This window comes from Styela clava, chromosome 11, assembly GCF_964204865.1.
Source record: "Styela clava chromosome 11, kaStyClav1.hap1.2, whole genome shotgun sequence".
Taxonomy (NCBI): domain Eukaryota; kingdom Metazoa; phylum Chordata; class Ascidiacea; order Stolidobranchia; family Styelidae; genus Styela; species Styela clava.
The window spans coordinates 993,596-1,129,739 of NC_135260.1; the positions used below are offsets into that span (position 1 = coordinate 993,596).

Below are 136,144 nucleotides of genomic sequence, written 5' to 3' on the forward strand. Positions count from 1 at the left end.
TTTTCAAGAGTCGATTGGGAATTTCATTTGACTTCACAGCCTTACCAAAATAAATATCAATAACAAATATAAGACGATGTCATTTTATAATTATTAAAACTTGAAATTTTTAAATATCTAGAAGTTACAGATACGAAGCCGGTATTTAGAAAATATCAAACATTTTTGTAATTTCCTGAAATTTGCTGAACATGGAATATATATTTAAATAAACAAAATCGCCAACATTTCAAAATTATTTACAATCACTCAGAAATAAATCGGGTTTAAAATATTAATTCAAACATCTACTGAATATATTTAATTAAGAAATAAAAAATAGTTCGTTTGGTAGAAATCTAACAGGGCATGCAGTTTTATTGAAATTCTTACCCAAGAAAAGCCCGACAGAAAGTCAATTTGAAAAAGTGAGCATTAAATCGCATCGGTTCAACATGTAGTCTTAAACTTTAAATTAAGTGGAATTGATTGTGTGAAGTAAATATGAAAACATAGTCAACGATTCATCCGCTCGTCTCTATTCAATATAATTTCAAACCTTATTCCAAACGTCATGCAAACATACAATCTCGGGGCTCGAGAACTATCCGTGTTAGCCAAATGAATATGCATGCCCCTGTACATATGCTTAAGTCCCTTTACACAAACTGACGTAAAATAGGCAAACAAATTTAGTAACCTCCATATCGGTACACATACCTTGGAATTCTAGTGATTGCCTGTACAGAGTCTTTTTCAGAGTAAGGATTTGAAACACCTCTGACTTTACGAAAACTCCATCATTGTGGTCCTCAAAAAGCACATAAAGGTATCGGTAAATTAACCGTTTCGAACACGTTATTAATAGTAATTCTCACAACCCGTCTGTAGACTATATAAGGGGTTATATTCGAGAATATAAGAGCATAGGCTTGTTCAACTGTGGAAATAGTAATTTGAAGTTTCAATTAGGCTAATAGGTCAAATAACAATTACTCTCAAACTCAAGTAATTCTACATTTTCTTTTGTTTATCAATTAGTCAATGGACAGAGTTATAATTCATTTTCACAGATGGCTCCGTTAAATTTGGTGGAAGATTTCTCATTGTAAATTCCTTGATAGCTGTCCTGCGGGTATCGACTGACACGAACAACAACAGTTGTGAGCGATGCATCGAAATGCGGGGTATCAGGAAACCAAACCTCAGTTGGCAGAGATATAGTTTGGCCCGTTGTTGAATACAGCTGACCGTTCTGCCGATATAAAAAAACACATCTTGAGAAATATACCAAATGGCGGTTTGAGAATATAGTTGTGTATGTTGAACCAGTACTTACAGTACTGGATAACATGAATCAGTCTCAACCTACCTCGTAAGTCATTCCCGTATGAACCCAAGTGTATGTATGACCATCAGGAATCATTGGTCGTAAATAATCTCGAAGCAGGTTGTAGTGTGTGACGTTATAAATGTTAGCCAGTCTGTTCCCGCAAAGAGATTCAGCATCGCTTGATGTGACGTCCCACATCTCATAAACGATCGCTCGGAAACACTTGGAATTGTAAACGACACCACAAATTTCATCTACTGAAAACCAAATGAAAGCCAGTCAAATATGGAGTAAGATATTTTGAACACAATGAATAAAGCGAACTATTCAATATTATTTACTACTGTCTGCACAGCAGCCCGGTATGGAGAAAACCCATGCAAATGGGTTCATCCCTATTTCTAACTTACTGTCTATCTATACGACGGCCAAATAGCCCACTATGGAAGCGACCATTCAATGGCGGTTTTGATCATATATCCATTCCTATTCCTAATCTACTGTCTATAAGGCAGCCCAGTCACTCTCTATGGATGAGAACATAAAAATACAACAACAAAAAAAGGATTATAAATAATAAAAAAAAGTATTAAGCAAGGTAAGTTATTTTCGGTTCACTAACATGCAAATGGACGCAATATGAAAATATTTCGATTTTTTTCTCTATATAGTCTTTACTGCAATAACTATTACTATTGTTTAAAAGGCCTATTATCTATTCGCATGGTATACCAAAAGGTTTCAAACCGTGTGACATGGTAGTTACTTTGACATTTATTCCCTCTTGTATTTGATGAAGCGCATTTTCCATCTGATTAACTTTCTCCGTTAAAGCTGTGAAAAATAGGTTGAAACAAATATAATTTGAGCCATCATTTTTTCATCTCGTATGCAGTGAATTTCACTGTTTATATTATATTCCCTCTTAGTCCCGCTAAGAGTTATAATTTAAATTTTACTAAAAAAACGTTTGCTTCGTGTTGCCAAACTGTTTGGCAAATAAGAAAACATTATATTCTGGCCACGAACCTTCCAAAGTCTTCTCTTCTTCTTTTGTGCACTGTCCCTTCTGAAAAGAACAAAAGAGAAATGTCTAACTCTCTTAATGACGTTTTTAATACTTAAGTTTGGCTTCATAGTGCCAACAAATGTCGTTTTTTTTTCATTTTACATGATGCCACACGAACGTACTTAAAATCTATTCTCCTTACCCTACGTCGCCCACTTGCGGTTTGATGGGAAGCCTGGCGATGGGCGCCTTGACTTGACGTATTTTTGATCGCCTTCGAGTCGTTTATTATACATTTTTAGCAATATTTGTAAAAATTCACTATTTTTGACAACAAAAACATAAAGTTCAGATAGTGCGGAAAAAATCATCATACATGAACCTAAAACATAGTTTTTTATAGGGGATTGTAATCCCAAAAACGTAGGAATAAATTAAAGGCAGCTGACTAATACAAGAAACCAGGCGATACTTCATAAATTGGTTTTAGAAAAGCTGAAAATCACCCCCAAAATACACTGACTTTACTTTTTCATAACCTAGTTGAAAGGCGCAATAACGCACAAAACAAAAGTCGTATTTGTGTGACGTAAATATTTATCATACGGAAGCCAGACACCAGACACGTGACCAAACAGTTGTTCGGTCACAACCGTTGGGTGCCAACGGTAGAGTACTCTACCATGGGCGCATTTGGGTAGGAAAGATGGGGTAGAGTACGCTACCCTGAGAAATCTTCAAATATATGAACATGAAGGTCCCACATCGGTACAGTAAGGTATTAGCGGAGCACGCAATTTGCTGCAAAACAAACGTTACTGGATAAAGTCATCCCAGGAATTATTTGAAGTTGTTAATTTTTGATAAAATGTCGGGTTCCATAGTATTAAAAGAATATTTCAATTTTTTAGTATTTAATGTTGGGAGTCACTAAAGCGTTTTGACTTTTTTGTGTTACTCCTTAGTCATCAAAAATTTTATAGTTTCCATTTTATAAATACTACTATCAATATGTAACTAATACTAAAGCTCTCACCGTATTGACGTCACTCCAAATAGGTTTCCCGTCGCAAACCATAGGCTTCCAGCATTTCTCACCTAATGAGGAAAATAAAAATTTGAAAATTTAGAGAATTGTTTTATTCAAAACAAATTTATAAAATTAAATAAAAATCAGGTTACTCAACTATTTTATTATAACGAGACTAATTCTGTTATTTATTCGCTAATTGCGTGCAGCTGTGACTAATTGCCGCAAATTTATGGGCGATTTTTTCTTTTCTGAACAAAACGATTCGAGAATATATTACAATACCAAAAATTTAGTTTCGAAAGCCAAAACATTTCAAATGAGATGATCTTCTCATCAGAGATTTTTAAACCAAAGCGATGTATCGTATTGAATAAGAACAATCATTTATTTTTGTATGTTGTTATACCCAGGTTTGCCATATCATTACACCGCCATACTGGTCTCCTCTACGCAGGAATAAATAACGAGACTAATTCTGTTATTTATTCGCTTATTGCGGGCAGCTATGCCTAATTGCAGCTAATCTTTGGGCAATTTTTTCTTTCCTGAACGTAACGATTCGAGAGTATATTACAATACCAAAAATGGAATAAATAACGAGACAAATTCTGTTATTTATTCGCTTATCGCGTGCAGCTATGACTAAATGCTAATAATCTATAGGCGATTTTTTTCTTTTCTGAACATAACGATTCGAGAGTATATTACAATATCAAAAATGGAATAAATAACGAGACTAATTCTGTTATTTGTTCGCTTATCGCGTGCAGCTATGACTAATTGCCGCTAATCTATGGGCGATTTTTTTCTTTTCTGAACATAACGATTCGAGAGATTTTTAAACCAAAGCGTTGTATCGTATTGAATAGGAACAATCATTTATTTTTGTATGTCGTTATACCGAGGTTTGTCATACCATTACCCCGCCATACTGGTCTCCTCTACGCCGGAATAAATAACTATCCCCGCTCATACAAATATGTAATCTGAGGAGAAAAAACGAGTTTTCAATTTTGCGATAAAATTGTTTATTATTGCGAGTAAGTTGAGTCGTCTATATTAGCTGAAGCGTGGATTTACTGGTAATATTATTATTGAATACTAACATTCGTTTAATCGGACAAATAAAGCGTTTGTCGTTGCGGACAAATAAAGTGATTTGAAAAAATATGGCAATTTGTAAAATAATGTTACCAATCTACTGTCACATTTGAACACTTTTCCTCTTCTATACTGGGGTGAGTACAGAACCATCATGCCGCTTTCAAAATCATTTTTGAATTTCGGTTTTAAATTTGTGAACACTTATCATTTAAACTAGTTCTCAATAATACAAAAAAAAAAAATAATTATCAAAAATTTTCGGAAGAAATTTGAAAACTCAATTCATTGTTGCTTTCGTAAAATCAGAAATTATAATAGCAGATAAAACAACAATCAACGCTTCCACTATGAAACTTGTAGCACTAAAATTTTATTCACGAAAAATTATTCAATGAGCAACTCCATTTATAACAGCTCAATTATCTTTCATGATTTACTGTGGCAAAACTGCCACGTAAAGTAAGAGTTAGCTTACCAACTAGTGATCAAATAACCATATTATATTACCCGTTGGGGCGAAACAATATAAACCGGGAAAGCAAGAAAACTCAACAGTGCATGCACATTAATACTGACCTTTAATCAATGGAAATGCCCCTATAAACATAAGAAGAATGCATTGAATCGGAATCTTCATTTTTTGCCCAGAATTCGTCCACTTTGCTTTGGTGCCGAAGTCGATTCCCGAACAGTGTAGGATAGAATGAAGTCTCAATTCATTTGCATAAGAATATATCCTGTGCAAGCTCTCATTATTCTAAAGCGGAAAGAGAAATAGTTTATCTCATTTAACTTTTGGGATACGTGTTGCGTCACAAAAAGAGAGTTAGGTTTTTCTATCTTTATGAAACATCGCGACGATGCTACTACCCACGAGAGTAATAATTGGCGAAATTCTGATACATTTTGCGCGATATGGCATATGAATCATATTATAGAAAAAAGCAGGTCAAAACATGTCAACCTACTCCAATTGCCTTTATTAAGCCAATAGATAAATTAAATGAGAATACTGCACGAACTAAATTTATTCCCACTTTAGTAATCTAAATCTAGTTTTCGTTTTGCGACAATCGCAAATAGAAAATGTCCGAACGCCGCAAATCTACTGAAAGTATGCACGACGAGCCATCGATATTTTCAAAACTTATGGTTCCTCGAATCTATTTGGATTTGATAGAAATATTGTTACCCTAGAAGTATGTGATCCAAGATGGCGAACATAGGAACGGGGTATGTTTACCATGTTAGGGTTAGGCCATAATTTTAGGTACAAATGCTACGGGAGTTACTTGACTAGTCCATGAACTCGTAATATAACTAAATTAGGGAAAATTGAAAAAAAAAACTATGGCCTAACCCTAACCTGGTACACATACTACATTCCGTCATCCGCCATCTTGATTCACACACGTCGGGAGTACCAAAATATTTGGGGGATAAATATGATCAACTGAAAAAATAAAAGTTGATAACAACTGCTAAGAAGATATATTTGGCACAGAGATGAACGAATTAGTGTGGATATTAAATTCGATAACAACAGACAAAAGCTAGTTCGATTTTTGATTATCTTTTGCAATTCGATTTCATTTGCACTGGTCACAATACAAAAAATGGTGCCGAGGGTTAAGCTAGTTTAAAACGGCAAAAATATCAAACGGCCATTTCCTGAAATAAGTCAAACAAGTTTAAAGGTTCAAAAAAAACTGACCAGGTCAAAATAGTGTTTATGTAGATACTTATTGTATAATCAGAAAACAAAAATGGTTGTTTAAAACAAGTTTTCTCAAACTGGGTCGTGGGGAACCGTGATGACTGCACAGGGGAACCGCAACGATAGTCTGAAACATACTTATTTAAGTGGATATACACTGTCTTAAAGACATTCGTAAACGAGATAAACAATAAAGAGAAATAGTCCATCTCTTACAAATTTTAAGATATGTATTGCGTCACCAAAAGAAAGTTTGGTTTTCCTAACTTTGTGAAACATCGCAACGATGTCACTACCACGCCCACGAAAATATTTGGTGAAATTCTGATATATTTTCCTCGACATGCCATATTTATTTAAAAAATATACGATTGCCGCAAAACTATACTGAATCTATGCACGACGAGCAACCGATCGTATCAAACTTTTGGTACCTTGAATCAATATGGTATTGGTAGAAATATTGGTACTCCCGAAGTATGTAAACCAAAATGACGGATACCGGAACGTATGTATGTGTGCGTATGTGTACCAGGTTAGGGTTAGGCCATAATGGTAAGTACAAATACTACGAGAGTCACTTGGCTAGCTCGTAATAGAACTAAATTAAGGAGAATTGGAATAAAACTATGGCCTAACCCTAACTTGGTACACATACTACATTTCGTCGTCCGCCATCTTGGTTCACACACTTCGGGAGTACCAAAATATTTGGGGGATAAATGTGATCAATTGAAAAAATAAAAGTTGATAACAACTGCTAAGAAGATATATTTGGCCAGAGATGAACGAATTAGTGTGGATATTAAATTCGATAACAACAGATAAAAGCTAGTTCGATTTTCGATTATCTTTTGCAATTCGATTTCATTTGCACTGGTCACAATACAAAATATGGTGCCGAGGGTTAAGCTAGTTTAAAACGGCAAAAATATCAAACGGCCATTTCCTGAAATAAGTCAAACAAGTTTGAAGGTTTAAAAAAAAGCTGACCAGGTCAAAATAGTGTTTATCTCGTTCCTTTTTGTTGAATCAGAAAACAAAAATAGTTGTTAAAAACAAGTTTTCTCAACCTGGGTCGTGGGGATTCGCGATGACTGCACAGGGTAACCGCAACGATAGTCTGAGACATATTTTAGTGCATTTACACTGTCACACGGACATTCGTAAACGAGATAAACGATAAAGAGAAATAGTCCATCTCTTACAAATTTCACGATACGTATTGCGTCCCCGAAAGAAAGTTTGGTTTTTCTAACTTTGTGAAACATCCCAACGATGTCACTACCACGCCCACGAAAATATTTGGTGAAATTTTGATATATATTTCCTCGACATGCCATATTTATTCAAAAATATCCGATTGCTGCAAAATTATACTGAATCTATGCACGACGAGCCACCGATCGTATCAAAACTTTTGGTACCTTAAATCAATATGGTATTGGTAGAAGTATTGGTACTTCCGAAGTATGTGAACCAAAATGACGGATACCGGAACGTATGTATGTGTACCGGGTTAAGGTTAGGTCATAATGTTAGGTACAAATACTACGGGAATCACTTGGCTAGCTCGTAATAGAACTAAATTAAGTAAAATTGGAATAAAACTATGGCCTAACCCTAACCTGGTACATATACTACATTCCGTCGTCCGCCATCTTGGTTCACACACTTCGGGAGAACCAAAATGTTTGGGGGATAAAAGTGATCAACTGAAAAAATAAAAGTTGATAACAACTGCTAAGGAGATATATTTGGCACAGAGATGAACAAATTAGTGCAGAAGTAAATTCGATAACAACGAACAAAAGCTAGTTCGATTTTTGATTATCTTTTGCAATTCGATTTCATTTGCACTGGTCACAATACAAAAAATGGTGCCGGGGGTTAAGCTAGTTTAAAACGGCCATTTCCTGAAATAAGTCAAACAAGTTTGAAGGTTCAAAAAAAAAGCTGACCAGGTCAAAATAGTGTTTATGTCGATACTCATTGTATAATCAGAAAACAAAAATGGTTGTTTAAAACAAGTTTTCGCAAACTGAGTCGTGGGGATCCGTGATGACGGCACAGGGGAACCGCAACGATAGTCGGAAACATATCTATTTAAATGCATATACACTGTCACACAGACATTCGTAATCGAGATAAACGATAAAGAGAAATAGTCCATCTCTTACAAAGTTTAGGATACGTATTGCGTCCCCAAAAGAAAGTTTGGTTTTTCTAACTTTGTGAAACATCCCAACGATGTCACTACCACGCCCACGAAAATATTTGGTGAAATTTTGATATATATTTCCTCGACATGCCATATTTATTCAAAAATATCCGATTGCTGCAAAACGACACTGAATCTATGCACGACGAGCCACCGATTGTATCAAAACTTTTGGTACCTGGAATCAATATGGTATTGGTAGAAATATTGGTACTCCCGAAGTTTGTGAACCAAAATGACGGATACCGGAACGTATGTATGTGTACCGCGTTAAGGTTAGGCCATAATGTTAGGTACAAATACTACGGGAATCACTTGACTAGCTCGTAATAGAACTAAATTAAGTAAAATTGGAATAAAACTATGGCCTAACCCTAACCTGGTACACATACTACATTCCGTCGTCCGCCATCTTGGTTCACACACTTCGGGAGAACTAAAATGTTTCGGGGATAAAAGTGATCAACTGAAAAAATAAAAGTTGATAACAACTGCTAAGGAGATATATTTGGCACAGAGATGAACAAATTAGTGCAGAAGTAAATTCGATAACAACGGACAAAAGCTAGTTCGATTTTTGATTATCTTTTGCAATTCGATTTCATTTGCACTGGTCACAATACAAAAAAATGATTCCGGGGGTTAAGCTAGTTTAAAACGGCAAAAATATAAAACGGTCATTTCCTGAAATAAGTCAAACAAGTTTAAAGGTTCAAAAAGAAACTGACCAGGTCAAAATAGTGTTTATGTCGATACTCATTGTATAATCAGAAAACAAAAATGGTTGTTTAAAACAAGTTTTCTCAAACTGGGTCGTGGGGATCCGTGATGACGGCACAGGGGAACCGCAACGATAGTCGGAAACATATCTATTTAAGTGCATATACACTGTCACACAGACATTCGTAATCGAGATAATAGATAAAGAGAAATAGTCCATCTCTTACAAAGTTTAGGATACGTATTGCGTCCCCAAAAGAAAGTTTGGTTTTTCTAACTTTGTGAAACATCCCAACGATGTCACTACCACGCCCACGAAAATATTTGGTGAAATTTTGATATATATTTCCTCGACATGCCATATTTATTCAAAAATATCCGATTGCTGCAAAACGACACTGAATCTATACACGACGAGCCACCGATTGTATCAAAACTTTTGGTACCTGGAATCAATATGGTATTGGTAGAAATATTGGTACTCCCGAAGTTTGTGAACCAAAATGACGGATACCGGAACGTATGTATGTGTACCGCGTTAAGGTTAGGCCATAATGTTAGGTACAAATACTACGGGAATCACTTGACTAGCTCGTAATAGAACTAAATTAAGTAAAATTGGAATAAAACTATGGCCTAGCCCTAACCTGGTACACATACTACATTCCGTCGTCCGCCATCTTGGTTCACACACTTCGGGAGAACTAAAATGTTTCGGGGATAAAAGTGATCAACTGAAAAAATAAAAGTTGATAACAACTGCTAAGGAGATATATTTGGCACAGAGATGAACAAATTAGTGCAGAAGTAAATTCGATAACAACGGACAAAAGCTAGTTCGATTTTTGATTATCTTTTGCAATTCGATTTCATTTGCACTGGTCACAATACAAAAAAATGATTCCGGGGGTTAAGCTAGTTTAAAACGGCAAAAATATAAAACGGTCATTTCCTGAAATAAGTCAAACAAGTTTAAAGGTTCAAAAAGAAACTGACCAGGTCAAAATAGTGTTTATGTCGATACTCATTGTATAATCAGAAAACAAAAATGGTTGTTTAAAACAAGTTTTCTCAAACTGGGTCGTGGGGATCCGTGATGACGGCACAGGGGAACCGCAACGATAGTCGGAAACATATCTATTTAAGTGCATATACACTGTCACACAGACATTCGTAATCGAGATAATAGATAAAGAGAAATAGTCCATCTCTTACAAAGTTTAGGATACGTATTGCGTCCCCAAAAGAAAGTTTGGTTTTTCTAACTTTGTGAAACATCCCAACGATGTCACTACCACGCCCACGAAAATATTTGGTGAAATTTTGATATATATTTCCTCGACATGCCATATTTATTCAAAAATATCCGATTGCTGCAAAACTATACTGAATCTATGCACGACGAGCCACCGATCTTATCAAAACTTTTGGTACCTGGAATCAATATGGTATTGGTAGAAGTATTGGTACTTCCGAAGTATGTGAACCAAAATGACGGATACCGGAACGTATGTATGTGTACCGGGTTAAGGTTAGGCCATAATGTTAGATACAAATACTACGGGAATCACTTGGCTAGCTCGTAATAGAACTAAATTAAGTAAAATTGGAATAAAACTATGGCCTAACCCTAACCTGGTACACATACTACATTCCGTCGTCCGCCATCTTGGTTCACACACTTCGGGAGAACCAAAATGTTTGGGGGATAAAAGTGATCAACTGAAAAAATAAAAGTTGATAACAACTGCTAAGGAGATATATTTGGCACAGAGATGAACAAATTAGTGCAGAAGTAAATTCGATAACAACGGACAAAAGCTAGTTCGATTTTTGATTATCTTTTGCAATTCGATTTCATTTGCACTGGTCACAATACAAAAAAATGGTGCCGGGGGTTAAGCTAGTTTAAAACGGCAAAAATATCAAACGGCCATTTCCTGAAATAAGTCAAACAAGTTCGAAGGTTCAAAAAAAAAGCTGACCAGGTCAAAATAGTGTTTATCTCGTTACTTTTTGTTGAATCAGAAAACAAAAATAGTTGTTTAAAACAAGTTTTCTCAACCTGGGTCGTGGGGATTCGTGATGACTGCACAGGGTAACCGCAACGATAGTCTGAGACATATTTTAGTGCATTTACACTGTCACACGGACATTCGTAAACGAGATAAACGATAAAGAGAAATAGTCCATCTCTTACAAATTTTAAGATATGTATTGCGTCACCAAAAGAAAGTTTGGGTTTCCTAACTTTGTGAAACATCGCAACGATGTCACTACCACGCCCACGAAAATATTTGGTGAAATTCTGATATATTTTCCTCGACATGCCATATTTATTTAAAAAATATACGATTACCGCAAAACTATACTGAATCTATGCACGACGAGCAACCGATCGTATCAAACTTTTGGTACCTTGAATCAATATGGTATTGGTAGAAATATTGGTACTCCCGAAGTATGTAAACCAAAATGACGGATACCGGAACGTATGTATGTGTGCGTATGTGTACCAGGTTAGGGTTAGGCCATAATGGTAAATACAAATACTACGAGAGTCACTTGGCTATCTCGTAGTAGAACTAAATTAAGGAGAATTGGAATAAAACTATGGCCTAACCCTAACTTGGTACACATACTACATTTCGTCGTCCGCCATCTTGGTTCACACACTTCGGGAGTACCAAAATATTTGGGGGATAAATGTGATCAACTGAAAAAATAAAAGTTGATAACAACTGCTAAGAAGATATATTTGGCACAGAGATGAACGAATTAGTGTGGATATTAAATTCGATAACAACAGATAAAAGTTAGTTCGATTTTTGATTATCTTTTGTAATTCGATTTCATTTGCACTGGTCACAATACAAAAAAATGGTGCCGGGGGTTAAGCTAGTTTAAAACGGCAAAAATATCAAACGGCCATTTCCTGAAATAAGTCAAACAAGTTTGAAGGTTCAAAAAAAAGCTGACCAGGTCAAAATAGTGTTTATCTCGTTACTTTTTGTTGAATCAGAAAACAAAAATAGTTGTTTAAAACAAGTTTTCTCAACCTGGGTCGTGGGGATTCGTGATGACTGCACAGGGTAACCGCAACGATAGTCTGAGACATATTTTAGTGCATTTACACTGTCACACGGACATTCGTAAACGAGATAAACGATAAAGAGAAATAGTCCATCTCTTACAAATTTCACGATACGTATTGCGTCACCAAAAGAAAGTTTGTTTTTTCTAACTTTGTGAAACATCGCAACGATGTCACTACCACGCCCACGAAAATATTTGGTGAAATTCTGATATATTTTCCTCGACATGCCATATTTATTCAAAAATATACGATTGCCGCAAAACTATACTGAATCTATGCACGACGAGCCACCGATCTTATCAAAACTTGTGGTGCCTTAAATCAATATGGTATTGGTAGAAATATTGGTACTCCCGAAGTATGTGAACCAAAATGACGGATACCGGAACGTATGTGTACCAGGTTAGGGTTAGGCCATAATGTTAGGTACAAATACTACGGGAGTCACTTGGCTAGCACGTAATAAAACTAAATTAAGGAAAATTGGAATAAAACTATGGCCTAACCCTAATCTTGTGAACATACTACATTCCGGTGTCCGCCATCTTAGTTTACACACTTCGGGAGAAAATATTTGGAAAAAAATTTGATCAAGTGAGTTAACTGATAGAATAGAATTTGATAACAACTGCTAAGAAGGAGCTATATTTGGCACAGAGATGAACGAATTAGTGCAGAAGTAAATTCGATAACAACGGACAAAAGCTAATTAGATTTCTGATTATTTTTTGCATTTCTTTTTCATTTTACTGGTTACTATGCAAAAGGGGTTATGCTAGTTTAACACGGCAAAAGTTTCAAACGGTCACTTCCTGAAACAAGTCAAACAAGTTAGTTTGTAACGACGCTGAACAGGTTATAATAGTGTTTGTGTCGATTACTCACTGTTGAATCAGGCACTCGAGAGTTAGAAATATCAGTAATTATTTTTGTGTTAAGCAGCGTGTAATTAAAAAAAATAACAATATAACAACAACAAAAATACCAACGAAACTTTAATTGGTCCACTTCCCCTTTCGCACCTAATTTTTTTCGCCATAGGAACAGAAACCTCTGATCCCGGGCAGGATAATCAGAAGTGTGATAGCAAGCTTATTCCCAGCGCTTTTACATCTCTTCCATCTTTCAGAATTTAAATTTGAAATCAAGCTATTTTCCCCGATAAGACAGACAACAACAACGAATTACTAGAACAATCTATATGTGCAGTCACGTACAAAAATGACAACATATGACATAAAAATGAAATTGTAATCTATGTTTAATGTATTTCTACCAGAAGTACCGCATTTTATAGACCACAAGGCGCGCTCTATACCCTCTTTTCCTCAGAAATTGATCGTGCGCCTTATGTTCCTGATGTTTGAAACTGGTATTGCTTTATTGTCTACACTCAAAACCAGTATCGGTAGTATTGTCTTATTTACAAACCGTGGGTTTTCTTATTTGTAGGCAGGAGCGTCATATGCATGGACAAAAATTCTAATCAATTATAATATAAACTGTTGTAATGTAATTGTGTAATGTAACATGATATGATGTTGTCAATTCGCAACATATTTGAGCATTAATTGAATGGCATATTATTGTTTTTATTTTTCTGGTAATTTTTCGCATTGCTATTTCATTTGCAATGGTTAGACTGAGAAAAAAACTGATGCCAGGGGTATGTTAGTTCAAAACAACAAAAGTTATGAACGGTCATTTCCTGAAACAAGTCAAACAAGTTGAAATGTTTGAAAACAAACTGACCAGGTTAAAATAGAGTTTATGTCGATTATTCATTATTGAATCAAGCAAAATTCGAGTTAAAATATCAGTAATTATTTCTGTGATATGCAACGTGGCCTTTTCTGACCACCGCCTTCTCCTTCCTCACAATGTTAAAAACATGTTTCCCAAACTGGGGTCCGCGGACCCTTGGAGATCCGTGATGACTGCACAGGGGATCCGCACTGATATGAAAAGAATCTGAAACATATACATTTTAGTGGATATACAATGTCACATAGACATTCGCAAGCGAGATAACGTCACAAGTTCACGCAATTGCAAATCGTAATTGTTACGAAACCTTGACAATTGAAGTGAAAAAGCTGTTTTAAAACGGCACTTGCTTTTAATGTCTGTGGGGCAGACCTTAGTCAGCGAGCTACATTGTCAGTAATAATCGATTGTATGACCTATTGAGTTATCACCAGTCGTTAACTTGTGTGACTCTGCCAAGGTCAATTTTGTTTATCGATTTTGTTTATCGATCATTCAATGGACAGAGTTATAAATCATTTTCACAGATGGCTCCGTGATATGCATCGGAAGGACGAGCATTAAAAATCCCTTGATCTTTGTCTTCTGGGTTTCGCTCGACAAGAACAGCAACAGTTGTGAACGATGCATCGGAATAGGTAAAAAAAAGGATTCCAAACTTCAGTTGGCAGAGATATAGCTTGGCCCGTCGTTGAATACAGCTGACCGAGCTGACGAAACGAAAAATATGTTTTCAGAAGTATAACAAATGGCAGTTTGAAAATATAATTGAATATATATATATATAGTTGAATATAGTAATCCTTGTCATATGATCTGACAGAGCAAAACAAACTTATTTGGTCCCCAGTAAAAAAAAACTGGATGAAGCGTGACACTATAACGTGAATATTCTGCTCAGTCACACTTCAATTGGTGGATGAGAATAGAATGTAATAGACACATAAGTCAAATTAGTTTGGATTAGTCTTCTCTGATTTAGTATCAGAGCTGTAAAGTTAAAGCGTTCCACTGGTGACGGATTCAAATTATTGAATTACCCGTAAAGACAAAAGTTTGTGGTTGGATTTGTTGATTAAAGTTGGAAAACGCTGGCAAACAAATTTTTTAAATAGGGTATGATAGTCAAATCAGCCTGGTGTAGTGTTATAAATTAAATTGAACTTCTCTCCTACATGATTCAGACTAGATCTACCTTGTAAGTCATTCCCGTACGAACATAAATCCCTAACCATCCATCTGGAATCATTGGTCGTAAATATTCTTGAAGCAGTTTGTAGTGTGTGATGTCATACATGTTAGCCAGTTTGTTTTCGCAAATAGATTCAGCGACGCTTAATGTGACGTTGTAGTTCCGCGTGCCATAAACGATCGCTCGAAAACATTTCGAATTATAGACAACGCTACATTCTGAAAGAAAAAATGACAATCAAAAGAGTTTTAAGCCAAATATTTAGAACATAATTGCTAAGAACTATTTATTTTCATGTTTTAATTCAAAACTTTTATTTATTTTATTCAGAAGTAATTGTCTTTTGTAGTTTTTTCGGTACTCCTGAAGTATGCGGACCAAGATGGCGCATAACCTGAACCTGGTACACAACCTGAGTTCAGGTTGTGCGCCATCTTGATGCGCTCTTTTCTTTATAATGATTGTGGGCATTTTAGTTTTGATCATATGCCATCTTATTTGCTTCAAGCAAGGTCACGCAAACTCACTCAGAAATAAAGTGAACGTTTTTCTGAGCAAATTACGGACAACTATCTAATGAAGCCTAAGAAGTATGAAGTATATCAATGAATTATGCGCCGGATAATGCCAACCAATGGGACTTGAAAAAGTTTAGCCTAATATGAACAGGGAAACCGCTAAAACGTACTGATTATTAGATAACTGGAGTTGTCAATGAAAGACAACCGACATGATCGCTAGTAGATATCGCAATTAATCAACAATATTAGTGGTCGCTTGCTTTTTAGCATTTAATATGTGAAAATTCCCTGATCATCTGAGAATTACTAGCTTTCTTATGCGAAAATATGTTTAGAATGGAAGTGAAAAACCAATAGTTCCTTACCTATTCTTGACTGTTTGTACAGAGCCTTGTTCTGGGGAATTTTTTTTTCATGCTCTCATAACGTTCATAGGTCCAGTGACCGCACGTAATGTTTTTATACCCCTCATTCTCAAAGACTAAGTTTCAATTATTATACCTTCAGTTGACAGTCCTTGAGTGGTCGCAATTACTGTAGTGGTATCTTCTGTGGTCGCATCATTTTCTGCAAAGATAACATTACATTTATTTTTCTGTTCGCCCGAGAAAGTGTTGAAATAGTTATGTACGCGGTTTGTTTTATACAAGTTAGGTGTCAATTAGTCATTAAAAAAATAAAAAAAAGTTTTGCATCGATCGGTCAATGAAAACATCGTAGCTCCTCAGTGAACACCATATAGAAATTTCAAACAAAACCGAATAGAGCGCTGAGTGGCTTTAACATAACAAAACGACGCAAGCGCGTCCAACCCAAAGTTAGAAAGCATGGTATCTCGGAAATTCGGGAACAATACGTAGGGATTTTACCCACCGCTCCGGAAACAAAAATAATGTCGAACTTGAACATTCGAAAAAATTGATATGTAAGTTCTTGCTCTCACCAGTTTTATTTCTTAGCTTCTCTAATATCCTTTCCTCCACAATGTCCACCATCTTGTCCATACCTGAACAGATAATAAGAACACTATATGTATAGATTTCATATGCATTCGCACTTGGATATAAGCCTATAACACAGATTGATCCATTTCCGAATGGCAATCACAAATGTTTTGTATAAATGCTATAGGCAAGCGGTTCCCAAAGGGTACGAAAATCAACAGAATTGTGTTAAACATACCTAAAATAGGATTGAATAATATATATGTTGGATTTATTACAAATGTTCTATTGTTTTTTATACGTCTTTTTTGTTACGTAACAGTAGAGGTAGACAATACTTGCTGCAATTTTGCGACCTACCGTTGATTTATTTGCTGAATCGAGATTAGTGAACATTTTATTAAACAACCTTTTTTTAGCATTTCAAAAAAAATCAGGCAGACGTGAGGAAGAAAAGTTGACCTTTTCCCTTCATTCCTTAGACATACATGTTAAAAGGCTTAAAGTACACATCACAAAATTGAGTTTTATTTGGAAGCGGCAACAAAAGTTTCTGAGCCGCTGCCCCAGGTTGTAAATGATGAGTTTGAACGAATTCTATGACCGTACAGTTTTATTCCGAGTATACAATGGCAAATCAGAAAAATTTTGGGTATTTCAAATAACATATTAGAATCCTAGTCAACCAATATCTGCTTGTTTTGAGCCTTGTTGGAGGCAAAGTCGTCAAATTCTTACAAAAGTGTAACAGAAGCCTACGAGTGGCTTACCTGCGTTATCTATTTCTTGTATTATTGCTTTGGTTTTGTCTGAGTTCACGATACCAGAATCACCTTTCTCTCCAGGTAACCCGCGTTCACCTTTGGGACCAGGCGACCCAATATGGTCTGAATGAGACAGACCTCCGTGGTTTGTATCATCAAATATGTCTTCAACCGTCTTGCATACCATGTGTTGGCTGTCCGCTTTCACTGTATAATGAGCTATCAAGCACAATAAATATAGCAAGACTAGTACGTTCATGTTACCCATATTTTATTTGTTTATTATCTCAATATAAAGAAAAAACAGGAAAAGTTGAACCATTTCTATTAGACGTGATGGGCTGAAAGTAATGTAGTAGTAAGAGTATGGATTTAGGATATTTTTATAAAGTTACCATATGCTTTCAATTCGGAAAAGGGTTAATAGAGTTTGGCCAAAGCATTATGGTGTGACAGTTAATGCCAATGCCCCTGAGCGGCGCGCAGTTCAAGTCGAAACGGTTGGTTAAAAATCTATTAGTATATGAATTCCACTTAATTAAATGGCGTATTATCCTAATTCAAGACCAGGCGATGAAAAAAATTTGACTGAAGAATAAGCCTCCAAGTGCCCGCGAATTGTCTTGATCTGACCGATGTAACAGAAAATCTATCATAGTAAACCAAACGAAATATATGTTTCCTCGATCCTTCCCGGCGTTCGTCATATATCATATTAATTTAAACGAGGCACAAGCCGTTGGGTTTTAAATAATTGTACTACACACAATTTGCTACAGTCTTAGACAAGTTAAAACAGAAAATAACGTATAAAATTCTACAAGCACAAATGATATAGAGGACTTGCACGGGTCACGTGACTTTGTTACTGGACGGCAATAAAACAAAAACGTCCATTTGGCTCCTGTCAGTTGCAAGTCGGATTATACGTTTCCGTTTTGTTTGGTTGTTGAAAATGGTTATTTCGTATTGTTCCGTTGGCTGTACGTATAGTATAGACAACGAAATAGATCTTCAGTTATATTCCACTGATTTCAAAAGATCCGGGACGTCGCGCAATGTGGATATCATCTATTGCCTATTGGCAGAACTGCTTGGTGTCAAGTCCAGAAGCCATCTTACTTGTGTTTCAATGTTTGCGGACAGCACTTCGTTGATGGTGAGTGATAATGTGGTGATAGTGTGCCGTTATCAATTTCTTTAAATATTCACAAGCTCCCTCATTTCAACGGAAAGCAGATGACAAACTACTGTTATTAGTAGGCCTAGGCGTGGGCCTACTTCAGTACTTGCAGTTGCAGACTTGACTTGTGTAAGACAGTAAGGAATTAATAATCAATTGCTATAAGGTATTGTTTCCCTAATTAGCAGGTAATCTATTACTAAGTGTGAAGGGTTGAATAGATAACTAAAGTTTAACACCAGTGGTCATGCAAAAAATAACCAGAATTCAATTGAATTCGCCATCTAGGAATACGCTCGCAACCGCCTCTGTGATCACCCTGGTAGTTTCACAGGTTTCAATCCCATGCGGGGATAGTTATGTGCGAGAGGATTGCAGCTCTACTCCCACCGAGGGTGGTTCACATGACCGCTGATCGGTTACGACCATTCCCCACCATCCAAGTCCATGCTTCTGAAAACAAATAACTGCCCCCCCCCCCCCCCCCTCGTGATTTTTTTATGGTGATTGGTAAAAAATATATGCTACCCGGAATCAAATTCATTTACGACTAGTGGCTGTGGTGGGATATGGACATAAATTTCACACTCCTTGATCGTTAGTTTTTATGAAAACTCTATCTGTATCCATTATCTTACAGATATGGGTGCGACCATGGAATAGATGGATGGCAAAGTATGAGTTGCAACAAGACCACAGTGACACAAGACCTCATCTTGCGTGACTTGATAATACATCCTCAGGATCCATTTATTGATGCTTATCGTAATGACAAAGTAACTTGTGATTACTGTGGATTGGTGGAGATAAAGTGTCAATTGTGCTTTAACGAAAGCAACTTCAAGACGACCCTATCAAGAAAAAAAAATTGTTTCGGTGGGTCTGGTAGTGAAGGTTTTTGTCTAACGTTGGACACCGATACTACAACCAGACATACTACAACAGTTGCCAATGTAACTTTCCGAGGCGTAATATTGCGACTTTGTGATCTGAAAGTAAATTCTGATGGGTAGCCGGCTAGCCGCAACGTTTTGTTAAAAGAATATTATGAGATATGACTTAAGAGTCTAAACCTCTATTTGAGAGGGGTGTAACCCAAGATAATTTGCAAATGGTATTCATGGTACCAAATGTATCACACACTTTACAGTAATTATAAATTATATTTAAAAAATAAAGCACATCAAAAATGTATTTTTAAAAAACAATTGGTTTTATCTGCAGATACTAGGTTGATATTGAGATTGACCATTTCAATGCTAAATTTTCTTTAGTCAAAAGGCACACTTGATTCGCAAAGATTTGTGAATGCGCACAGTACACCAATTTGTCTAATGTTTTGATTCCATAGGCAGGAGGTTGTGGATCGGTGCTGCTCAGGATGGGATATTTTAGCCTCTAAATGCATATTACGTGTTTCACATGAATCCATCGTGCTCAGATTCGACTGTTTTCAAGGTCTGAAGGCTCCAACAGCCTTATTTTATGGGTACACAAGAGAATTTTCAGTGTGGCATGCATGGGTCAGTTGGAGTCACTAACCTCAAGATATCTTTAAGCGAGGATAAGATAACCTGGAAGTAACATTCCATAATTTAGAGTAAAAAATGTATTTGCCTCCACAGCCCTTTCAAATGGAAGATATGATGCCTCGGGGGTAATTTCTTTCAAATATTTTACAGTATTATGGTTCTAGTGAAAAGGGGTGTAGGCGGCTTTTTTTAAAGTGTGGTAGGTCTAGTCGAAAGAGACATTAAATGTTTATGCTAACAACTGCAAATTAATATTGCAACGCATACAAGTTAACAGAATTTGTTGAAATGGTCCTGGCTTTTGCCTTTCTTCAAAATCCCCCTTTTTCTAACTATTCTCTTCCTCTCTGGGGATGGCGAAAATTCAAATATCGATGGGACATATAAGCAGCTGATAATGGGTTAGCTTCCCTTTTTCATGAAAATAAATTAAACACTAATCATCATTTGACAGTGCCAAGTTTGTGTATCAGATCAGTAATAAATTACCTGCTAACTAACAAAACAATCAGACAACACCTTCTGACCATTAATGAAGATTTCTTTCAATTTAAAACGCAACTATGCCTACCAATGTGGGTAGTTTTTAGGGTAGAATTTATTTGTGGTTGGGGACAGATTGCAAGGTGCAACATCGTACGATACCATTCTATGTCGGGATTAGTTAGCCAGTTATTTGTTTTAGAAGCATGGACTTTATGGTGGGGGATGTCGTAATCGACCAGCGGTCGTGTGAACCACCCTCAGTGGGAGGAGAGCTGCAATCCCCTCGCACATAACTATCCCCGCATGGGATTGGAACCTGTGAAACTCCCAGGGGGATCAGAGATGCGGTGGCGAGCGTATTCTTAGATGGAGAATTCAATTGAATTCTGGTTATTTTTTGCATTAGCACTGGCGTTAAACTTTAGTTATCTATTCAACTTTTCACACTTACTAACCTGCTAACTACCTGCTAACTAGGGAAACAATACCTTATGGCAATTATTGATTAATACCTTACACGAGTCAAGTCTGCAAGTAGGCCTACGCCTAGGTCTACCAATAACAGTAGTTTGTCATCTGCTTTCCATTGAAATGAGGGAGCTTATGAATATTCAAAAAAACTGATAACGGCACATTATGACTTCAATCAACGAAGTGCTGTCCGCAAACAGTGAAACACGAGTGAGATGGCTTCTGAACTTGACACCAAGCAGTCCTACCAATAGATGATATCCACATTGCGCGACGTTCCGGATCTTTTGAAAACAGTGGAATATAACTGAAGATCCATTTCGTTGTTTATACTATACGTACAACAGCCAGCGGAACAATACGAAATAACCATTTTCAACAGCCAAACAAAACGGAAACGTATAATCCGACTTGCAACTGACAGGAGCCAAATGGACGTTTTTGTTTTATTGCCGTCCAGTGAACAAGGTCACGTGTCCCGTGCAAGTCCTCTATACAGGATGTACATAAGGACATTAAGATTATTATTACAGAGCTAAATGATGAATTTCTCAAATTTGACTGGATGGACACACTGTATATATTTCCCGAATTGTTCATCTTATGACAAATATGAAGTGCACCCCTCAAGATGACATTATTTATAGAACAGTGAATACCAGCGAGTGAGCAAAGCTTTTTTATCACAGCCCATGATGCCTCGCGCACTTCTCTCGTTCTGAGCGGCCTGTTATCAACAAGTATTCATCATGCGTATGGAATTTGAACCCGGGATGTGAAACAACGTTAAATTAACCAATATGACACCGCGCTATAGGAATTATAGGAATAGAAGGAATTAGCGTTGTTGTAAACTGTAACTGTACTTATAGAAACTCAACGCAATCAATTTAGACATCTGCACAATGCCAATGTGAAATTCCCCTTTTCCAGTGACCTTCTTGTTGCTCGGTATTTGTAGAAATATCAAAAATAAATAATTTTATTCTGAAATTTGCGAAGAGGTAAATTAAAGAATAACGGCTGAGAACTTTTTCTAAAAAGATATACAGAGATGAAAAAATTAGTGCAGAGATCAAATTCGATTAAAACAGACAGACAAGAAGTAGATTTTTGATTCTTTTTCGCAATGCTATTTTGCTGGCAATGGTTAGAATGTGACGTAAATCTGATGCCGAACATATGCAAGTTCAAAACGGAAATCTTATGGTTTATTGATCGATTGAAATTTTCTGATCATGATTATCACGCGATGGGCTGTAATGAATTGGAATGAAGTCAAAATAATGTTTCTTTCGATTACTCACTGTTGAATCAGGCAATGATCACACACTCGGGAATTAGAAATATCAGTAATTATTGTTGTGTTATGCAACGTGGCTTTTTCCTGATTGCCCTCCCGAAAAATTGCCGCTCACGTTTGGTAGGCTACTAGTATTTTAAATTTAATTAGCTTTGTGACCAAGCAAGCAGGCGCGGTCATATTGTTTCAAACAACATTTCTGAGATTTCAACACTCCCGATTCCCATTTTTTACGACCTCAAATCCAAGATTATGGGCGACTTTTTATGGCGTGGGGAAATAAGAACAGAAATTGCAAGTAAAAATATAATAACCTAACATAATTAGAATAAACATATATTTTGCGGAAAATATGACCCAACGCTTGCTAAAGTGTGAGAATTTGAAAAACAGTAAAAATCGTAAAGTTGCATATATCCGGCACATTCTACCAATAAGCTCACCTAATAATTGGGCATCATAAAAATATGAAAAACGAGAATATCGGTCAGAGACCGAAGACTTATCGATCGAAAGTTAGGGGATACCCAAAACAGCGCTCTTACCCCATAGTGACACCTTGTGTCCCATCACTAATAAATTAATAACTCGCTAATTATACTACATAATTCATCCAAAATCAATAGGCTTCTGGTACGACATATGATGAATGCACATGCTGGAATCTGGAGCAGATTTAATCTTGCTTTCGTGAGATATCGCGTGCATCAATCAGACAAATACCTATCAACATACTTACCGATTAAAATCGATAAGTAATAATGTGATACCTGGTATACTTTGCGAATGCTGGATTTTGCTCTTTTGAAAATTTGCAAGGTTTACGGTTTATCACGTGATTTGTAATTTCAAGAGCCCTAAAATGCAGACTTCCAATGGAGCTAAAAATAATCAAAACTTCCAACTAAATCTCAAAAAACTCGACGCGAATGTAGCGTACCGTCTGTCTATATTCCAAGTCCAAAATATCTTCTTATATTATGATCTGATCCATTTCTAAATATTCTCAACAAATATGGCTATTTTAATTTAATTATTAGATGCCAATCTAAAAACCTAATACAAACAAATACTCCAATAAAATCAACAGAACAGAAAAGACACAATGAAAATACCAAACATCGAGCATCACAAAACAAGAAAAATAATATATACAATAGAAAATCCTGAAATATTAAACAAACCCTAGAATCAAGAACAACTTTAAAAATAAATTTAGAACTCCTAAAATCCGGTACATGACAAACTAACTAACCAATAACCATCTGTAATGAAAACAACTGTAATTACACCATCAACCATAAAATCAAAAATAATCACCTTTGGTATCATACTTAAGAACTAGCAGCAAATAAACAGACATAAAAAGACCCTAAAACACTGGAAATCTAACTGAAGCAAACGCAGATGCATTTTTATAACTGGATACTGGATAGCAAAGGACAGTGTTACAGCGCCATCAGTGTTCCGAACAATAAAATACGAAATATAGCAGTAATATCAAATAACAGCAACCAAAAGTCAAAAATAAGGGTCGTCACACAACTTTCCATGCCTCTTCACAATCTAAAAATATTCACGTATTGCAGGTGAAAAATGCAAAGTACCGCTGTGGCCTACCCTTTCATAATACAAATCAATGATTTGTTCAGAATTTTTTTTATTATTTCATTGTAGTTCATCGGCTCTATCTTAGGCCAGACAAAACTTTCTGTGAACGTCTGCGTCGTGTTGTAAATATATTACATTTTTGCGAATTAGGTGCGTTCCGGTTGTTACGATTTTTCCAGCTCATCACTGAGAGCAGATGCCAATAAATTAGTAAGAACGGGCAATTGAAGGTTAAGCAATTAAAAAGTAGTTTGAAGAATTTTACCATTGAGAGATACAAAAGCCAAAAGAGTTTTGGTTTCAGCATATCTGTCAATTTTGTCGAGTATATTCCAGATTAAGTGAGTTTCGACAGCAAAATATTTAAAAATGAATGTTGGCGATTTTTACTGAAGATATCTCAACCAAGATTACTTTGCACATTTAAGAAAATTTTAAAATTGCACTCTTTGGCTCAATATATTTGTGCGAATATTTGTCTAAAATAGGGGTCCCAACGACCCCCCATCTATCGGTTCTGACAGACTTGGCAAAAGGAATTTGAATTGCTAGTATTTACAATAAAGCAAATTTCAAAAAAGTAGTCCGAAAAAAGAAGCCAGCTGTAAATTTCTCACTCTCAATTTCTTTAAAGTTGGTGTGGCAATAAATTTGAATAGCAGTTTTCTTTGGAAATTTATGCTTCTTAACTCATCATTTATGCAAGGCCTTCTAATAATGCCATAAGACGAATAACATAACTAGTTTTCGTGTATGTAACTACTCAAAAGCCTATGTTGAATAAAGGTGCGGCCCGCGCGTTCATCGAGTTATTTGTATCTGACCCTCCTCTATAAAAGGTTGCACGTCCCTGGTCACACGAAGCGCCATTACCATATTTTTGTGACCTCAAAGCGGGACGCCTCCAAAGACCATAGTCTAATTTACCGATTTTACATTAGGTTCCTACATTTAACCACCCCGGCTGTCTTTATTGACCATATTGTCATCGAGAGTTTATGTGCTGTCTGTCTAAATATCGCTTTCAGTCCGAATAATAGAAATAAATTGACGTTAACGTTAAGCACCCTTTTGGCGGACCGGGCTCACACATAACAAATTGTAAAAACTACCGACGAAAAATGTTAGCGGAAAACAACGAAACAAAACAAGAGAGCTACGCCCAAATATATGGACACGTCTGTTCGCAGTACAGTACGGTGTACCGTACCGTCAGATCACAGTCTACAAATATATTCACACCAAGCGAAGCAGTACAGTCGGACACAAAATGGCGTCCAATGACCGCAGAACGTTCAGTGACGTCATAGCAAACAAAAACAAATCTTACAGTGCTAACAGAAGTATTTGAAGTAAATAAAAGTAATAGTAAATTTCATCTTTCACCACTAAAAATTTCAAGGCAATTGGTCCAGTGATCAAAGAGAAAAGCGTTTTTTGAATATTTCAACTAGGTTTCTGAAAATTGTCAAAGAACAACATAACAACAAAACGATCGTTATGTCCACTAAACGTGTCCAATAAAAACACGCATTCACGGTTCACCATCACTAAGTAGGCTATCGGTGCGACACACGGCAACAACAGTATCGAGAACATGTTAATTGGTTATGTTCATGTACCATGTTGATTGGCTGAACGCTAAAGCGGGACTTTTGGCTGACCGTGCGGGACAAGCCGTTGAAAACCGGGACTGTCTCGCCTAAAGGATTGAAAATTAAAATGAAGGGATTTTTCTTCGATAAGATAGACGTTGGATATGACAGACGGCAGCAACAACGATTAACCATAACGATTTGTGTGTGAAACCGAGAACAAAAAGACAACATGATTTTTTTTTATTATTAATATCCACACGATAACACATAAACACAAATGCACAGTTTATGATAACTTTCCACTTCTTAACGTGTTTTAACAGTTTACATTTTCTAGTTGCAATAATTTTTTCACAGTTTAATATACTTTTTATCATATATAAAAATTGATCAAATTGAGGCCTTTCATAACGTAGTGTACATTTATAGATATAATATCTTGCACTCCATAAAACACAGTTTAAACCTTGGTTTTGCTCTACCCCCATTAAGATTTCTCTATATGTCAGATTAAGATTTAGACCATATTCAACAGTTAGCCATGCATTAACTATTTCCCAAACTTGTTGCACAAATTCACAGAAATAAAATAAATGTAACACGGTTTCAACATTCCTTTCACAAAATGTACATTTCGGACTTGATGTCTTATTTATCCTAAATAATAGGTAATTTGTAGGTACTGCTCGCAAAGCAAATTTAACATGGAAAGATCGAAGTCTCGATTCGATAGTGCAATAAAAAACTTTTTCATACTGCGTCAACCAATTATCCAAGTTCTTGCACAGTTCATTTGACCATTTTTCTATTTTCTCCTTAGGCATCAAGATTTTTACATTACGAAGCTTATCATATATGTATCTGGAAGTTTTATCGATGCGTTAATATCTTCCAATAGACTAAGATGTGGATTGGCTTGAGGGGTTTTTACTAAATTGTTTTTCCATGCTTGGGGTATACATGATAAAATTTTTAAATATGATTGCATGTCATTATAAAAATCAGAAAAGCAATAATGATGAAAATGATTGGAAACGTTACAATTTGGTGTTTAGAATCACAGATATCTTCAATAAAGCAAAGATTTTTTCTATTCCGATCTTCAGTATATAACATTTTCCCTTTAATTGATATCTTTTTATTAAACCACAGTGGTTCATGCAAGTGACGTACATCAGTAACAACTTTAGATTTAAAAATATGCCAATAGTATAGAGTATCTCTTAAACATCTCGACTTAATGTTTTTAATAAATATTCCAAATGGATATACATTTCCATAGAACAAATTCATTCCTACATATAAATTTAGAAAAAATAATTCTATTCATTTTCGTATATAAAAATACCCAACAATTTAAAATCTGTTGGGTTCCACTCAAGTCCTCGATCTTTCACAGGACAATTTTGGCAATGATTGTTTCCCCCCGGGTACAAAGGTTAGCATTTGCTCATTTTAATTTTGCATCTAGACATGGAATAGAAAATATCGGTTTCATAAAATATCGTTTTGATGCTTTTTTCCGAGCCATCAGAATACACTGTTGCATCATCTGCAAGCAAGGAAATTTTAATTACTGTGTTTTCAAGACAAATTCCTTTTATGTCATGATTTTGTCGAATTTTACATGCTAATATCTCCATTATTAGTAAAAAAAATATATGGTGAGAGACTACAACCTTCCTTGCCTCAAACCTATTGATAACAGTACTTTGACTTTGGTAATACAATGTTTTGACCCACTTAATAAACATATCATCAAAATTTAAAAATTTCAACACTTCAAAAAGATAATCCCATGAAACAGAATCATAAGCTTTTCTATATCTAAGTTTAGTGCAGTTCCAGAAAGACCCCTATATTTCAATTCATCTCTGATATTAAAAAATAGTCTCACATTTTAACCAATATACATACCTTCCTTTGATAAAACCTTTTTGATCATGGTGAATCAATTTTTGTATTCCATTTTTCAGTCTATTAGCTATGCTTTTGGATGCAATTTTATAGTCCACATTCAATAATGTAATAGGTCTGTAGTTTTCAATATATTTAAGATTTTTTCCTTGTTTCGGAAGAAGCTTTATAACTCCTCTCGATTGTGATTTGCTCATTTTCCCGGTTTCTACAGAATAATTGTATGAATTGAGTAGCACTTCTTTAAGATGTTCCCAGAATTCTTTGTAAAATTCCACTGTATAATTATCCATCTTTTGAATATATCTGAATATTCCTCATCCCGATTTCTTTTACTTGAAAGAATGTCTATTTGCATATCGCTTGAATCTTGAATCTTCTTGAAGTTCCCTAAATTCCTTTGCTTCGTTTTCTGTTTGTATTTCTACTTGTATATTTTCTTTTGGTGTTGGTGTTTGTATGTTCTCAGTACCGGTACCGGTATTACTTTTTGTGTGTTTTGTCTTCTGTTACTTCAATGTTTTGTAACTGAACATTCCTTTCGTGTGTATGCATTTCCTCAGCAACTGCTGTTTGTGGTAAGCTCTTTCTTTTTAGACAATTTGTAACGAAGTGTTCGGTGCTATCACATGCACGGCAAGTTTGCTTTTCTCCATCATATTTGACAAAAATTTGCCTGCCATTGATTTCTACATAACTTGGTAGATCAAACATATTCGTATACTTGGTTGTTTCTACCATAATATTCCAGTTCCCTGCACGAAGAGAAGGAGTTTCCTGATCTTTTACCTCCCAGATTTTCAGAATACCCTCTGGATTGATGTTGGTAAGTGCTATAATAATATTGTTTATATCTGGTTCTCTGTATATGCCGGGTACCCCACGTAGAATAACTTTTGAAGAATTTGACAAAAGAAGTCTTCCTTGAACGTTTTTCATTCCTCCTGGCATAATGTACGAATCTAATTTCAAAATATCTCCTCTACACTTTGCAGTTACTTAAAATACATTCGACCTTCTTTCCACAAGTGCCTCCAATTCTTCCAATTTCAAGCATTGTAAAATTGCATGCTTCACTACTTTTCGATTATCAATATCATATGGTTTACCAAATCCCGCAACATACTTTATTTCCATGCAACATGGTCTTTCTTTTTTATTTAATGTTGTTGAGAATATTCTCTTTCTTGATTTCGCAAAATTCAATCCTATAGGCGTTACTGCAGCGTAATTCCCAGCCGGGAACTTGTTCGCACCTCCGCTCGCCATCGTCATCAATAGATTCTCGTATCTGCGCCCGGGACTTCAGTCAAAGTCAGAACCCTCATCAGGTTTGGTAGACCTCGCGCGCACTTAACAGTTTAACTTAACACTTAGCGGTTTTTGTGAAATCGCTATTTCAAATACGATAATTTTTTGAAATTTTGAAGATAATCCACGAGAGGACGTAACTTGGTTTTTGGTATTTTATACTTTCCGCAACTTATTCCAAGTTTAATGATCGTACAGTATATATGTATGTCCAAGAGAAAAAAATGTTTGATAAATAATCTAGTAAATTTAGTTGAAATATCAAACGGTTTTTAAATATGTTACGTCTGCATTGTTTATAAAATTTTGAATACACGCTATGTTTGGTATTATATATGGCCAAGTCAAAACGTGCTGCTACTGTTCTGACATAATGAAATTAAATCTATAAGGTACCTGCTTTTCTTCGAATGTGTCGTAGTGCTGCCTTTATTGGCCATTTTTGAGAAATCGCCCTTTCCAACACGATATTTTTTCAAAAATTCCGGAAAAAATCCACAAGAGGGCGTAAAATCTTTTTTTTGTTATTTTGAGATTTGCCCACTTCTTCCAAGTTTAATGAACGTACGGTTTTGATGTATGACCAAGAAAAAAAAAGGTATTTGATGAATTATCCAGTAAATTCAGTTGAAATACCAAACCGTTTTTAAATATGTTTATATCTACATAGTTAATAAAATTGAAAATTATACGCTATGTTTGGTATTATATATGGCCAACTCAATACGTGCTGCTACTGTTCTGACATAAAATAAATCGTATCTATAAGGTATGTGCTTTTCTCCAAATATGTCGTAGTGCTGCCTTCATTGGCGGTTTTTGAGAAATCGCTATTTCGAAAACGATAATTTTTCGAAAATTTGAAAATAACCAACGAGAGGGCTTAAAATGATTTTTTTGTTATTTCATACTTTTCGCAACTCATTCCAAGTTTAATGGACGTACAGTATATATGTATGTCCGAGAGAAAAATTTGTTTGATAAATTATCTGGTAAATTTAGTTGGAATACCAAACCGTTTTTAAATATGTTACATCTACAATGGTAATAAAATTGAAAATTATACGCTATGTTTGGTCAAAACGTGCTGCTACTGTTCTGACATATTGAAATCGAATTTATAAGGTATGTGCTTTTCTCCGAATGTGTCGTAGTGCTGCCTTTATTGGCGATTTTTGTGAAATCGCTATTTCAAATACGATAATTTTTTGAAATTTTGAAGATAATCCACAAGAGGACGTAACTTGGTTTTTGGTATTTCATACTTTCGCAACTTATTCCAAGTTTAATGATCGTACATTATACATGTATGTCCAAGAGAAAAAAATGTTCGATAAATCATCTAGTAAATTTAGTTTAAATATCAAACGGTTTTCAAATATGTTACGTCTGCATTGTTTATAAAATTTTGAATACACGCTATGTTTGGTTATTATATATGGCCAAGTCAAAACGTGCTGCTACTGTTCTGACATAATGAAATTAAATCTATAGGGATCTGCTTTTCTCCGAATGTGTCGTAGTACTGCCTTTATTGGCGGTTTTTGAGATATCGTCCTTTCAAACACGATATTTTTTTGAAAATTCCGGGAAAAATCCAAAAGAGGGCGTAAAATCATTTTTTGGTATTTTAAGATTTGCCCACTTATTCCAAGTTTAATGAACGTACGGTTTTGATGTATGACCAAAGGAAAAATGTATTTGATGAATTATCCAGTAAATTCAGTTGAAATACCAAACCGTTTTTAAATATGTTATATCTACATAGTTAATAGAATTGAAAATTATACGCTATTTTTGGTATTTTATATGGCCATTCACGGTTCACCATCAGTAAGTAGGCTATCGGTGCGACACACGGCAACAGCAGTATCGAGAACATGTTAAATTGGTTATGTTCGTGTACCATGTTGATTGGCTGAACGCTAAATCGGGACTTTTGGCTGACCGTGCGGGACGCCGGGACAAGCCGTTGAAAACCGGGACTGTCTCGCCTAAAGCCGGATGGGAAAGCCTAGCCATACCTCTTCCATCTTTCAGGATTGAAAATTAAAATGAAGGGATTTTTCTTCGATAAGATAGACGTTGGATATGACAGACGGCAACAACAACGATTAACCATAACGATTTGTGTGTGAAACCGACAACATGATTTTTTGATTTCCTATATATAAATATAGGAAAAATAATTCTATAGATTTCCACGAAGCATCAAATTCATCATTTACTAAAAATTTAACACATCTCAATTTAAGATCAATGAAAAATGATTCAATATCTATCATATTAACCCATATTAATCATATTATTAATTTTAATTTTGCATCCAGACATGGAATAGAGAATATCGGTTTCATAAAATATCGTTTTGATGCTTTTTTCTGAGCCATCAGAATACACTGTTGCATCATCTGCAAGCAAGGAAATTTTAATTACTGTGTTTCCAAGACAAATTCCTTTTATGTCATGGTTTTGTCGAATTTTACATGCTAATATCTCTATTATTAATAAAAAATATATGGTGAGAGACTACAACCTTCCTTGCCTCAAACCTATTGATAACAGTACTTTGACTTTGGTAATACAATGTTTTGACCCACTTGATAAAGATATGATCAAAATTAATAAATTTCAATACTTCAAAAAGATAATCCCATGAAACAGAATCATAAGCTTTTCTATATCTAAGTTTAGTGCAGTTCCAGAGAGGCCCCTATATTTCAATTCATCTCTGATATTAAAAAATAGTCTCACATTTTAACCAATATACATACCTTCTTTTGATAAAACCTTTTTGATCATGGTGAATCAATTTTTGTATTACATTTTTCAGTCTATTAACTATGCTTTTGGATGCAATTTTATAGTCCACATTCAATAATGTAATTAGTCAGTAGTTTTCAATGTAATTCAGATTTTTTCCTTGTTTCGGAAGAAGCTTTATAACTCCTCTCGAGTGTGATTTGCTCATTTTCCCGGTTTCTACAGAATAATTGTATGAATTGAGTAGCACTTCTTTAAGATGTTCCCAGAATTCTTTGTAAAATTCCACTGTATAACCATCTTCCCTCGGGACTGGTATTTGTCTCATTTCTTTCAGGGCGTTTTCGCATTCCCTCAAAGTTAATAAGCCTTCACTTTGTTGTTTTTCTTCCTCTGTAAGTTTTGTTGTCTGCACAGTACATAAGTATGCTCTTATATCTTCTGTTTTTGAAATAGTTTTTGGAGTTGATAAATCTTTATAATACTCAGAGGCCATATTTGCTATCTTTTGTGGATCTTTGATTTGCTCTCCATTGTAATGTAATAAATTGATACCATTTTCGTTCACATTGTACTTTTCTTTTTTCAAAAAATATTCATTACATTTGCCTCCATATTTGGCTTGCTTGATTCTGCTTCGAACCATAGCTCCCTGGGCATCTTGAACAACAAGGCTTTCAAATTTCTCTTTATTTATGTTCAATCTGCTTATTTCTTCACTAGTTTTTGTTGGCATATCCTCCAGCTTTTTAATGTCGATTTCAAGATTTTCTCGCTTTTCCTGGTTTTCTCCTTTCTTTCATGAAGCATATTGAATCGTGTACCCTCTGATAATACATTTCATTGTATCCCACATTGTTGTTGGTTCAACATATGTATGAGCATGATGTTTCATAGTTTGTTCTATTATCTGGTGTATCAATTCTTTATGATTTTAATCCATTAATAAACAGTTGTTAAATTTCCAGTATCCTGGACCACGATTATCTGTTTTCCAATCTATTGAAAAACTAGCCATCTGATGATCCGATTGAATACTTGCTTCATGCTTACTATCTATTGTATATGTAAGAAGTGAAGCATATATAAGAAAAAAATCTAATCTGGAAGCAACTATTGGAATATATTGTTCTCTGGTATATTCTTTCAATCCAGGGTTCAGCTCTCTAAATATATCAATTATTCCAATTTCTTCAGCAATACAGTTAATCAGGTTTTTACCATTTTTGTTTTATGTACTGCTTGTCCACCTCTTTTATCTAGTTTATTATTCATCACTGTGTTAAAATCTCCCTCAAGTATTAATTCAGAAATATCTCTCTCTTCTATTTTTTGCAATAATTCGAGAAAAACCTCTGTATCATCTTTGCTTGGACCATACAAGTTAACAAGCATTATGTTTTTTTCTTCAATTTCCATTTGAAGAAAAATATACCGGCCTTTTGGATCACAGTATAGATACACTTTCTTGTATGATAGTCTTGTTGATATTAATATTGCAACCCCCGCACTTTGTGATGTATAATTAGCTGCAATTATTTCATACCCTTTGAATGTGTTTATTTCTCTCTTCATATCATTTGTCCAGTGTGTTTCTTGCAGAAAAATGATTCCGAGCTTTCGCAAATTGAATAATCGAGAGGCGTTTCTTCTTTTCATACTATCTCGTAAACCCCTACAGTTGAATGTGGTAATTTTCAATGCCATTTAGTTTATTTATTTTATGTTACTTCAGTACATCTGTATATTGTAGCACGATTTGTACATGCATGATTTTCCACATCTAAGATATTTTGCTTGAATCCGCACATACATTGCAGGTTAAAATACTCACAATTCACATTTAAACATTTGGAGATCTGTCTCATGCCTGGTGAGTCATTTATCATTTGGCACACTCTTAACAGAAAAAGAGGATATTTGCCATTTCCACTCCCTCCATTGGGGTGTAGTGATAAATTTTCCGCCTTATTTCGTTGCATAATTTTATATACACGGTGTTAATGCACTCACAGGGCGTGTTACCAAACATTTTCTCCACTAAACTTGGTGGAAATGCATGAACGCGTCATGCCACGTGATGTCGAGGTGACTGTGACGGTGTGAGAAGGCTTGACGCTATTGGCTGAAATCGTTTCGAATATTTTTATGCGCGCTGACTTGACTTATCACTCTGCCGAGGCTTTGATGAAACTCTGTGCATAACAGACTGTGTGGGGTATTCAACTCCAATTTTCAATAGATAGAATAAGTGGGTGGGCACAATTTGTGCTGAACTTGCCTCAAGCTACAATATGTGGAAAACTTACATTGTGTGGAGAGGTCTGGAGGTTTAAGCTTGCTGGTACAGGTAAGATTTCGAATTATTAAGTTGATGCTGATAAACAAACGCGAAATTATAGTACCGGTACGGTACCTTGATCTAGCCATAAATAAAAAATCGATCAGTCAATCCACTTCTACTATTACAGTGTTCATGTGGATTCAGATTGCATTTGGGAAATTTTCGGTCAGCTAACGTTGCCAGTCAAGCAAACCAAAGCTTGTGTTTGCTAACGTTAAGTGACCAGTAGGTACTAGATAAGACTAGACTATACCGGTAAAATTTAACGTTATCAGTAACTTATATCGCGAGTCGTAACTTCTGAACTTCGTACCAGTAACGTGAGCTACGGTATTCTATCTCAACTAGTCTACTTTTGATTTGCCAAACTCCAGATCTTGTCAAGCTTTGTTTGCTAACGTAAAGTGAGTAGTGACCACTGACCCACAACCCCCACATGACTACGTCATCTGAAAATTACATCACTGCATCACTATCGCGTCATAGAGCTTGCTAAAGCTGTAAAGTATAGTTACGATCGTCCGAAATGGCATCTGTGCAGCTATCTATCTCTTATCGCTGTATCGGTATTGTTTCCACGACGAAAAAATAGCTTGCTCGACTTCGGATGATTGTCTGTGCACCCATCCGTATACTTTGGAGTGCCCTATTGCGTTGTTGCGACTTCGCAGTGATGTAATTTTTAGATGACGTAGTCATGTGGGGGTTAGAAATTACATATGCAAATATTGTTGAGCCAGGCCAACTACTGAACTAGAAGTACTTCGGGCGCATACTTCAGGAGATCCGATAAGACTATATAAATACAGAAATATAACGGTATCAGTAACTTATATTGCGAGTCTAACTTCTGAACTTCGTACCAGTAACGGGAGCTATCAACCAATTTTGATTTGCCAAACTTGCCAAAAGGATTCTGGCATATCTGTGTACAGGCTATTGGGCTTATTTATCTGTTTACAACATGTTTGGTGGGTCGAGCGGGAACAATTTATTTTCTTTTGTGCTTAACTTGGAATTACACAATTTTAACAGCTATCATACATTTTGTTAGTAGCCTACTGAGCACATAACTTTCTATTCAGAATGTTGATATTCTTGAAAATGAAGATGATCACAGTATTGGGTCTTACAAGTAGATGATAACAGAGAAACTAAATGTGAGAAATATAGCAGATGAGCAGTGCTGCAGTGAACAACTCATAGGTGAGTCTTGTTATTTTGTGCAATAAATATAATATGCAAGTCTGATATTGGTACATGTTTTTAAATCTAGTGTGTTGTATATGGGTGTAAAATACAGTGCGAAAATGAATAAAATAATTTCACCATTACAAACATTTTGTTGAAAATAACTTTCTATTCAGGATGTTGATTTTCTTGAAAATGAAGATGATCACAGTATTGGAACTCACAAGTAGCTAATAGCAGAGGAACTAAATGGGAGAAATATAGCAGATGAGCAGTGAACAACTGATAGGTAGGTCTTGTTATTTTGTACAATTGATATATGCAAGTCTAATAATGGTACATGTTTTTAAATCTAGTGCGTTGTATTTGGGTGTAAAATACAGTGTTGAGAATGAATGAAATAATGTCACCATTACAAACATATTGTTGAATTTTTGACGCTATATAGCCTATATGTAGATGTATGATGATATCACTCTATAGTCTATGTCAGGGGTGGGCACAATTTTTCAGTATAAAGCCGCATGCTGTAAGTCAGAACTTTGAAAGAGCCGCAGAATTTGTGAATTTAATAATATTATCAAAATACTATGAACAGAAAATAAATTCACACAAGAGTCTAATAACAATAAATCGATAAACAAAGCAGCTATACTCAAATATATGCACAATTTAAGTTCATTTAATTTGTGTTTCCTTATAGCTGATTTAGGAGGGTAGTCTCGTAAGAAGTTTTCATGATTCGTTTCATGGTGCCGTTTAACATTGCTGACTTTATTCTGACTTAGTAGCTTATGACAGATTAAGCACAAAAGTTTATTCTGGAGTTTATTTACTGACTGGAAATTCGTACGTTCTTCCCATTCTGACTTGACAACTCTGTTTTCATCTTCGTACTTCCGTTTTTAATTGAGTACATATCGCACAGTAACTTAGTTAGACTAACTAACCGCAATCAAGCTGCAATACCGCCGACGCATCAATAAACATTGACCATTGTGACTAAAGATTTGCTGACTTGACTGACTTAAATTCAAAATTCAACGCTACAGCAATTTTCATACTAAAACATCATTTGTCCTAATCATTGACGAAAACTTCTTTACGACTTTTAATAAATTAAAAGAGTTTACATTGAAGTTTTTCTCTTAGTTGAAATTTGGATATTAATTTATGTTAGCGAGAAGAGCCGCACAAAAAGTCTGGCGAGCAGCATGTGGCTCGCGAGCCGCGGTTTGCTCACCCCTGGTCTATGCTTTAAAATCATGAAAAGTTAGAACCAATACTTATGTCTAGCCCTAGTGGATTGGGATATAACTTAGTTTAGTAAAATTCGTCTATTTCAATATGACCTTGGTAAGAAGACAAACTGACAAAATAGCTAGTCTGTGTTGTTCACCACTTTTATAAATTACTATCATAAATTACTTGTCCAGTACAAGGACTCCAATTCAGTTGGAAACATTTTCATTGAATATGTTCGAACATGCGACCCTTTTCTACTGCAAAAGACATACTCATCTTATCTTTTTTTTTTGTATTTTTAGATTGTAAGTCTATTTCAATGATGAACTCTGGATTATTACCACTAGATCACAGTTCGAATGGAAACTTTAATTACACAAAAGCAATGGCAGTGATGGACTCTTGTTACAGGATTTTCAATCTACAAATACCACAAATGCCATTCATCACAGCATACCTACTGCTTCTGCGAAATGGAGAATTCCCATTCAAAAAACAAAAAGGCGTAACTTGACTTTCTCATTACGATTCCCTCTTTTTTCATTTAGAGTGCATGCACATTTCGAGTGACTTTTCCCACATCTGCCGCATTCAACATATTCTTCTACCAACTTCATACTTTCCAAGTAATTGTAACAGGACAGATGGACTATACTCTGTTCACAATCACCACATACCATGTTGTTTCCATTTTCTATGATTACTATTTTCTTATAAGTGACGTATTTATTGCTGCAGCACTTTTTCGTTACAAAATATGCTGTGTTACAGTTGGGACAAGATAATTCTTTTCTATTCTTGGGTATTTTATTAACAAATTTACAATCTCCACACTCTTCTGAAAAACTTGAGTTCGTTGATACTTTGATTGTTGATTCTATTTTATCTGAATATTCCTCATCCCAATTTCTTTTACTTGAAAGAATGTCTATTTGCATATCGCTTGAATCTTCTATATCATTTTTTTCTGTGAATGCAACATCTTCCCATCTGAACAAATTTTCTGTATCCATGTATTCTTCACAAAGTTCCCTAAAGAAAAAAAGACAACATAATTCCCTGAAAAAGACAACATAATGACACCGAATTGAAATTCTATGTATAATGTAATTTTACCAGAGGTAAAGAGGTAAGGGTGATAAGCAGTGGTGGGATTCAAATTTTTTGTCGCCGGTTTCTTCACAAAAGTCATATTTTTCAGCCGGTTCTATTACAAACAGAACACTGACAGTAACCAGTAATGTTAACCGGTTCGCTGATCTCATAAATTTCCGTGAGACGGTTCGATCGAACCGGCTGAATAAGGCCCACCACTGGTAATAAGGCGCATTCTAAATCGATCGTGCGCCGTGTAAGTCGGTGTGCATTGTGTATGAAAGAGGTAGTGCTTTGTTGTCTACATTCAAAACTAGCACAGGTACTATTGTTTTAACATAGCCATTATATAACTAGTCTGGAAGGCCGTATACTGACCTGTTGTTCACAGCGTCATCTAGTGTTGGCGTGGGTAATCCAAAACCACGGCGTCGTCTGCTGTATATTTTTAGGCCGCTCGCTGCTAACGTTATTCAAATTTCGAATGAAAATGGATTTATCTGAGGAAGAAATGCTTGAATTTTTTGATGACGTGAGTTATATAGTATTGGTTGCTATACTGAAATAGGATTTGGTCCCGAAGGAATGAATAGTAGTTTAATATATGAATGCAGAAGCCGGCTTTGGTTTGACTAAAAATTTGGGCAGTATTATTACATTTAAATTTTGCTTTATATAAACACTTACGGCATATACTTTTTTAGACCAGAGTTTATACCTAAACTATTTTACATATTGATGACGAGATAGAAGAGAAATGGGGCATATCTGTAGTAGAAATCGACTACGGAAGCGTTGACTGCAAGAAGCAACTGCAGATTGCACTGAGTGATTTGAACATCCAGTTGAACCAGGAATCACCACTGTGGGAGGAAGTTTTGGCGGATTTGATGGAAATTTCTAGGGAAGAGTCCAGAATTAAAATGACAGCTGAATACATTAAAAAATTGCAGAAGCCATACTCTAACAATTCTGAAATACCTCATTTGGATGTAAAACGAATAATCAAAACTGCTGCACCGAAAATTATAAAAGAAGCGTTTCAGGTAAGCCTAACTGAGCCGTTCATGCAAATTTCTGTAACCGAAGACGATAAAAAGGTGATAGAGTACCTAGCTGGGGGATTGCTAAAATGGGGAATAAAGCTTCTAGGTGGAGAAGGTGCTTCATGGTGCGAAAGCCAAGCTTCTGTGCGCGATCTTCCTGATTTCTTTCAAGAACGCAATAGAGGCGGTCTCATATCAGCATCCGAACGTGAATTCCGGTCTCAAGTTTGCAAAAGGATAATAGATGAACGGCGTATTATTGGAAATATTGACATGGACCCCTTCAGCCCCAGTGAATCCAGTATTCTGACAATTCTCGTGCGAAGATTTATTCGAACAAGGGCCCATATCCATTGCAATACTGAACTGCAGAACAACGTGATAAAAAAATAAAAAAAAACTGGACCCAAATCATATGGACTTCGCGATGCTTTGAAGGATTGTTTTTCCAAATAATCTCATCATTATACCAAAACTATAAAAATTACCCAACAGAACTAGTTTCATTTTGTGTTTTTTAGCATGAGAAATACCATAGGTAAACTGAACAGGAATTTTGACACTAATATGAAGAATTACACAGACCCTGTAGAGAAAAACAAAAAATGCACAGGCCAATAATTGATAGCTATTTTTAAAACATGGATGAGGTTCCATAAAATTATACGGGGGAAAGAGCAACTTTTTAATTTGAATTCAGTCTCTCAAATAAGAGGCATTTTTGGCGATTGAACCATCGATTAATATAAAAATACAATTTTGGATACATAAACTATTATTTGAAGCAGAGACGGGCCAGTCACTAAAATTAGAAACGATTTAAGAAAATGAACTAGTACTTGTATATAAATCCGGATTTATTCGAAGCAAAAAGAACTTCAGCTTCTGGAAATTTATCAATCATTTTTAATCTCAACATTAGAACCAAAAACCGTATTAAAAGATTTTACAACATCTATTGATCTGGAGTTCGATGTGAACAAACTTAAGGTAGGGTTTCCAGTACGGGAACCTCGATCGCGTTGATGACCAAAATATGCCTCTAGAGGGTCTTGGTTAATACTCCGTGGTAAAACATAGCTCGCACCACTGCTCAGAACAATACGAATAATCGCAGCCATTGAAACGGATGCCATTATCAAGCCATTTCTTGTCACTGAGCAGCATTTTCTGGCGATTAACATCTCCTACTAGTGGCCGACCGTACGCCTTTTCTTCCCAATCATCCAGGTATTTTAGAAAATCTTTCTCAAGCCATTCTATTCTTTTATCATAGATGTTGTAAAAAGGCTGGCGAGATGGTTTAGCATTTTTATTCTGAAATCCTGAGTTCATGCAGTCAAACCACTCGTCTGAATTTAGAATAAACACTGCTAAAGCAGAAAAACCCCGATTTTCTATGGCTTTACCTAAAATAAATTATTGGTTTGAAATAGAGGTGAATCAAATTCATGCTGTTTTTTAACCTCGAAGAAGTATATATCTTACCTACAGTATAAGACAAAGTTTGTGCTGCGATACGTACACTCATTTTTTCCCAGGGACTCGGATTAATATGTGATTCAGTGATTTTATGAAAGAGCCTCAACTCTCCCCGCTTTAGATCTTCCTAAAAAGAAATTTCATTTCATGATGAAAGTGTTAAGCAGAGGCTTTCACAGCGACATATAGATTCATACCCTTATTAGCTGCCTCACAGGTTCCATATAGATGTCTTCTCCGTTCCACAGATTTTTTTTCGTACTAAGCAAATTATTACGACAGGTTTTCAAAAGGTGAGGTGGATCCGGCAGCATGTAGACGTACCTTTGAATTTAAAATTTTTGCATTACAACCATGCCTTGAGACATATGAGTGCCATCACATACAAATAAAAAGTTTTGTATACCAAGTAACATCAGCAGGGTTTCTCATTCTGTAAGGAATCCTGTCCTCTTTGGCTGCCATTAAATTTATAGCTGACCTATTTGCTGCAAGACCATCAACTTCAAAATGAAAACAAATCTTTATAATTCTGATACTGATATATTCAGGTGTTTAACTAGACTTAGCTGTAATATAACACACAAGAATGCAATGAATTTTTACAACTTTTCTGTATCTTTCTCGTCTTTCTGTGTTTCTTTCACTAATATCTGTGTGACACCATTGTTACAAATTTTGTACAGAAATAGTTCTATGCTTGACTACATGGTTTTCCATGGCTAAATGCACACAACTTGAAGAAAATACCATCTATGTCTGATCAAAATGATTCAACGTATAATAGAAACCACTGAAGAATTAACTTGCAAACAATAGCAAGAATAACACAATGAGTCTGATGAGGTATTTCCACCAAAAGGTCACATAATAATAGGACAAGATTCTCTGCATTAATTCCAGCCGTAGGATAATACGCAAGAACGCCATCCAATTTGGGATGCCTGTGAAATAATGATATAGTTTTAGGCGGCTATCATAACACCTCAAGCAAAGGAAGTATTTACTGGTTGTTATATTCCAAGTGTGAACCGTGGAGTTGCACAATTGTACAGTGAAAAATGGAATGTGTGCACAGGCACTAAAATAGAGGAGTGGCGTCTCTTATTGAAAATAACTTTACCTCGAACATATATCGCAAGGACATGATTGGCAATCCTGTTATACGATTTGGACAAATTGTTAATGCATTCATTTCCAAAATCGACATAACCTGTAACCTCCCCAGTGGATGATTTAAACACAAGATCTTCTGAAACCAAACAAAAAATTCTTTCTAAGCTGCAAAAATTCATGTATATTCTGGAGAAAAAAATAGTAAATTTTGCATCAGGAGTTGCATAGCCAAATTAATATAAAAAAAGCCTACTCATTCTACTGAAACGTATAATCTGACTACCTTTTATAGACATTTCATCAACTGCAAGTACAACCATTTTGTCACATTCTTTCTCTGCAGAATCTGCTTCTACTTGTATACGCGCAGCAATGGATTTTTGAAATCCGTATTCACAGGAACCACAGAAAGCATTTCTGCTATTTTGCAGTGTACGTGGAGCAGGCAAGACTATGATTCTTTGTATAAATTTATACGCAGATGGTGACTTTGCATACAACATGAGACAGTAACTAATAGTAACAATTGATGTGAACTACAAACAATATCTCCCAGGTCTTTAAATAACTGGTCTATCAATATAACAAGCAAAAAGGTAGTCAAAATCGCCAGAGAGATGAATGAATTTAATAATGATAATCCCAACAAAAGTAGATTTACCAACCGAATAATAGATGGTGGATATCTCCTTCCAAATTTACTGTTAGATTTTTGCAAATGTTGCTGGACTTCCCACCAATCTTTTAAAAACTCATCCTCTGACAATCCTTCAATCATGGAGGACATATTTGTTGAAACCATGATGCCAGCCTTTCGTACCTCATTTTCAAGATCACTTAAACTGCAAATAGCTTGTAAAACATGAAAGTAAATGAAAACAAAAGCCTTCGTCAATGGTCATTGCGTATAATAACTCACCGCTGTCTATTTATATTAGCTAGTGCGACCAATCTTTCTTTACTAGCTGTAGCATAAGTACACCGATTAGCAAGTGGAACATGTTTTAGTTTTTCGAATCTATTGGTTTTTCGCTTGTCACTGTCTTGATCATGCACATGGAGACGCATACAAGTAGAGCAGATGTTGGGTCTTGCACCAGCATAAGAATACGCTATTTCACATTAAGAGCTGATATATCTGTATTGATACAATACCAAATATAAATTCAACAAAAATACAATTAATTATATATCTGTATAGTATATCTGACTAAACGCAAATATATCTTACCTCAATTTCAAGGAAATTTCGCCAGTATCTTCTATTTCTGCAACACTTCTGGGAATCCATGAACTCTTTGTGGAAACAACATTATAACCAAAACAAGGAGTGAGATCAACCAAGTTTTTGAGTAAGATTGAAATTGAAATTCCTCTCAAACTTAGTGTCGATGATATAGTGGAAGAGAACTCCAGCAAAAGCGCAAGAAAAGTAAAATTGTTTTTGATCAAATTGGCAAATTAAAAGGCTTATTTCCGGTGTCGCATGTAAACTGTGATTAGAGTAGTATGTGGAATGAGCTTCGTGTGCATTAATTTGATGCATTCTCCAGTTTTTCAGGGTAATACTTTCAAAAGCTGTAATTATTTCATTGATGGAATTGTAAATCGAAGATTGAGATGATGAAGATGGACAGTCATTTGTGGATGAATATTTGGGAACAATCCTTCTTGGTGGGCAAGGGAATACTTCATATGCGATTTTCTTGGCAAACATTTTGTAGGTAATGCTCCTAACTTAATCCAACTTCTTTTATTGGTCTTTTGGATATCTTCATCCTCGAAATGATCACCACAAATTCTGACCTTACCATCCTCAATTTTGCTTTTGAAATTAGGAGAGAAGCAATATTTGAACACAACCTGGGTGCAATAGAAAATTACTTAGCAATTAATATTGCAAAATAAGTGAGTTAATTAGAATACATAATATTAGAATGCATAAAGCACAAAATACACAGTGAAAACTCTTTAGGCTACTTCACATACATCAGTTGCGTGCAGCATATTTCTGAAATGGAAGCATAAACTTCACCCATGCTTTTGATGGCCGAAATGAAATACGGAAGAAAGGGGAAAATTGTCGATACCAAACAAACCTGATGAAACTTTTGTGCCCATTCCTTTGAAGGCATTCCAAATTTCTTATTTTTACCATCCGGGACATGATACAAATGGTCACCATTCCCGGATGAACTTTTGCAACCAGGAATGCAGCAGTATGATCCAGACCATCGATGCTTGCTTGGAACCATAATTGAATCTGCAACTTACCTAAAAAGCAAATTACAGGCGTAAAAGTGATTAAAAATTGACAGCACCGGTACGGTATCGCAGTGGCTTAGGATAGGATTCTGAACTGCTTTCCTGCATATACGGTATATATTCATATTTTATAATAATATAATGCATTTTTATTTTCAGTTTTCTATATCTTGTCAACTTTGCGCAACTTCAAATGTGTAACATACCCTGTAAAAAATCTAACAACGCCTGTATGATTCGATTGTCCAGCGGACGACAGGGGTGTAAAACCCACGCTAACACCAGATGTCGCTGTCAACAACTCGGTGCTCGGTGTCAGCTCGGTGTCATGCAAGAAAGCTAAAGCTCCCAGACTAGTTATATAATGGCTCTGGTTTTAATACTAACCTGGTGGTATACGATATATATATTTTATTCTAACAAAATACAATCTGACCAATTTTGTTGATGTTTATTGTAATCCGGTGCGGCGTATGGTCCGTAAAATACGGTAAGTATTGGGGCAGCAGGGCATGACCGCAATCACATGTTCGGTTAAATTAGCTCACTTCAGCATATTGCACTAACATCGTTCATAGATTTATTTGGTCTGCATTCGATTACCAGCTAAAAGTTCAGAAAAACTTCGGATTTAAACTTGAACTTTTCACGTTAAGTGACGAATTGAAATAGAAAAAATAGTTTAGTTCAACCTTGCAGTGACGACTATTTTTGTTTACATTGATTCCTTTGTCGTGAAATCCGTCCGCGTTCGTTCCGTTTTCGGAAAGACGACATCGCCCACGAGTTGTCATGGTTCCATTGGATACGATACGGTACGGTACAGAAAGATTGGATTTCCGTACTGTATCGGTACCCGGGTAGGTACCGGTACCGGTAGAAATGGTTGTCTGTATAATGCTTAGTTACCGTAACCACTTACCGTACCGGTACCGTATTTGTTTAAACTGCTTGGACTTGCACCAGTCTGCCAGTAACAAATACCGGTACCGGTACCCACTATCATCACTGCATTACCGGTACCGGTATCTCATGCACCTGTATGTTGGACTTTGAACCTCTTGAGACTGTTATTTCAATATTTGATTACAGCAATCTCACAGCTTTGCAGCTTGTTAGGATGCCGGTGCTTAGCAATATTTAACTTCTTGAACTTGCATTACCGGTACCGAATACTGGTACCTATAGGCCAAGAAATAATTCAAGTATTTTAACATTACCGTATGTACTACAGTACTAACAGACTAGTCAAGGTTGTAGTGCAGAAGCAGGAAAACAAAGAGGGTGTACGGATTTTTTCGACCACATTATTGTTTCTGTTATGATTTGGTTTTACATTCCAGCATTCGCTTGCATTTTGTTTTTTTGTGTTGTTCTGTTTTATGTCAGAATACCGAAATAATATGATTGATTGTTCAAAATAAATAATACACATATGGATTTATAGTAGAATTGGTTACTTAGGGTTGGGGGCACACCTCACTTAACTGAAAAAATGATCCCTTTGAATACATTCAGTATTATTCTCGTTAATGTGAATTTTATGCAAGTTTGTGAACAAATAGGCCTGAAAAAATGGAGGCAAAATGTCAACTCTTCTTCTTTATCTCTGCATGATTTTTTTCAAAATATGAAAAATAACTCATGTTTGCTAAATACGTACAGAAGATACATGAACTGCAGCTTGCAAAGTTGCAGCAATTACAGTAGGGCACACTATCCAAATTTCGAGAATGTCCCTTATTTGGTTCAATAAAACAAACACTCCATGTGTCTCACAAACGAGGGCGTCTGGCACAACGGCAGATGCGTCATATCGCGCCATGCTTGTCTCGATAATAGTTTAAATCAACTGAAAACTTCAGCTTTTACTCCACCATTGGCTGATTAGCCGATGCAGGGGGGATAAACAAGTGAGTTGATGATCTGAGAAACTTATATTGCTATGACATTTTTTTCCTCGGTGGTTTAGCGGAAAATGCGTTATTACAAAACGATCGTGAAATAAAAAGAAACGTTGCATTCAAAGTCGAGAAACGATCGAAATTTAATACTCGAAATTTCGCAATTTGCGTAGCCCTGTTCTAACAAATTCTAACCTCTCATAAACAGAATCAAAGAAATGGCATCAGAATATTAGTGACAATACCAAGCTTTTTATCAATTTATTCAGAATATTTTTATTCATTCCAGAATTTACCTAACAGATTGTTTATAATTCTGTAAGTTGTTAAATTTGGCAGATGCTTGGCAACGACCATGGCAAATTCACTTTAAATACATCATAATGGAATTACCTAATGACATCACAATATGGACTTGCTCTCAAGTGGAGATCTGGCTGAAGAATGTCGGCTTCGAAAAGTTTGTGGAGTTGGTTTGTAACGAACATGAGGTCGATGGGAACTCGCTGCTGACTTTGACTGAAAATGTAAGTTATGTTTTTGATTTCTCTGCAGCTGATGGGTCAATCGATTTCAATTTTTTAGGATCTTTTTTGAGTAGTATGTGAACCAAAATGGTGGACACGGAACGTAGTATGTGTATCAGTTTAGGGTGAAGCTATAATTCCAGGCACAAATACTATGGGAGTTGTTTGGCTAGTCCCCGAACTTGTAATAGAACTAAAATAAGGAAAACTTGAATAAAAATAAGGCCTAACTCTAACCTGGTATACATATTACGTTCCGGTTAGGCCAAATTTTTCTGGTTGATAAAATTCTTGGGCACACCTTCATATGACATGTTGGTCATATTAGCTGTTTGACCTTCGTTTCGAATATTTGAGTATTTCTCTCTTGTGAATATGATACTTAAAGTTATTATCGGGGTTGCTGTTGTGGAATGAATGCTTTCTATGCAAACAACAGTACAAATGATTTCAAATTTGCAGTAGGCCTATTCCGGTATGTAGAAGCCGTTAAAACTTGGAGGCTATTAGGTTCTTCAATTTATTTCCATATTTTCTTTAAACCTTACGGGCCTCACAATATTTAATGCAGATTTTGCCATTTTTGTGATTTGCGTGGATACCTTCATATGATATTCGATACAATTTTTTTCATATCTTTCACTCCATATAAAGCTTTGTTTAATCGGCCACTGCCTACCCATATATATCACCCGAATGATGATTTCTGCAGGATTTACGCTCACCACCGCTCCAACTCCGGAAGCTTGGTGATATAAAGAAACTTGGTGCCTGTTTGAAAGAGTTGAGAGTGAAGCATGCGGCTACATTGAGAGAGAAAGCTTGTAAGTATAGCTAGTCTTAGTTTGTCTTAGAAAAGTTGAGTTGACTTTTTATGTAAATGTTTGCTTAAATGAAGGTCTCAAGCCTCTAATTAAAACGGAAAGACTGCTGATAGAAGATTTTGATGAGCTATCACCTATATAGGAGTTTTTTATTCAAGTTTACTTAAAGAAAACATTTAATAACCAAACTAAATGAAGGAGAACTGATAGAAAAATCAAAAGCAAAGATGAAGCTATAGTTTTTTGTACCTATCGAATAAATTCTTGAGCCCTCAAATGATGGAGCAATGATTGCATGTATTCACTGTTGAGCTCTATATATTGTTGATTGAAGCAAATCCTAAAGTCCTAGAATTGTGAACGAACATTGATGCGCGGTTTCCTCAAAGCAAGATCCCAAGTCCCAACTAAAATGAGACTGGATGTAATATATATTAAAATATATTGTAAATTAATTAAATTTGATATTGTCAATTCCTGATTTTAAAAATAATTTGAAGTAGTTTTATTCAAAAATATATTGTTTATAGCATTTGGCATTTGATAGTCAGACAAAAAATCAACCAAATTCTAGAAAGAACTAAGGTTACTTAGGATTTTGAAAGTTTGCTGAAAATATCATGACATTTGAATTCTGGCATTCAGAATTGGAAATAATTTCCATTCAACTCCTGACTTCACAAAAATGAAAATCAATCAAAGTAGTATTTATCTTAACTATTTTCATGAATTTACAATCATTTTTACAAAAAAAAATTTGGTTTGACCTTCTCAAATAGCAAAAAATAGCAAATTTCTGACGCCCTGAAAGAAAACGTTAAAAGGCCTATGGTGTGAATGACTGAGATTGTGCAACAGGGGGTGCATTGTTCTAACTATTGGTTAAATGCTGGCCATCACAGGTCTGATTACCATTCGTGTGTTCGTAAGTTCAAATCCTTTTGGGGATAATCATGTGCAAGTAGATTGCTGGACTCCTGACCGCCGTAGCGTATTTTACATACCCTCTGGTCGGCGACGGCTTCTTCCGCCATCAGGTCCATGCACCTGGAACCCACGTGGCTAACTAATCTTATACCTGACATGAACTGATAGCTGGAGCAGAGACCCTGGTACGCCATATAATTAAGCCGTCTTTCCCAATTTCCTCCCAATATGCGAACACACATGCTCATTGATTATTTTGTAATTTTCAAGGTCTCCAAAGATTTGATAACTACGACCCACTGTCTGTAAACTCATCAACTTATATGAGGAGGCGAGTTTATCGTCATACTAACGGTTCTGCAAAGATCAGCCAATCATTGTACTCGGATGAGTCGTGCATGAGTGATTCCACAGATATTGATGATCAGGATATCTCACACAGCAGTGGCAGAGTTCGAGTTTTCAATCCAGAGTATGGCAAAACTTTGGTAAGTGTAATAGTATGCAGAGGTTTTCTTACAACGCTTGCTGATGCCTTTGCTTATGACAAGGGTCTATTTCATCTGAGCTATTGAAAGGTGATAAATACATTGATATGATAAGGATTTAATTATTATGTCGGGAGATAAAATCTGATAAGGTGACTTTGTCCTAAGAAAAATTTCAATCCAGAACTATGACTTCCTCCAATCTGTGGTTGATGCCCTTCAAAATATTCATTATTTCATGATTTTATATTTATATATTCAGATTAGCTGAGTTGTTTGTTTCAACTTTACTGAATTTTCCCACTTTAAACTAATTGAATATACAATGACTTCTATACGTTCTTAGGATGTAGCCTATATGATATTTAAAAATAAATTCAGGATTATAGATTATTTTTGGCACAGCAGTGTGGCTCATCTATTAAGCGTTAGGAATAGGCTCGCCACCAAACCTCTAATTACTCTGCGTGGGTTCGCAGGTTCAAATCCCATGCAGGGATAGTTATGTGCGAGAGGATTGCTGGACTCCTCGTCGACGTAGGATGGTTCACACCGGTGGCTTCTTCTGCCATCAAGTCTATGCTTCTGAAAACAAAATTAACTAATCCCATACCAGACATGGAATGGTAACCGGACAAGAGGCCGTGGTTCGTCATATGGTTAAGCTGTCTTATCGGCTTTCTTCTCCCCTAGGATTATTATGTAAATCCTATTTGGTTTTAGTCATCCCTGGATAAACTCTTGAATGTAAGAAATTTGAAAATTCGAAACTTTATATTCTTAAATTTACAGCATATTTGTTTTATTCGAGTTTTCACTCGAACTTTTTCATCATTTTATTTTTATGTTGTATTTCAGATTAGCTTTCTCTACAATCTCTTAGCAATGTTTGTGACATCATACACAATGGTGGTCGTGCATGATCGAGTACCAGACAAACAGAAGCACCCGCCGCTGCCAGATATATTTCTTGATAACGTGCCATTAATTCCTTACGCCTTCAAACTGTCGGAACTCTGCGGCCTAATCTTAATGTCAATGTGGTTTTGCATCCTGTTCTTTCATAAGCATCGGTGAGTGTTTGCTTTTTTTAGTATTTAGGATATGATCCCCATATTGGACCTTTTCCAGTTAGCAATACTTGTTGGGACCAAAATCTTTTTCAGCAATTAATCCACTTAATTTTCTGATTCACCTATGTAGTTGTCAACATCGTTACATCCAGCGAATAGCATATTCTGGCAGTGCCGCCACATTTAATATTTTTCGCTAATGATTTGGTTTCTGCAAGACTTACTGCTTGTTCTATGCTTTTGTGCTTGTGGGTGTAATGCAAGGATGCTGTAGTAAGAGTAAAGATAATTAATATTTTTATTCAGATTCATCTTAATACGTAGAATGTACAGCATCAGTAGTTCAGTATTTCTTCTTCGATGCATAACTATGTTTGTGACATCACTGTCAGTGCCTGGAGATCATCTTCAATGCCAAGCCGGTAATTTTCCTTTTATGGGATTCATTTTTTCACTCAGAACAAGGATCTACCACAGTAATACAGAAAACCTGAAGGCGTCATAGCAGAGGTCAAAATCATGAATTGATCGTAATTGGAAGTTTTGGTTTTTAAGGGTTAATTAAGGTCAAGATTTTAGACTCAATAAGCATTAAGTTTTTAAGCATTCTTGGTAGACAGATAGGCCTTGTTGTAAAAATTTGGTTTTTCGTACAGTTCAGCCTTACACGCTTTTCTTCAGGATATATGAAAACCCTGATTAAGTCATCTCATTGGCTTTCCTCTTAATAGAATAAATATGAAAATCATATTCCATGATAAAACTGCCTTTTTCCTTTCCTTTAGAGATAAATATAAAGTTCCTAAAGTGATTCCGTTGAAATGGGAAATCCCCCATCTATCTGCTGGTTCTGGGTCTTTAATTAATATAACATCTCCTATATAATCTTTGATAAGTGGTGTTAGTTAGATATTTCATATGGTACTCTCCGTCAACATCAGTAGTTTGAAAACTCTAGAATTCAAACTTTTCGAATTAGATATTAGAACCTCAAATGTCGCTGCTCAATAACCAGCTTTGGTTCCTCACGACTTCCCTTCCCCAGTAAAACTGTGTAAATTATCACTTTTTCGTAATTTGTGCTTGTGATATTTTTTTACTGGTTGGAGAAGATAAACTTGACTTTTGTTGTTGCAGCTCACTATCGAACAACAGAACAAAGAATAAAGCGAGCTTTAGAGATATTTGCCGGGGGAGGAATGTCATTGACAGGCGTCCATACCTGCGGAGATTACATGTTTAGTGGGCATACGATAGTACTGACTTTGGTGAATCATTTGATCACTGAATGTGAGTATTTTAATGTGGTTTCTTTGTATGAGACTGTTTTCTGCTACCTAAGAGGTGTCAGGACTTTGAAGTCTGGGAAGCTTTAACTCCTGGTTCGACCTTAGGTTGAAGAAAGTGAATGGTCAATTAATGGCACATATTTAGCCGCTATGCTTTTGAAGTAGCAAAATTATTCTTGTTTGCGATATTACCAACTGAACTCTTTCATTTCAATGATGATATTAAACATCAAAATATTATACAGAAGCTCAAAAGCAATAAATTCACCAAGCGCCCTTATTAACAGCCTGTTTAAAAAGGCCTTCACACTCTTAAAGAAGTGGTTCTCAAACGGTGGGGCGCGCCCCAAAAGGGGGGCATAAACAACTTTTTGAGGGGGCGTGAAATTAATAGAAAATATTCGTTAGATCTTGCCCGCCTTGTTTTGAATATTTACATTTCAATTAACCCATTAATTAACGTATTTTCAACTTGTTTTTTGAATAAAACATGCTTTTCACCCTACTATCTGCTATTTGTAGCTTATTGTTGGCTAATCATTTTTGAGGGGAAGCTCGAGACTTAACAAATTCTAAAAAGGGGCAACTTGAAAAGTCTGAGAACCACAGCTCTGAAGTATTTGTTATCAAATTTGTATCCAAATTTTGAACTAATTTTCTCTCATAGTCGGAGCCGATTTAAATTGCTTGCTTGCGTCAATGTTCGATTTATCAAAGTAACCTCTTGATGTTTTGCAGATACCCCAGCAAGATGGTATTCTCTTCACATTGCGTCCTGGGTTTTCAACTTGTTCGGTGCCTTCTTCATTCTGGCTGCTCATGAACATTATTCCATTGATATGTGAGTAGAAAGCTCGCTTTAATGAAAAAGCTCTCGGCATATCAGTATCTAAAAGTGGCATAGCCAGGAATATGCAAAAGGGGGGGTGGGGTAGGGGGTTCCAAACTTTTTAATTCCCAAGTTATACCGGGAAATGTGGGCTTTGAGAAGTTTTGAGGGTTAAAAGAAGTTTTGAACTATGAAAAATTGATATGTATGATTGTTGTTATGACTAGGATGAGAAAAGTTTTAAAGACTTTCTCATAGATTGCAACTCCCCTGTCAGCACGCTACTGAAGGTAATGCAAATATCTAAAAACTTCCCACTTTTGACACTTCAATATTTGTGCTACAAATTTTGACCTGTCTGAGTTAGCAACAGTATTTGTCCCGATTATGGCAGCTTTAATCTTTTACCTGTATCTTTTAACATTATTGCTTCCCCGGCGGCCAGTTGAGTCAATGTTTAGCTTGTGATCTGGTCAATAAATGTTAAATTTATCTTTCTTCCAGTTGTGCTAAGCATTAGGGATATGATTGTCATCGCACCTCCCATTTCCCTGTGCGGGTCCGCCGGCTTGAATCCTGTAATAAGTGTAATAATAAATGCAAGAGGATTGTTGGACTCCTCATTGCCATAGGGTGGTTCATGAAACTGCTGGTTGGTTACAGCTTCCTCCATCAAGTCCATACATCCGAAACAATCAGGTCAATTATTTCCATACCCATCCCGAACTGGTAACCAAATGAGAGGCCTTGGCTCGTCATACAATTCGGCTTGTATTATTGGCCTTCCCTCGTAATAAAATATACAAAATCCCATTTACTCAGAAATTGTTGCAAATTATTCACAATATGATATTCGCTATGACGTCATCAAAATTATTGCCACTGGGTGGCGCTACGTGTCCATATATTTGAGCATAGCTCTCTTGTTTGTTTTTGTTTTTTACTGGTTGGAAAAAATAAACTTGACTTGACTTGACTTGATTATCGGCTCACATGTAGATTAAGCCATCTTAATAGCATTTCCCTCCCCCGAAAAATTTATATCAATTTGTCCTGTTCTTTATTTCAGTGTAATTGCCTTCTACATAACATCAAGAGTCTTCTTATATTATCATATGTTGGCGAATACCAGAAGCTACCAGCATAGCAAAAGGATTAGGGTGAGTTGTCTCAGTATAGGTCATTTTCAAAACTTTTTACTTTATAACCAAAGTGTTAAAATTCTACTCATGGTTCTTTGGAAGTGTGTGCTACAGTGTTCACTCTAAGGAAATCATGAGTGCGGAGGTTCCTCGCAAGTCCAAAATAAAGTGCGAAGGTGCCCTGGCTGATTTTAACAAATTAGGTGCGCTAACTTTAATTTCAACTCTGTTAAATATAGCAGATACTCGTTGTGCCCGGTAGAAAAAAGGTATAATAGAGCTGTCTAAATGTGGCAACAAGGCGGTAATACAATACGGCATTATCTAGTGCGGTGGTTCCCAAACTAGGGTCCGCTGACCTTTTGGGATCCGTGAAGCTATTTCGGAAGGTCCGCCAAACAAATCTGTAATATGGCTAATAGCTTGATAATATAAAAATTAAGTGCTAACTGTAGCCTTTGAACCTGAGTATGGATTTAGAGTCTGGTGTGTTTTTACTGATATTGGAGTCATATTTTTAAATCCCCCAGGTCTGGTTTTCCGTGACATTCGGGCCACAACAGTCGTACTAACACACTCCCTGAAGCCACTTTTCATAGCGATAATCGTAGTCAAAATTTCATACAAAAACTGCATTATCAATGGCCTTTTATTAATAACAAAGACTTGCATGCGGCATACTTTTTGTGGCCTTATCGGACACAGGAGCTGGAATGAATGAATTACATTCTGTAGGATTTCATTGGTGGTAATTAATCGATAGTTGATGCCAAGACTGCGGAATCAGACATTGTGTTTTTATTGATATTGAATTCGAAGTCCTATTTTCAAACTCCTGGGAAGTCAAAAAAAAAATTTTAAATTTCCTTGCGGAGGTCGAATTACAATGACCAGGATTGCTGGTCATCCGTTGGTCTCATGTCTCATTAAACACGGTAAATTCTGCTAGAAATCTCTAATAAATGATGTCAGTTAGGTAATTTGCACAATTCATATGGCACTCACCATTAAAAACATTCATCAAAAACGTCATTTTGAAACTCTAAAATTCCCTATCTGTTAAATAAGACATTAGAACCTTGGGTGTCGCTGCACGATAACCAGCTCTGGTTCCCGTGCAACTTCTCTTCCCCAGTAAAACAGTAAACTTTCTCATCTTTCTTTCCATCACTTTCTCGTAAATTGTGTACGATTTCTTTTACTGTTTGGGAAAAATAAACTTGATTTGACTTATGCTTATATCTCTCTTAATAAACTAATCAACTTCCTCTATTTTTTATGCAACCACTAATTTTTTTCATATATTTTTACAGATTTGGTTTCCTTTATTTTCCTACTTCGAATGCAATGTTCCAGGCAAAGTACCCAACGAATATGAGTGGCCGCTTTCAGTGCAAAAAATCAGGAATTTATTTGTGAAAATTGCAAAACATAGCAAGAATACAAAAGTCTCTCTGAACTAACTTACAATCGTTGGATCGGTAGTAGCAAATGAGCATTTACAACTGATTCATAGATATATTTACAGGGAGCTTTTAAAGCCTTTACTTTTTTAAATTGCAAGCACATTTATCAATACCATATATAGTTTGTTGATCCCTGCAGGTGTGAAGAAATAAAACACTAAAAAAAAAAATCTGGCTAGAATATTGAGAACTGACTTGATAACAACATTGATATTGTAACAGGGCTTTATGAACATCCTGAATATCAAAGCGATGTGGTTGCTCGTACATTTGCCATTTTTAGATTAAAATGATCTTTCTTATGGACGTATCACGTATTCTTCAAATTCATGTACAAGCTAAGTCTGAGTATGCTCAGTGTTCCAAAGATATGTGAATACCTTCAGAGCCAGTGCAGTAAACTCTTGACCTTGGAAGTAACTTAAAATATTTTCATTTGAAATTTTGCTATTTTGAGTGTTCAAAAACTGGTGGTCGAAAAAAAAAAAACTTTGTTCTGGTAAAAACAGGGTAACCCCCCTCCCTCTTCAAAAATCAGAAATTTTGTCTAACACTTGGAATTTTTATTTGTGTTGAAATGTTCAAATTACATGATTTTGGCTCAAAGCACCCTTCTCAGAGCCGAATTGCACCTTCTTAAACTCTAGCTAGTTCTTTCACGTTCGCTTTAGTGATTCCTGACCAGTCTATGATTACAGAACAATTAACTGGTTAACTATTCTGATACCAGATATGTTACTGGTAATCAGACAAGAGGACCTGGTTTGCCATTTGATTAATACGGCTTACCGGCTCGTCACACTCGGGATAAATACAAAATTTGTTATCTTATGATCGAATTTCCTCTCCCCCAAGATAATTGTCGAAATCATGTCCTTTGATATCAGAAATTGTTGCAATTTTTTTCAGTCTATATTATGCTTGTGTGTTTCACCACTATGATTAGCAGTATTCACTCCTTAATTTTTATTGTTGCTAGTCCTTGTTTCCGGTAAATTATTTCCATATCCGACTTGGACTGGTAACCGGACGAGGTGCCAGGGTTCACCAAATGATCGAACTGTCTTATTGGACTGGTAACCAGCGGAGAGGATGTTTTTTTCACCACTAATTCATTCGTCTGATTTTTTTTCACTCTCCTGAGATAAGCATAAATAATTCTATTTTATTGTTGCAATTTATTTTATGTCCATATAATGCTGTTGATTATTTTGTCACTATGAATTAACATTATCTTATTGCACTGTTTTATTTTTTATTGTTCGCTGATGCATGACTGGTCAGAATACTTTAATTCTAATAACTAAAGGCTGTTGCTACAATTATGCGGTTATCGGATTTTGTTCAGACCTTTTCTAGCTATACTATTAGCATTATTTTTTGCGCTGGTTTTTGCAACATTCTATTGAATTTCATGTTTACTAGAAGTTCAACGTTCAAAAAATCCGAGTGCCTAGAAATATTCAATGGTTCTGGAATAACAGCACCATACTGAGATTGTTATACCAGCTTACTCCAATATTATCTTAATGCCTGGTTTCCTATATGATTAACTACCGTATTTATTCGATTATAACGCGCAAAATTTTGAACTGAATTTTAGGCAAAAATCAATGCTGCGCGATATACACGAGGTCTGAGAAATGCGGTATTGAAAATGTGGTTTTAAACATCTGAAACGTGCGTGCGCTCGCGCATGCACATTCCAATGCAGGACGATTTCGTGCAAGCACACGCACATGCGACAGCTCAGCGTGCGTTTGACATTCGTGCAAGCGTTCGATTTCGTGCAAGCACACGCACATGCGACAGCTCAGCATGCGTTTGACATTCCCGCTGCGTTGAGAATATTTATTTGCCATTATCGTACTGTACTGTAGATACCCATTATATATTACCCATTATCTATTATGGCAAGACAAAAACGTTCTGCACTGATTTAAACATAACCCAAACAGAAATCGAACAGTTGTTTGGTGAATCAGAGACTGAATCCGATTTTGAAGAGTTTTGAATTACTGTGTGCTTTTAATAAATTTTTGTTCATGCTGTGAGTTGTTACCTTATGTGCTTACCAGTAGTTAGTAGAGAAAAAATAAAAAAAAGAATTTTATACCAATTTTCATTCAAAATTTAAAGGTGCGCGTTATACACGAATGCGCGTTATAATTGAATAAATACGGTACTTATCCTTCTATTATTCCTTTGTGCTTGTGAATCCAAATGCATTTAATGCAAGTATAAGGATAACTATTCTAAGCTATTCAAGAATGTTGCTGCACTTTCGTTTGTGTTAGTGTTCAGCAAGGCTCTTGGATTACTCTACTTATTTTCTATAATTTTATCATGCAATTGTCACTTAGTAAGTCTGTAGTTTTATTTTATCAAAACCTGTATGATTGCACTATTGTTTTTATTAGTTTTAATTTCACTCTTATATTAGGCTGTCTTATCACTTTACTCTCGCTCAAGATAAATGAAACGAACTTTGTTCGCCAGCATATTCACATCTCATTATTGAACTATTTCTTATGCTTGTTACAGCCTCGCAATCAAGTTCATGCATCTGAAACAAATAACTGGGTAACTGGACATGTAACCGGCCGCGAGGCTGTAGTACGTCATTTGACCGAGCCGTCTTTTGGGCTTCTTCTCCCTTATAGTTATGAAAAAATCTTTCGCCATAGAATTGTATATTACAGCTTTCCAGCACATGATTTCTAAACACCAGGCTATAAATCAGTATTAAGTCGGTGCATCTGAAACAAATAATTGTCTAACTAATCCCACAAAGGTTTTGGTTCACCATATTACTAAGCTGTTTTATTAACTTCTATTTACCCGAACTTTTGTCTGTTATTTGTAAATTTTCTCCACTCCCACCCCCATCTTAACAAGAGCAATAATTTCAAATGTAACAAAGTTATATATCCACAGCAATTGTATACATCGGTGGGCTCCAGAAGTATGTGTACCAATATGGAGGTAACTAATTTTGTTCGCCTATTTTACATCAAGTTGCGTGAAGCGACTGAAACCTATGGACTGGGGGATGGATATTCACTTGGCTAACACAGACAGTCTCTGAACTCTTATAGAACTAAAATAAGGAAAATTGGAATAAAATTATGACCTAACCCTAACCTGGTACACATACTACGGGAAGTACCCATCAGTGTTGTATCTTCACTAAGGATGTGCTAGTATTATTCATTTACTTCAGCCGATCTCTCCTAAAAACCACAATAATTAAAAATGTAACAAAGTTATATATTTTTGGCAATTGTATGCCCAGGCACTGTGTCCTTACCCATCATTAGCGCTATTGAGTCGCCTTTAGACAGTTTTCTCCATCTTCCTAACCCGTATCTTCTTGTTTTGGTTACTGCTTTATTTTTACTGATAACCGGACGAGAGGCCGTGGTTTGTTATATGATTAAGCTGTAATTTGGGCTTCCCTTTCCCCAGGGATAAATATGTAAATCATATTCTATCCTTTATTTCAGTCAATCCTTCTTAAAAAGCGCAATAATTTAAAATGTAACAAAGTTATATATTCTCTGTAAACGTATACCTACAAGCGTAAATGTGATCTGTATTGGAGCTATATTTTGCAAGCCTGAAAGTGCATGACCAAATATGGCTGTTGTACACATAGCAGATTGCAATGTTTTTTGAATTACAACAAACTTTGTTGCGCAATAGACATTGTTATGCTTTCGCTACAAAGTAACCGTCTAGCCAACCTTACCTATTGTAAGCCAGTGTCATGAGCTTGTTTTGACCATTCCTCTACAGAGAATCGCATGAAAATGTTGATTTGGGAACCATATAATCACCTTTTTTCCCCGACTGTTTCAAAGGTATTCACATGAAAAGCACAAAAATTTTGGTACTCCCGAAGTATGTCAACCAGGATGGTGGACACCGGAACGTAGTATGTGTACCAGGTTAGGGTTAGGCCATAATTTCAGGTACAAATACTATGGGAGTCACTTGGCTAGTCCCCGAACTCGTAATAGAACTAAAGTAAGCAAAATTGGAATCCAGGTTCCAGTGTCCACCATCTTGGTTCATATACTCCGGAAGTACCAAAATTTTAAAATGTAACTGTTTAATTTCAAACCTGTATATTTTTGGCAATTGTTATCTAGTTATTGAAACCTTATCTACTGTAAGCTAACATCATATATCTCTAACAAGAAGCAAAATAATTTATAATATGACTATCCTATATCCTTTCTACAGATGTATCTTGGCCTGACAACCTTATCTGTCATTATTAGCGCTCTTTTAAGTTTACTCGTTTCAGGATATATACGAAAACTTCTTTGAGGCCTTATACCTATTCTTTGCTAGCAGCATATCTTCTTTTCCATTCTCTTCCTAATTTGTTACGTTTGCAACGAAATTTATTGTGTGTTTCAAGTGATTAATTTTATTAATTGAGATTATTCATTTTGTAATATTCATTTCATGTGTTTAATTTTTCTTAACACGTTATTGTGCATACTTTTGTTCCGATGTGGCTGTGTCAAACACAAATAGTAACATGCTCTGGATCAGTGTTTTAACTTTTATCATCACAACATATTTGTCGTGGCCACATTTTATTGGTGAGACCGATGTGCTTGCATATTCTCGGTTCTCGCACAAAAAATAGTATTTTGGCTTTATTCCTGTGATTGTGGGTACTAGTTCCAAATCTTTCAAATTTGATCGATATTTTGTTTTAACATAAGTAAGTGTCGATAAATTTTTCCCACAGAAGGAAAAAGAGTAAGTATGGTTATCTCTAACAATAATGGTACCACGCCCCCATTGAACCTTTTTGTGTCCACTGGGAGGTCGGGCCTCCAGTTTGACGAGCTCCGCTCTATATAGTATTCTTTTAATCCCAGTCACTAAGAATATAGTGCTTGTATATAAATTCAGTATCTATAACAACTTGCCAAACTGACTGATACCGATGCCAAATCTCAACAGACTCTGGTGTATGTAGTAACTGTGTATATTTATCAAATGTTGCCTATTTTGTGATTCAATCTATGTTAAATTTAATCAAGCCTGAATGATTTATATAGGAATAAAGAGATTATGTAATTCTAATTCTCCACATTATTACTGTCTTATTCAAGCAACTGGTACATACGGATTCGGTGAGAAGTAGACAAGGGGGAAGTTCTGACATTTAAAACAAAATACCCCCTGTATCAAGAATTTTTAACAATAATTTATTTTACCTAATTATTATCAGGTGAGGAGGGAACATTTATTTTATTTTAGCACCATGGGAAGTGAGAAAATCTACAGAACGGTTTCTTCATCAGGGGTGTTCGCTTAATAGAATGTGTCGGAACAATTTGTAAAGGGTTCGATGCTCCTAAATCATCAAATATAGGTATGAATTCGATGCACGAAAAAATTGGGAATCAACAGGCACCGTAAACAATGCTATTTCTTAACAATTCCAGAACGGGGGTGTAAGAAGCGTTTCAAAGGGTGCAAAGAAAAAAATGGTTGAGAATCTTTGACTATAGCAAACCACAACTCTACAATTACAGGCATCGATTTCCCTACACCACCATGGGGATGAATAACCTAGAGCAGTGGTTCACTGGTGCCCAAACTTTCTGATATGGTTACCCCAAAATCGAATTACTGAAAGCTCAATTACCCCTCTAGTAGTCATAACGTTATCACGGCGAAAATACTAACACCACCAATTGCATCATCTGATTTTAAGATGCCAAACTTGCACCAGCTCAGCATTTCAGCCTTAAATCCATACCTCAAAGTATTGTTATTATGACCCTGCGAAGTTGCGAAGGGGTTGCAAAAGAAATTGTTAAAACATCTGTTAAAACCTCTGGATTACCCCCTGAAATTACCTTAATTACCTGCAGTTTGGGAACCACTGCCTAGAAGTTCAAAGCCCCCCATAATTTGAGGTGTGACACCACACTTTAAATTCCGAACTTGAATATAATTGTGTGTCGTATATACCAGTTCAGATTCTCAGTCAAATGCATAACACATTTCAGGGGTTACAAAATAGTTGTATTGTTAATAGCAAAATATTTACCATCCCCATGTCGGAACCTCACTCAATCATGCTATTTTCCGTTATTCAGAAGGGATGGGTGGACATCATTTGCTCTACTAATTCCATTAAGTTATCAGTGACTGGAATGACTGTCATCAACAAACCACCAGTGAGACTAACTTTTATCTCGATCGGTAAGTATGTTGATAGGTATATTTGTCAACACTTTCGTATGTTACACGATAACTCACGGCAGCGAGATTGAATCTGCTTCAAATTCTGTATGTGCATTCATCATATCTCGGACCAGACGTCTATTGATTTTGGATGAATTATGTTGTATGAATAATTAGCACGGTATTATTAATTAATTAGTTATAGGACACGCGGTGTCGCTGTTGAGTCCGACCGATCTGTTTTGGGGATCCCCTAACTTTCGTCGCTGCAAACGATTGTGTGCGTAACAATGCTGCTGCGATGTGGAGTCTATGTATTTTGGTTACACGCGGATTAATAAGTCGGCGATCTCCGATCGCTATCTAGTTTCAATTTTAAGGCTAACGAAAATCATCTATCGAAGACTCTACTAAATGAGTAAATTCATCTAAACCGAATGAATCGGAATCAAACGAAACAAAATTTAGATCAGTTTTTTTGGGAGTTTGAAGACTTCTTCACCACACTGTCATCAAATCCTACTCGGGAGAGGTAATACCCATTATTACATAACACACACTGCTTTATTACGTCATCGTGAAAAGATTTTCAATAGATTGCAAAGCTAATAAATGAAGGGAATGAAATTCTAATACAAGAAAATAATATTCAATCAAAAATAAGTTCAAAATTCAAAATGTGGGAGGATTATCTTTTAGGGAGGACCATCTTGATTACCCTTTTTCATTTTTCAAAGATGGGGGTGTAAAGTTATAGGACAGATATAAAAAGAAACAAACTGTTGCATCATAATATTATAAGAATCCTTTATGAATCACAATAATGAGAATTTAAAATCCAGTGAAATATAATCAAACTTTTTACCATGCTAGATTGAACATAAATAAAGCATCATATGCAGTATCTACGGAACAAACTTGGCCATGGATGTTGATTATATCCCACTGTGAGCAGTGCGGGCAGGAGGAACGCGTAAAATTTTTACTCCTCGAAATGTTTGTTGAACAGGAATTCACCCAGGCCTTCTCCGACACGTTTAAGGTTGGTGATGTAGCCCTTCAGCTTGTGGATCGCGTCAACTTGCTCGTGGAGGAAGTTTGCTTCAATGAAGTCTTGGAACTGTAGAAGGAAAGCTTTAGATTAAGAGCAGTGGTTCTCAAACGGCGACAATTTTTTGACAGGGCGTGAACTAATTTAAACTTTGGATAAATATGTTCCATCAACGTGTTTCGTCATACTATCTTCCTTATCTGTGGCATACTGCTAGCTAGTTATTTTTTAAGTGGGGCGCAAGACAATTTCTAAAAAGGGGGCGCGCGGCCCAAAAAGTTTGAAAACCAATTAATTAGAGTTTCGCAAACTACGCCTCAATGGGATAGATAATATTTGCCACTTCTTTTGGCAACATCTTGTAATTTGAATTTTGTAAGACTTAAAATCACTTAATAGGGTTTTGTTTGCTTTTAATTCTATAATCGGTTTTTATTTATTTGTTTCGATCATTTACTTTATTTGCCTGTTATTTTAATTATTATATTCCAATTTGTGATCTTGATTCCAAGCATCGTTTTCAAAAGAGCATTCCCCACTGGTTATTGTAGGTGAGTTACAGACTCAATAGATCTGTCAAATTTTTCAAACTGGTCCCTCCGACCCCCAAATGGGGGCCTCGAAGCACTTCTTAGGGGGCAACAAACTAAGGCTTGCACCGAGCAATATTTGCGGTGTATTTTACAATATATGAATCAGAGTTGAAAATTTCAACCCATTACAATTCAAAACAGTTATACCACTCATCCTCTCACTAATTGAGTGAGTGACCTTAATTTAAGAGCACTTTAAGACTGTCGGTGGGATTTGGTCCATGATCTGTAATTTGCCCTCGTTAGTTCCTTTATATTACTTCTTGTCTAAAGCCTAGTTATGAGGGAAACAGAACTTCAACCTACCTCGGGATCGTTCTCAGCAGTGTCATGCAACTTCAGCAGATTACGGTACACAGTCTCCTCCAGTTCCAAGGCTGCTTGCATCGCCTTGATGATGCTGCAGTTTGTCAGGTTCAGCGGCTGAGGAGCCTTTGGATGAAGGAAAGATTGTTATAGTACAAAAAAACACTAACATGTGGGAGATCACTCAATCTGCAACTAATTGGTCAATCTATTTTGGTACTCTGTACCCGGTTAGGGATAGGTCATAATTTTATTCCAACTTACCTTATTTTAGGTCTATTTCAAATTCAGGGACAAGCCAAGTGACTCCCGTAGTATTTGTACCTGGAATTATGGCCTAACCCTAACCTGGTACACATACGACGTTGAATTTGGGAGGGTCTGGATATATTTTCTGAACGACATTGTCTACTTAATTTATTATACCCTGTGTGAGGTGTTGGACAGGGGTGACATCTGCAATGTCAGTTAAGATTTTTTAATAATGTAAAAAAACTCAACTAAAATCTATGGGTGTCGCTGCTCGATAACCAGTCTTAGTGTCTCGATCCTACCTTCCCCCTAAAGTACCATTTTCACTTCTTTTTTGTATTGTTTATTCACAATGTGTACGTTAGTATGGTGGAAAAATTAATTACTGAACATTAAGAAAACTTACAGTGATATCACTGAAGACTGTGTTTCCTCCCCGTTTGTTGTGATACTTCATCATTTTCTCAGCATGTTCACGCTCTTCGTGCGACTGTTCTTTGAAATACTCAGATATCTTGTGCAACGCAACATCATTGCGATCAAAGAAGTGACTCTGTGATAAATATGGTTATGGTTATATTTGCATATTTTACTATCCGAAATTTTCAAATATACAATCTAATTTGGTTCACGTTCATGCAGAAGTCAACCCAGGTCCAGCTGAGTTTCTAGTCTAGTCCATAACTAAGTTCGAATCATACGCTACAGATGATTTGAGTTGCTTCAAGTCTGATAAGTGGCGATCTGAGTAGATCACCAAATCAAGTTTCACTGGTTGTAAGTTAAGTAAAAAGTCAAAGAGTCATTCAGATAAGCGTTTCCCAACCTTTTTCAGTTCTCGACCCATTTTTTCTGTGCGACCCACAGTGAGATATATCAGATAACAATGTTAATATATGGGAAAATAAACAAGGAATTCCCACACAATTTTGGTATTATTGCAAAACTTGATCTTGCATATTGGATATTATCAGATCAAGTCTAATAACGATGCATAATTTTAAATGTGACATTGTTTTATAATTGTTACGAGATGATAATGCTACAACTTCCCGATCTAATCGAAAACTGTATGTAACATTTGGAAATACTTTGTTCTAGTTATTCAGAATCTTTAATGGATGGGGACTTGAGCCAATGACTCAAGCCTCCCAACACTGTCTAAAACTTCACGGAAAGAGGATATAGGGGCTCTACTAGAAATAATTGTGAATGCTGCCTACAGAGTCCGATTTTATGCCGCTTTTTGTTTGCTACCGCAAGTAATACACAATAATATTTCGTCTTGAAAATATTTTTCCTAAGTGATTAATACACGATTGAATTTATGTGCATGTTACAATTTAATCATAATCAACTCAGAAACCTGTCGTGTAACATTTGAAAATCTATCCTGTTGCCATTGTAATTGTTAAGCGTCGTTTATAACAGCAAGTGTTTGTCCCGTTTTAAGTATTATGGACCTTTCCCCGACCTTTGAACCCCGGAAAATTCTTCCTATACTTCACCATTGCAAAATTTTTGGGGCTATTTTAAGAGTGCTTTTCCGAGTTAGCGCCTGTAAAATGGGGTATGTGTTTCAAACCATCATTATGATTCATCGCATACAACAATCTGTTTTTTTAAAAGTACCGGTAAAGAATTTCAGGATAGTCTATCACAGCTCTTTCTACACTATTTTTCATTACTGCAATTAAATTAAAACTCCTAGGAAGACAGAGTAATCATTGAATTATCTGATTTTTGTTTAATTTTCCGAAACACAACTGAAAACTAACGAATAGAGTTCGAAAACGAGGTAATGTTTACAACCACGCTTGAAAATCTGTCTGAGTGAGAAAAGTGTCTGAGCGGATGCGAAAAGGGGGCATTGTTACGTCACTTTTTACATCTTGCTGATTGGCCAATGTCACGAGGTAAACAAGGAAGTCGATGCTCGGGGAAAGGTCCATGGGGTTTGTAGCTCAAGGTGACAAACAAAAAGGCAACGTTTTATTCAAATCCTCACAACTTTAATACGCACCAATGATAAGTAGGTGTATGAAGCGTACAATTCCAGTCTGATCTGGCCATTGAGTCCAGTCTCACATTCTTTCGCCCACTCACTTGTCGCTTTGGTTTGCTGAAATGAAGATTAATGAGATAATTTATTTTGAACTTAATTGTGGTACAAAAATGACTAAAACACAAAGCAGACATACATACAGATGTGGATATAACTTCAAATGAAGTTTAAAACAGGAGAAATGAAAGAATTACATGGACAATTCCACAATGCGTACGGTAACGTACAGTTCATACAGCTGAACAGCAATAGAAAGATAATTCCAACAAACCTGAGACATGTTGCTGTTCTTTTCGTTGACGAGCAGTAAAAATAATTCGTAATTGTTGTAAAATCTTCAAAAGTCGTTGATTTTCAAGCAATTAAAATCCCGTTCGTTCACTGACGACCCAGGGACCCGATCAATTTGTTGAAATCGACGAAATGTTGAAGCGAATTGCAAGCAAGGCTGTTATACAGAGGCCGTAAACAACGGGTGGTGTTCCCCTCCAATCTTATATATAAAGTCTTTTGAATATCTTTGTTAAAATCTGTGACTAACTATTTAAAGTGGCTTTTATACTAATTAAATGTTTAATATAATCTATTTTCAGTTTTATTTTTGTAATAAATAATTTTTTATTCAATATAATTTAAGATAGTGGGAACATTCCTGTTTTCGAATCCCATGACTAGACAAATGTCATGCTGTTACTTTTATTTCAAACCCTCCTACTTCAAAGGATATTATTTCTCTTTTAACTGAAAAGTCGTGATGAATTCCACCTCTAAAAACCTGGCATAAGTAATTAATAATTTCATTCTGCTTAAACATACCAGTTTGTAAAATTTCTCTTCGAATTAGCTAAAATAATCAGGAAAATTTCAATATTTCATGTGGAGTGCAGGACATATTGCCAACAGCCTATACGCCATGTTTGTGCGAAAGAAATTTTGTTGAGTCATTATCGCGTGATCTCGTCGTTTCTGTCTTAATGATCGGTCATCGATGACATATGGTTGCAGATGACAATATTTATCAATGGCGCACAATCGGCCATGTGAAAAGACAAATATTTTGACAACAATTTTCTATGTTACGTAACCCGTGATATTGATATGACACAGAATTCTATTATCACAATGCTGACAAGCCCGATTATAAATTATTATTTAACGCATTTTTACTTGTATTTTATGTCAGACGGGCGAATTGTCCATTTAGTGCTTTTATTAAGGTCTAATTGAGGGTTTGTCAGCTTTCCTGAATTTTCACCCTGCGTGTGTGTTCTCTGTTTGTCATGTTTTTACACTATGACAGAGTTCAAAATAAATCATTTAGTAATTTCCTCTCGTCACTTTGCAAGTCTTTTTTGTCGGTTGTTGGTCTCCCAACATTAACTAGCGCAATGGTTGTGATTCCCAAGCCAACCTTTTATGGCTCGTGGAAGCTTTTAGCACACATAGCCTTTCTGTTTATCATCCCAGTGTTATTAAGAGTGTTACTATGATTAGTAACTTTCAAATCCCATTATGTTGAAACAATCCATTCTCAACGAAGTGAAAATACCCTGTGCAAAAATAACCCTATCAACCAATGTAACCAGGAAGAACGGGGAGTTCTCATGTATTGTGAAACGTAAAGTCAGTTATCCGCCTAGCATTGTGCCCCCACTCCAACTTCTCTGTAGTCAGTGGTGGGATTCAGCCGGTTCGCACCGGTTCTATAAAAACGTCTCACGGAATTTTATCAGAGATCAGCGAACCGGTTGGCATTACTTAAAAAAGCATGACTTTTTGTAACAGAACCAGCTAAAAAATAAGACAGTTGACAAAAAATTTGAATCCCACCACTGTCTGTGGCCCCCTTGATGTTACACAGGACCCCGTTTGGGAACCGCTAAACTAGCGCAATACTGGTTGTATACAATGTTTCAAACTCTACCGTTACGATTGAGGGTTTATACCCGCCAAACGAGACGTCGTTATGAGTGTCGCTGTTTGAAAAACTTTCAAGGTCCCCCGCCGCCGCTCATGACACAAGTTAAATTTTTATGAGATTCTGTTTCTATGTTTTTTTATGACGTGAAAACTGCATTGAAATAATAAATTATATCGAAAAAATGCCAACGGATTAGATATTAATTGCAATAAATCAAGCTCTGGTAGAAACGGTTATTTTAGCAACAAAACCTTGATGTTTAGTTGAAAGAATAGGATTTTTATATTTATTCCGAGAGAAAAGAGTGTTGATGATACTTTAATGATGTGGTAAACTATTGCCTTTCTCTTTCGTTACCAGGCCTGGCACTGGGATAGTTGAGTTGTTAATCGTGTAAAACGCACGAACCTCGATCGCGAAATAAACGAAGCCCTAACTATTTTTTTAAATATCGCTACATTCAAGGGATCTTTTGCAGAAAGCTCCCGCCACTAACGCAAAACTGTGAAATTTGAGAAAAACATCCCGCCACGTTTCAAGCACAACAGATTTCGCTCACCAAGTTAGCGGTGGTATTTTTTGCAGGGGCTTTCTACAAAAGATCAACTTCAAGTACCGACGACTATAAAAGATGACTATGGTGGCCCATCGTTGTCACGCGTAAAATTGAAAATAAAAATAAAAAATAAAATAAAAAACCGAAAATAAAAAAATAGTTGTGAAAAAACATAAAAATAATTGAAAAAAAAAAATGAAAAAAAAAAATTAAAATTAAAAAAAAAATTAAAAAAAAAAACGAAAAAAAAAATTTAATAAAAAGAAAATAAAAAGGTTGACAACGATGGTCCGCCTCGAAAATTTGCTTCTGCTTGGGACCAACGTTGTCAGGCATAATCCTACGCGCACAAATGTGTTTCCTGGGTTTCCAACTCACTACTGATTTTCTTGAGCAATATTCAATATGAAAATGTTCTATAAATTCAAACAAGAAGTAATATATTTATAATAATGATAAGAGAATATAGAATTGAATACGATGTACGCGATGCCGGTACCGTACCGTCTTACCAAATACCGATAGTCGGTTATAGTCGCTTTGCGTCTGACCGTCCCGGTAGCCATGCAATCACTCATGAAAGAATGGGAGATACGGATAGTCTCGTAGAATATAGACTACTGAAACACTCTCTGCGCCTGCCTCATACCGTACAGCCGTAACGTACCGATCCAGACAAATGATAAATCGCCCGTGCTCAACCATTTATTTCAATCCATACCTCGATCCTAGTAGAATATAGTGAGTCGAGGTATGGATTGAAATAAATGGTTGAGCACGGGCGATTCATCATTTGTCTGGATCGGTACGTTACGGCTGTACGTTATGGGGCAGGCGCAGAGAGTGTTTCAGTAGTCTATATTCTACGAGACTATCCGTAGCTCCCATTCTTTCATGAGTGATTGCATGGGTACCGGTACGGTCAGACGGTACCGTACCGGCATCGCACGAGTGTCCAGACAACTGAGCAGTTAAGCATCATTTTCCAATTCAATTACCTTTTACACGTAAAAACGAATTTTCGTATTCAATTCTATATTTTCCTATCATTATTATAAATATATTGCTTGTGGTTGAACTTAGCATGGAGAATTTATAGAACATTTTCGTTTTGAATTTATTGGATATTGCTCATGAAAATCAGTAGTGAGTTAGAAACACATTTGTGCGTGTAGGATTAAGCCTGACAACGTTGGTCCCCAGCAGCATCAAATTTTCTAAAAATAAAAACGCGTGACAACGATGGGCCACGAGGCGGACCATCGTTGTCAACCTTTTTATTTTCTTTTTATCCAATTTTTTTTTAAATTTTTTTTTTTTCGTTTTTTTTTTGTTTTTATTTTTAATTTTTTTTTAATTTTTTTTTCTTTTTTTTTCGAATATTTTTATGTTTTTTCACAACAATTTTTTTATTTTCGCTTTTTCATTTTTTTTCAAATTTTACGCGTGACAACGATGGGCCACCATAGATGACCCATGCAAACAACTAAAACCTGATACACTATTGTAGGCATAATAAACGCTAAGTCATGGCCGGATTGACGCGTATTCGGTTATTGCAAAAATTAACGCTTAGTCATGCTATTTAGCTGTTTTTGCTTACGTGTCATATGACGCATACCAACAAACTTGCGCCAGACGATTGCAATCTGCATTTGCAGCCGTGCAAAAGAGCCTAATTATGATATGCGCTAGATATGATTGGGTGGTTGGGGGTTAATAAACTCGTTATGCTTTCGGAGTCAATTTTGCAAGCAACAAATTTACACTACTCTTTTCTTCACAACATGAATATGCTACCTTTCTTTCATTACACTAGTGGTATTCAACCTTTTACGTTAAATTCTATTCTTTATCCATTTTTAATTATGCCCTTACCATGCATAAAGAACAAATAAAACTTCTCTATTTGTCCAAGCTTCAATGAATCCATAGCTAGTGTTAAGGGGCGCTTACACTGGATGCGACGCGAAATGCGCCTGAGATCGCTTCCCATTGTTTCGAATGACGTCGTTTACAATTTACAAAGAAAGCGTCGCTCTTAGCGGTGGCGCGCGACGTCGTTCCAGTTTCTCCTGCAGAGCGATTTTCGACGCGCACCGCGACGGCTCTTCTGGTCGAGCGACACATTATTTCACATTCGTTACTTATCGATTTTAATCGGTAAGTATGTTGATAGGTATTTGTCTGTCTTTGTTGATAGGTTTGTTTGCCTGTTAGATGCACGCGATATCTCACGAAAGCGAGATTGAATCTGCTCCAGATTTTGCATGTGCATTCATCATATGTCGTACCAGAAGCCTATTTATTTTGGATGAATTATGTAGTATAATTAGCGAGTTATTAATTAATTAGTGATGGGACACAAGGTGTCACTATGGAGTAAGAGCGCTTATCTGGGGGATCCCCTAACTTTTGATCGATAGGTCTCCGGTCTCGGACCGATATTCTCGCTTAATATTTTTGTAAACTATGGCTGGCGAAGTTATAGTATTATTGGTTTAATTCCAAGGATATTATTTATTTTTGATGCATATTTATACTTGAATTCTTCCCTGACTGTTTAATTTTATTATACTCTATGACTAGTTTTCTTTCCTGTGGGAGTTGAATTTAAAGTGGATTTAGTCAAGTTGAACAAAATTGCAATGGTATTCAGTTAGCAATCAGTGGCGTAGCCAGAGGGGTGGTTTTGCGGGTCAACCCCTCCCCCCTTTTTTTAAAAAAATAAAAAATAAAATCATTTTTCTGTATCATAGATAGCAATTTTCCGTAGCTTGAAATGCTTTTTAGACACCCAAGACTAATAAAAACCCGCGTATTCCAGCGTTCGATCGGACCCGATAGCTGTTTCGATCTAACTTGACAAATAAAAATTTCAGAACCCCCCCCCCCCCCCCTTTGAAAATTTCTGGATACGCCCCTGTTAGCAATGGAATTTCTATTTGGCATACCCAGGGTGATGAATTGTATTCAATTATCCACAATTTCCAAAAATGGACAACTGCGGGGCTCCCGAAGTATGCGAACCAAGATGGCGGACATCGTAATGTAATATGTGTACTAGGTTAGGGTTAGGCCATACTTTTAGGAATAAATACTACGGGAGGCTCTTGGCTAGTCTTCGAACTGATAATAGGACTAAAATATGGAAAATTGGAAAAAAATTATCGCCTAACCCTAACCTGTTACCCATGTCCGCCATCTTGGTTCGCATACTTCGGGAGCACCCAACTGCTTATGTCCAAGCACAAATGTATTGAATTATAGTTAGGGCTGGGCATTTTTGAATACCTGATGATTGCAGAATCGAATCGAATATTTTTTTCGAATCGAATCTCGATTACTTGGGAGATATATATTTGTATGTAACTTTCTTTCTGTATTTGGTCCTCCAGACATATAAATTACTGGAAACGTAATATACATCCCTCAAACAGATTGATGAGCGTTTACACCCAATAAAAAACACGTTTTCATCAATAACTCACTACAGAAAAAGAGTCATATGTCACAATTGCGTTGAAAAAGTATGGCTTCAATAAAAAAAGTTGAGAAATTTAACTCGACAATTGGCGGAAAGATAAAAAACAAGATGGCGGCAATTCGAAATTTCGCTCTGAACCGATTCGAATAATTTACTATTCGATTCGAAATGCCCAGCCCTGAAAATAATAAACTATAGATGAAATTAGTTCACTGCGAAGTAATGCATACTTGGTTGATTTTATTTAAAAATCAGAATATGGCAATTGGGTTACTCCTGATGGTCAGACATTGCAGAATGAAATTAATCAAACTAATTTGTCGATATTCAACACGATGAATTGTAATATTGATGATGATTTATAATAATTATCTTTCTACACATGTCCTTGCATAGTCTGAAGGAATCTTTTTTATTCAATTTCGTCCTTTTTGTAATTTAGTTCTGTAATGTTCTGTAATTTAGTTTTGTAATGTTCAAACTAGCTTTCTATTTTAAACTTAAGTTTGAACTTTAATGTTCTTCAATGGTTGATTGTATATATGACTTTCATTTTCCCTGCTTGTTATTGTATGACTGTGTGACTACAGTATCTTGTTTAACGTTACCTCCATATTTAATAACTGACAGCACAACTGAGTTGTTGACAAGCAGGTTCACGCCATGACGACAAAAATGGCTGTAGCGAATTGGTAAAGTGTGTGCAATTTTACTGCAATAGAATAGTGCAATGAGCATATATATATGTTCATTGAATAGTGTGAAGTGTTTTTTTTTCACAACATTTGAGTGACATATTTTCCATTGTTCAGCACGAAATGCTATTTTGTGAAGTGCTTTTTATTTCTCCTTTTTATAAAAAAAAATAACTTTAATTGCTCTAAAAACAATATGATATTTTGGGGCTCCCGAAGTATGCGAACCAAGATGGCGGACATCGGAATGTAATATGTGTACTAGGTTAGGGTTAGGCCATAATTTTAGGTATAAATACTACGGGAGGCTCTTGGCTAGTCTTCGAACTGATAATAGGACTAAAATAGGGAAAATTGGAAAAAAATTATCGCCTAACCCTAACCTGTTACCCATGTTACGTTCCGATGTCCGCCATCTTGGTTCGCATACTTCGGGAGCACCGATATTTTTAATTGTGTTTGCCTTTCTTTTCTACTTCTAATTAACGAAATTCCGAACTGAATTTACCGCGTCTATGTTTCTAAGCAACCACCCTGTCGCCATTGAGCGATACAATAATGTGTACATAAATAGGAATTAGTGTTTAAATAGGTAGCAGTGTTTGCAATGCATTTTCTATCGTAAAAATCGGGAGCCTGCGTTGAACAAAAACATTGAAAATTAAAATATGTGGCAAGTATCCTATCGGACCATGTGTGTGTGAATTACACCAGGAGCATGACCATTTTACATTTTCTACAACTGTCCTTCGTTCTGACTCGAGAACAAACAATATCAAAACAATGTTTCAAAAAATATTTAGATAACGACGCTGATACAGCAAATATCATTTGTTTGTTCATCGTGATGAATGTGGGGTGATTTTTGTTTGTACAGGTGATAGGTCGGATTCATTAATTGGGGTCGTTCACTCGGCAGAGAAAGTAACGAAACAATCGTACTATGATGACGAAATTACTTAAAAATAGTGAGCAATGCTCGAATATATGGGCACGAAAACCGCATCGGTACCTATATGGTAAGCCCTTTGGTGTCGCTGCTCGATAAACAGTTTGGTTTTTTGTTCACTGTGTCGAATGAATCAGAAGACTCAAGATTCCGAATTTGTGGTTTATAGCGCAACTTTAGACTTGAAACAGCAAAATATTGATCGCAAACACCTCATACTAATGATCAACTTACGCGCAGCCGCGAGAGGAGGGCTTGGAATAAACTATCTTAGGGTGTTCCAAGGTTGAAGGGCCGCAAAAACTTTTAAGGAGGTTTCGCGGGCTGCAGTCGGAGAAAACCCAAAAGTGATCAAAACATCGCGAGTTCTCTCACTTTAATTATACTTTATTTAAAAATGAGAGTTTGTCGTTCTAATCAGATTTCAAGGAAACTCTATAAAGCCTTTAGTTATTTCAAAATTGCTTCCCGAAAAATATCGTGGTATTTTCGGCATCTTTTTTTTGCGTTTGGTTTTGTAATGTCGCTCAAAATTATATTCTTTCGTGACACATATTACTTGAAAACATGCCAGACACTGGGGTTTAACGTTGTTGAGGGTGAAGAAATACGTTTGCTCTCAGTTTACTTTGGTCCCCTTTTTTTCTACACTTATTGTATGATGAATTTATTTCTTGTAGCGTCAGCAGGCCATCAAAAAATACCAAGTCCGTCTAAGTTGGGAGCTCGGCCCTAGATGAAAAATTAAACTTGATCGCACGGCGCTAAGTCAGCTCTGCGGTTCGCCACTGCTGTCACATGGCCAACGTTTGAAAATAGAGGAGAGTCTTGACTAAAAAAAGCCACAAAACGTCTCTTCAAACGAGGAGTTACTTGACGCAAGCTCATTTCATCGATTAGGTCAGTGTTTCCCAACCCGAGTCCGCAGTCTCAAATGAGTCCACGGAGCATTTAAATGAGTCCGCAACGAGTCAGAAATTCACCGCGGGCCGCAAACGTTTTTGCGAAACTTAACTATCAGCCAAGTTACGATTTACGTTAGAATTTACATAAAACATGAAAAGTAAGTTTATTCACATAGCATTAATCGAGTCAATAATTACTGGTTACTGAGTAGGGCTGTGCATATAATGGAATATTCAACTATTAGAATAGCAATTTACTATTCGAAAATTTATTAACAAGTGACGCGACAGGTCACTTGCGCGTCGCTTAATCGAACGATTGTATTTCACAACTCACTTGCGGATTTCCGACAAACCCACACGAGATAGATACCTAAGTGGTGTTTCTCGCGAGTTCGAACAACGAGAAATAATTTTTTTTCTGGTAGATCGATGGCGGCAACTCAATTTTTTTATATTGAAAAGCGGCAATACAAAATACTGAAAATAAAACGAAAAACACCATAAGTTTTGTTTTATGATGGTCCGCGACCGATTAAAAACGCTTTTTTAGTTATGCAAATCGCAAAATTTCGGGTGTTACCGTAGTATACGTACCAGGGCATTTTCCCTTAGATTTCATTGCTTTACTACCTCCACATTGGTACGTACAGTACTGGAGCGCAGTAAGTGTTGTACGAATAGCTCAGATTTGTCGAATTCACAAAAATACGAATCAAAACAAATATAATCGGGCGCTTTACCAAGCGGATTGTCGTGGGAATTTCTGAGTAGCTGTATAGTAGTACTGTACCCCAGATTGAAATGATCTCAAATAATTCAATAATGAAGCAAACCATCTCAAAAATACTCGTATAGATCATGAATTGAATATTTTATGAAACAGAAAAAAACATTGAAAAGTCGGCTCTTCGAACGAGTGACGTAAACGCGACGATTACTCCAGAAGTTGTTCCGCGAGAATTTTAAGGCGATGAATATGTATTTTTAGATTTACTGATATATATACTATAAATATATTTTTAATAAGTACTAAATCAAGTTGTACTTTCTGGAAATTTATAGCAGACAGTAGGATTTTTTTAACGGTGATAACAAAATCGCAATATATTCTCACATTATTATGTTCGCGGATTGCCGTGGCATTCTAAAGAAGTAGCCTAATACTTTCATCTTGTCAAAAGTCGACGCAACCGCGAGTTACCATGAACACCATTAAATTAAAATAGAAAGACATTTTTAATTCTCGTCGTTGTCATGGATTGAATATTGGGTGCCCTCGTAGTATGTGCACGGAGATGGCGTACACCGGAACGTAGTATGTGTACCAGGCTAGGGTTAGGCCACAATTTTCGTCCCAATTTTTCTCATTTAATTCTATTACGAGTTTGGGGCCTAGTCAAATGACTCCCGTAGTATTTATACCAGAAATTATGGCCTAACCCTAGTTTGGTATATATACATACTACGTTCTGGTGTCCTCAATTTTGGTACACATACTACGGGAGCGCCGAATATTGTGCGACAGAAAAGGCTATTATACACTAAAAAAGTCGGCTCTTATAATTTTAAAATTTGTGTGTTTGGTTTTAGTGCTTTTTCACACAGAGTACGGTTGCAATAATCGCATCTTGAGTCCGCAAAGGTTTTCGCCGATGAGAAAATAGTCCGCGACGAAAAAAGGTTGGGAAACGCTGGACTAGGTCCTGCCTGCACAAGACAATTCATTCTCTTTTTACCGATCACAGGACGTCATTCCTACATACATATAGCCATCGTCTTGACATTTATAGATACAACAATGAAATTCCGTGATTCTAACAAACATAAATCCCGTCATCGGGATCAGGAAAACGACCATTCCCAGTTGGAATAGTTTTAAAAAAATCAAAATTGTTCTGCTAATTTAAGTACAAATTTCTGCCAATGGTTTAATAGCGTACGCTAAAACTGTTCTGCGAGCTGTACGGAATTTGTCGGCAGGCCGTTTGGTCCCTCTGAGCTATCTTGTCTCACACCTCACGTGTGGTTGATAGAGTTCCGAGCCGAGCAAAACCGCCTAAGCCCTAAACTAAGGGCCCGTGAAAATGTACTTTTGAAGTATGTGTATCAGGTTAGGGTTAGGCCAGTGGTTCACAAACTTCTTGAAAATAATTTCATGACAGACCCCTTTTTTATTGATTCGCGGCCATGTGCACTAAAACAAAAAATTGAAAGATTACTACAAAAAATCAATGCGCCGTATAGTGAAACGACCAAAAGAATATAAAGCGCATCTCTAATGACATGTGTGACATCCAGTCTGCTTCGATATTTGACAAACGTGCAACAGGACAGCGTCAGCTACGGCTCTGCATTTAGTAAACTTGTGGTGACATGAATTGAACTCTTTCTGTAATATCACAGGCCAACAGTTCTGTGACATCACAATGGGGCATCGTGATCGAAACAGATGTGAACAATCAGTGTCTCCGGCGGTGATTGCGGAGCGCGAGCATTAAAATGTTGTGTTCCGTGGGGCAGAAGTATCGCAAGCACCTCAAGTTTTGCTTAGGAGAAAAGCAGGAATGGGCAAACAAGCTGGAACAGCGCTTCCTAAACTTTTTTGGCCACGGAACACTTACACTTTGTATCTCGCCTCGCGGAACACCAACAATTGAAAGGCTAAAATTGATAAATAAAATTGGTCTAATTCAGCGGTTCCCAATTGGTTCGTCGTGGCGAGTTGCTAAATGCGCCGCGAAAACTAACTGAGTTGTGTTAAACATACCTAAAATATGATGGAATATTTTACATAGTGCATTATTTATATTTGTTTTATTGTTTCTTAATTTAGATGCTGTGTATACGAATCAATAAATTCATTTTACCATTTTTTACCGTTTACTTTTCATTACGTAGTGTTTGACTCTGATGTTACGTAACAATGGAGATTCAGGTGGCGGTTATGACTGACATGTGCAAAATTCGTTATGATACGTTCTCTACCAGTACTTAGATAGAGACCCGCCCGCATTAGGCGAAAGTAGGCTTACCATCAGTCACGTTTTAGGCGGGACATTCCTACTTTTTAACGTCTTGTCCCGACATCCCGACAGGTGATCCAAAAGTCCCTCTTCGGCGTTCAGCCAGTCGGCATAATTGACGAACTTCACCAATTAGCATGTTCTATTTGAGGTTGCTTAACGTTGGCGTAAATTCCCTTCTATTTTTCGAACTGAAACCGATATTTAGACAGGCAGCGCATGAACTCCCGTTGACGACATGGTCAATGAAGACAGTCGGGATGGTTTTATATGTAGGCCTCCCTGATGTAAAATCGGTAAATTTAAAAAATCACAGCTATGGTCTTTAGAGGCGTCCCGCTTTGAGGTCACAAAAATATGGTAACTCTAGGACGAGGTGACGCGATATTGAACGGTCGCCAGCAAAGTGACTATAAACCAAGTGGAGACACGAAGTGCAATGATGCATATCGGACGCCATTTTGTGTCCAGCAAATCGGCGAGTCTAGGTTTCGTTCGTCAATTTGTTACTGTTTTGCATTTTATTCGGGTAAATTCAGTATTTTTCTTTTGCTATTTGCTTAGTGAAAGTTACTGGTACCGTGCGGTTTTGTGAAAGCGATAGTTATCTTATCATCTCTTGCGAGTTATGCAAATTTGAAACCTCATATCTCCCGAACCTTATATTATATTCAGATAAGTTTTATATTGTTTGAGAGACAATCCAGGAGACTAATTATAATTATGAGATGGAGACACAATGTCGCGATCATCGTACAAAAATCGGCAAAATTGGAAAACGTGAAATTTTTTTGAAAAGCTTTTGAATTATATAACAAAAACTTCGATTTGTTCTTGTTTCAACCTGATATGATATCAACACATTTGTAGAGATTAAAGATAGATTTCGAATGGTACCATAAGATCGAATTTATCGTGCACCAGTTAACTTGTATAAGCTAATTTATTCAATGTTCTCCAATTCTTCACATGTTCGCTGCGCCAACCTGAGTTAAACAATGACGTTCCCTAATTACTTCGTTACGCAATCACGTTGCAACGTTGAAGCTCTGCGTTCCTTATGAAAAACACATATCGCTTTCCCCCGCAAGTGTAAAACGTCATCAACCTAAAGCACACGTTTAAATCAGGTATTATTTGAAGTGGGATTTTCTCGGGAAAATTTTTCCTATTTTTACGAGCTGTTGCAACAGTTGCTCAGTTGGAATATTTACTAGGTTATCTAGCGACGTCATCATGTCTTTCACGTTCTCGTTGATAAAACCAAATTGTAATTTTAATTATATCCAACAGTGAAAAATTAGCCCTGATGTTTCCGGCGGAACCCTATAAAGTTGGGGTTCAAATTGTTTGTTTGTTTCTATGGAAATTCCGATGAATGCCCACAATTGTTACTTACTATTTTTCGGTCTTACACACGTGATCAAAATTTTAAAATTGATAGTTTTACCGAATATTTATGCCACCCATCCAAAAAAGAAATCGTATTTTTGCGCGAAGTAATAACTATATTTCGCGCCAATATTAATGCCTTTCATAATATATGTTCGCCAGTTACTTTTCTGACAGATAAAATTGATAGCTCGAAATATAATTTCCCTTTTTGCCACAATGCCGCTTATTAATTTTGAAACATTTTCTCAATATAAGGTTAAATATTCACGCAAAAGAGAGACAAATAAAATCATTGAAAAACAGTAGTAGCAAAACTGCAGCAAGAGCTCAGGTCAAATAGGCAATATATTATTTTATACACTACGTATTATCAGTTGTTCTTGTAACCTTGTTATATGCCGTTATCCTGCATTCCATGCATGTAGTATATATATTTTTCTAATATATTTTGGCAATGTAACCTTGTTGAAAATTTGCGATACGCATATTTTAATACCATGACATGTACAAATGGTTGCAAGTTTCTGTAGTGTAATTTGTATTGTAGTTCTGTGCAAGTAGCGATACTTACATCGGGAATTTCTATAATAAAATGTGTATCTCTTTGTTTAATATTTCTGGTATTATTGGGTGTTGATTTATCCAGTGAAATTGGATGACTTTAACCTTAACTTCGTATATGCTGACAATACCGCCGACCCGAGTTTTCTGAGAAACATCTTCGGAAAGTTAATTTTCAGAAGTAAGGTGCATTCGTTTTGACAACATATGTGCAAAAAGAAACTAGTATATTTGAAAAATTTAGTCTATCATTAAAAACATGGATGAAATAAACACTGTACGTTACCCAAGCAAACAGCATGCGGAAAGACACCAATTTAGTGAAGTGCAATATCATTTAATTTTGAAATTGGTAAGCATACTGGCTCTTTACAAAGACACGAAAGATAGCTACGTATTCTTACTCGATCTGAGACCAAAATTATGTACCATGAGCGAAGTGACTTACTGGTTGCGGTATATGGTTTGGATCCATTAGAGCCCGTTTGACCCTGATGTTTGCGAGATGAATGATTTGGTTATTGTATGAATGGCACATGGCCATGCACTGACGTGGTGGGGAAAAATAACAAGTTCAATATTTACAGAATCTCTATCTATTTATTTATCCATAGCAATGTACTCAAGTAAAAAAAAGTGTATCATGTGTTATCCGGGTCATAGGTTGTCCGAGATATAACTTTGAACTCGAAACAGTATGGAAAACAATAGGTTTATTGTGCTGAATATTCGAAGTGAAAAAGCTTGTTTATACATGTGTTGTATATGTCAACGGTTTTCATTGTAATGCTTTTATCGTTTAAATTTATATCTGATAAAATTCCATACATCGTTAATATTTCAAACAATCTACGAAATCATAATATTAATTGCGGTCGGGCGTCTGTATTTTTATCAGATTGTCTGCGAAGATTGTTACCGAGTATTTTTCATAGTCAGATTTTTAAAATTCAATTTCGATTTGAATTTTAAATATAGAACATAAGAGCAGTTGTATATCTTTCAGTGTCGAATGTTTTTCACGTATTAGTTTATCGTGTCAACTGTCAGTATTGTTTATTGTAATGCTTCGAGCGTTTAAAATCAATTCTGATAAAATCAAATCCCACATATCGTTGGTAATTGAGTAACTTGTCAAATCCACTGTCATTTTGAATTCAATTTTTCAAGCTTTTCAAATATTTTAATGTTTTTTAATTATCGCAACATTTTATCATATTTTTACAATTATATTTATTCTTGGAGGTCCCACAAAACATGTCTGAATATATAGTATACGGTTTGCGAGATATGATGGTGTCAAAGCTGCACACTTCTTACCGGATGCCCATGAAGATTTTTGGGGTTCAAAGAGTTGAAATCCGATTAGAGAGCATCACGTCATGTTTTTTCATTTCTTTGTCACCAGGTGAGATTGTCATGTAGTACATTTACGTCTCTCGCTTTTAAATCTAATATAAACTTTCGGTATCGTTCCTGAATTTTTATCTAGTGTGTTCGTCTCGTTATTTGATATAATGGTGAGGTTCAAAATAAAATATTTGGGCTACTTGGTTTGCTAAACATTTATAAGGACTCGGACAGGAGGCAAACTAATAAAATAAATTTTTTGTTGTTTTCATATGTAAAAAGTGAATAGCAAAATTTAAGATCAAGCTTCTACACGAAAATATCAAGAGGCATTATTTTTTGTTTTTATATTTAATCATTTTTTAATTAATCTCTGAATCTCAGCGTTTTCCATTGTGGTTAGTTGTATCAGCCCGGGATAGATACAATTACTACAATAATTTCTCCAAACCCACGATCTTATGCACGAACTAATCGACTGTTTGATAATGTAGCCGACAAGTCTCGATAAACCTGAAATACTTGAATAAACGATTTTTTTCTCTTATCGCGTTATCCTGAGGGAAAATACATTTTTAAGGCCCGATTTAAACTTGAGATCCGAGTTTAGATATTATTAGTGAGGTGAGAGCAGCGTCGTCAAACTCTGCCAAGATGGATAAATATTTCTGCTCCGCAATCCTATTCTCGTTTGCTCTTGCTGCAAATGGACAATTATCTGGCACGGGTTCGTGTTTTTTATTATCACAACTTTGTTAGTTATCAATTTAGTAATTGGTTTATGTTGACCTAACAAATTATCAGATATGCTATATTGAGGTTATAGATTGCGAACAAGTGCGTATGTTAAATGTTATGAGAGCAACATATTTGATTGATGATATATATATGTATGATACATATAATGTATATGCAGTGGAGATTAATAATTGAATTTTGTTTTGGTTTCAACATTCGATGAGAGGCTGTTGTTGCAAACTCTAAGTTTTCGTGGCTTACGTCTACGCGTGTTTATTTTTCGACTCTCAATCTTTCGGTTTGATGGTGAACTATCGGCCATTAAAATACTCCCTCGGAGCCGGGGTGTTCAGTAATTCTTTCACGTCTGATCACACCAAGCGCAAAGTACTGGTCAATTCGGTGGCGTATCTGGGGTGTGGCAGCCTTGGCTCGTGTCATGGGCGTCGTTTGAACAGGGGCGCAATAACAGAGAAAATTATTATTCATGAAAAGTTTCAACGAAATAATTTCAAATTGGTAATAACTGAAACTCTTATTTTACCAAATAATAACGTACGAGTACGCCAATTCGATGATAGTCAATATAAATTGTCAAACAACTATCAAGATGGCGCGTTTTTAGACTCTGCCATGGGCGCCATTTTGCGCAGATACGCCACCGTTAGTCATCATCGTATTGGAGAACTATCTATGTGATTGTGTTATTCCGTCGAATAAACCGACCGTATATTTCATTTTAGGAGACCCATGCACTACGGGAGACGATTGCACTGCAGTAAATGAAATTTGCCATTTTGTCGACGACGCCAATTGTCATTGTCCAGTTGGATTCAAAGGAGTCGACTGCAAAGAACGTAAGTGGAAGTAAATACAGGGTGTCTCAAAAGCAAGTAAACACTTTTAATTTTGATTTGCTCCTCAGGTACTCGTCATAGAGCGTTCATTTTTCCAGAAAACATAGTATGGATAAGTATTAAAATTTAAGTATTGTTTGCATTTTTCATCAACCACCTTTAATTTTACTACTTATCTATACCATGTTTTCTGAAGAAATGAACGCTCTATGATAAGTACCTGAAAAGCAAATCAAAATTAAAAGTGTGTACTTACTTTTGAGACACTCTGTATTGTAGAAGTCACTCAAATATGCATAACCATGAGTTATAGATTCTGAGAAGCATCAAATACTCTCGTTATATTTGAAATGAATGGGTATGGATTTTGCTATTTAGAGTTAAGAATGGCATTCAATAACGATTCGATGACACAGACCACATAGAGAAATATAAAGATTATTTGGATACTCCTGAAGTTTGCGTACCTAGATGGCAGACACCGGAACGTAGTATGTGTACCAGGTTAGGCTTGACGTAGGGTGGTTCACGTAACCGCTGGTCGTATACGGGTTCCTCCACCATCAAGTCCATGCTTCCGAAAACAAAAAACTAACGAATGCCATACCCGACATAGAATGGTAACCGGACGAGAGGCCGTGGTTTGTCATATGGTTAAGCCGTTTTATCGGCTCTCCTCTACCCGGGATAAATATGTAAATCCGATCCCACCAGTAGAAAATTCATTTTCCTAAACGATCTTGAATTACAGCAAAAGGCATATTTTAGTTCAATTGAAATTCGATAGACATTTTGATAGTAGTAAGAGTTTATAAATGAACCTTGTATTGGAAAAAATCCCAACTTACATTCTATTTACAACTTTCAGCTAACACTCAATTTATCGACGAAAAATGTGAACTACCTGAAGAAATACCATCAGTATGCGATGATATATCAGACGAGTGCGGAGACGGTTGTTCTGCGGGATTTATATGCTGTTCAACAAGTTGTGCAATAACTTGCATACCTGATGACGGTAAGAATTGGTTTTGTCAATCTATCTTCACTTCTCGTCTTGTAATGGATGTTTCCCCCGAGCATCAACTACCTTTTTTTGTAATATTGGCCAATCAGCAAGATGTAAAGGGTGACGTCACAATAGGTCTTTTTGCATCCGCTCAGACAGCCTTGTCACTCAGAAAGATTTTCAGTCGTGGTAGTAAACAATATCTCGTTTTCGCGATTCATTCGTTAGTTTTTGGTTGTGTTTCGGAAATTTAAGTATGAACCAAATAAGTCGATCATCATTTTGCCTTCAAAAGAGTTGTAGTTTAATCGATGCAGTAATCAAAAATCAGTCTAGAAATAGCTGTCATAAAATTCTCTACCGGTACCTTTAAAAAAGGGTTGAATATTTTAAAACAAAATGATAGTTTGAAATATCTACCCCAGTTTACCTGTAACGATGAGCTTTCAGACTTTCTAATCATGGCATTTCTCTATGAATCGATGAATATTTATCCGGAGTCTTGTTAAGACCGAAAGTTTAACACTTAGGAAGGGTAATGAAAAGGGTATAATCGTTCTTCAATTAGTATATCTCGGAAGTGATATTATAGGAATTAATTCCGAACTCGATCAGCCCAAAAAAAAAAAATTTCTTATTGTTATTAAATAAAAATGTGACCACAAATGATAAACCAAAATTGGAATGAAGTCATTTTCTTTTTACTTTATAATAACGGGCTGTGGTGGGATAGCGATGGCGCATAAAAATCAAATATTTTTTTACAAAAAGTCTTTCAACTCTGAGAGTCATATTAGAGCACGGATGAGATAAAAGAAATATATTATATTTGCGGAAAAGTGCATTACGTCATTTAGATAATCCGCGATTGTTTGTGTAGCTGATAATCTATTGCGTGTAAGCCGTAAATTTTGTTGGGCGTATGAATATGAATAAGTATGAATACCAATACGGAGATAACTAATTTTGTTCGACAATTTTATATCAAGTTACTCAAAGGGACAGAAACCTATGGGTGGTATATTCACTTGGCTAACAGAGACAGTCCACGTACTCCTATTACAACCAAAATCGGGATAAAATTATAGCCTAACCATAACCTGGTACACATGACACGGGAACACCCATAAACACATCTTGGAATTCATTTTCTGAAAATCCCTTTTTAACGTGCACCGTGATTAATGTCTCAAATCTTTGGTCTAATATTTTAGTCATTAAAGGAATTTTATGACTCACTAACAGTATACTTGGATAACAAATAAAAATTAGATTAGAAAATTGGTAGAGTTCCAGACATCGCAAAAATCGCGTTGAAAGGTAATAGTTATAAACGCCCTGAGAAAATCTAACAAGTCATTAGTGATCAGTACCACGCGGTACTATGGAATAAACAAAAAAAATACCTTATTCATCTGAAAATTGAGTTTCAAGGGTCCGGTCATTATCAGCAAGATCACAAATATCTGTACTTTTACGGCGGGATAATAATTAGACAATTCTAGAAAAAGCCATCGATGTTTGGGATTTGAAGAAGCGAGTCATTTGGCACGAAATGGTATAAAACGACTACGCCAAAGAATAAAAATAAACACGACAGATGCTTTTATCTGACCAGAAACCAATGAACCTAAATTCTAGAGAAATATTATAGTGAGGTCGTGCACTATCAACAATCGATAGCTGAAAGTATACATAGGGCATAGGGGAACAAAAATAAGTTATTTTCATGGTCCCAAAAAAAGGCCACAATTAAATTTTAAATTTTTTTAGTTTATTTACTATTTTGATTTTATCAGGATTAATTTTAAACACGCTAAGCGTCACAATAAACAATCCTTAATGGCACAGAAGTTCAAAGATTTGACACGCTGTGGCACAACTATTTCGAGTATTATTAAACATGCCCACAGCTTAGAATAGCATTTACATATCCCGAGGGAAAGTAAACCGATAAGACGGATTAGGTCACCAGTCCAAGCCAGTTATTTGTAATTTTGGGAGCATGAACTCGATGGTGGTGGAAGCCGTAGCCGACAAGCGATTACCTGGACCATCCTACAGTTACGAGCAATCCTTTTGCCCATTTTTACAAAATAAGACGCAATCACGATTTATAGCTCGTAATCGCGTCGAATGTTTCGACAAGAATGGGAATTTCCGATTTTGTACTGACCAAATTTATATAGACTTGATCTGTATTTTCACAATCTTGCGAATTAGTCAAATTTGAGCTATTCTTGCAAGATTGACTGAACAATCCCAGACAAATCTTGACCCGGATATCCCTGATGGCCGCGCTACTGAATAAATATACAAACATGATGATTTTAAATTTTGATAATACATACAAAGGGGCTCCCGAAGTATGCGAACCAAGATGGCGGACATCGGAATGTAATATGTGTACTAGGTTAGGGTTAGGTCATAATTTTAGGTATAAATACTACGGGAGGGTCTTGGCTAGTCTTCGAACTGATAATAGGACTAAAATGAAAAAAATTGGAAAAAAAATTATCGCCTAACCCTAACCTGTTACGTTCCGATGTACGCCATCTTGGTTCGCATACTTCGGGAGCACCCATACAAATTAGAAAATACATAATGGGGGGATACATAATATACATTATTCTACCTACTTATGGTGATATTCAAAACCACCTTTGCCAATTTATACGCAGAGATGCACCTTGCGTTTAATGCAAATGATACGTCCTCGCGAAACCGTTCGAACGCTCTAGAAGGAAAAATGAATAAACTAGAAATCGCTGAAAACAGGGTCCTAATATGTAGTTATATGACGGACTATTCCACAATACGTGTGACGCCATAGAAACAATAAATTAGCAAGCTGTGGTCAGACTGTGATTTGGAATAAAGATGCTCATATAAAATTCACTTTCCGGAATACATCATGGGCATAACCATCAATCAAACGGTTGATATTACTTTTGGTTTGAGAATGTCAAGACCTTTTTCACTTTTATTTTTTGAATTGACCTAATTTTCAGATTCGTCAGTGAGTGAAAATATAGATTTTTTAGAATTATATTCTCTTCACTGACTACTCCCTTATGTAAGCATTTTGTGTCGGAAATATATCGGTCATCTTTAACACTTTTGTATGTTGTTTACATTTTAAAGACTGTGTCACGCCAACACGGCGCTAGATACGCATCGACTGATAACCCACGCCCTCAGATTTCATCTTGGAACCCATTTCCAGATAATCCTTTCCACGTTGCACCGTGATTATTTAAAATCTCAAATGTTCGGTCTGATATTTTTGTTATGACAGTAATTTTGTGGCTCACTTATACGTTATAACAAATAAAATTAGGATTTGAAAAATAAATTTTTGCAAACATATTTATTGCAGAGTATATTTCTGTAAAAAGGTTGAAGCTAATTTTAAAAGTCAGATATGTTATTAAAAGGTAGCGCAAGATTAATTAGCTGAAATTGGTAGAGTTGCAGACATTGGAAAAATCGTGTTGAGAGTTAAAAGTTATAAACGCCCTGAGCAAATGATAACAATAATTAGCAAAGTCTAGAAAAAGCCGTCGATGTTTGGGATTATTTAATTTCATCGGAAATAGATCTAAATGCGCCAAGCATCACAATAAATATTCGGTAATAATCCGTACTGGCACGATAATTCAAAGTTGAAAAAAATTGACACAGAGTGGCACAACGATTCTGAGTAGTATTAAACATAATGAGCGACGAATACGTGCATTCAGGATCGCTATCTGTTAATGTTTTCGATGCTTAAGAATATCAAGTCTAAACAATATGGACGGTGCGAGATTCTATCTTCAGAAACATATATAATGAAAACAAGACTTGTTTGTTTGATTTAGCGGAAAAAGATCAATTTGATTCTGTATCAGTAATTACTATAATATTTTCGTAACGTAACCCGCACTTACACTGACTGACACTATTTTCACTTCAGGTACTTTTAATTTTGTCCATTTCTGCTTGAATAAAATTCTTCAGAATTTTAGTTTTCATGTGTGGTTCCAGGCTTTCTGACCTTGGCAAGCAAACACGTTTTTATTAATGTATTTTTTGTCACCATCCATTTATTCCTGTAACGTTATTGGGGTATTTGGTTGTATTAATATTTAAGCACAAATAATAGCACAATAATAGCTCAGGCCAAATATTACGTTGTTTTATTGATGTTATGACCTGTCAATTCGTTCTTATTAATAATTCTTAGAATGTACAACGACCGAGCAATGCCCGGAAAATAAAATGTGCGGTAAACAGCCATTTGAACGTAATACCTGTCGTTGCCCAATTGGATATATAGGAGATGATTGTATGGAACGTGAGTATTCGATATTTTGTTTTCATTTCTCGGAATTTCGACTTTATCTAGTCTAGTGATGTGAGAATGAGTGAAACAAAAATATTTGTTCAACAGGAGAAGATGGCGTAGACGACAGATGTCCTTATCCGAATGAGCTGATTGACCTTTGCGAACTTTCCGATCTAGACATCCAATGTAATAGTGAAAACAGATGTCCGGAAGGAGAAACATGTTGCCCAGGAGCTGATGGATGTTCAAGCAGATGTCTTACATTACGTAAGTCCTAGATAATAGTGCTTTTGTCGGTCATTGCTACGCAAGTGTAATTCCTTATGTTATGAGTTTAAAACCAACAGAAAATCATAAGTAACCACTTGTAAACTAATATGGAAATGGCTCAAATCGTTATCTGAATTGTCTCCACTTTTGGAATAAGATATATATTTTTTTTGAAATTGACGACTAATATAGGCGAGACTTGCCACGCGCCGAGTAAGCGCATAAAACTTTGTGTCTCCGTCTCCGGATGCCGCAATGTAGAAACGAAGTGATTGCAACCAAATAAGACGATTTATTTAGTCCGCAATTTCTAATTGATGTCCTTGTTCCTGGCGAATCCTTAGTTTCTTATTGTAAAAACATTCTTCTGTATCACACATTTTCTCGTAACTTGGAACGCTTTTTAGAACATCAAATCTCTTGGAAACACGCGTTTTGCGGCCATCGGCCAGACCACCTGGCTGTCACAGTCTAACTTGGCAGTTACAAATTTCGGAACCCCCCTTTAAAAAAGTCCTGACTACGCCTGCTCCACCATATTATTACACCAAATTCGCCGGGTAAGAGTAAATATATAATTTTTTTTTATTTAATAACCCAACTTAGAATGAAATCATATACATGGTACGCGACAGAATAAAATTTCCACTGATCAACGCTATTGCATAGCATAGAGCGTGAAAACGTGTCGCAATCAAAAAAAGTCAGAATTGTTTGGGTAATGGCTGTGCGCGAAAGTATTGACAAAACCCCCATGAAGCGCGGTAATATGAATTCCGTACAATTCCCCTTCAATCTCTTATGCATTGCACGAGTACAAATAGAGATTTGAGGCGAGCAGTATGGCGTGCTCGCTCACTTTCTTACTCGGACGCCAGCCTCATTTTTCGTTATTTCATTATTAAAAAAATGGTATAAATAAAACGAGCTGTACTTGATTATGTGACTCTCTTATCATCAACTGTCAGCGACTGCTCAAAAGTCGCTAAGGGCGCCTGTGAATTTCACGGGATTAATTTTGTTAAATTCGCCTATTGTTTTCAATAGTGTGGCGTGGTTATTTATCGGAGTGCAGACGTTAAGGATGAAGTGGGACAAATTGAAGTGGGACAAATCGAAAAACACCCCACATTTTGTTTTAGGAGCCCAGCGCCAGATGGAAACGCTGGTTTAGACACCGTAAATCGCCAAAATTTCGTGTACTATTACTACGGCACACATGTTTAGTTAGTTGCCTTTGGAAGCTACGGCATAGTCACTTAATTTGAAACACAGGAAATTGTGCAGGCGATGTATCCATTCTTGAATACCCCCCGGGCCGAAATAGAATATTTTCTCGAATTATGACGATATATAAGCTAATCAAAATATCAATAATATGGAATAATATGGCTGATCTTGGGATTTTTCTAACGGTGATATATTAAAAATAATATCAAGTGGCAGCACTGCGAATGAGCGGAGCAAATACAAAAATCGAAACTATATATGATCAGGCAGTTTCCCACGTTTTTATGTCCGTATATCGTCGTGGTATTTTAGGCTGTAGTACTGCTTTTGTTTGATCATGAGTTTGACCCAAGCTCGATTCAAATTTTCTGTAAATGCTTTTTACGGTGAACCGTAATTAATCTTAAATTCGCAGATGTTTAATCTGATGATTTTATTATGACAGTAATTTTGTGGCTCATTCAAACTGGACACAAAGTGGATCTATTGAGAGTTTTGTTATTATGTTGTTGTTATAATTTTTCTTATTATCATTAGGAAAGAAATCACTTTTTTCTTTAAATACTCGGCGAATTAATTGCCTTGATTATTTCGCTGGTTGAGGATTGTATTTTTCGATATTATTCTCATTTATTTGTCAAAAAATTTGTGAGCTCTTTGGGATTATTTTTCTGTGTGTAATGACGTCATCAAAAATTGCGCACCCTGTGGCGTTTGTGTTGCGAAGTTTACGGTACGTTTTGGCCCCGTTTTTGCGCTGGTCGTGAAGACTGCCGTACCGGTAAATGTAGTTGTGACAGATTGAATACCCGTACCACTTCGTGTCCATATATTTGAGCATCGCTTTCTTGTATTGAAAACAAATAAAATTTGAGATGTTTGGAAAAAATATCGGATCTTCTCTACAAAGCCTTCACCAAAGCATAATATAAGAAAATTAGTAATTATCCAGTTGGGTTTTGGGTTGAGAATGCAGATTGTGTTGGAAATTCAGATTTCAAATCATTTCTAACTCCAAACCCTAATGGTTAATCACTAATTTTCTATTTTGAAACGTGGTGGGGGTGTTTTTCTCAAATCTCACATATTGTATTAGTGTCGGGGTACAAAAGATACAAAACATTATAGGGCGCTCCCGAACTATGGGCACCAAGATGGCGTACATCCTGAACCCTAACCTGGTACACATACTATGTTCAGGTTGTGCGCCATCTTGGTGCACATACTTCGGGAGCTCCATATTTAGTGCAAGGGTATATATAGGTATAAAGTTGAAAGCTACTTTTCAAATATAGAAATGTTTCACGGGGTAGCGCAAGTTTAATCGTTTGAAATCGGTATAGTCGGAGTTGTCGCGAAACCGTGTTATGAGGTATAAATCATAAACGCCTCGAGCAAATGTAACAACTAACAAGTTCTATGTACCACACGGTTCTATGGAATAAATAAAAAAAATTCATTACCTCATCCGACTGAGAATAGACTTTTGACTCGTCTGCAAGATCACAAATATCTACAAGACCACGATCATTTTACAATGGAATAATGATTGGCCAAGTCTAGTATAGGCTATCGATGTTTGGGATTTTATTTTGTGTTACTATATATTCTCATCGACCGATAAACTGATACTGACTGACACTATTGTCACCTAAAAGATAGTTATCCGAATAGCTACCAAACGTTAATTTTGTCCATTTCTGGTTGAAAAAAATCTCCAAAGTTTAAGGTATTTTGGATGGTTCCAGACGTTCTGCCCTTGTCAAGCAACCAAGTTTTTATTAATGTATCTTGTTAGTTATCATCCATTTATTCCTGTGATGTCATCGGGGTATTTGATTGTATTAATAATATCTCAGTTCACATATTACGTTGTTGTATCGATGTTCTAATATCTCACCTGCCATTGCCGGGAAATTCCGATTTTAGTTTTACCCCCATTCATCACGAAATCAAAACGACACGAATATATTCATAAATTCAAGTTGCATGAGTGTTTTCATACTCGCGTGTTATTTGCACATCAGAAATGTATAGTAATTCCCAACCTGGGTTGACTATAGGACAAGCTGTCGTGGGTAGTCATGTAAATAAGTCTGTTCGTGGTAAATCCTCTCTAAACTTAATGCAAATGTATTTGGAATGCTATAATGAGTTAAGACGAAAACAGAATTGGGCATAAATTATTACCATGGTTGCCAAAATATATGTCGACATGATAGTGACATCTCGTTCAAGGCCAGAAGTTATTACATAAGGTTTTTTTTCGCATAAGCTAATTCATAAAATTTACTAATGTCTATCGCTTTTTAAAGGCAAAAAAGGTTTTGCGGAAATCGAAAACACAGGTCAAATATCTGAAATGCCACGTTTATTTTTCACAGCGAATATATTTAGCTGATTTTCGTAACAACTAACGCTGTCTGAGGTTTGATTTTATCAGAATCAATTTTAAACACTTCAAGCATCATTACAATATATATCTGGTAACAAGCAGTGCTCACACGATAATCTGATTAAAGTAAAGATCATTTGACACAAAATGGTATAAAACGGCTACGAATATAATAAACACGGTCGAAGATTTTTCTATTTTCTTTATTAAAACAGCGGGTCGTGGGTTTTGTCGGGAACGTAAATGAATGCTCAGGAATGTTAAGTCTAAACATAGTGACATTCTTCTAAATATTTGAAACAAGAACAAAATTTGGTGTATGACTTTTCATTGCAAACCGAGAGCTTTAATTCAAAAGGACAAACGTGTCAAATAATCGTTTTGGGAAAAACATATATCTTTGTCTTTTGAACAACTGAATTTTATTGAAATAATCTGGTGAATATAGCTTCAAACTTTGATCAGAAAACCAGCTTAAAGCAGTTCTCTCTTTGTAATTTTTAGAATTATTTATTTTGAAAAATTTAAACATTCGCCCTTATGTATTGAAACAAGGTGCGTAGCCAAGATTTTCAAAAGGGAGGTTGTAAAATCGGAATTTCCTATACAACGGCTCCGATCACCCTAGTCGTCAAATTTCTGTTGCGGAAAATATTTAATCAATACTAACATTTAAAATGTCCTGCTGTGTTGTTTTAATAGTGTCAACGTAACCCGCGGTAGCGTCGAGGACAAAAATAAAACACTACTCGATAATATACCACGATAGTTCATGGACATAAACATGAGCGATAAATTACCCGTTATGGCTGTTAAAGATATCCCAAGCTCTGCGCAAAAATCCCAAAGACTACAATTTACTTTACAATAAAAAAATTGATTGAACATTGATTAGCTGGGAGAAAAGTCGACTGCGCCCCGATATTGAAGAAAGGATACAAAGGTACATCACGAGCACAAAAGAAATTTGAGTTGCGGATTCACTCATTTTATTATTGTCTGGTCACTGACGATTTTGCAGTGGACGTACAGTTTTAAAATTGTCAATTCTGATGTCAGCTTTATAAAGTTCGATTTGGAAGGGCAGACTGTAATTTTAGCTTTTATATATATTTTCCATTAAAAATCAACCAATATTTAAAACAAAAAGTTGTGTAAAATATTTAATGCTGGGGTAAATGTCTGTAATAAGTTTGGAGCGAATTTCAAAATTCAGGAATGTTGTTACAGGGTAACGTAGCTTAATTTGGAGCGTATTCTAATCAAATTTAAAACTGGTAAAATTAGTGTTACGGAGCTACTAATTATAAACACCTCGAGTAAATGTGGCAATTTCTTAGTGCCAAGCGATACTATTGTGTAAACTGTGAAGAAATTCGAACATTTTTACATCAACCCACCCAATTGTCTCAGTGCGCGCCTGCCTTCATATTGTTTTGCAAAGGTATAAAACAAATATCTGCAAAATCACAATGATTGTTCCCGCAGTTGGGCCTGGTAAAATTTAACGTTTGATTCATCAGTGCATTTATAATGCTGAATCACAGTATTGTTGTTTGACATCATAACATTAATTATAGTGCTGTGATGAGGTATTTGGTTGTATTAATATTTGGGCTCAATAATGGGTCACCTATTACGTCGTTTTATAGATGTTGTGACCTTTCACTTCATTCAATTGATATTCAGAAACAACCTGCACAGCATCCGCGAATTGCCCAGCAAATAATATGTGCGCTCAGGACGAGACAGGCACTGTTTGTGCTTGTCCATTTGGATATACAGGAGATGATTGTATGGAACGTGAGTATTCTTCGATGTTTTGTTTGCATTTCTCTGAATTTCGACCTGGTCTAGTTTAGTAATGTGAGACACAATTATATTGTTCAACAGGACGAAGTGGCATCGACGACAGATGCCCTTTTCCCGACAATCTGATTGATATTTGCGCCATTCCCCAAATAGACTTCCAATGTTCTGAAAATGTTAACAAATGCCCGGATGGAGAAATATGTTGCCCAGGAGCAAATGGATGTTCAACCAACTGTATTCCAATAGGTCAGTGCTATAGATACTAATATCTTTTATGTTCACTACTTTATCAGGAGTATTTGCTTGTGTTATGAGTTTAGCGGTTACTTAAACCAATATGGATATGGTCCCAATAGTTATGACCTCTGCTATAAAGGACACATTGATAAACCCTATTTGATAACATTAATTTTTATTACACACAATTCACCGGGTTAGAATATATATTTCTTTCATCAGGTTCAGATTGAAATCATGGCCATAGTAACGCCATAGAATAAAAGTCGCATTGATTAATCAATGCTATTGCACAGACCATGAAAACATGCCAAAATCAGAAGCAGCTCAGATTCATTGGTCAAATGTAATAAGAGTGTTATAATACGAATAAAACAGCATTAAGGGTGAAAAATAAATATTACAATGGCTTAGATAGTATGATCATACATGATAGTGAGTGACTGCTAGTTCAGGGTTTCGTTATATGCTAATTTGTTTAATCACGAACACACCAAATATCTCCGATGCCACATTTTTTTTTCCAGTGATTAATAATTAGCTCAGTTTTGATTTTATCGGAATCAATTCTAAACACCCAAAGCATTACCATAAATTTTCAGTAACAAAAAGTACTCGATAATCTCACAAAAGTGAAAATCCTTTGACATGAAATTATATAAAACGTCTACGAATATAAATAAACACGACCGAAGCTTTTTCTATTTGCTTTAAAGCAGTGGGTTGTGTCGGGAACGTGTACGATAAATGAATGCTCAGGAATGTCAAGTCCAAACATTGTGACATTCTTCTAAATATTTAATACAAGGACAAAATTCGGTGAAGGATTAAACCGAGAGCTTTAATCCAAAAAGGAAAACCTTTAAAAATAAACAATTTGAGAAAAACATATATATATACTTATTGCTTAGGAATATCAATTCTATTATACCAGTATGTTTGAAACCGAGTGATATCTGTCTATAAGCAGACTATCTCGCGCATTTATGATATAACTTTTCGTAGGGTAGGATTAAGTTAGATAATTTCCCATTTCATCTTGATACTAAAACGTTAGCGCTAAATGTAATGAAATATTGTTATTATACAGGTTGTAAAGACCCCGTTGATCGTAAAACATGCACCGATCACAACAAACTCTGCATGGACGACGATTCTACTACAGGTTTCAACTGTCGATGTCCTTTCGGATACAGCGGAACCATGTGCGCCACACGTAAGTTTTCATGCTCAATTGAATACCGAATCATTCTTCATAATATCTTTGGGTTTTCTAAAAAAAAACAGACTGACCACAGCTGCATAGTTAATGTAGTGTATTTCATAATCCAAAATTATATATTAGTAAGGAAAAAATTAACAGCAGAATGGTTAGCAATAGATAACATATTTTACTTATTTTATTTCAAAACCGACTTTTTTATGCAAAACTACAGTGATTTCGAACATCTGAAGAAAATAAAATATTTAAATCAAGAAGTATATTTTCGTTAGAAATTATAAATGATAAAGATAAACACCTGGTGCCTTTTTCAAAACAAGTTCGGACTATTCAAATATTATTCGATATCTCCCCGTACTCCGCTAAACAGGGGGTAGAAATACTGCTCATTCATTAGTGAACTGGCGGTCCAAAAGGCTAAGAGGTATTTAATAACCATCCAGCATTTGCCGGTTTTGATGAGGAATGTCCATTTCCCGACGTTCCTGGAGATACTTGTGATGAGTTTGAAACCACCCCGACCTGTACGAAAGCTGACGATTGTGAAGACGATGAAGTATGCTGTTCAACAGGTTGTGGAACGGCTTGTGTGGATCTTTCAGGTAAGCAATTTAAGGCATTGCAGAATTCAGCTAATTTGCGATATTTCTCCACTCGAGTTAGTTGTATGAATCAATAATAAACATCACTTCACTACAAAAAGGCTGAACAAGGCCCAGGAAATATTATTTTCTGTTTTCGATGCGTTGCCGCAATGTGATTACATGTAGAATGGGCAAACTCAGAAATTGGGAATTTGAGTAGGGTATGCAGAACTAAGCTGTTGGTGCTTGGCTTGACTTTTTGAAACAAAATAAATAAACTTATAAACCTGTTTTTGTTTCAGATCCAAAACCACCGGGAAAGAAGATTGACTTTGCATTAATTGCACTGCTTTTGTCCACACGCCGACAGCGACCTCCTGTAGCACCAGTAGTCCCAATTCATCCAGTAGTCCCAATTTATCCAGTATCCCCAATTTATCCAGTTTCGCCAATATTACCAGTGGCACCAGTTCGTTGCCCGTCAAATCGATGTGTTTGTTCAAAGAACCTCGGTGCAATTTGTGAACCAAGTATAGGAGGTTGCGTCAATATCCGTGATCAGCACACCAGGAAACTCATCACGCCATTATGTAAGTATACTTGATTCTAGGAATGTACTATTGGGGGGAAATTTACGATCTTAATCGGTGATTGGTCATTGAAAATTGTCATTAATAAAAATCGGGCAGGACATCACACCTGAAACACCTATAGAGATAGTTATGTTATTTTGAAATTTTTTTTCTAAAACTGAGCCCAATAGTTAATGTTTCTCACGTTATTAATTCGAAACGAAGTCAAACCAGTTAATTTGGACTTTTTTTTCAATAGTGTCATGACCTGCTTTTTCACCAGACATGATTGAGTTAAATAGCCCCGAGCAATTTCACCACAGCTATCCATTTTTAATATATTTTATCCCAGTTCTACGCGTGATTAGGACATTTTCATGCGTTGGGTATTTAGTAAATAAATTGGTCATTGTTCAACATTTATTTATCATATTGTACTGCGATTGTATTGTATTGCAATCGTATTGTACCGCGATCGTAAGCTGATAAATAAAGACATTGCCTCGTTAAAGTGTCTGGCAAAGACTTGGAGGATTGAGCAGTCGATGCGCTGCTGTTGATACTCGTCGTTTAATGACAGACGATAAGCTGTCGTTCACAAACCAATATACTTTTTAATAACCTTAACATACGCCTTTCCAACTAGTAATAAGGGTAATAGTTTTCGCCAAATCAGTTCCAACATTTTTCATTACGTAGCCTGAGACCCCAGAAACTGACTCGCAAAAAGCAGATAAAGCAACATTTTATTAAACTAAAGATCTCAGCGTTTAAACGAGCCGGAACAATCATGCGCTTATCACTTTCTTTGTTTTACAGGCAAATGCAATCCAGGTTATCAGATATACAGCCCTTGCTCTAAAGATAAATGTCTCGACATGTATGGAAGACGATTAGTGTGCCCGGGTCATCCGAATGCTAGATGTCGCGTGACTCAGTGTGGAAGATGCCAGGCATATTGGATGGATATTTATACAGGGAGACAAGTTACATGCCAAAGAATACAACCAGTAAACCCAGGTACTAAAAACTAAACAATATTTCACAGCAGTGTTTACCAACCCGAGTCCGCGTAGCGTTTGAATGAGTTCGCAACGAGCCAGAAATTCACTGCGGGCCGTAAACGTTTTTGCGAAAGTTAACTATCAGCCACGTTACGATTTACGCTAAAATTCACATGAAACATAGAAAGCAAGTTTATTCACATAACATTAAATCAAGTCAATTATTACTAGTGACTGATTATGGCTGGGCATATATTCGAATATTCAACTATTAGAATCGCAATTCACTATTTGAAAATTTGGTAACAGGTGACTCGACAGGTCAAAACGATTGGATTTCACAACTCACTTGCGAATTCCAGACGAAAACACGAGCACACGCGTGGTGTTTCTCCCGAGTTCGAACAAAGAGGATTCAATTTTTTTTCTAGTAGGTGTCAATGGTGGCAACTCAAATTTTCTAAATTGAAAAGCGACAATACAAAATACTAAAAATAAAACGGAGAACACCATAACTTTTGTTTTGTGATCGTACGCGACCGATTAAAACGCTTCTTTAGACATTGCAAATCACAAAATTTCGGGTGATACTGTAGTATGTGTACCAGGGCATTTTTCCTTAGGCCTCCACATTGGTACGTACAGTACTGGAGCGCCGTAAGTGTTGTATGAACGGCTCAGATTTGTTGAATTCACAAAAATACGAATCAAAACAAAATATAATTGGGCACTTTACCACGCATTTTTGTGTCCACGGATTGGCATGATATTTTCTGATTAGTATTGCTTTTATTTCGTCAACACAACCGCAGATTAAAATAATCAACATTAAATTAATGATATAGCAAGGCGGTGAATATGTATTTTGGATTTACTAATATACTTCGAATATATTTTTAATAAGTACTAAATCAAGTTGTACTTTCTGGTAATTTATAGCAGATAATTGGATTTTTCTAACGACGATAACAAATTTGCAAGATCTCTAAAAATATGTATCAAAACTAAATATAATCGGGCAATAGGTTAGCAGATTGCTGTGGCATTTTAAGGAAGTAATGCTATCTATCATCTTGTCGTAAGTCGACGCAACCGCGAGTTACCATGAACACAATTAAAATAGAAAGACATTTTAAATTCTCGTCGTTGTCATGGATTGAATATAATGCGACAGAAAAGGCCATTATACACTAAAAAAGTCGGCTCTTTAAACGGACGCGTAATTGCAGCGAATTTCCGATTTTAAAATTCGTTCAAATCCCGTTGTGTTTGGTTTTGTTGCTTCTTCACACAGAGTGCCAATAAACGCACCTTGAGTCCGCAAAGGTTTTCGCCGATGAGAAATTAGTTCGCGACCAAAAAAGGTTGGAAAACGCTGTTTCACAGGTTAAATATAAGGTACTCCCAAAGTATGTGAACCAACATGGCGGACCGGAACTCGTATGTGTACCAGATTGGGGTTAGGCAATAATTTTATCCCAATTTTAGTTCTATTACCAGTTCGGGGAATAGTCAAGTGACCCCCGTGGTATTTATACCTGAAATTATGGCCTAACTCTTACCTGGTACACGTACTACGTTCCGGTGTCCGCTATTTTGGTTTCCATACTTCGGGAGTACCAAATAGAAAGCCATAGCGCTGTGAATTACCTTATCAGACTGAATTTCACAAACGATTAATTTCGACTCCAACGCTCGGCTTTGGGGAACGAAATTTGAAAAGTTCTCATTAAACACGAATCCTTAGCATGATAATTTCTGAATATTAATTGACATGCGAGTAACCGCGCAGAAACACAGAGCCATATCCTTGCTCCATCTAATTTCTGAACTCTGAAGTTGATCAATTAAGAAGTAGCATTGGGAATGCTTGTAATTAAATGATAATTCTGGATCATTGCGCTTCATTGAATGGGATATGGGAGGCCTGAGTGGTAGCAAATTAGGCCAAACGTTCATGAATATGATAAGATTATTCATGAAGAATCATTGATGTTAGGTATTTCAAATAGTATATTCCCCAATTTAGCATTTAACATATTTTAGGTGCAGCATGTGGTCCCGGAGAGATTCCGGTTCTAGGATGTCCAGATGTATGTCAACATACTAAGTGCCCGAATTATCAGTATGCAACTTGTACGGTTCGAGCTTGTAATGGGTGCACAGCAAGATACACCTACCAGGAAAGAGATGTCACGGCAGGTTGTCATCAAGTCGTGGGATAAGAATGGCTGGAAAAACACTCACACTGGACTGAAAAACACTTTAAAACCACAAAAAAAACTATTTTGAGCTAATAAGTCTGGTTTATATAAGAACGCAATAAAACTTGAATCCAGCAACTGACATTCCTTTTTTTCCTGGAAAATTCAGTCGTGACGGTCGTATTTGGTACTCCCTAAGTATGTGAACCAACGTAGTATGTGTACCGGGTTATAGTTGGGCCATAATGTTATTCCCATTTTCATTATTTTAGTTCTATCACGAGTTCGGAGATTAGCCAAATAACTCCCGTATTATATGTACATGAAATTATGGCCTAACCTGGTACACATACTATGTTCCGGTGTCCGCAATCTTTGTTTGCACATTTCGGGAGTACCCCCATTTATCTGTATTATACACAGAAATCTTTTCAGCTTGAAACAGTTTTTAGACCCTCGTCAAGACCATTGAAATCCCACGAGTTAAGAATCTTGAAACACACTCGGACCCGCTTGCTTTTACGGTCAAACTTGGTCATTAGGAATTTCAGAACACCATTTTGAAAATTACTAGCCACGCCCCTGTGAGCAGCTCCGGGCAAAATTAAGTCAAATCGCTCATGCAACTACACAATAAACCTGAACCTACCCCTTTTCTGGCCGTTTTCTTAAATCTATTGGCATGGTTCATTCACACACAAAAGTTTTTGTTACCCATGAGGGCCTAAAACTTCACTGTGGGATTTTAGAATTTCATGATTGTGCTCTGTTCATCGAGATGGAGCTAAAGAGTAAATCGAGATCAATAACTTACGTGTGCGATCTGATGCTAAAAATAGTCACAAATTTCCTTTCTTTAAATAGTGTACATAGTAAAGGCTTTACATTGTAATGTATATTGATGAAAAATTCAGTATTCATATATCTTATGTGACATTTGATGAATAATTTGGTTCTTATTTGTCAGCCTGTCAAGAGTTGCTTTTTTGGTGTTTTTATGAACTTCAACTGTTCATGAATAATTATCTTAGGCTCATTTAACGCTCTTTAATCGCAGACAGAATACTTTAATAAATATATTGTTTGGTGAAGTATTTCTAATAGCCGTTGTGGTCTGGTTCAACATTCAAGCAGCGGTCCGCACGTATCGTCCGATTTCTATCGTCTGTCTCTGCTTGTCTAGGCTCTGTTCTGAGCAAAAATTTAAATGCCTCACGTCGAATTGTGGTACTAAATAACTGAGTACTGAAAGACTTGTATTTAAACGAATTAAGTCTTCATAAGTGTGGTATTATACTTCAACCATTGCTATACCTAAATTAATAAAGGCGTCCCGGTAACCCCGAATTATGTGACCCAAGATGGCGGACTTCGGAACGTAGTATGTGTACCAGGTTTGGGTTAGACCATAATTTTATTCCAATCCCCCTTATTTTAGTTTTATTAGGAGTTCGGGAACTAGCCAAGAGACTCCCGTAGTATCTGTACCTGAAGTTATGGCCTAACCCTAAATGGGTATGCATACTACGTTCCGGTGTCCCAATCTTGGTTCACATACTTGGAGAGTACAGGCGTCTCTGCTTGTATGGTGCCTAAGTTGAGTGAGAACCCAGAATACCCATGTGGAAAGTGAGCATTTGTACCTTACTCACCTTCATATATCGAATAAGTCTAGTACTATATAGCCATTGCTATATCAAAAAGTGTTGCCGATTGTCTGGGCCTTAGTCTGGAAGAAAAGCTAGAACGCTTGGATAAAAATGTGGTGCTAAAATGTGTTATTTTATGCGTGGTGTTCCATCGTTAATATTGGGTGAATAAGTCCATTTTTGCCTGTCTAGGGCCTCATTTTTAGCGAAAACGTATAACGCCTTGCGTAAAAAGTTTGGTACTGTCAGTTGCCAAACGGTGGATTTAAAATATGCTCCATTGAGAGTAATATATCCGGTTCTGCTTATAAGCCTTGCTATGAGCGAAATGGATTAGTTACTCATGAGAAAGCAGACAAGCTTTAAAACCAATAAATATTCCTACATAAGTACGCCCTGATGACGTTTTCGTCGATTGTATTTAATTTTCTTGCTAGCAATTTCAATTGATTTAGAGCTCTGTGTAAAAATCCCGTGAAAAGAGATGTGAATTGTTTTCGCTCTTCGTCGTCATCAAAGAGGATCAATCATATTTCAAAAAGATTTTTACGTCTTTGTGCCTTTGCAGTGACGTATATTTTGGATGACGTAATCAGGTGGGAATCATGATTGCAATGTGCAAAAAATGCTTCGTGAGCTAGATATGGCCGTGGGTGTGTTGATCTGCTACAGCAGTGGTTCCCAAACTTTTTGAAAAGTTATGGTCCCCCATAACAGTCCCTTTCAATTTTTCTGATCACTCGCGGTCAACTAAAGAAATGATACAAATAGCAACGCGGGTATATCAAGCATTCATTTATTTATAGCGCCATCTTAGCGAAATCGGGATAGGACAGTGCCACTGTGGTTTTTCTTTTTCCAGAACTTATGACAGTATAACCGAATTTCACATATGAATCGTTATATATAAATTTATTTCTTATGGCGGGGGGCATTTTTGAATTGCCCCGTGAAAATTTACATCAGATGCACACGCCTTCCATAACCAAAACGCTCTGATTTACGGTACTTACTAGAGATGTACCGATGTATCGGTATCGGGTATCGGTAATATCGGTCATTTTTCCGGTATCGGCCATGTATCGGTATCGGTTAATGTAAGGCCGATATTTCCGATATATTTATCTTTTCGATATGGTCCAGGATGTTTTAGGAGATAAGTTGGAATACTACTTTTCAATTTATTTTTTGTCTGGAGAGATCGTGAGCTATGTGAGAGAGATCGTGAGCCATACATGTCCCCACCCCCGCGAGAGAATAGGATTCACGTGTTTTTAGCTATTCATCAGCCAAACTAGCTCAACTGATTTGGCTATTTTTGCTGTCAAATTTTAATATTGACATTTTTAATATTACATAGTAATTATGAAGAAATATATCAACACAGCACATAACAAAAAGCAACTAGGCGCCCAGTTTCAAATCATACAGTGGAATTGGGATCCTTATTAAGGGCACATGGACTTTTGGCACGGGTATAAATTCTGACTGTTTGTCGTCAAGTCACGAGTATCATTTAGTCCGTCGACATCGATAAACTAAATACCGAAATTCAAAATATATGATAGCAATCGTAAAATATTTTATATTATAAAATAGTAAAGTAAAAAAACATCCTCGACGGTTATAGGTAGGCCTTCTTTTTGTCGGTGCTAATTGATATCCTTTCATTTTGGCTTTGACTTATTGCGTCGACGATTACGATTAGCCACGAAATAAAATATTTGTAAAATGCTTTTAATTTGAACGTAGGACGGCGGCGCTAGAATGTGTGGGTGATATTCGATATTCTTTTAAACACGAATAACGATATTCGAAGGTCGCGATATTCATATTAAGTCCAAATTGGACATCCGGGCTTATGAGTTTTCTAATTAAACACCGAGATTACTAGCGTTACTGTACAATGTATCTTAATCAGTAGAAGCAAACACCAAACATTAATTTCATATTATGTGATATATCTTTTTTTTCGATCTGAAATAATGTGTACTATGAACAACGCTCAAACACCATTGTTTTAACCCGTCTGCCCTACACAGCACACCTAATTAAGTAATAATTACATAGTATCGGTATCGGAATATCGGCCTTTCTGTAGTATCGACATATCGGTATCGGCGTTTTTAGATGGTATCGGATCGGCATCGGAGACAAAAGTGGTATCGGTACATCTCTAGTACTTACCACGTTCATCAAAGTTTGTTACGTAATAATGTCTTTGGTAGAGCGGGTCGTGCTTTGGAGAAACACTGTAAAAGCATGACATTAAAACTTTGTACCGAGGTTGAAGTTGTCTCGCGGTCCCCATAAAACCGCTTCGCGGACCCCTAAGCGACCGCGGACCCCAGTTTTGCAAACCAATGTGCTACAGTATCACAACAACCTTACATGCGGAACTTTTAAACGTTTTCTTACGTGATATGTATGGAGTAAAATGGCAGCATTGTTTCTGTCACACTAGGCTCTTATTATTCTGGCAAATCACGCTTCATTAAACACAAACGAGTAGGTTAACAAACCCGAAAAGGTACCGGTAATAAACATCAATGGGTACCTGCTTTCAATTTGTTCTTGCAATTTCATTCCACCAAGTTGTAGCGCAGTTGATTGGTAATCCATTCACATACTGACATAATGTATAAATCCATAAAACACTCAAATACCATACACCTCTGAATTCACCCTGACCTGTCTCAGATTAAAAACTGCTAGCTGAAAATATTATTTTTACTGTTGCCAGATATTTATCAGAGTAATCAATGATCAATAAAAGGTTGCTGAGAAGATTCAGGCCAGGCGTGAGCGTTAGTCGTTGGGCGTGAGCGATTGTAGTTGTCACAAGAAATACACTTTCATGCGCAATTAATATATTTATCAAAGTTTGAGTACTGGAAGATGAAAAAAGGTGCTAGGAGGCGTTACTTTTCGGGTTTTCTTCGGGACTCGATGTTTTTAAACGAGAACCGTTTTCATTCAACCGACGTTATTATTCCCGATCCTTATTTTCTTGTTTTTTATTACTTATGATAACATGAACTAATATTGAATGTTTTTGAAGATTGCAGTCTATGTATTTTAGCTTGAAAGTCCAATCTAAAATTTTGGCTTTCTATAGATATCCTTACTTGTAGGTTTGTCTGCTCCCTTGATTTTGCAATAAGTTTTTATTTGTTTACTTTCATCGAATATTTTGTTGTTTATTATGATGATTATGGATTTGTAATAAACTTATAAATAAAGAAATTTTCCAATTCCCAATTTCGATTGGTCAGATCCAGTGGTGGGATTCAAATTTTTTGTCAGCCGGTTCCATCACACAAATGTCATATTTTTCAGCCGGTTTTGTTACAAAAAGTCATGTTTTTTTTCAGTAATGCCAACCGGTTTGCTGATCTTATAAAATTCCGTGAGACGGTTCTATAGAACCGGTGCAAACCGGCTGAATCCCACTACTGGTCATATCCAGTGGTGGGATTCAAAGTTTTTGTCAGCCGGTTCCATCACAAAAGTCATATTTTTCGGCCGGTTCTGTTACATGTTTTTTTAGTAATGCTAACCGATTCGCTGATCTCATAAAATTACGTGAGACGGTTCTATAGAACCGGTGCGAACCGGCTGAATCCCACCACTGGTCATATCCCACAGAGAGATATTTTCCCCTCGCCCATAGAGTGAGTGACCGGTGTTTCATAATACTATTACAGGTATCAGCTAAATGGGGGCGGGCAAATCAGCATCAAACAAAGGCAGCATCATGAAAGACAAAAAAAGCGTGACTTCTCGAACGGTTTCCTTCCCACAAGAAAGCTCGCAAAGCAACGGTTTGAAGATGACGTTAGGCCTCTTTCTCAACATCTAGCGGTAACTCTCAAACACAAAATACGGACAATGTGCTTTGTGGCACATACCCCGACTTAATTGTGTTATTTTTTTTCCCTCTTAATATAATAACTGTTGTCGCTTTTGCCACACACAATCCTATTGCAAATGTTTGCAGAACAAGAGAGCAATGCTCAAATATATGAACACGCGACAAATTCCCCAAAAATCATATGCGGTAACTTACCAGTACCTGTATCGGGGTACTGTGACGATACAGGAACTGTCATAGCTTTTTTAGGTCCAGTGACAACGTTCAATTCTTCATAATTCCGTTTCAACATCAATTGAAATAAGACGTGATCCGAGTAACTTCTTTATTAACAGATCAGGTACCGCAGTCAACTGCAGTATTTTCTATTAAAAAACGTTTCAGAATCATATGCGTCATATACTAGCACCTGAATCGGGGTACAAATAACGGTACAGGGACTGTCATAGCTTTTCCATGTCCTGCGGGAATGATCTATTGTATTCAATTCAATTTCAAAGTGAATTGAAATACCAAGTGATCCGTGTCACTTCTCCATTACCAGGGCAAAATAAAACATAAACTCCCCAATAATCATATGCGGCACGGTAACTTACCAGTTACCACTACCTGTAGGCCTGATATTCGATCGCGGAACGGTTCTTCATTGGCATATAAAAACTCACTTCATTTCCTCCTATCAAAATAAACAAATAAGGTAGAATACAAAACTGATTTTCCTATACAGCAGAACTGTAACAAATAGCAAAAAGATGAAAGCGTAATCGAATGCGGTAAATTACCAGTAATCGTTGTGGAACGATTCTTCTCCGGCATATAAAAACTCAATTCGTTTGTGTTGGCGCAGAGCCTTGATTAAATCTTAATTGTGGAGCGCAGACTCTGCCCACATAGGGTGTACGGATGGCCAATACCAATACTCTTGACGACCAGGTTGCACTCCCAAAAGGACGCTTACTATCACTGTATCAGCATAAGATGTTTGATTTTCTTGTGATGTGTTGCAAACAGTGTAAAACAATACGAACAAACAACGTAGTACAAACAACAATACAGCAGTACGAACAACGTAGTACGAACAGATGCATAATACAAAGAAGTACGAACAACAATACAGCAGTACGTCAGTACGGTTTTCTGAAATAACATAAAATCAATAAATACACAAATAATAACAAGATCGGGGCAGTAACGTATCAGTAGGCCTATATTATTGTAAACAACCTTAAATATCTTTATTACGTCACCCAATCACCAAATATGGCATCACTAACGGAATAATAGATAAACACACAAATTACCTCTGCCGGCACTTTCAAGGCCTGACAGGAAAACAAATACAGACCATGTGCAACTTAGAATACAAAACTATATGTATAAACTTATTTGACGTTGTGTCCTCAAGGGTCGTCAAGCAGTAACTTGAACATGAAATCACAATAACTTGACTGAATTACTTAGCAATATTACAATGACAACTGTGATGAATATCAATAATACACTATTATTTGCAGTACAAATAAATACCCTACAATTTACTAACACTACAAGCCTAAGTCGTTCACTAATTAATCAATTATAAACCCTGAAATAACACTCTCAGACCGACGTCAAAACAGCCAACAGCCAGAAACTTTCAGAACCCTGCAGCGTGCGCAGTCCCCTGACGTCACTTTCACAAAGTCATTGTGGTGCAATAACTAAGCATTCGATAAGCTGGTCCATGGCGCCAACTTGCGGGAGAAATAATTATACTTCAAGATATTGGCGGTAACAATTTGCTGTTATCAAAATAAACAAATACGGTAGGCTACGAAACTTACTGCAATAGTAAGACCACAAAAGGAAAAATTCACGGACACGAAAACCAAAGCCCAGAAGTAGCCTACCTTACCTGGAACCGTCAAAAAAAGTTCCGAATTTGGCGTAGCAAGAATTTGCAGAATCAAAACGTGTTCTCATGAATAAAAATAATACAGTGAATATTTGGATGGAATATCAGATCTCATAAAATTCATATGAAATTTAGAAACAAATAAAAGTAATAGCCTTCTCGAGAAATATTTCATCTCCAACCATTGAAGATTTCAATGCAATTGGTCCAGTAATCAAAGAGAAAGGCGATTTTTACACTATGTCAAATACAAAAAACAACAAAAATACAAAAACAATCCATACGGCCACTACGTGTCCAAAAAGGAAGTATGCCCAGGATGCCTATACCTTTTCTTTATAGCAGTGTTCTTCAACCTTTCTTACTGTGATATATCTTTTACAATTTTTCAAAAACTTTGCATACCTTACAAATACCAATGTTTATTTTAGGCTTAAATTTAAATTAGTGCAAAAGAGACTTATGTCCGAATAATTGGTAAAAAAATGAACAAAGAAATGCAAAAAAATATTCGATAAAAATTTTCTCAAAATTTCAAAATGGGACATAAGACACTTTTCTTCTACTGCAGCTATACAAACTTGAAAGAGAATAGAAGTGAATTTGAAGTTCGGCGTGAAATTTCAGTTTGTTGCATTTTTCCGTTTATGCCCGCCGAGCCTAAGTGAAATAGTGTTCAACAGATTTTGTTCCTACCTTTTTGCGTTCTAGATAGCGCCAAGTGTTACGTCATTATCACAGTTTACGCATATGTTTATCGTAACAATTCAACAAAGCAGTATATCAATTATATACGTTCCTGTATTAGGATTACATAGGGCAGTGATTTAGCTATCAACCATATAAGAAAGCTTAGAGCAATGGTTCCCAAAAGGGGGAGGACGCGATGTCTTGCAAAACAGTAGAAAATAATATGACGCTTTAAGTTAAATATTGTCAATAGAACGCAAAGAGGTCTGGAATGGACTCTCGTTTGCCTCCCAGAGATATCCACTAGCTGCCGTGAGACCCCAGAATATCGCTTCTTGCTTGAAAACCGAGAGTTTACTGCAGGGTAGGCTTGTAGTCTATGTTATTTCATCGATTTTTTCTTTGGACGTAACGTAACCGATTTACCAGAGGACGTGCAATTTCTTGATCTTCGTTGTGATTCAGTCGCACATGACCTATTTTGTAATAATCACTATAGCCCAGTTCTGCTTCGCCATTATGAATTCTATCCACAACTGACTAAGCTAGTTTTCCGAATTCTGCTACCTGAGGCACGAAATCGAATGAAAGTCTAGAATGATAAAAGACATTCTTTGGATAAATTCCGCTGAATCCCAGCTAACTACACGCGTCGCACGTTACACTCTCCTGGCCCTCGAACATCTCTCCGATTCGTTTGGCTTAGAGTAATCTGTAAAAGTTGCTAGGTGATATTTTAGTTTGGTTTTGAGAACAATGTGATATCGAGAATGTTCAGGCGAATATGTGTCTGCTTTTATAACAGTATTATTTGTATTTGCACTGTTTCTACGTTTATTGATTTGAGAGTTTTTATTCACATATATTCGTGCAATATCACAAAATCACTATGCACGTCGTCCATATAGACATACCTTATTTGGAGTTTTAACAACCTCCTTCCTGTGTGATTGTCTTGTGTATTTTTATTATTATTTAGCGTGAAGGAGTTGGAAATAAATTAGCTACCTGCTGAGTTCGCCACACGAGCAATGTAGTAAAAGAATTAGAAAGGCTAAATTCTTGCTTTATGATAATGAGAAAGTCACGATCGACTCACGATAAATCCCAACCGTTACGGTCCACGCTATACCACGTTAATATCGCCAGATCAAGCTCGGTTAGCGCTTACAAGGGTCGCCGCCTCTAGTGCTCTTTCGTAAATATTTATTGTCCGGTGAAGGCAAAGAACGTCCGAAATTCGACTATCTCACCAAACAGGCTGTGCCAAGTTTTCGTGGAACTTTTAAGGAATTCATTCTGTTTCAGGTATATCTGGCTTGGAGTGAGCAATGTTTCTGGTAGACTGGGTCATCAAACGGGTCTACCTGGCTAGTTTTAATTCAATTTGGATATATATTCTCAACCAGAGACAGAATTGAAAAATGTCATTGGGATTTATTCATTAGGATAGGATCATTCTCAAGATCTCGCTTTATTTACTTTGCTTAAAAGTGGTCAGATTGGATATTGCTGCCAATTCACTAACTCGAAAATCGAGAAGAATGTGTTGGATATTTTACTGACTTTAGAAGTACAATTATAAGGAATTTGAAGGTAAATTTTGTCATTGCTTCAAGTTGTTTTATATTCGAGTCTAGTTTAGTACAATTCGGATTAACCCCGACAATGGAAAAATCGTAAGCGCCAGCACCTCTATAACTATATGGTTAGTGATGTAGATAGACTGATTTTCCCGTGTTTATGTCATTAAGACCAATTGCAGTTTCACAACTGTGGAACTCAAAACCATAATATGAGGGTTCCCAAATACAAATTAAACTTTCAAATTAATATTAAATATTGAAAAAAAATTAGGAGCTGAAATATATAGATTTTATGTTATGTTCATGTTATAAATATAATGGTTAGGAGCTGGAGCCATTGAATTTTCTGGTAGTTCGAGCTCCAAAACTATTGCTGGATTTTTCAACACAAAAAGTGTTTTATTATCAAACTCTAAAATACTCAAAAAAATTCATTTTCAATATATACAAAAAAGAAAAACCTTAAAGACAATTACAACAATCTACTAATGACTGGGGTTTCATGATGAACGGCTGCCCTTTAAGTCATTTAGTTGCTTTTCAAACTGAAATGCGAACAAATATATTTCAGAGCGACTACTTCCAGTGCCTTTTCAACAATTTCGGGTAAAATAAAATTAATATTTTTAATTAGCATTCATTATTATATAAAATATGGTGAAAACATAATTTAAAGGCAGGAAATATCTAAAACAGTCTTATGCTTGGTAAGTGACATTCGTTTGCAATAAATACACGAACGACCCTTTCCCGGATTGTGATAATAAATAAGCTAATCAATGCAAAGTATGTTTGATCAAATTTTTATTGCACTAAAATAAAATTGGGATAATTTTTGAGATTTTATCCCATTTATTTTTGCAACCTCGATAACCATCGCAAAAATACGAATTAGTACTAAATCTAATCGGGCCGTTTGCTCCGCATAATTATGTATCGATTCCGCGGCCTAGTAGTAATGGTCTTATTATGTCTCAAGTAGACACGTTGAACACAACTAAATTAATACAGCAACACATCCTAACGCTCATATTGGTCGTGGATTTGATATGTTGGGCAACAGAAAAGTCGTTATCCGATAAGAAAAGGTTGGCTCGTTTAAGGAGGCGTAATCACTAAGACTGTTTGAGAAGCTTCATATTCCGAATTTCTTTGTGGCAGGACTGGAGTTGCCCTATTTTTTATTGTTTTATATTTAATTTATATTTCTTGTCAAATTAATGCCTATGCATTGGTGTGTGGAGTCTGACCCAATGTATATGTGAACTGTGCTGCTTCCGCAGGGTCGTCCCTTCTTGCTTTGTTGCCGCTATGTAAGCGTCGTGTTTTGTCGCTCTGATATATTATTCACTTTGATCGCGGTGTTTTCCACTGTTTGATAAACTCTCTTCGTTTACATCATAAACTCGGGACCTATTTGTGTGGCTTTGCAGCACACGGAAGCTTCTGAACTAATTATTAGTGGCGAGCACGTCTTCCGGTGTAGACGCACCGCTGCATCGAAGTTATTACTTGATCGTCACTATCACTAATTATCACTATTAAATTTTGTTTTAGGAGTGTCGTGACAGATTAAAATATCTTATTTCAGACGTAAGTTCGGAATTTTGCGATTGGAAACTATGCCATTGTCAATTTTTAAATTACCGCCGAGTCGCACTCAACTTTTTTACCGGATTGTGGTGGTGATATATATTTAGCTAATCGATGTAAAAATGTTTCATAAATATTTTATCATTGTAGAATAAATTGTAGATTTTGGAAATTTATCGCCGATATATATAATCGGGCAGTTTTCCACGTATTCTTTGTACACAGATTGCTGATTTATTTCGCCGACCTCAGAATTTGCTAACAGAGACATCTTAAGAACAGTATGAAGCGGCTCAAATTTAACATATTACCAAGATCGCAAAAATTGGAATCAATTCTAATTATAATCAGGAAGTATACCGCGTATTTTTTATGTACGTAGATTGTAGAGTTTCGGGATAGAAATACTTTTATTTTATCGCAAGTGGGCGCAACAGCGAGTTACATTAAAAATAATTCAATTAATATGGCAAGACATTTTAATGCTCGTATGAGACATGGTCTGAATATTTTTCGCTTGAGCTCATTTTATGAATTAGTTCCGATAAAATTAAATATATGTCTTTTACGAAGTTGTTTACCTTCTGTGTCAAAGGTTTCCCATATATATCCCTGCAGTCGCGAAAGGGTAAACCTATCTCATTATCGAGCGCTTGTTATTTATTGCAATGCTTGTAACGTCAAAATTAGATCTGATGAAATTCCACACATTACAATTGTTGCGCTCGCGCGACTGGATTGTGTCCGCGATGATTGTTACCGAGTATTTTTTCTAATGAGAGGTTTGAAAAGCAATTTCGATACTTTTAAATATGGAACATAAGAGCGTGTTACGCAGTTGTATATATTTCAGTGTCAAACATTTTTCATCTCAATTAGATTATCGTGTCAATACTGTTTAATATAACGCTCCGAGCGTTAAAATCAGTTTTGATAAAATTAAATTCCACTCATCGTTAATATTTTATGTAAATTGTCTACTGTAATTTAAATATTTTCAATTCTATTTAAAAGCTTTTCAAAAATTTTCAACTTTTCCGATTTTCATAAGATATTTGCAACATTTTATCATAATTTTAGAATTATAATTATTCTTGGAGGTCCCACAAAACATGTCTGAATATATAGTATACGGTTTGCGAGATATGATGGTGTCAAAGCTGCACACTTCTTACCGGATGCCCATGAAGATTTTTGGGGTTCAAAGAGTTGAAATCCGATTAGAGAGCATCACGTCATGTTTTTTCATTTCTTTGTCACCAGGTGAGATTGTCATGTAGTACATTTACGTCTCTCGCTTTTAAACCTAATATAAAATATCGGTATCGTCCCTGAATTTTTATCAATTGTGTTTGTCTCGTTATTTAATACCATGGCAAAGTTCAAAATAAAATATTTGGTCTACTTGGTTTGCTAAACAATTATAAGGACTCGGACAGGAGGCAAACTAATAAACAGTATTTTTTGTTGTTTTTCTATGTAAAAAGTGAATAACAAAATTTAAGATTCCAGACTTCTACACGAAAATATTTTTTTACCTCTGAATCTCAGCGTTTCCCATTGTGGTTAGTTGTATCAGCCCGGGATAGATATTATTATTAGAATAATTTCTCATTACCCGCAAGCTTATGCACGAACAAATCAACTGTTTGATAATGTCTCGATAAACCTGAAATACTTGAATAAAAGATTTTTTTCTTTTATCGCGTTATCCTGCGGGAAAATACATTTTTAAGGACCGATTTAAATTTGAGACCTGGGTTTGGATATTATTAGTGAGGTGAGAGCAGCTTCGCCAAACTCTGCCAAGATGGATGAATATTTCTGCTTTGCAATCCTATTCTCGTTTGCTCTTGCTGCAAATGGACAATTATCTGGCACGGGTTTGTGTTTTTTAATATCACAACTTTTTTGGTTATCAATTTAGTAATTGGTTTATGTTAACCTAACACATGGTCAGATATGCTATACAGGGTTTACAGGTTGCGAACAAGTGCCTATGTTAAACGTTATGAGAGCAACATATAGGATTGATGATATAAATATGTATGATATATATTATGTATGTGCAGTGGAGATTAACAATTGACTTTTGTTTTGGTTTCAACATTCGATGAGAGGCTGTTGTTGCAAACTCTAAGTTTTCGTGGCTTACGTCTACGCGAGTTTATTTTTCGACTCTCAATCTTTCGGTTTGATGGTAAACTATCGGCCATTAAAATACTCCTTCGGAGCCAGGGAGTTCAGTAATTCTTTCGCGTCTGATCACACCAAGAGCAAAGTAGTGGTCAATTCGGTGGCGTATCTGGGGTGCGGCAGCCATGAATCGTGCCAAGGCGCCGTTTGGACAGGGGCGCAATAACAGAGAAAAGAATTAATCATAAAAAGTTTCAATAAAATAATTTCAAATTGGTAATATTTGAAACACTACGGGTACGCCAATTCGATGATAGTCATTATAAATTGTCAAACAACTATCAAGGGGGCGCGTTTTTAGACTCTGCCATGGGCGCCATTTTGCGCAGATACGCCACCGTTAGTCATCATCGTATTGGAGAACTATCTATGTGATTGTGTTATTCTGTCAAAACAAACCGACCGTATATTTCATTTTAGGAGACCCATGCACTACGGGAGACGATTGCACTGCAGTAAATGAAATTTGCCATTTTGTCGAAGACGCCAATTGTCATTGTCCAGTTGGATTCAAAGGAGTCGACTGCAAAGAACGTAAGTGGAAGTAAATACAGGGTGTCTCAAAAGCAAGTAAACACTTTTAATTTTGATTTGCTTCTCAGGTACTCGTCATAGAGCGTTCATTTTTCTAGAAAACATAGTATGGATAAGTATTAAAATTTAAGTATTGTTTGTATTTTTTATCAACCACCCTTAATTTTACTACTTATCTATACCATGTTTTCTGAAGAAATGAACGCTCTATGATAAGTACCTGAAAAGCAAATCAAAATTAAAAGTGTGTACTTACTTTTGAGACACTCTGTATTGTAGAAGTCACTCAAATATGCATAACCATGAGTTATAGATTCTGAGAAGCATCAAATACTCTCGTTATATTTGAAATGAATGGGTATTGATTTTGCTATTTAGAGTCAAGAATGGCATTCAATAACGATTCTATGACACAGACCACATAGAGAAATATGAGGATTATTTGGATACTCCTGAATTTTGCGTACCTAGATGGCAGACACCGGAACGTAGTATGTGTACCATGTTAGGCTTGACGTAGGGTGGTTCACGTAACCGCTGGTCGTATACGGGTTCCTCCACCATCAAGTCCATGCTTCCGAAAACAAAAAACTAACGAATGCCATACCCGACATGGAATGGTAACCGGACGAGAGGCCGTGGTTTGTCATATGGTTAAGCCGTCTTATCGGCTCTCCTCTGCCCGGGATAAATATGTAAATCCGATCCCACCAGTAGAAAATTCATTTTCCTAAACGATCTTGAATTACAGCAAAAGGCATATTTTAGTTCAATTGAAATTCGATAGACATTTTGATAGTAGTAAGAGTTTATAAATGAACCTTGTATTGGAAAAAATCCCAACTTACATTCCATTTACAACTTTCAGCTAACACTAATATCATCGACGAAAAATGCGAACTACCTGAAGAAATACCATCAGTATGCGGTGATATATTAGACGAGTGCGGAGACGGTTGTTCTGCGGGATTTATATGCTGTTCAACAAGTTGTACAACAACTTGCATACCTGATGACGGTAGGAATTGCTTTTGTCAATCTATCTTCACTTCTCGTCTTGTAATGGATGTTTCCCCCGAGCTTCAACTACCTTTTTTTGTAATATTGGCCAATCAGCAAGATGTAAAAGGTGACGTCACAATAGGTCTTTTTGCATCCGCTCAGACAGCCTTGTCACTCAGAAAGATTTTCAGTCGTGGTAGTAAACAATATCTCGTTTTCGCGATTTTGAATTCATTCGTTAGTTTTTGGTTGTGAAATTTAAGTATGAACCAAATAAGTCGATCATCATTTTGCCTTCCAAAGAGTTGTAGTTTAATCGATGCAGTAATCAAAAATCAGTCTAGAAATAGCTGTCATAAAATTCTCTACCGGTACCTTTAAAAAAGGGTTGAATATTTTAAAACAAAATGATGGTTTGAAATATCTACCCCAGTTTACCTGGACCAACTTGCGAAACCATTCATAAAATAAGCACCAAAAATCCCTATTGTTATTAAATAAAATTGTGACCAGTGACCACATATGATAAAACAAAACTTGAATGAAGTTATTTACTTTATAATAACGGGCTTTGGCGGGAAAGCGATGGCGCATAAAAATCAAATATTTTTTTACAAAAAGTCTTTCAACTCTGAGCGTCATATTAAGCACGGATGAAATGAAAGAAATATATTATATTTGCGGAAAATTGCATTACGTCATTTAGAAAATCCGCGCTTGTTTGTGTAGCTGATGATCTATCCCTATTGCGTGTGAGCCGTAAATTTTGTTGGGCGCTCTTGAAGTATGAATACCAATACGGAGATAACTAATTTTGTTCGACAATTTTATATCAAGTTGCTCAAAGGGACAGAAACCTATGGGTGGTATATTCACTTGGCTAACAGAGACAGTCCACGTACTCCTAATACAACCAAAATCGGGATAAAATTATAGCATAACCAAAACCTGGTACACATGCCACGGGAACACCCATAAATACATCTTGGAATTCATTTTCTGAAAATCCCTTTTTAACGTGCACCGTGATTAATATCTCAAATCTTTGTTCTAATATTTTAGTCATTAAAGGAATTTTATGACTCACTAACAGTATACTTGGATAACAAATAAAATGAAGATTAGAAAATTGGTAGTGTTCCAGACATCGCAAAAATCGCGTTGAAAGGTAATAGTTATAAACGCCCTGAGAAAATCTAACAAGTCATTAGTGATCAGTACCACGCGGTACTATGGAATAAACAAAAAAAATACCTTATTCATCTGAAAATTGAGTTTTAAGGGTCCGGTCATTATCAGCAAGATCACAAATATCTGTACTTTTACGGCGGGATAATAATTAGACAATTCTAGAAAAAGCCATCGATGTTTGGGATTTGAAGGAGCGAGTCATTTGGCACGAAATGGTATAAAACGACTAAGCCAAAGAATAAAAATAAACACGACAGATGCTTTTATCAGACCAGAAACCAATGAACCTAAATTCTAGAGAAATATTATAGTGAGGTCGTGCACTATCAACAATCGATAGCTGAAAGTATACATAGGGCATAGGGGAACAAAAATAAGTTATTTTCAGGATCCCAAAAAAAGGCCACAATTAAATTTTAAATTTTTTTAGTTTATTTACTATTTTGATTTTATCAGGATTAATTTTAAACACGCTAAGCGTCACAATAAACAATCCGAAATGGCACAGAAGTTCAAAGATTTGACACGCTGTGGCACAACTATTTCGAGTATTATTAAACATGCCCACAGCTTAGAATAGCATTTACATATCCCGGGGGAAAGTAAACCGATAAGACGGATTAGGTCACCAGTCCAAGCCAGTTATTTGTAATTTTGGGAGCATGAACTCGATGGTGGTGGAAGCCGTAGCCGACAAGCGATTACCTGGACCATCCTACAGTTACGAGCAATCCTTTTGCACATTTTTACAAAAGAAGACGCAGCCACGATTTATAGCTCGTAATCGCGTCGAATGTTTCCGACAGGAATGGGAATTTCCGATTTTGTACTGACCAAATTTATATAGTCTTGATCTGTATTTTCGCAATCTTGCAAATTCGTCAAACTTGAGTTATTCTTGCAAGACTGACTGCAACAATTTTGACCCGGAAATCCCTGCTGGCCGTGCTACTGAATATATATACAAACATGATGATTTATTTTGATAATACATACAAATTAGAAAATACATACAAAGGTAACATGTATTTATCGTCAATATTCTACTTACTTATGGTAATATTCAAAACAACTTTTGCCAATTTATACGCAGAGATGCACTTTGCGTTCAATGCAAATTGTATGTCCTCGCGAAACCGTTCGAACGCTCTAGATGGAAAAATGAATAAACTAGAAATCGCTGAAAACAGGGTCCTAATATATAGTTAGTTATATGGCGGACTATTCCGCAATACGTTTAACGCCATAGAAACAATAAATTAGCAAGCTGTGGTCAGACGTGATTTGGAATAAAGATGCTCATATAAAATTCACTTTCCGGAATACATCATGGGTATAGCCATCAATCAAACGGTTAATATTACTTTCGGTTTGAGAATGTCAAGACCTTTTTCACCTTTATTTTTTTAATTGACCTAATTTTCAGATTCGTCAGTGAGTGAAAATATAGATTTTTTAGAATTATATTCTCTTCGCTGACTACTCCCTTATGTAAGCATTTTGTGTCGGAAATATATCGGTCATCTTTAACACTTTTGTATGTTGTTTACCTTTTAAAGACTGTGTCACGCCAACACGGCGCTAGATACGCATCGACTGATAGCCCACGCCCTCAGATTTCATCTTGGAACCCATTTCCAGATTATCCTTTCCACGTTGCACCGTGATTATTTAAAATCTCAAATGTTCGGTCTGATATTTTTGTTATGATAGTAATTTTGTGGCTCACTTATACGTTATAACAAATAAAATTAGGATTTAAAAAATAAATTTTTGCAAACATATTTATTGCAGAGTATATTCCTGTAAAAAGGTTGAAGCTAATTTTAAAAGTCAAATATGTTATTAAAAGGTAGCGCAAGATTATTTAGCTGAAATTGGTAGAGTTGCAGACATTGGTAAAATCGTGTTGAGAGTTAAAAGTTATAAACGCCCTGAGCAAATGATAACAATAATTAGCCAAGTCTAGAAAAAGCCGTCGATGTTTGGGATTATTTAATTTCATCGGAAATAGATCTAAATGCGCCAAGCATCACAATAAATATTCGGTAATAATCCGTACTGGCACGATTATTCAAAGTTGAAAAAAATTGACACATAGTGGCACAACGATTCTGAGTAGTATTAAACATAATGAGCGACGAATACGTGCATTCAGGATCGCTATCTGTTAATGTTTTCGATGCTTAAGAATGTCAAGTCTAAACAATATGGACGGTGCGAGATTCTATCTCCAGAAACATATATAATGAAAACAAGACTTGTTTGTTTGATTTAGCGGAAAAAGATCAATTTGATTCTGTATCAGTAATTACTATAATATTTTCGTAACGTAACCCGCACTTACACTGACTGACACTATTTTCACTTCAGATACCTTTAATTTTGTCCATTTCTGCTTGAATAAAATTCTTCAGAATTTTAGTTTTCATGTGTGGTTCCAGGCTTTCTGACCTTGGCAAGCAACCACGTTTTTATTAATGTATTTTTTGTCACCATCCATTTATTCCTGTAACGTTATTGGGGTATTTGGTTGTATTAATATTTAAGCACAAATAATGTAAGATGATATTTATGACGTCATTATTAATGCTATACTTGTCACCTTTGACCTTGCTTGCTTGCTCTCTCTCTCTGTTTGTGCTGCTAGATGTTGAGTGCTGTGATCTATGATGTCTATGTTATATCTATAATATACTCAAGCATCCTGAACAGTTGTGTATTTACCCACAAACAAACAAATAATAGCACAATAATAGCTCAGGCCAAATATTACGTTGTTTTATTGATGTTATGACCTGTCAATTCGTTCTTATTATTAATTCTTAGCATGTACAACGACCGAGCAATGCCCGGAAAATAAAATGTGCGTTAAACAGCCATTTGAACCTAATACCTGTCGTTGCCCAATTGGATATATAGGAGATGATTGTATGGAACGTGAGTATTCGATGTTTTGTTTTCATTTCTCAGAATTTCGACTTTATCTAGTCTAGTGATGTAAGAATGAGTGAAACAAAAATATTTGTTCAACAGGAGAAGATGGCGTAGACGACAGATGTCCTTATCCGAATGGTCTGATTGACCTTTGCGATCTTTCCTATCCAGACTTCCAATGTAATAGTGTTAACGAATGTCCGGACGGAGAAACATGTTGCCCAGGAGCTGATGGATGTTCAAGCAGTTGTCTTACATTACGTAAGTCCTAGATAATAGTGCTTTTGTCGGTCATTGCTACGCAAGTGTAATTGCTTATGTTATGAGTTTAAAACCAACAGAAAGTCATAAGTAACCACTTGTAAACTAATATGGAAATGGCTCAAATCGTTATCTGAATCGTCTCCACTTTTGGAATAAGATATATATTTTTTTTGAAATTGACGACTAATATAGGCGAGACTTGCCACGCGCCGAGTAAGCGCATAAAACTTTATGTCTCCGTCTCCGGATGCCGCAATGTAGAAACGAAGTGACTGCAACCAAATAAGACGATTTATTTAGTCCGCAATTTCTAATTGAAGTCCTTGTTCCTGGCGAATCCTTAGTTTCTTATTCTAAAAACATTCTTCTGTATCACACATTTTCTCGTAACTTGGAACGCTTTTTAGAACATCAAATCTCTTGGAAACACGCGTTTTGCGGCCATCGGCCAGACCACCTGGCTGTCACAGTCTAACTTGGCAGTTACAAATTTCGTAACCCCCCTTTAAAAAAGTCCTGACTACGCCTGCTCCACCATATTATTACACCAAATTCGCCGGGTAAGAGTAAATATATAATTTTTTTTTATTTAATAACTCAACTTAGAATGAAATCATATACATGGTACGCGACAGAATAAAATTCACACTGATCGACGCTATCGCATAGCATAGAGCGTGAAAACATGTCGCAATCAAAAAAAGTCAGATTTGTTTGGGTAATGGCTGTGTGCGAAAGTATTGACAAAACCCCCCATGAAGCGGGGTAATATGAATTCCGTACAATTCCCCTTCAATCTCTTATGCATTGCACGAGTACAAATAGAGATTTGAGGCTACCAGTATGGCCTGCTCGCTCACTTTCTTACTTTCGTTTCGTTTTTCGTTATTTTATTATTTAAAAAGTTCTACAAATAAAGCGAGCTGGACTTGATTATGTGACTCTCTTATCATCAACTGTCGGCGACGGCTCGAAAGTCGCTAATGGCGCGTGTGAAATTCAAGGGATTAATTTTGTTAAACTCGCCTATTGTTTTCAATAGTGTTGCGTGGCTATTTATCGGAGAAGAGACGTTTAAAGATGAAGGACTGAATCTGCAAATAAAGGACTAATATTAACGCTGGAAAAAGGTGTAGTGGCAATTAATCGGAAAACACCCCACATTTTGTTTTGGGAGTCCCACGCCAGATAAAAAAAAAACTTTTTTAGACACTGTAGTGTAAATCAACACAATTTCGTGTGCCCTACGGCGCACATGTTTATTTTCCTTTGGAAACTAACACATAGTCACTTAATTTGAAACACAGCTAAATGTGCATGCAATGTACCTATCTTGGGATTCTTGGCTGATCTTGCGATTTTTCTAGCAGTGATATATTGAAAATAATATCTAGTGGCAGTAATGCAAAAAAGCAGCGTCGGCGTTGCGAAAATTTGAGGAACACGCAAGGTCGCAAATACACGAATCAAAAAACTATATAATCAGGCAGTTTTTCGCGCATTTTATGTCCGCATATGGCCGTGGTATTTTGGACTGTAGTACTGTTTTTAATTTGTCGTGAGTTGACACAGCCGCGACTTAGGTTTAACACAATTAAAATAGTATAACACAGCATTTCAAATGCTCATATCGGTCATTGATTGAATATTTTGCGCAAGAGAAAAGTCATTTCTCGCTAAAAATGTCTCATTCAGCGAAGGGCGTAATCGCAGCAACCGCTTCAAAAGACATAGCCAAGAAATTCCAGTTTTACCCCTATTCATCACGAAATCAAAAGGACACACATATATTTATTATTTCAATATTTCGTGCGTTTTTTTTTATCCTCGCGTTTTATTTGCACCCCGACCTGGGGTGACAATCGGACAAGACAAGTCGTGGGTAGCCATATGAAAAAGTCTTTTGTGGTAAATTCCATCGAAAGTTGATACAAATAGATTTCAAGTGTCAATTTGGAATAAAAAATATCTTATTACAATGGTTACAAAAATAGATGTCTACATGATAGTGACAACTCATTCAAGGCTTTGTTCAAAGTTATTACATAAGTTTTTTTTCTCATATAATCGTAACTTATTTAAAATTTACAGATCTCTATCGAAACGCTATTTGAGGGCAAAAAAAGTTTCGCAAAAATCAAAAACACAGGTCAAATATCTGCAATGCCACATTTATTTTTTGCAACGGATTAATAATTGGCTCAGTTTCGTAACAACTAACGATGTCTGGGATCCGATTTTATCGGAATCAATTATAAACACTCCAAGCATTACAATAAATATACGGTAACAAGCAGTACTCACACGATAATCTGATTGAAGAGGAAACTTTGACACGAAATGCTATATTGAATATAATTAAACACGACCGGAACTTTGCTCTATTTTATTATAAACAACGGGCCGTGGAGAGTGTCGGGAACGTGTACGGAACGTTATCTCTTCAAATTACTTATTGCTCAGGATGGTTAAGTCTAAACGTTGTGATAATCTTCCAAATATTTAAAACAAGAACAAAATTTGGTGTATGGTTCGTCATTGCAAGTCAGGAGCTTTAATTCAAAAAGGACAAAACTTCTAGAATAAGCATTTTGAGAAAAACATGTTTTTGACTTTTTAACACCTGAAATTTTATTGAAATACTCTGTTGAACATGGCTTTAAATAGCAGTTTTTTCTTTGTAATTTTTAAAATTAATATTTTTTAAAATTTCAACATTCGCCCATATGTCCCGAAACCAGGTGCGCAGCCAGGATTTTCAAAAGGGAAGTTGTAAAATCGGAATTTTTGTGCAATGGATTCTGAAACATTCGCTTCAATCTATTTAATACATACTAACATTTGAAATGTCCTGTTATGTTGTTTTAATAGTGTCAATGTAACTCGCGGTGGCGTCGAGGATAAAAAATTAAAACACCACTACCATAAAATACCACGACAGTTCGTGGGCATAATCACGAGCGATAAACTACCCGTTATGGCTATTAGAGATATCCCAAAATCTGTGCTAAAATCCCCAAAAATACAATTTATATTGGTACAATAAAAAAATTGATTAAATATCAATATTTGAAAATTCAATTTTAAGTTTTGTAAAATATCCAATGCTGGGGTAAATGCCTGTAAAAAGTTTAAAGCGAGTTTTAAAATTCAGTAATGTTATTACGGGGTAGCGTAGTTAATTTAGCGTAGTTTTATTTTAATTTAGAACTGGTAAAATTGGCAGTACAGGGTATTAATTATCAAAACCTCGAGTAAATGTGACAATCTCATAGTGCCAAGCGATACTATTGTGTAAACTGTAAAAAAATTCGAACATTTTTGAATATCGGGGGTATTTGGTTCTATTAATATTTAAGCTCAATAATGGGCCACCTAATATTACGTCGTTTTATTGATGTTGTGACCTTTCACTTTATTTTATTGATATTCAGAAAAAACCTGCACAACATCCGCTGATTGCCCGGAAAATAAAATGTGCGCTCAAGTCGAGTCAGGGTCGCCCAATGTTTGTAGTTGCCCATTTGGATATACAGGAGATGATTGTACGGAACGTGAGTATTCGATATTTTGTTTGTATTTTTCAGAACTTCGACCTTATCTAGTCTAGTGATGTGAGAATAAGTGAGACATAATTATATTGTTCAACAGAACAAAATAACGTCGACGACAGATGTCCTCTTCCCGATGATCTGACTGATGTTTGTGTGGCTTCCGAAATAGACTTCCAATGTTTTGAAGATAACCCATGTGCGGATGGAGAAATATGTTGCCCAGGACTAAATGGATGTTCAACCAACTGTATTCCAATAGGTCAGTGCTATAAATACTAATTCCTTTGTCGTTCACTACTATACTAGAGTATTTGCCTGTGTTAAGATTTTAAAACCGAAGAAAATTCATTCCATGTAGTAAAAAACCTTGGCGGTTACTTAAACCAATATGGATATGGTCCCAATAGTGCTTCAAATAACCTTTTCGGTTGAGGGCACATTGGTATACCCTATTTGATAAGTTTGGCCATAGTTACGCCATAGAGTAAAAGTCGCATTGATTAATTAAGGCTATTGCACAGGGCATGAAAACACGTCTAAATCAGAAACAGCTCAGATTTATTGGTCAAATGTAATAATAGTTTTATAATACGATAAAAACAGTATTTAGAATGAAAAATAAATTGTTACTATGATTTCGATAGTATGATCTTACATGATAGTGAGTGACTGCTAGTTCAGGGTTTCGTTATATTCTCATTTGTTTTGCAAGAATCACAAACACACCTAATATCTGCAATGCCACATTTTCTCTTCAGTGAATTAATATTTAGCTCAGTTTTGTATCAACTAACGAAGTATCGGAATTTAATTAATCTAAACGCTCCAAGCATTGCCATAAATATCCGGTAACAAATATTACTCGATAATCTGATGGAAGAGGAAACCCTTTGACACGAAATGGTATAAAACGACTACGAATATAAATAGACACGACCGAAGCTTTTTCTATTTTCTTTAAAACAGCGGGTCGTGGGTTGTGTGGGAACGTGCACGATAAATGAATGCTCAGGAATGTCAAGTCTAAACATTGTGACATTCTTCTCAATATTTAAAACAAGAACAAACTTTGGTGTATGATTCGTCATTGCAAACCGAGAGCTTTAATTCAAAAAAACAAATCTTTAAAAATACGTTTTGAGAAAATAATATATACTCATTTATTGCTCAAGAATATCAATTTTAAACTAGTGATTTTTTCCAATACATTTATAACCATCACAAAACTTGATGCATGATTCACCAGCGTAAACGCGATTTAATATTATAAAACTATATTTTCGCGAAACGCACACACTGTGTTATTCGTCAAACGAGATTAGTGTCCGATTAACCGTTGGTTTTATTCATTGGTTGAAAAATATTTGCGCAATTTTCTTGCTTTTTATTCGGTCATTCTGACGTTATGCTGTTTATATTTGTAATATTTTTGGTTTGCTATTCCTAGGACTTAATTGATCAATTAGAATGACTAATGCTGTACAGTACTCTATTATACCAGTATGTTTGAAACCGAGCGAGAGCTGTCTATAAGCAGAATATATCGCGCATTTATGATATTACTTTTTGTAGTGTAAGATTAAGTTTAAGATAATTTTATCTTGATACTAAAAAGTTAGTGCTATTGTGATGTTATATTGTTATTATGCAGGTTGTAAAGACCCCGTTGATCGTAAAACATGCACCGACCACAACAAACTCTGCACGGACGACGATTCTACTGCAGGTTTCAATTGTCGATGTCCTTTCGGATACAGCGGAACCATGTGCGCCACACGTAAGTTTTCATACTTTATTGAATACAAAATCATTTTCATAATATCTTTGAGTTTTTAAAAAAAAAAAAAACTGACCACAGCTGCATAGTTAATGTAGTGTATTTCATAATCCAAAATTATATATTAGTAAGGAAAAAATTAATAGCAAAATGGTTAGCAATAGATAATATATTTTACTCATTTTATTTCAAAACCGACTTTTTTATGCCAAACTACAGTAATTTCGAACATCTGAAGAAAAAAGAATATTTAATTCAAGAAGTATATTTTCGTTCGAAATTATAAATGATAAAAATAAACACCTGGTGCCTTTTTCAAAACAAGTTTGGCCTATTTAAATAATATTCGGTATCTCCCCGTACTCCGCTAACCAGAAGGTAGAAATACTGCTTATTCATTAGTGAACTAGGCGTCCAAAAGGCTAATAGGTATTTAATAACCATCCAGCATTTGCCGGTTTTGATGAGGAATGTCCATTTCCCGACGTTCCTGGAGATACTTGTGATGAGTTTGAAACCACCCCGACCTGTACGAAAGCTGACGATTGTGAAGACGATGAAGTATGCTGTTCAACAGGTTGTGGAACGGCTTGTGTGGATCTTTCAGGTAAGCAATTCAAGGCATGACCGACTTCAGTTAATTTAGCGATATTTCTCCACTCGAGTTAGTTGTATGAAACAATATTAAACATCACTTTACAAAAAGGCTGAAAAAGACCCAGGAAATATTGTTTTCTGTTTTCGGTGCGTTGCCGCAATGTGATTACGTGTAGAGTAGGCAAACTGAGAAATTGGGAATTTGAGTAGGTTATGCAGTACTGAGCTATCTATGTTCAAAAGTCTGTTGGTACTCAGCTTGACTTATTGAAACAAAATAAACAAACTTAATAAATCCTGTTTCTGTTTCAGATCCAAAACCACCGGGAAAGAAGCCAAATCTTGCATTAATTGCACTGCTCTTGTCCACACGCCGACAACGACCTCCTGTAATTCCTGTAGCACCACCAGTTCCAATTTATCCAGTGGCCCCAATTTATCCAGTGGCCCCAATTTATCCAGTATCGCCAATATTACCAGTGACACCAGTTCGTTGCCCACCAAACCGATGTGTTTGTTCAAAGAACCTTGGTGCAATTTGTCAACCAAATATAGGAGGTTGCAGCGTCATTATCCGTGATCAGCACACCAGTAAAATCATCACGCCATTATGTAAGTATACTTGATTATAGGAATGTACTGTTGGCGGGAAATTTACGATTCGGTGATGGGTCATTGAAAAGCACTTCACGCGAAACACGTATAGAGATAATTATGTTATTTTGGTTAAATTTTACTAAAACTGAGACCAATATTTAATGTTTCTCACATTATCAATTTGAAAATAAGTCAAACCAGGTAATTTGGTTTTTCCTATAAATATGAAGCTTCATGACCTGTTTTTCACCAGACATAATTGAGTTAAATAGCCCTGAGGCATTTCACCACACATATTCAGTTTTAATATATTTTATCCCAGTTCTACGGGTGATTAAGATATTTTCATGCGTTGGGTATTCGGTAAATAAATTGGGATTGTTCATTATTTTAGTATCGTATTGTACTGCGATCGTATTTGTATTGCAATCGTATTGTACCGTGATCGTAAGCTGATAAATAAAGACATTGCCTCGTTAAAGTGTCTGGCAAAGTCTTGGGGGATTGTGCAGTCGAGGCGCTGTTGTTGATACTCGTCGTTTTACGACAGACGATGAGCTGTCGTTTAACGACAGACGATAAGCTGTCGTTCACAAACCAATATACTTTTTAATACCCTAAACATACGCCTTTCCAAATAGTTATTAGAGGAATAGTCGTTGCCAAATCAGTTCCAACATTTTTCATTACGTAGCCTGAGACCCCAGAAACTGACTCGCAAATAGCAGATGAAGCAACATTTATTTAAACTACAGAGTTCAACGTTTAAACAATCCGAAACAATCATGCACTTATCACTTTTTTTTGTGTTAATAGGCAAATGCGACCCAGGTTATCAGATATACAGTCCTTGCTCTAAAGATAAATGTGTCGACATGTATGGAAGACGATTAGTGTGCCCGGGTCATCCGAACGCTAGATGTCGCGTGACTCAGTGCGGAAGATGCCAGGCATATTGGATTGATATGTATACAGGAAAACAAGTGACATGCCATAAAAGACAACCAGTAAACCCAGGTACTAACAATTAAACAAGATTTTACAGGTTAAATAGAAAACCATAAGCTGGACACATTCTCATTAAACTGAGTATCATAAACGATTAGCTTGGACTCCAACCCTCGGCTTCGGGAAACGAAAATTGAACAGTAGAAATTTCTAAGCATCCTTAGTTTTGGTTGTAATCGGTTTGAAGGGTAAAATTACAACTACGTACGCGCTGGTCAATAGCATTGAGAGGGTTTCACATTTTTCGTAGGAGAGCAACTTACAAAATGAAATGAAATGAAAATAAACTTTAGAATATTAGTAAACATGGGATTAGCCGCGCATAAGCGGCTCCACCTAATTTATAAACTCTTTATATTTGGCAATGCTTGTTGTTTGTTCTTCTGTACTAGTGCGCTTCATTAAATCCTAATGTAGAAGTTCTGAGTGGTAGCCAATTAGGCCAAACGTTCATGAATGTGATAAAATTATTCATGACTTCTGAAGCTGTGATGTTAGTTGTTTACAAATAGTATGATATTTCCCAATTTATCATTTGATATATTTTAGGTGCAGAATGTGGACCCGGAGAGTTTCCGGTTCTTGGATGTCCAGATGTATGCCAACATACTAAGTGCCCGAATTATCCGTATGCAACTTGTACTGTTCGAGCTTGTAATGGGTGCACAGCAAGGTACACCGACCAGGGAAGAGATGTCACGGCAGATTGTAACCAAGTCGTTGGATAGGAATGGCTGGAAAAACACTCTCACTGGACTGGAAAACACTTTGAAACCACAAAAAAAAATGTTTTGAGCTAATAACTCTGGTTTATATAAAAACGCAATAAAACTTAAATCCAGCAACTAATATTTTCCTTTTTTCCCTGTGAAATTCAGTTTAAATCCATAAAATGTAAATTAGAATATTTAACCAGGGAGGTGACGTTCGCCCCCCCCCCCCCCCCTGTTAAAATGTAAATAAACAACTTTTGGTACTCCCGAAGTGTTTGAACCAACGTAGATGTGTACCAGGTTTTAGTTGGGCCATAATTTTATTCCCATTTTCATTATTTTAGTTCTATTACGAGTTCGGAGATTAGCCAAATGACTCCCGTATTATATGTACAAGAAATGATGGCCTAATCTGGTACCCATACTATGTTCCGGTGTCCACCGTCTTGGTTCACATATTTCGGGAGTACCCCCATTTTTCTGTATCATACACAGCAATCTTTTGCAGCTTGAAACGGTTTTTAGACCCTCAAGACCATTGAAAACCCTAGCCATGTAATAGTGTTAATATTGTTCATAAAATGTAACTTTTCATATATGTCAAACTTATATGGCCCGCCAGTCTAGATATGCAAAATTTCTGTCCCCCGGTTCTCAAACCTTGATCCCCTTTGATCTATAGTGACTGTATAGATCAGGGGTCGGGAACCTTTTTGGTCAAGAGAGCCATAAAATATACATATTCTCAATTGCATTTCCGTGCGAGCCATATAACATTTCTTCAATTAATCAGACCTGAAATGTTTACTCGAAAGTCAACACATACAATGTCAATATACATTTAATGTGATTTCTGATGCTGCATGTAGTCGCTGCGGGCCTTGAACGGTTGTTCACTTGCAGCCCAAGTTGAAATCTACGATACTCATCACCCTTTTTCGTTTAGGTTACTCCGTAGTGTTTTTAAAACTATATCGCTTTGTGATGTCACAATATATGTTCCAGAATCCCCTTGTTTGTCACAATGCCTCTCTAGTGAATATCTTACATAACATAGACATGTGTTGGGCGCGCGTTCTCAAACGTATTGGGAATTTCCTGCCAAATTTGGCTATAAAAGAGTTTGAAATCTCGAAACAATAGTAAGCCTAGTCTTAGAATATTAGATTTTTCTGGGAGCCATATGCCGTCACCAAAAGAGCCATATATGGCTCGCGAGCCATGGGTTCCCGACCCCTGGTATAGATAGTATCTGTATTCATATATCTTATGTGACATTTAATGAATACTTTGTTTCTTATTTGTATGCCTGTCAGAAGAGTTGCTTTTTTGGTGTTTTTATGAACTCCAACTGTTCATGAATAATTATTTTAGGCTCATTTACCTCTCTTCAATCGCAGACAGAATGTTTCAATAAATAGATTGTTTGGTGAAGTATTGCTAACAGCCGTTGTGGTCTGGTTCAACATTCAAGCAGCGGTCCGCACCTATCATTCGATTTCTATCGTCTGTTTTTGCTTGTCTAGGCTCTATTCTGAGAAAAAATTCAAATGTCTCACGTCGAATTGTGGTATTATGCTTCAACCATTGCTATACTTAAATTATTAAAGGCGTCTCGGTAATCCCGAATTATGTGACCCAAGATGGCGGACTTTGGAACGTAATATGTGTACCAGATTAGGGTTAGACTATAATTTAATTCCAATCCTCACCCTTTTTAGTTCTATTAGGAGTTCGGGGACTAGCCAAGAGACTCCCGTAGTATCTGAACCTGAAATTATGGCCTAATCTTAACTGGGTACGCATTGGAGGTAAGACCAGGCCCAAAAATTCCAGCCCGACCCATCCTGGGCCCGTGGGTATTAAACCCGAGCCGAGCCCGACCAATTACCTGGATTTGCAGGCCCGACCCGAGCCCGCCTAATTAACTAGAGCCGGGTATGGTAAAATATTTTCGGACTTCAAAGGTCGGGGAAATGTCCATTACAGCTTCTTCTCTGTTTTATTCAAATTATTTCTTTTATAACAAGTATTGCTTTGTATAATATTCACAAATAGTTTAAGTATATATTTTTTTATAAACATATATTTTTTTCAAAAAAAGTCAGCAATAGAGAAGCCTGACCCGCTCCGAACGTAATGATTGACATTTCAGGCCCGACCCGACCCGGCCCGAACGTAATGATTAACATTTCAGGCCCGACCCGACCCAAAAAGTCGAGTCGGGCTTCAGATCTTAGCTCTAGTACGCATCTACTTGCCGGAGTCCGCAATCTTGGTTCACATAGCGACGTCCTTGCTTGTACGAGTGAGAACATAAAAATACCTAATGTGGAAAGTGAGCATTTGTACCTTACCCACCTTCATATATCGAATGAGTCTATATAAGTCGAGTACTATAATGCCATCGCTTTTTCAAAAAGTTCTCCCGATTGTCTGGGCCTGATATGGGAGAAAAGGTAGAACGCTTCGAAAAAAGTGTGGTACTTCATCCATCTCTGTAGTAAAATGTGTTATTCTATGTGTGACGCTCCGTAGTTATGTTTGACTGAATAAGTCAATTTCTGCTTGTCTATGGCCTCATTCTTAGCGAAAGCGCACAAAGATTTATGTAAAAAGTTTGGTACCGTCAGTTGCCAAACGCTGGATTTAAAATATGTGGTTTCTCACACATATTGTTTCATTTAGAATAATATATCCGGTTCTGCTTATAAGCCTCGCTATGAGCGAAAAGATTAGTTACTTATGAGAAAGCAGACAAGCTTTAAAACCAATATATATTTCTACACAAGTTCGTCCTGATGATGTTTTCTTAAAAGGAATAGTCGATTGTCATTAATTTTCTTGCTAGTGATTTCAATAAATTTTGAGCTCTGCGTAATAATCCCGAAGATGTGAATTGTTTTCACTGTTCGTCGTCATCAAAGAGGATCAATTATACTTTAGAAAGATATTTACGTCTTTGTGCCTTTGCAGTGGCCTATATTTTGGATGGCGTAATCAGGTGGGGATCATGAATGCAATGTGCAAAAATGCCACGTGAGCTAGATATGGCCGTGGGTGTGTTGATCTGCTACAGTATCAGAACAATCTCACATGCGGAACTTCTAAACGTTTTCTCTGCGATATGTATGAAGTAAAATGGCAGCATTGTTACTGTCACACTAGGCTCTCAGTATTCTGGCAAATCACGCTTCATTAAACACAAACGAGTAGGTTAACAAACACAAAGAGGGACCGGTGGTAAATATCATTGGGTACCTGCTCTCAGTTTGTTCTTGCAACTTGACCGGAATATCATTTCGCCGAGTAGTAGCGCGGTTGATTGGTAATCCATCCACATACTGACATAATGTATTAATCCATAAAACACTCAAATACCATACACCTCTGAATTCACCCTGACCCATCTCAGATTAAAAACTGCTAGCTGAAAATATTATTTTTACGGTTGCCAGATATTTATCCGAGTAATCAATGGTCAATAAGAGCTTTCTGATAGGATTCAGGCCAGGCGTGAGTGATTGTAGTTGTTACAGGGAATACACTTTCATGCGCAAATGATATATTTATCAAATTTTGAGTACTGGAAGATGAAAAATGGTGCTAGAAGGCGTTACTTTTCGGTTTTTGGATTTTCTTCGGGACCCGATTTTTTAACGAGAACCGTTTTCATTCGACCGACTTTATTATTTTCGATCCTTATTCCCTTGTTTTTTATTACTTATAATAACATGAACAAATATTGAATGTTTTTGAAGACTGCAGTCTATGAATTTTAGCTTGAAAGCCCAATCCAAAATTTTGGCTTCATATTGATACCTTACTTGTAGGTTTGTCTGCTCCCTTGATTTTGCAATAAGTTTTTATTTGTTTACCGTCATCGAACATTTTGTCGTAAATTATGATGAATATGTATTCGTAATAAACTTATAATTATGGGAAGTATCTGAAACTCAGTTGGTCATATCCCACAGAGAGACAGAAAGCGATATTTCCCTCTCGCACATAGCGTGGATGATCGGTGTCTCATAATACTCTTACGGGTATTAGCACAGTGAGGGCTGGAAAATCAGCATCAAACAAGGGCAGCATCATAAGAAACAAGTAAGCGTGATTTCTCGAATGGTTTCCTTCCTACAAGAAAGCTCGCAAAGCAACGGTTTGAAGATGACGTTGTGACTCTTGATCAACATCTAGCAGTAACTCTCAAACACAAAAATGCACAACACAATTACGGGCATTGTGGTTTGTGGCACATACACCGACTGAATTGTGTTATCTTATTCTCTCTGTTAATTTCTATTGTGGGCTGTAATATCCGTATAACTGTTGTCTCTTTTGTTACACACAATCTTAATGTCATTGTTTGCAGAACAAGAGAGCAATGCTCAAATATATGGACACGCAGCAAATTGCTCGAAAATCATATGCGGTAACTTACCGGTACCTGTATCGGGGTACCGTGACGATACAGAAACTGTCATAGCTTTTTTAGGTCCTTTGACGATGATCAATTCTTCATAATTCAGTTTCAACATCAATTGAAATATCACGTGGTCCGAGTAACTTCTGTATTACCAGATCAGGTACCGCAGTCAACCATTTTCCCTAAAAAAACGTATCAAAATCATATGCGTTAACTTTCCAGCACCTGAATCGGGGTACAAACAACGGTACATAGCTTTTCCATGTCCCGTGGCAATGATCTATTCTTTTAATTTAATTTCAAAGTGAATTGTAATACCAAGTGATCGGAGTCACTTCTCCATTACCGGGGCAAAATAAAATATAAATTCCCCGATGATCATCTGCGGTACGGTAACTTACCAGTACCTGTAGGTCAGGTTTTTCCTTCCTTAAAACTCAATTCATTTCCTCTTACCAAAATGAACAAATAAGGTAGGCTACAAATTTCATTTTATTTACAGCAGAACTGTAACAAAAAGCAAGCGTAATTCACTGCGGTACGGTAACTTACCTGTAGGCCTGATATTCGATAGTTGAACGGTTCTTCTTTGGCATATAAAAACTCAATTCATTTGCTGTTATCAAAATAAACAAATACGGTAGGCTACAAAACCTGCATTACTTACAAAATGGTAAGACCGCAAAAAATAAAGATATGGACCCGAAGACCAAATCGAAGCACGGTACCTGGTACCGTCAAAAAAATTCCGAATTTCGCGTAGCAAGTATTTGCAGAATCAAAACGGACAGCCAGTCATCACGCGGACTTAAAATCGTAATCCCATGAATAAAAACAGTGAAATTTTGGATGAAATATCAGATTTTTATATAAACAGTTTTTCTCCCCGTTCAAACGTGCTAGAATTACCAATCAAGTATCTCTTAAATGGATTTTTGGGGCTCTTTCCGCATGAGGCTGCCAAAGAGCGATATTGCTATTCTCCCTACCGTGGTGGCAGTTGGAACAGAATTGTCAAAAATGTTGTTCGAGCAAAGTCAATTGTAGTAAACAGAATAGCGATATCAACTACTTGTCTATTTCCATGAATAGTACTTTACTTCCCTTTCCAATGAAACAAGACTGACAATCTGAATCCAAACCAGCCATGAGTTATTGATCGTGAAAGTCTCGCAGTTGGAAACACAGCTGGATTTTCACTACGATATGACGTTATATGTTTTCTGTTATTTATGCCAAATACACTATTTATGTATCTTTAGAAACGTTATTTCGGTCCCTTCATGATAGTTCATTCAAGAGAGTGATAACTTTGTTTCTATAGCAGTGGGCCGAAAATAAAAATTTGGTGAAAATTATTTTTTATTCTGCATCACTAAACAAAAATGTGATGGAAACAATTTTTTCACTTATCTAAAATGCGTTATATCTGTCCTTTCAAACAAGTCTTTAGTGACATTTTGAATCGAAATAAGATGGAATATATTGTCTCCAAAAGATGCTGAGACTGTCGGCTCTCCGTTTTTTTTTCTAAAACTGTGACGTCATAAACTTATTCTGAGCTTTCAATGTGTCTTGAATGACTGAATGAACCCAGGTGGTCGTTACAATATTCCCTTCGTTAAGGTTATATACTTGAAAGCAATAATTCCTATGTGGAATGGTCAATATAGGGTTCTATACATCAGGTCTTGCCCATGAGCACAATTTACAATATCTGATTACGTATTTATACATTCTAACTCTATATAAATACTCTAATTCCAAAACCCACAACAACCTTTTTTTATTTCTGTGACGTATTCTCTCGTTCAGATGAGGCAATAACCTATTATTACTGGATCATGCATTCGGAAGGCGTAAAGTAATCATTACCAAGAAGTTACAGTCAGGCATGACCAACCAAAACAATTTTTGGTGATGACGCGCAAGCTTCAGGACGGACCATTCTGGTTCGCATTTGGGGACCTTAGAAAAGAGCCTAGGGGGCATGTAATTAATAATCTAGAGTCAAGTCATGACCCACATGACACAGGGTATCACAATCATAGGTGGGCCGATCCAATTGGATAAACATTAAATTTTGAGCATAGATTGTAAAAAAAAATAAAACTGACGATACTGCAATATCATCATTAAATCTAATGGGCTAATGTCCGCAAATTGTGAACAGTGTAAATTTGACTGACGGCCCTATCGTCAATGAGTATAATGTTCAACGTAAATCAAGCGATGTGCATGGCACTCGAAATCATCAACCCAGACACGTGCCTGTATTATCTATATAATTTGTGACATAACAATATGATCAAGTCGGTTCTTTACGTAAATCAGTGGTCGGCAACCACCGGGGTGGGGTGGGGCCCATCCCCGGTCCGCGGAAAGGTTACTGCCGGTCAGTAGAGAGGTGACACAAAAACTGACAATAAAACCTCTAAAAAAGGTCGTAATAAAACCTCTACAATCTAACCACAAACCCTACAACTAAAAACAGCACCCAACAGCAAGCCAGACAAACACAACGCATTTGAGCAGCATGTCTGACTTCACACACAATTGCCATGTCAGTATGTCGCAATAATGCTGGGTCAATTGTTTTCCCTACGCCAGTATGAGAGTGTCTCACATCAGTCCGTATAAGATATCTCCAACAAAATAATTTTGCTAAGAACAGTGCTAATTCTATACTTCAGAATCCTGATAATCATAAAGTTAGCACATCGGGTAAAAAAACAGTTTTGGAAAAACAAACATCAATCAATACCCAGAACAGAGGCAGAAAGTTTACAGGCATTGTTACCTTTCCCAAAATCTCATTAATGTGAGGCCTAATTTTCAATATTGATAACTACAAAAACGACATATCGAAGTAGGCTGGATGTAAGAAACACGTTACGTGTGTCAATGTCGATTGTCGACCATATCTCCAATATGGGAACAGTTAATGGCCAGCAAACAAATACAGATATCGCACTAAATAGCATCACTCTCGTTTTTTAGTATATTGTCAACATAAATTTCCTAATGCGTATAATTTATTGAATAGGCTTAGTCCGTTTGTGTACAGGTGGTCCGCCAAAATTTTTGTCATGCTTTACCGGTCCGTCACTTGGAAAAGGTTGCCGGCCACTGACGTAAATGACATTTTATATTTCATGTGCGCCGCGTTTGCACTGTTGTCTCCAATAGAATATTTTAAATAGAATACCTGACTCAGGCTGTACACCCTTCGTATACAGTTTATCAGTCGTATACCCTACTTATTGTCCGCGTATACCGTATACATGGTTGAAGAACACTGCTCTATAGTGTCTTACAGGCTTCAGGGCCCAATGATGCATATCAGAGGCTGAGTAATTTGGTGCTTAGGAGACTAGTTGAACGAGTGTTCCGCGTTATCTTAAATTGGACTTAGTTTCAGTATGGATGTTTCTACGGCAATTGTTAATTTTATTTTTTTTGTAACAGTGACCAATCAGCAATGGGATAATAATTACGTAATAATTGCAATTCGTCCAGTCGCGCAGACAGATATCCAAGCATTCGTGATCACAATGAATGCTTTCATCTCTTCTTAATAACGTCTATGGGCAGCTTCTTAAATCGTACTCATATACGGCCAAGCACTAAACGTGAGGTTTGAAACAAACTTTGCCTGAAGAAACGAAGCCTGCTCATTGACAAAGTAGATAAGTTCACAAATAAATGAGGACAAGAGGACATTCATATAAAGTTGAAAGAGAATAAAAGTAGAGTACTTTGAAGTTTGGTGTGAAATTTCAGTTTGTTGCATATTTCTGTTTATGTTGGCTTAGCGTAATTTGTAAAAGTTGCTAGGTGATATTTGGTTTCGAGAACAATGTGATATCGAGAATGTGCGGGCTAATATGTGTCCGCATTTATAACTGTATTATTTATATTTTCACTGTTTCTATGTTTATGTCAACGACCTGTATATATTATTGATTTGAGAGTATCGTTTTTATTCACAATATTTGTGCAATTTCACAATGTCACTATGCATGTCGCCCCTATAGTACAAACCTAATTTGGAGTTTTGGTAACGTACCTCGTGTGTGATTGTCTTGTGTATTCTAATTATATTTTAGCGTGACGGAGTTCGAAATAAATTATACCTGCTTAGTTCACAATCATAACGTACGGCCAGAACAATGTAATAGAAGGGTTGAATTCTTGCTTAATGATACTGGGAAAGTCACGATCGACTTCCAGATATCCGATTCCAGATAGCCGAATCGTTACGGTTTACGCTATACAACGTTAGTATCACCAGATCAAGCTCGATTAGCGCTTACCACGGTGGCCGGGTGTCGTGCTCTTTCGTAATTATTTATTCTAATCCGTATGGTCAGGTAAAGGCAAAGAATGTCCGGAATTTGATTTGTATCTCATAGTAATTGCAGATAGGCAATAGTTCGTTTTCTAATTTTGCATCAAGCTCCCAGGCGAAAATATCAAGAATTCGAGTATCTTTAAAAATAGTTTCACAAAATTTAACATTTATTTATATTATCGAAATTGTAGAAAACATATATAATACTATTACGTTTGTAGATATATATTTGTTTATAGTAGTTCAGTTGAACCAAGCAGTGGTATTCGAAGTGACTATAAACCAAGTGGAGACCCAGAATGCAATGATGCATATCGGACGCCATTTCGTGTCCGATAAATCGCGGGAACGCGGCAGCCTCGGTTTGTTTTAGTTCGTCAGTCTGCTGATCAGGTTTCGTTTGCCAATTTGTTTGGATATTTGTTACTGTTTTGCATTTTATTTGAGTAAGTTTAGCATTTTTCCTTTGCTATCTAACGAACCTTATTATCATTTTCAGATAATTTTTATATTGTTTGAGAGACAATCTAGGAGACTAATTATAATTATGAGATGGAGATAAAATGTCGCGATTATCGTACAAAAATCGGCAAAATTGAATAGCGTGAATTTTTTTTTGAAAAGCTTTTGAATTAAATAACATAAACTTCGATGTGTTCTTGTTTTAACCTAATATGATATCGACACATATGTAGAGGTTAAAGATAGCTTTCGAATGGTAACATTAGATTGAATTTATCGTGCACCAGTAAAATTGCATAAGCTATTTGATTCAATGTTGTAAAATTTTCACCATGTTCACCAGTAAAATTGCATAAGCTATTTTATTCAGTGTTCTCCAATTCTTCACATGTCCGCTGCGTAAACTTGAGTTAAACAACGAGTTCCCTAATTACGGCGTTACGAAATTACGTTGCAAAGTAGCAGCTCAGCGCTCCGTATGAAAAACACATACCGCTTTCCCCAAATGTAAAACGTCATTAACCTAAAGCAGTGGTTCTCAACCTGTGGTACGCGTACCACTAGTGGTACGCGGGAGCTTTTCAAGTGGTACGCGAGCAGATTTGAATTATTGCAACAATTAATCTTTTAGTTGGTTAAAATATGCCAGCAACGATTTATCTTCCTTACTGTATGTATTCGCTGAACAGCGTTTACGGATGTTTCCCCGAGCATCAGTTTCCTTGTTACTATAACCAAGGTGTCAATAATGACGCATTACGTAACATTTGCAATTTCTGCACCCAGCCGCTCAGGCACTTTTGTCGCTCAAACAGATATTCATGCATGGTTGCAAACATTGTGGCTGGTTTTTGTAGTTTTGAGAGATATTTGTTAGTTTTCAGTTGTGTTTCAAGAAATTAGTTGTGCATTAATTAACTTAATTATCATTATGTCTTCCGCGGAGCTTTACTTTAGTTGCAGTAATCAAAATTCAATCTTGCTAATGCTGCGATGGACAAGACTAAACTTAGCTATATCGGTATCCGCAAACGGCACATGGTTGATTCATTTTTAGTAAAAATGATGGTTTCAAGCACGTAAACCAGTTTATATGCGCCTACAATCAAAACACTCTCAGAATAACCATGAAGTTTGCAATAGTAAAGTATAGGGGTAATTTTTCCGGGGTCAATGGTCGGGGAAACGTCCACAGCTCTGGTGCGCTATCAGTTCTTGTTTTTAGGGATCGCCGTCGCCCGCTATTTCCCACCTTGAATGAAGCGATATGGGCATGTTTTTGTCCGCTTTGCGTGTTACGCCACAAAAATAAAATACTTACATAGCACGTTTCTTGTGTCTTTTTCTTCCCGCCAAAAAAGGAGTTTTGTCGGTGGTACGCGGTTGGTAAAAGGTTGAGAACCACTGACCTAAAGCATACGTTTGAAGCAAGTATTTTTTGAACTGGTATTGTGATACGCGTTCACCATGCCGAACGTTTAAAGCCTGCGTTTTACATTAATCATTCTAGAAGCTGATGAAATGCCCGAATTTTCTCGGGAAAATCTTGATTTAACGAGCTGTTGCAACAGTTGCTCCAAACATTATAGGATGTAAACGATCTCATGGATAGAACA

General features: G+C 36.3%; 7 protein-coding genes and 2 long non-coding RNA genes across 10 annotated transcripts; 4 read left to right on the top strand and 5 right to left on the bottom strand.

The window, feature by feature from the left end:
- Positions 1-746: 746 nt before the first annotated feature.
- On the bottom strand, positions 747-1,563 carry LOC144411686 (uncharacterized). Its single transcript, XM_078117678.1, has 2 exons — positions 1,352-1,563; positions 747-1,234 (listed from the first exon to the last, which is right to left on the bottom strand). Exons 1-2 carry the CDS (start codon positions 1,508-1,510, stop codon positions 1,034-1,036), a joined length of 360 nt encoding a protein of 119 aa, XP_077973804.1. The 5' UTR covers positions 1,511-1,563; the 3' UTR covers positions 747-1,033.
- Positions 1,564-2,067: 504 nt separating this feature from the next.
- On the bottom strand, positions 2,068-3,486 carry LOC120348178 (uncharacterized). Its single transcript, XR_013478958.1, has 3 exons — positions 3,358-3,486; positions 2,342-2,381; positions 2,068-2,146 (listed from the first exon to the last, which is right to left on the bottom strand). It is a non-coding gene; the product is annotated as an uncharacterized LOC120348178 (long non-coding RNA).
- A 10,212-nt stretch (positions 3,487-13,698) lies between these two features.
- LOC120346976 (uncharacterized) lies at positions 13,699-17,588 on the bottom strand. The gene is made up of 5 exons (XM_078117968.1): positions 17,408-17,588; positions 16,637-16,699; positions 16,195-16,260; positions 15,176-15,390; positions 13,699-14,690 (listed from the first exon to the last, which is right to left on the bottom strand). The coding sequence occupies exons 1-5, from the start codon at positions 17,586-17,588 to the stop codon at positions 14,541-14,543; spliced, it is 675 nt and encodes a 224-aa protein (XP_077974094.1). The 3' UTR covers positions 13,699-14,540.
- Positions 17,589-33,511: 15,923 nt separating this feature from the next.
- Positions 33,512-37,004, top strand: LOC120342622 (uncharacterized). The gene is made up of 4 exons (XR_013479091.1): positions 33,512-33,926; positions 35,006-35,126; positions 35,288-35,400; positions 36,659-37,004. It is a non-coding gene; the product is annotated as an uncharacterized LOC120342622 (long non-coding RNA).
- Positions 37,005-41,131: 4,127 nt separating this feature from the next.
- Positions 41,132-43,350, bottom strand: LOC144429766 (uncharacterized). Its single transcript, XM_078117969.1, has 5 exons — positions 43,195-43,350; positions 42,907-42,958; positions 42,015-42,207; positions 41,761-41,937; positions 41,132-41,231 (listed from the first exon to the last, which is right to left on the bottom strand). Exons 1-5 carry the CDS (start codon positions 43,348-43,350, stop codon positions 41,216-41,218), a joined length of 594 nt encoding a protein of 197 aa, XP_077974095.1. The 3' UTR covers positions 41,132-41,215.
- Positions 43,351-45,547: 2,197 nt separating this feature from the next.
- On the top strand, positions 45,548-58,938 carry LOC120347116 (sphingomyelin synthase-related protein 1-like). The gene is made up of 9 exons (XM_078117711.1): positions 45,548-45,791; positions 46,504-46,615; positions 47,813-48,030; positions 48,889-49,103; positions 49,410-49,525; positions 50,241-50,393; positions 51,131-51,233; positions 52,291-52,381; positions 53,677-58,938. Exons 1-9 carry the CDS (start codon positions 45,648-45,650, stop codon positions 53,824-53,826), a joined length of 1,302 nt encoding a protein of 433 aa, XP_077973837.1. The 5' UTR covers positions 45,548-45,647; the 3' UTR covers positions 53,827-58,938.
- A 1,655-nt stretch (positions 58,939-60,593) lies between these two features.
- Positions 60,594-64,767, bottom strand: LOC120347778 (ferritin heavy chain B-like). Its single transcript, XM_039417866.2, has 5 exons — positions 64,590-64,767; positions 64,277-64,375; positions 62,660-62,806; positions 62,002-62,127; positions 60,594-61,171 (listed from the first exon to the last, which is right to left on the bottom strand). Exons 1-5 carry the CDS (start codon positions 64,596-64,598, stop codon positions 61,034-61,036), a joined length of 519 nt encoding a protein of 172 aa, XP_039273800.1. The 5' UTR covers positions 64,599-64,767; the 3' UTR covers positions 60,594-61,033.
- A 14,292-nt stretch (positions 64,768-79,059) lies between these two features.
- On the top strand, positions 79,060-99,696 carry LOC120347011 (uncharacterized). The gene is made up of 12 exons (XM_039416816.2): positions 79,060-79,221; positions 80,645-80,758; positions 81,627-81,776; positions 85,996-86,106; positions 86,203-86,364; positions 91,682-91,795; positions 91,886-92,050; positions 93,132-93,257; positions 93,707-93,865; positions 94,150-94,437; positions 95,239-95,439; positions 97,470-99,696. The coding sequence occupies exons 1-12, from the start codon at positions 79,071-79,073 to the stop codon at positions 97,646-97,648; spliced, it is 1,920 nt and encodes a 639-aa protein (XP_039272750.2). The 5' UTR covers positions 79,060-79,070; the 3' UTR covers positions 97,649-99,696.
- Positions 99,697-109,915: 10,219 nt separating this feature from the next.
- LOC144429889 (uncharacterized) lies at positions 109,916-125,504 on the top strand. Of its 2 annotated transcripts, XM_078118114.1 has the most exons (13): positions 110,070-110,176; positions 110,650-110,796; positions 111,530-111,643; positions 112,512-112,661; positions 116,666-116,776; positions 116,873-117,034; positions 120,472-120,591; positions 120,689-120,850; positions 122,243-122,368; positions 122,817-122,975; positions 123,278-123,577; positions 124,379-124,579; positions 125,120-125,504. In XM_078118114.1, exons 2-13 carry the CDS (start codon positions 110,724-110,726, stop codon positions 125,296-125,298), a joined length of 1,857 nt encoding a protein of 618 aa, XP_077974240.1. In that variant the 5' UTR covers positions 110,070-110,176; positions 110,650-110,723; the 3' UTR covers positions 125,299-125,504. The 2 variants fall into 2 exon arrangements, with proteins under 2 accessions (XP_077974239.1, XP_077974240.1); XM_078118113.1 differs by lacking the exon at positions 110,650-110,796 and having other exon boundaries at positions 109,916-110,176.
- Positions 125,505-136,144: the final 10,640 nt, after the last annotated feature.

Coding starts and splice junctions, on each gene's coding strand:
- LOC144411686 (XM_078117678.1), bottom strand. CDS start 1,510: ATGTGGGACGTCACATCAAGCGATGCTGAATCTCTTTGCGGGAACAGA. Junction 1,235..1,351: donor ATACGGGAATGACTTACGAG/GTAGGTTGAGAC, acceptor TTATATCGGCAG/AACGGTCAGCTGTATTCAAC.
- LOC120346976 (XM_078117968.1), bottom strand. CDS start 17,588: ATGGTATGCAAGACGGTTGAAGACATATTTGATGATACAAACCACGGA. Junction 16,700..17,407: donor ACAAGAAATAGATAACGCAG/GTAAGCCACTCG, acceptor TTATCTGTTCAG/GTATGGACAAGATGGTGGAC. Junction 14,691..15,175: donor GTACGGGAATGACTTACAAG/GTAGATCTAGTC, acceptor TCGTTTCGTCAG/CTCGGTCAGCTGTATTCAAC.
- LOC144429766 (XM_078117969.1), bottom strand. CDS start 43,350: ATGGTTCCAAGCAAGCATCGATGGTCTGGATCATACTGCTGCATTCCT. Junction 42,959..43,194: donor GGGCACAAAAGTTTCATCAG/GTTTGTTTGGTA, acceptor TATTGCACCCAG/GTTGTGTTCAAATATTGCTT. Junction 41,938..42,014: donor GCTAATATAAATAGACAGCG/GTGAGTTATTAT, acceptor AGCTATTTGCAG/TTTAAGTGATCTTGAAAATG.
- LOC120347116 (XM_078117711.1), top strand. CDS start 45,648: ATGGAATTACCTAATGACATCACAATATGGACTTGCTCTCAAGTGGAG. Junction 49,104..49,409: donor CTGTTCTTTCATAAGCATCG/GTGAGTGTTTGC, acceptor ATTTTTATTCAG/ATTCATCTTAATACGTAGAA. Junction 52,382..53,676: donor AGCATAGCAAAAGGATTAGG/GTGAGTTGTCTC, acceptor ATATTTTTACAG/ATTTGGTTTCCTTTATTTTC.
- LOC120347778 (XM_039417866.2), bottom strand. Junction 62,807..64,276: donor CATACACCTACTTATCATTG/GTGCGTATTAAA, acceptor TATTTATCACAG/AGTCACTTCTTTGATCGCAA. Junction 61,172..62,001: donor CTGCTGAGAACGATCCCGAG/GTAGGTTGAAGT, acceptor TTCCTTCTACAG/TTCCAAGACTTCATTGAAGC.
- LOC120347011 (XM_039416816.2), top strand. CDS start 79,071: ATGTCTGAATATATAGTATACGGTTTGCGAGATATGATGGTGTCAAAG. Junction 86,107..86,202: donor AGGAGATGATTGTATGGAAC/GTGAGTATTCGA, acceptor TTTGTTCAACAG/GAGAAGATGGCGTAGACGAC. Junction 86,365..91,681: donor AAGCAGATGTCTTACATTAC/GTAAGTCCTAGA, acceptor ATTGATATTCAG/AAACAACCTGCACAGCATCC.
- LOC144429889 (XM_078118113.1), top strand. CDS start 110,026: ATGTCTGAATATATAGTATACGGTTTGCGAGATATGATGGTGTCAAAG. Junction 122,369..122,816: donor CGGAACCATGTGCGCCACAC/GTAAGTTTTCAT, acceptor ATAACCATCCAG/CATTTGCCGGTTTTGATGAG. Junction 124,580..125,119: donor AAGACAACCAGTAAACCCAG/GTACTAACAATT, acceptor GATATATTTTAG/GTGCAGAATGTGGACCCGGA.